Source organism: Antechinus flavipes, chromosome X, assembly GCF_016432865.1.
Source record: "Antechinus flavipes isolate AdamAnt ecotype Samford, QLD, Australia chromosome X, AdamAnt_v2, whole genome shotgun sequence".
NCBI lineage: Eukaryota > Metazoa > Chordata > Mammalia > Dasyuromorphia > Dasyuridae > Antechinus > Antechinus flavipes.
Genome location: NC_067404.1, coordinates 29,773,335 through 29,896,152, shown reverse-complemented (window position 1 = coordinate 29,896,152; position 122,818 = coordinate 29,773,335). Strand labels below are relative to the sequence as shown.

Sequence of the window (122,818 nt, the reverse complement as noted above, 5' to 3'; positions counted from 1 at the left end):
TATATATCTTTGGGATACATTCCTACTAGAGGTTAATGAGAATGCACAGTTTTATGGTCCTTTGAGCATAGTTCCAAATTGCTTTCCAGGATATTTGGACAAGTTCACAACTCCATCAACAATGCATTGGTGAAGTAGATTCATGAGTTTAATATTAAATATCATACTATAAAAATGTCAGAAGAAGCTCATGTAACTTTTACAACTGTGGGTGGGTAAGATTTATATTCTTTAGGGAATAAGCAGGGTTAAGTGACTCCCCTATGGTCACATGACTAATAAGTATTTGAAGTTGGATTTTGTCTCTCACTTTTTAAATTTTACTTATTAGTTTTTGATATTTACTTTCATTAGACTTTGATTTTCATTTTTTCTCCTTCCTTCCTCTCACCCTTCCCCAAGGCATCAAACAATCTGATATAGGTTATACATGGACAATTATTTTTTTCTAGATTGTTAATTAATAGTGTTTACTAGTACACATCTTGTCATTTAATTGCAATTTGTTTCTGTAGGTAGCAAATTTTATTTTATTTTTATTATACCTTTTTATTTACAAGATATATGCATGGGTAATTTTTCAGCATTGACAATTGCAAAACCCTTTGTTCCAATTTTTCCCCTCCTTCTCCCCACTCCCTCCCCCAGATGGCAGGTAGACCAATACATGTTAAATATGCTAAGGTATATGTTAAATACAATATATGTATACATGTGCAAACAGTTATTCCGCTGCACAAAAAGAATCAGACTTTGAAATAGTATGTACAATCATATCAAACATATTTCAACCTTAGTCATGTTGTGAAAGAAGAATCAGAACAAAAGGGAAAAATATGACAAAGAAAAAAACAAAAACAAAAAATGAAAATAGAATGCTTCAATCGGCATCCATACTCTGTAGTTCTTTCTCTCGATTTATCATCATTAGTCTTTAAGAATTGTGTTAGATCAAGGCAAGATGACAGAGTGAAGGAAGGAATTATCCTGAGCTCTCCTCCAAACCTCTCCAAATATCTTTAAATAATAACTAAACAAATTTTGGAGCATCAGAATCCACAAAAAAAGGAGTGGAAAATTTTCTAGCCAAAGGCATCTTGAAAGGTTGGCAAGAGAAGTCTGTTACATTGAGATGGGTCTGGAGTTTAGTCGTCATCCCAGGAAACCAGGAAACAGTGGGGTCTCTGAATCACAGCAGTGGCTGAAATCTCCAGACTTCTCAGCCCACAAATGCCAAGGACAACTTGAAAGATCTGCTGGAAAGGTTTGGGGTCAACAGTGGTGGTAGCAGCACTGCAGCAACAACAGTGAAGACTTCTGGAGATCTCAGCACTCAGGTAAGTGAGCTGAACAGCTGGTTAAAGAGGTTTTTGGGGCCCCTTTGCTAGCATTGTGGCAGGACTTGTTGCTTTGCCTATAGTCGGATCTGAGTAGCATATTGGCTCACTGTAGAGGTCCCTAGAAGGATCTCTAAAAACAGCTGCACAAAACCTCTGAAGAGTAGGACATTATACCCTCCACCATGAAACAGAGCCCTACTTTAACAAAGAGTTAAAAGCTAAGTGATAGGCTGGGAAAATGAGCAAATAACAGAAAAAGATTCTGACCATAGAAAGCTATTGTGGTGACAAGGGAGATCAAAATACATACTTAAAAAATGACAAAGTCAAAACTCTTATATCCAAAGGCTCCAAAAAAAGTGAGAATTAGTCTGAAGCCATGGAGGAGCTCAAAAGGGATTTTGAAAATCAAGTAAGAGAGGTAGAAGAAAAATTTGGAGGAGAAATGAAAGGGATGCAAAAGAAAATACAAAAAGCTAATGAGAAGAATGCCTTAAAAAGAAAAATTGGCCAAATTGGAAAGGAGGTAGAGGAAAATGATTCTTTAAAAGTTAGAATTGAGAAAATGGAAGTTAATGACTTTATGAAAAATCAAGATACAATAAAGCAAAACCAAAAGAATGAAAAATAGATAATTATGTGAAATATCTCATTGGAAAAACAATTGAACTGGAAAATAGATCCAGAAGAGAGAATTTAAAAATTATTGGTCTACCTTGAAAGCCAGGATCAAAAAAAAGAGCCTAGACATCATTTTTCAAAAAATTATCAAGGAAAACTTCTGATATTCTAGAACCAGAAGATCAAATTGAAATGGAAATAATCCATTTATTACCTAAAAGAGAAACCACAATGAAAACCCCCTGAAATATAGCCAAATTCCAGAACTCCCAGGTCAAGGAGAAAATATCGCAAGCATCCATAAAAAATAATTCAACTATAGTGGAGCCACAGTTAGGATAACTACAAGAGTAGCAGCTTCAACATCAAAAAATCAGAGGTCTTGGAATATGATATTCTAAAGAGCAGTGGAGCTAGAATTATAACCAAGAATCACTTAACCAGCAAAAAAAAAAAAATGAGTGTAATCCTTCAGGAGAAAAGGCTGATATTAAATGAAATAGAGTATTTTCAAGAATTTGTGGTGAAAAGACCAGAGCTGAATAAGAAAATTTGATTTTCAAATACAAGAACTCAGGAGAAGCATAAGGAAATAATCAAGAAAGGACAATCATAAGGGACTTAACAAGGTTTATATGTTTACATTCCTACATGGAAAGATGATACTTGTAACTCATAAGAACTTTTTCATTATTATTGTAGTTAGAAGCAGTATATACAGACTGAGGGCACATTTAATGTCTAAAAAATTAAATTAAATTAAGGGATGAGAGGGGAATACACTGGAAGAAAAGGAAAGTGAGATGTGAAATAGTGTATTTATTTGCCATAAAAAGACAAGAAAAAGCTTGGAGGGGAAGAAAGGAAGGGAAGAGGAAGTAACAATACCACTACTAGGCATGAATCCCCAAAGAGATTTTTTTTAAAAGGGAAAATATTTATGTACAAAATATGTACAAAGTATTTATGTACAAAAATATTTATAGCAGCTCTTTTCTCAGAACAATTAATTTGTTTGAGGGGATACCCATCAATTGGGGAATGGCTGAATAAATTGTAGTACATGATTATGATGGAATATTCTTCTTCTATAGGGAATAAAGATGAGGATACAGAAGTCCTCCACGAGCTCAAGCTACTGTCTACATAGGAATAGCAAAGTCTGGGGATGATCAGCTGGGATCCAAGACTACTCTGGAGGACTCATGATGAAAAATGTATCTACTGCGTCCATATAAAATTTGAAGCATTCTTTTGTTGTAGACTGTTTTTTTTCCTTGAGGGTTTTTTAGGGGGAGGGATTTCTATAGGGTTTTTTGCAATGTAACTTTTATGGAAATGTTTTGTACAATTTCACATGTGCCTTCCCAAAGTGGGGGTGTGGGGAGGAAGGAAGAGAATCTGGAACTCAAAGTTTTAAAAACAAGTGTAAAAACTGTTTTACATGTAACTGTGAAAAATAGAATTATCTTAGATCACTGTATTGCTGAGAAGAGCAAAGTCTATGAAAGTTGATCATCTCCCAGTGTTTCTGTTACTGTGTACAATATGCTCCTAATTCTGTTCACTTAATTCAGCATCAGTTCATGTAAGTCCAGTTTTTTTTCTGAAATCTGCCTGTTCATCATTTCTTATAGTATAATAGTATCCCTTTATATTAATTTACCACAACCTGTTCAGCCATTCCCCAATTGAAGGGCATTCCCTCAATTTCCAAATCTTTGTCACCACAAAAAGAACTGTTATAACCATTTTTGTACCTGAGGGCCTTTTCCCTTTTTTTGTGATCTCTTTGGGATACAGACCTAGTAGAGGTATTATTACTGGGTCAAAGGTTATGTACCATTTGATAGCTCTTTGGGCATAGTTCCAAATTATTTTTCAGAATGGTTGGATCAGTTCACAATTCCCCCAACAATGCATTAGTGTTCCAATTTTCCCATATTCTTGAAGAGATGTATTCTTAATCTTACAAGGGATAGAGGCAGTTTCAAAAGCTAAAATAGATACTTTGGTTACATGAAACTCAAATTTATGCATGAAGTTAACATACCTAGTATAAGAAGGGAATTGAGGGAAAAGCTCTTTATAATAATTCTTTTTGCAAGAAAAAGGTTTGGTATCCAAGATATAGTGTTCCAAAAGTCTTAATTCCAAAGGGACAAAGATTTTTGAGACATAAAGTATAAATAACATATATATGTATATGTGTGTATGTATGTACATACATATCATACACACATATGTTATTGTCCAGTCAATTCAGTTATATTTGACTCTTTGTGACCCTATTTGGAGTTTTCTTGGCCAAGATACTAGAGTGGACTCTGTTAATCATTGGGAATACAAAGAAGGCAAAAGACAGTCCCTGCATTCAAAGAACTCTCAGTCTAATGAGGAAGACATGCAAACAGTTATATACAAACAAGATCTGGAGAAGATTAGTCAACAGTAGGAAAACACTAGAATTAAAGGGGATTGAGAAAGGCTTCCTGTAGAAGGTGGGATTTTAACTGGGACTTGAAAGAATTCAGGGAAGCCAGGAAGCAGAAATGAGGAAGGAGAGCATGTCCTCCCAGGCATGAGGGACAGCCAGTAAAAATGCCCAGTTTGGAGATGGAGTGTCTTGTGTGAACAACAACCAGAAGCCCAAAGTCACTGCATCACAGAGCACATAGGGAAGGGGAGTATAAATCATAAGAAAATTGAAAAGGTAGTGAAGGAAAGTTATGAAGGGCTTTGAATGTCCAACAATTGATTCTATAAATAATAGGGACTCACTGAAGTTTAGTGTATGTGTGTGTGTGTGTGGGGGGGGGGGTGGTCTGGAGTTCCTCAATGAAGGGAACTCTGAGCCTCCTTCACCCCCAGCCAAGGAGCACCTCTCCAGCAAAGGGGCAAATTTATACTGAAAAAAAGAGCCTGGGAGCTCCACTATGATTATAAAAGTCCTTTAATAATCATCTGGGCTACTTACATTGGGGCTGTCTGGGGAAGCTGCCAGATAATTCAATGGATCTCTGACCACTGCCATGCAGTGTTGGGTGGGTGGCCAGACCACACAGTGTATCTCTGCAAAGATTTCAAAAAAGTCTCATGGTAAGCACTAATACATTGTTGGTGGAGCTGTGAAATGATCCATTCTGGAGAAAAATTTGGAACTTTGCCCAAAGGACTATAAAACTGCAGTGTCTCTACTAAGTCTGTATCCCAAAGAGAACGTAAAAGAGGGGAAATGACTCACATGTGCAAAAATGTTTGTAGCAGCTCTTTTTGTGGTGGTAAGTAATTGGAAATTGAATGGAGGCCTATCAATTGGGGAATGGCTAAATAAGTTATGGTATATTGTTATGGGCCAGAACTCTGACCTCGAAACAAGGAGCTAAATCAGTGGAATTGATAGAGACAGTGGTTATTTAGTTTAGCATGGTTCAGTATGATTGATTTAATCTTACGACAAATAATGGTTTCCTAGTAATATAATGATTGATTTATACTCAGTGTAAAGCATACAAGGCACCACTATGAAGATGTTTCTGATTTGGTTTCAGTAATTAATAGAATAACAGTTGGGTCCCACAGTTATATCAATATTCACTTATTCTTATATCATTTTGAAAAATTTAAGAACCTTATTTCACACAGATATATACATCTAATAACAGACAGATGACTAGGCCAAGTACTCATTAATGACTATCTTTTGAGACCGAAAACAGTAAGACCTTACTTACTTGCATTGTGCTCTGTCTTCTACTGGCCACTTGCATTGTGCTCTGTCTTCTACTGACCACTTACTCAGATTATGTAAATTTGGTGTAAGAGAAAAAAATCAGGGATGTGATTATAACAGGATCAAACTGATCCTTCAGGCTCAACCCGAAAGGCACATATTTGGCAGGAGAAAGCATTATTAACTGGCCTCAGGTAGGAGTAAAATTGACAACCAATCATACATTCCCAATTACACATCATGGCCAAATTCAGGAATATTCGGGTGGGAAATATTCCTGTTTAAAGGAACTCAAGGGGGAAATTGAGCCAAAAGGATCCCACCTTGGACTGGGACAAAGGTCAGCCTGCCATCTTTTCCCAGGGCTGATGCTTTGCTCACACGATGGTTTCAAGAAATCTGGCAAGTTTACAAATTAAAGGGACCCCAGAAAAGGGACTGAGTCTGCTGCCCCTTTGTGTCCATGCCATTTGCTCTTAGAACTGCCATGGGCTGTGCTCTTTGATGTCCCCTACCACCCACCCTGACACCCATATGAAAGGGGGAATACACTAATCTTGCTGAACACTCTTATATCCCAAGTGAATTACTCTAAATAAGCAGAACCAATCCAGATAAGGCTTTTACCTCATTCTCTCCTTTCCATACACAGTAGTTAAATTTTTTTCTCCTGTTTTCATAATTTATCCAATATTTACTGAATCTTACCGCTCAATAGTGGACCCAACTGGTAAGATTTTTTCTTTTCTCCAAACTATTGCAGCCCTGTGAGTTCTCTGGGAGAGATTCCTTAAATAAGTTTCTCTTTTGTTTTAGGAAGGAAACAAGATGGTTCTTAAAATTCATATAGAGCATAATCTATTACAAAAATGGGTAGAAATCTCATATAATTTACAGTCATGTTTATAATTTTAACACACACCAATTTTAAAAGCAATTTTATTTTTAAAATTTACCAGTACTTAAATTTAGTTTGTAAGACTCCCTAAATTTTAACTAGATGTTCCAGTCAAACTCAATTACTTTTTTTTTTTTTTTTGCTGAGGCAACTGGAGTTAAGTGACTTGCCCAGGGTCACACAGCCAGGAAGTGTTAAGTGTCTTAGGACAGATTTAAACTCAGGTCCTCCTGACTTTAGGGGAGGTGCTCTATCCACTGTGCCACCTAGTTGATATAAGTTTTTTTAAACTCTTAAATCCTCTGTTCACACTGTCAGCACTAACAGATTATGATTTTCTGACCATGCTCTTCCCATTCCTATGTGCTTAAATTTTCTTCCTTTTCTTTCTATATATGGATCCCTTTAGTGGACTTTGATTATAACTCCTTTAAAACTGCACATCTTCTTTCTTATTCTGTTCCAACACTTTTCTTCTACTTGCTTTTATCATCATATCTCAAATAATCATCACTGCATTGAGTCTATTTTCTTTCTCTCTTTCTCTTTCATCCTTTCTCTCACCCCTCTGCATCCATCAGGAAAGGACAGAAGGGGAAAAAGAGAAAGAGAATCTCTCTTTCTTCTACACCATCTATTACCCACTCTCCTCCTCTTCCTTGAGGACACCAGCTTTTGTGATCCCATTCCTCCTACACACTTGCTTGTCTTATCACCTTCCTGTCTACATGTTTAAGTCCCCTCAGCTGGGGTACCCAGCAAGCTGGAGTTTCTGCCTTGTCAGCCAAATTCCCATCTATTAAAGCTGTAGTTTTTCACGTCTCATTCTAGCTGCATTTCCTTGGTTAGCTTCGGTTTTTACTAAGTCGAGACATCTGTTTATTCATGGCTCTCCTTATCACTGTAAGCAAAGACCATCCTACATCAGCCACTACTTTCTTTCCCTCGTCTTGATGGAACATATCACACAAGGAGGGACTCCAGGCTCTTAGGCATTTTCTAGGTGTTCTCATATTCACATGATGTTCCACATGTGTCCAACACGTGGATCACCTCACCTCACATCTCAGGCTATGATGGGATTCCCCCTGGCTTTGCTCCTGCTCTCTTAATTTCTTTCTTTCTTTCTTTCTTTTTTTTTTTTGTTAATTTATTTTATTTTTTAAATAACTTTTTATTGACAAAACCCATGCCAGGGTAATTTTTTTTTACAACATTATCCCTTGCACTCCCTTCTGTTCCGACTTTTCCCCTCCTTCCCTCCACCCCCTCCCCCAGATGGCAAGCAGTCCTATACATGTTAAATAGGTTACAGTATATCCTAGATACAATATATGTGCAGAACTGAGCAGTTTTCTTGTTGCACAGGGAGAATTGGATTCAGAAGGTATAAGTAATCCAGGAAGAAAAACAAAAATGCAAACAGTTTATTTCCCAGTGTTCTTTCTTTGGGTGTAGCTGCTTCTGTCCATCACTGATCAATTGAAACTGAGTTAGGTCTCTTTGTCAAAGAGATCCACTTCCATCAGAATACATCCTCATACAGTATCGTTGTTGAGGTATATAATGATCTCCTGGTTCTGCTCATTTCACTCAGCATCAGTTCATGTAAGTCTCTCCAAGCCTCTCTGCATTCATCCTGCTGGTCATTTCTTACAGAACAATAATATTCCATAACATTCATAGACCACAATTTACCCAGCCATTCTCCAATTGATGGGCATCCATTCAATTTCCAGTTTCTAGCCACTACAAACAGGGTTTCCACAAACATTTTGGCACATACAGGTCCCTTTCACTTCTTTAGTATTTCTTTGGGATATAAGCCCAGTATTAGCACTGCTGGATCAAAGGGTATGCACAGTTTGATAACTTTTTGGGAGTAATTCCAGATTGTTCTCCAGAATGGTTGGATTTGTTCACAACTCCACCAACAATGCATCAGTGTCCCAGTTTTCCCGCATCCCCTCCAACATTCATCATTATTTTTTCCTGTCATCTTAGCTTATCTGATAGGTGTGTAGTAGTATATCAGAGTTGTCTTAATTTGCATTTCTCTGATCAATATTGATTTGGAACACTCTTTCATATGAGTGGCAATAGTTTCAGTTTCATCATCTGAAAATTGTCTGTTCATATCCTTTGACCATTTATCAATTGGAGAATGGCTTGATTTCTTATAAATTAGAGTCAATTCTCTCTATATTTTGGAAATGAGGCCTTTATCAGAACCTTTAACTGTGAAGATGTTTTCCCAGTTTGTTGCTTCCCTTCTAATCTTGTCTGCATTTGTTTTGTTTGTACAAAGGCTTTGGGCAGGTACTATTTTTGATTATCTTTGTAGCCCTAGCACTTAGCATAGTGTTGGGTATATAGTAAATGCTTTTTAAAAATGTTTTTTAGATGATTGATTAGTTGAATCTTTAGAATCAGGTAGTTTTTTTCAGTAATAATTGGGGCATGGAAACTAAATGGAAGTGTTTTTAATTATAAATTTTCTGGTGTTTACATTTTTAAAATGTACAAAATATAAATAAATTACTAATGGAAGCGGTACACTATATAACACTGTTACAATTCTCATTAGTTTTAGGTGTGGATTGTTTCTAATAACTTTTTGGTAGAGTCTCTGGGGTTCTCTAAGTATACCATCATATCATCAGCAAAGAGTGATAATTTGGTTTCCTCATTGCCTATTCTTATTCCTTTAATCTCTTTTTCAACTCTTATTGCCAAAGCTAGCATTTCTAATACAATATTAAATAGTAACGGTGATTAAATAGTAAATACAACCTTGTTTTACTCCTGATCTTATTGGGAATGGTTGCAGTTTGTCCCCATTACATATGATGCTTACTGCTGGTTTTAAATAGATGCTACTGATTATTTTAAGGAAAGGTCCATTTATTCCTATACTCTCAAGAGTTTTTAATAGGAAGGGATGTTGGATTTTATCAAATGCTTTTTCTGCATCTATTGAGATGATCATATGGTTTTTGTTAATTTGATTATTAATATGGCCAATTATATTGATAGTTTTCCTAATATTGAACCAGCTCTGCATTCCTGGTATAAATCCTACTTGATCATGGTGTATTATCCTGGGGATGATTTTCTGTAGTCTTTTTGCTAATATTTTATTTAAGATTTTAGCATCAATATTCATTAGGGAGATTGGTCTATAATTTTCTTTCTCTGTTTTCAACCTACCTAGTTTAGGTATCAGTACCATGTCTGTGTCATAAAAGGAGTTTGGTAGGATCTCATTAGTTTTAGACCAATGACAAAGTATAAAATATGTCAAAAGTCTGAGTTCAATTTTAAGGCTTAATAGCCAAAAGAAAGCCATTTGTGTACTTTGTATATTGCTTTTCCATGAATAAATGAATTTGGGATGTATAAATGTAATGTATCCATAGTGAATACTACAATGTATTCATAGTGAATATGGATACATATTCTTGCTTTAAAATCAAAATCCTTAATTTGAGTTTCATTAGAAATCTTTTTATTTATATAAATATGAAATGTACCACAAAAGTTACAAACACCACATTAAAACAAAACAAACAGAACCAAACTATGAGTTGTATCCACTTGAAAGAATTTTGTGCTATTTACTCCCCAAATGACCTCATTTTACAGATTAGAAAGCTGAGACCCAGAGAAGTGAATTGATTTGCTACTAGTTGCTTGAAATAAGTGGTTTGTCCCATCAATTGAATACTATGTCAAATTTTAAAAAAAGAAAGAAAAGGCCATCAGATTTAGCAGCTAAGAGATCAGTGCCCTTGCTTCCATTTTCTCTTTGGCTTTAAAAACTGAGCTGGTTGATGAGTTTCACATCAGTAAATTTAGGCAGCTCCCTGTTTCCTTTTCTTGTAAAGGACAGGAACTTTGTATGATTGATTTAACCCTACAACAAGGTGTTAACTCATTGAAACTGATAAGACAATGGTTATCTAGTTTAGCATGGTGATTAATAGTTCTCTAGTTCAGTAGGATTGATTTAATCCAGGGGTCCTCAAACTACGGCTGTGGGCCAGATGAGGCAGCTGAGAACGATTATCCCCCTCACCCAGGGCTATGAAGTTTCTTTATTTAAAGGCCCACAAAACAAAGTTTTTGTTTTGACTATAGTCCGGCCCTCCTACAATCTGAGCGACAGTGAACTGGCCCCCTATTTTAAAAGTTTGAGGACCCCTGAATCTTATAATAAATAATGGTTCCACATCCAGCCATTCTGGAGAGCAATTTGGAACTATGCTCAAAAAGTTATCAAACTGTGCATACCCTTTGATCCAGCAGTGTTTCTACTGGGCTTATACCCCAAAGAGATACTAAAGAAGGGAAAGGGACCTGTATGTGCCAAAATGTTTGTGGCAGCCCTATTTGTAGTGGCTAGAAGCTGGAAAATGAAAGGATGTCCATCAATTGGAGAATGGTTAAGTAAATTGTGGTATATGAATGTTATGGAATATTATTGTTCTGTAAGGAATGACCAGCAGGATGAATACAGAGAGGACTGGCGAGACTTACATGAACTGATGCTGAGTGAAATGAGCAGAACCAGGAGATCATTATATACCTCAACAACGATACAGTTTGAGGATGTATTCTGATGGAAGTGGCTCTCTTCGATAAAGAGAGCCTTAATTGATCAAAGATGGACAGAAGCAGCTACACCCAGAGAAAGAACACTGGGAAATGAATATAAACTGCTTGCATTTTTGTTTTTCTTCCTGGGTTATTTATACCTTCTGAATTCAATTCTCCCTGTGCAACAAGAAAACTGTTCGGTTCTACACACATATGTTGTATCTAGGATATACTGCAACCCATTCAACATGTAAAGGACTGCTTGCCATCTGGGGGAAGGGGTGGAGGGAGGGAGGGGAAAAATCGGAACAGAAGTGAATGCAAGGGATAATGCTGTAAAAAATTACCCTGGTATGCGTTCTATCAATAAAAAGTTATTAAAAAAAAAAAAAAAGAAAAACATAAACCATTTGTCCATGTTGAGTTCCTTGAAAGTGATTGTTGATGTTGGTTCATATGTTAAATTTTCTATTAAATTCAGGTTTGATTGATAAAAAAAAAAAAGAAACCAAATAATGGTTCCCTAGTGAAATAATGATTGGTTTATACTCAGTATACTGTAATGATGTAATTGTAATAGAGCATATAAGCTGGGGACAAAGTCAGCCACAGACATTCCATCTTGGACCAGCCTCTGGTGGCTCTCCTGCATTTCCTCCACTGAAACCGAGGGCCTCTGGAAAGCTAATCCGGCCCCAGGCAAAGGAGACAGACTGTGAAGGAGATAATAAAGGCTTTGGACTTCATCCCTGACTATTCTTTTTTTTTTTTAATTTTTTTTAAATAACTTTTTATTGACAGAACCCATGCCAGGGTAATTTTTTACAACATTATCCCTTGCACTCACTTCTGTTCCAATTTTTCCCCTCCCTCCCTCCACCCCCTCCCCTAAATGGCAAGTAGTCCTATACATGTTAAATATGTCACAGTATATCCTAGATACAATATATGTGTGCAGAACCGAACAGTTTTCTTGTTGCACAGGGAGAATTGGATTCAGAAGGTAGAAATAACCCAGGAAGAAAAACAAAAATGCAAGCAGTTTACATTCATTTCCCAGTGTTCTTTCTTTGGGTGTAGCTGCTTCTGTCCATCATTGATCACTTGAAACTGAATTAAATCTTCTCTTTGTCGAAGAAATCCACTTCCATCAGAATACATCCTCATATAGTATCGTTGTTGAGGTATATAATGATCTCCTGGTTATCCCTGACTATTCTTGTGGTGATTATTCTGCTGAAACGAAGGCTGGTCCCGAGACCTCCAGAAAGCTAAACCAGAACATTACATTTTCCATCAGAATAATCTTTGCTTGTGTTTTCAGAATTTTTCCTTTCATACTTTTTCACCTCTTTGGGCTATTTTTCTCAACAAAATTTCAGGTCTTGGGATCAAACCAATCCTTTCTCTGAACCTAGGTCTAGATCTATGATTGTGTGAACATCAAAGCAACAAAGGCTTTGACTCAATTAAACAAAAGAACATCAGCAAGGTCCTTCTTGTCTGATAATTAAAGGTCCCAAAGGGGATTTGGAAAAAGTAGGAACTTTCTTATGGCTTCTTCTCTCCCTACCCTCTCAACTATAAGAGACTTTCTTCTGATTTCTCTGGAAAATTTGAGTCTTTTCCTTGAGAATTCCCTTTTCTCCCTTCTAACTCATTTCACACCATAAGAATACTTTTCCTGCTGTCTTCTTCACCCTTTCTCATTGCAAATCTCTGTGTACAAGTGATCCCCTTCCATCCTGATTCCTTCAGCAGTTTGTACTTTCTATCATCCCTAGTCTCTCACTAATATTCAGTCTCTCCCTGTCTACCAGATCATTCTTTGTTGTTAATAACTATGCCCATGTCTCCTCCATCCTCAAAGATACTTCATTTATTCTGGCCATCCCCACTAGCTAAATTCCAGGAGAAGGTAATCTACAATAGGTGCCTCCACTTTCTTCCCTCTCCCTCTTTCCTGAACTCTGCAATCTGGCTTCCAATCTCATCATTCAGATCAGAACTATTCTCTCCAAAAACGAATTATCTTCACCACCACACCCCTATCATGAAGCAATTGGGGTTAAATGACTTGCCCAGGCTCACACAGCCAGTAAGTGCTAGATGTGAACTCAGTTCTGCCTGATTCCAGAGCTAGTGCTCTATCCATTGCACCATCTAGCTGCTCCCCAATTCTCTGGTTATTGCCAGATCTAACAGCCTTTTAAAAATTTTCATCCATCTCTATAATTCTTGATACTTCTTGCTGTCATCAGATCTGTATCCAGATCTTAACTGCTAACCATAGACATCTCCCAAACCTTTGTCCTAGGCCCACTTTTCCCTTCCTTATGCCTTATTTCTCTGGGTGATCTTATCAATTCCCATAGATTCAATTATCTCTATGCTGATGATGCTCAAATCCACTTGTGTTGTGTCCTGCTTTCTAGAGCCTCCATGCTGGGGTGATTAAGATATACTTTCCTAGTGGAGAAGTGATAAGGCAGGACTCCCGAGGATGGTGGAAAAATGGAGTCCGTTTATTACAAGGGCTTTCCCCTTTTTATAATGTAACAAAAACAACACTGAGCCCATGGGACCACATGAACAACGTGCTATTGTACATAGTTTGCCACCTGATATCACTCTGCCTCAATCTCCACACGGGTTGTCACCTCTCCCTGACTCCTCAGGAAGGCTGAGAGCCCTCAGGGGAGATGGGGAGCTGAACCAGACATTGTTAGCAGGTTCCCTCTGGGCTGAAGGGTCTTCTACCTCACCCAGAGTTCTCCCACTGACTGTGACCCTCCACACACTTGTCCTCTGCTGATCTCCAGTCTGGCATTTCCAACTGCCTCTTAGATACCTGACATAGATGTCCCACTCATCAGATGTCCAGTTTAACATGTCCAAAGTTGAATTCATTATCTTCTCTTCTTTCCAAATTGGCTGTGACTGTTGAAGGTATAGCCATCTTCCTATTCACCCAGGCTCACAAGGATAACCACGTTATCCTTGATTCCTCACTCTCAATTCCCATAGCCATTCTGTTGCCAAGTCCTGTCAATTGTACCTTCAGAATATTTCCCATATATACCCTCTTCTTTCCTCTGATGTTGCCATCACCCTAGTGGGGCCCATCATCACCTATATCTGGACTAGTGGTTGGTCTTCTTGCCTCAAATCTTTCCCCATTTCCATGCATCTTTCTCCTAACCACAAATTGATCTTCCTAAAGTGCAGGTCTGACCGTGTCACTCTCCTATTTGATAAACCCCAGTGGTAACCTATGGCCTCCATGATCAAATATGTGCTCCTCTATTTGGAATTTCAATTTGATCCTCCCCTACCTTTCCAGTCCTCTAACATTTTACTCCCCTCCACATACTCTATAATCTAGTGACACTGACTATTCCCCAAAAGATTGGATCAGGCCAACTAGCAATTGTTAAGACACTCCATCTTTCAACTCTGGGCATTTTTACTGACACCTGGAAATCTCTCTGTCTCCTAGTTTCTCTGGCTTCCCTTCAGTCCCAGCTAAAGTCCCACCTTCTATGAGAAGCCTTCTCCACTCCCCCTCACTGCTGGTGTCTTAACTTTGAGACGATTCACCTGGATATGTCTTGTTTGTACATAACCGTGTACATGTTGTCTCTTTCATTAAGCTGTAAATTCCTGTAAATTCTGGGAATGTTTTTTGCCTTTCTTTATATCCCAATGCTGAGCATACTATCTAACACATAGCAAGCACTTCCTACATGCTTTTTTTGGACAACATTTCATTTATTAGTGAATTAACAAACAAGTAACAACCACGTACTTGATAAAATCAAAGAAAGTAGAAGGAAGGAGGATCAAGAACAGAATCCTTTGACCATGGACAATATAAAGAATGGACAAGGGAGCCATGCTGAAAGTGACACTTAAAAAAATGCTATAAGTATTTTATTTTTTCCAATTACATGTAAAGATAATTTTCAACATTTATTTTTGAAAGATTTCGAGTTACAAATTTTTCTTCCTCCTTCTCCTGTTCCCCTCCCAAAGATAGCAAACAATCTGATACAGGCTATACATGTGCAATCATGTAAAATATATTCCCATATTAGTTATGCTGTGAAAGAAGAAACAGGACAAAAGGGAAAAACCGTGAAACCCCCCTCCAAAAAACCTAGAAAATAGTATACTTTAATGAACATTCAGACCCCATAAGTTCTTTATCTGGAGATGAATAGCATTTTCCATCATGAATCTTTTGGGATTGTCTTGGATCACTATATTGCTGAGAAGAACTAAAAATCACTTTTGATCACCACACAATGTTACTGTTAATTGTGGAGTGTCTTTCTGGTTCTGTTCACTTTAGTCAGCATCAGTTCATGTAAGTCTTCCCAGATTTTTCTGAAATCATCCTGCTTGTCATTCCTTATAACACAGTTATATTCCATTACGTTCGTATACCACAATTTTCAAATCTTTGCCACCACTAAAAGAACTACTGTTAATCTTTTGTACAAATAGGTCTTTTGTTCTCATTTTTATATCTCTGGGATACAGACCTAGCAGTGGTATTGCTGGATCAAAGGGTATGCAGTTTGCTAGCCCTTTGGGTATAGTTCCAAACTGCTCTCCAAAGCGGTTGGATCAGTTCACAACTGTACCAACAGTGCATTAGTGTCCCAGTTTTCCCACATCCTCTCCAACATCTATCATTTTCCTTTTTTTTCCACATTAGCCAATCTGATAGGTGAGAGGTGGTACCTCAAAATCTTTTTAATTTCCATTTCTCTAATTAATGACGATTTAGAGCATAAAATGGAGTTCCCTTTGTCAATCTCAGTACAAAACCACGCATACTCTACTCTCATGACTGCTCTGAATCAGTCAATAGTCTTTGTTGTCATTGTTCTTAAGGTTCAGTTCTGACTTTCCGTGACTCTATAGTCTGTGTCTAGATAAGGTCTGCTTTCTGGACTGTGTGCAACTTTATTTCACAAAGACTAGGCCAAGACTGGGACCCCAAGGGGGCAATGAGACAGAAGCATGTGTTTTCTTGTATCCTTTTCCTATAAGGAAGTTTTCTATCTGTGGTTTAGGTGCTTTCAAGAAGCCCTACAGTTCGATTAGAAATAGGTTTGGCTCAGTTCCTTCAGATCCAGGATAAGGCTAGTGGAGATGTAGACCACAAGGTGGTAGTAGAGAGCAGCTCAACAAACTCAACATACAGCTTGAGTCCAGAAGAGACAAGTTGTAGAGATAGTATTGACCTGGTAGGAAAATGGAACCCAGGAAGATATGTTTCCCAACTGAGAACATGGGAATGCATCATGAGGACAATAGCTGAGGATATCAATGTCTCTCTAGCACTAGAGGTGTGAAGTGCCCTCGCCACATATGCTCTAGCCATGTTCCCTGATCAATCAATAAATCAATGTTTACTAAGTGTCTAGAAATAGCACAGTATAGCTGGCCTCAGAACCAGACAAATTTGGCTTCAAGTTCTTCACCAGACAAGTCAGTTCACCTTTCTCGGTGCTTTAGGCAACTCTCCAGGACTAGAAGTTGAAAAAAAGGTTCTGATCTGTAGTAATAATGGAGTTTTTCCAACTAGGAGTTTCCTGTACTAATGAAACCACAGACATAGTCTCTGCCCCCATTCCTACTATGGTAAATACACAAAGACAAAAGTTAAATAATCCTTCCTCTCAAGGAACTTACGTTTTATTGGGGAAAGACAGCATGTCCATGCATTCTTTCTCACCTCCACCTCCCAGAATCCCTAGCTTTCTTTAAAACTTAACCTACATGAGGCCTGTCCTGATTCCCCCAGCTGCCAGTATCTTCCAAATTTTATCTTGTGTTTACATATATGCAGGTCTTGTCAAATGATATGTTCACATAAGTTGTCTAAATCTATAAATGTAGTTCACTTGTGGCAGGGATAGATATCTCTGGAGACTGGCCAATCCTTTTCCAAGGGAGATTCTAATTGCCATCTTGAGGGGAGCATGGAAAAAGGCCATGATTAGGCACTTGCATTTTTTCTGTCAGTCTCTAACAGGGGTTATTATATATTACATATAATATAAAATTATATCTGTTCCCTCAAATATAATAGTCTACAGCCTAGTTTCCTAAACTGTGGCTAGTGACCCCATATGGGGTCATATAACTGAATGTGGGGGTTGTAAAATTATGATTTATTATTTGATTATTTTAAATTTATTATGTATTTGTAATCCTATTTTATGTAGCTACATACCCAGGGTCACGAAAAAATTTCCTGGGTAAAAAGAGGTTGTAAGTGAGAAAAGTTTAAGAAACCCTGGACTAGGATTCAGAAGGAAAACCACTTCCCTGATTGCTCTTAAGAGGTAGTATAGGCCTTAGTTTACATAAATTTAGCTCCTCCTAAAATGCTGGCTATACAAATAGATCATTAGAAATAATAAATTGTGAGTAAACCCAATTAGTCAAGCAAATTAGCAAACTGAAATTGGAGAAGTTCTACAGCCTCAAATATACATAATGATGAATAAACTCAAGCTAGTAGTGAGGTGAGATCTCAGCTCAAGCTAAGAGAGAATACCCAGTCTGACCCAAGGAGATCCATTCTAGTAGTCTCTGGAGAAGCAAGTCAGAAGTCAGAGACATGTTGAAAAGCTAGTTTCTTCTATCTGTCCGTAGTTTCTCTCTTCTAGCATGTCCTTTCCCATTCTGAATTTCCAATTCTGGAACCATACATTTCTTCCCCAATATGGTTTTCCATCATAATCAAATAAGTGCTCCATAGTAAACATGTAATGTCTCATGCTAGCATTTTCTCTGACAATCTGGAGTCATGTCTCCTGCCAATGTATAGACATACACCAAATTTTCTTTTTTTAAAAAAATTCAGTCATTTATTTGTTTATTTTTTCTTTATTAAAGCTTTTTATTTACAGAACATATGCATGGGTAATTTTTCAACATTGACCCTTGCAAAACCTTTTGTTCCAAAATTTCCCCTTCTTCCCCCACCCCCTCCCCTAGATGGCAGAGAATCCAACATATGTTAAACATGTTAAAATATGTTAAATCCAATACATGTATACATATTTATACAGTTATCTTGCTGCACAAGAAAAATCAGATCAAGAAGGGAAAAAAACCTGAGAAAGAAAACAAAATGCAAGCAAACAACAACAGAGAGAGTGAAAATGCTACTCAGTTCCCACAGTCCTCTCTCTGGGTGTAGATGGCTCCCTCCATCATAAGATCATCGGAACTGACCTGAATCATCTCATTGTTGAAAAGAGCCACATTCATCAGAACTGATCATCACATAATCTTCTTCTTGTGGCGTACACAAAATTTTCAAGGCCTATTTGGAAGACAACTCAAGTGAATATATTTATTTTACACCATCATATATATATTGCACTTACATGTAAATACAAGATACGATACGAGAAATTTGAAGTGGAAGAAGGACAGTTCTCATGTAGGAGGTGACTCCTATAAGTGAGGCAGACTTAGATTTTTTGAGGGCAAATAAGATGCAATGAATCTTAAAGGGACTCTGGAGTTAGATTTTGAAAGGCCTTCAAAATGCTCCACTGAGCAATTTCTATTTTATATTAGAAGCATTTGGGAGTTACTAGAGCTTTGTGAGAAGACTGGTACTTTGGGATCTGTGTGAAGGTTGTGTTGGATAGGAGAAGAGAGAAACTTGAAGGAGGGCAGCCAGTTGAAAGATTACTGCAGGGGACTGAACTAGGTGGGTGAGCATGTGAGTGGAAGAGAAGGGAAAGAAGTATGTGGGAAGTGTAGATGGAGACAAAATAAGCAAAAGGTGGGAAATAATTTGATATTGGGCTCAGAAGAGTGAGTAGTCAATGATGTAGTCAATTTCCAGTTATTAATCTGGGAATCCTCTACATAGAAATGATAATAGAACCTGGAGGAGCTGATGACATCACCAAGAGAAATAAGTGTTGAGAGAGGGGAAGACCCAACATGGAGTCTTAAGGTACGCTCATGCATAGAGGTGAGACATGGAGGATGATCTCATGTAAGGAAGTGGCCAGTTGGGTGGGCAGGGACCTTAAAAACCCAGAGAGGAGAGAATGTCTGGAAGGACAGGTTGGTCAACTGTATCAAATGCTGTGGAAAACTCAAGAATGAGGCTTGAGAAAAGGCTATTGGATTTAGCAATTCAGAAATCATTGGCAACTTAGGAGAGAGCCATTTCTGTTGGATGATGAGGTAAGAAGCCAGAGTACCTGAGGTTGAGTCATCGGTCAGAAAAGAGAAAGTGGAACTAATACAGTCCAAATCATTGTTCTAGGAGTCTGACCTGGAAAGAAGAAAGATGGAGGCCAATTGCCAAGAGGCTGGTGTTGTAAACATGGCAACGGCTCGGGCATATTTATAGGCAACAGGAAAAGAAACAGTAGAGAGGGAGACCTTTCAAATTAAGGCAGGGGCTGAAGGCAGATGTAATCAGGGGAGAAAACAGGAGGGGATAACATAAAGACATCCAGCAGAGCACTTGGTCTGGGGAGAAGGGCTTTGTCTTCATTGAAGACTGGAGTAGAGAAGGAGAGCAGAGAAAGTGACATGGAAGACTTTTCCGATGTAGAGTTGGTGGGAAGAAGCAATCATTGGTGGCAGGTGGCTTCTGTTTTATAAAGTGACAGCAAGTTTAAGTCAAATAAGTCATAAGGCCTCTGGCTGAGAGGAGTGAGAATTTGGTGTAGGAGGTTTGAGGAGACAATTTGGGGGGAAGGCAATGGAGAGTCATCTGAAGAAGAGAAAAAGGGTTGCCTTGGGCATTGATTAGCTAATAAATCTAGTACTCCCCAGCATGCTCTGAGTAGGAGCAGAGGAAGCAGGTGGTGGAGGGAATCCAAGGATGGAGTTTGGCAAGGCATGAATGGTGATAAGAAAAGGAACAAGTAATTCAACAGTAGAAGACTTGAGTAATATTGACCTGGTTAACCACAAGCTCAAAAGAGATCCCACGAGTTGTAGGAAGGTGTGCCTTCTTCCCATTAATAGAACGCCTTTTGGAAAGTATATCCCTAATGGAGGGAGAAGGAATTTTTCTTTTCTTTCTTTTTTTTTAATATTTTATTTTATTTTATAATAATTTTATATTGACAGAATCCATGCCAGGGTAATTTTTTTACAACATTATCCCTTGCACTCGCTTCTGTTCCGATTTTTCCCCTCCACCCCCTCCCCTAGATGGCAAGCAGTCCTATATATGTTAAATAGGTTACAGTATATCCTAGATACAATATATGTTTGCAGAACCGAGCAGTTCTCTTGTTGCACAGGGAGAATTGGATTCAGAAGGTAAAAACAACTCGAAAGAAAAACAAAAATGCAAATAGTTCACATTCGTTTCCCAGTGTTCTTTCTTTGGGTGTAGCTGCTTCTGTCCATCATTTATCAATTGAAACTGAGTCTTTGTCAAAGAAATCCACTTCCATCAGAATACATCCTTATACAATATCGTTGTTGAAGTGTAAAGTGATCTCCTGGTTCTGCTCATTTCACTTAGCATCAGTTCATGGAAGTCTCTCCAGGCCTCTCTGTATTCATCCTGCTGGTCATTCCTTACAGAACCATAATATTCCATAACATTCATATACCACAATTTACCCAGCCATTCTCCAATGGATGGGCATCCATTCATTTTCCAGTTTCTAGCCACTACAAACAGGGCTGCCACAAACATTTTGGCACATACAGGTCCCTTTCCCTTCTTTAGTATTTCTTTGGGATATAAGCCCAGAAGTAACACTGCTGGATCAAAGGGTATGCACAATTTGATAACTTTTTGGGCATAATTCCAGATTGCTCTCCAGAATGGTTGGATTCGTTCACAGTTCCACCAACAATGCATCAGTGTCCCAGTTTTCCCGCATCCCCTCCAACATTCATCATTATTTTTTCCTGTCATCTTAGCCAATCTGACAGGTGTGTAGTGATATCTCAGAGTTGTCTTAATTTGCATTTCTCTGATCAATAGTGATTTGGAACACTCTTTCATGTGAGTGTTAATAGTTTCAATTTCTTCATCTGAAAATTGTCTGTTCATATCCTTTGACCATTTATCAATTGGAGAATGGCTTGATTTCTTATACATTTGAGTCAGTTCTCTATATATTTTGGAAATGAGGCCTTTATCAGAACCTTTAACTGTGAAGATGTTTTCCCAGTTTGTTGCTTCTCTTCTAATCTTGTTTGCATTCGTTTTGTTTGTACAAAGGCTTTTTAATTTGATATAATCAAAATTTTCTATTTTGTGATCAGTAATGGTCTCTAGTTCATCTTTGGTCACAAATTTCTTTCTCCTCCACAAGTCTGAGAGATAAACTATCCTATGTTCCTCTAATTTATTTATAATCTCGTTCTTTATGCCTAGGTCATGGACCCATTTTGATCTGATCTTGGTATATGGTGTTAAGTGTGGGTCCATGCCTAATTTCTGCCATACTAATTTCCAGTTATCCCAGCAGTTTTTATCAAATAATGAATTCTTATCCCAAAAGTTAGGATCTTTGGGTTTGTCAAACACTAGATTGCTATAGTTGACTATTCTGTCTTGTGAACCTAACCTTTTCCACTGATCAACTAATCTATTTCTTAGCCAATACCAAATGGTTTTGGTGACTGCTGCTTTATACTATAATTTTAGATCAGGTACAGCTAAGCCACCTTCATTTGATTTTTTTTTTCATTAATTCCCTTGAGATTCTCGACTTTCTATTGTTGCATATGAATTTTGTTGTTATTTTTTCTAGATCATTAAAATACTTTCTTGGAAGTCTGATTGGTATAGCGCTAAATAAATAGATTAGTTTAGGGAGTATTGTCATCTTTATTATGTTCGCTCGGCCTATCCAAGAGCACTTAATATTTTTCCAATTATTTAAGTCTAACTTTATTTGTGTGGAGACTTTTTTATAATTTTGCTCATATAATTCCTGACTTTCCTTTGGTATTTAGATTCCCAAATATTTTATGCTATCAACAGTTATTCTGAATGGAATTTCTCTTTGTATCTCTTGCTGTTGGATTTTATTGGTGATGTATAAAAATGCTGAGGATTTATGGGAATTTATTTTGTATCCAGCTACTTTGCTAAAATTATGAATTATTTCTAATAGCTTTTTAGTAGAATCTCTGGGGTTCTCTAGGTATACCATCATATCATCTGCAAAGAGTGATAGTTTGGTTTCCTCATTGCCTACTCGAATTCCTTTAATATCTTTCTCGACTCTTATTGCAGAGGCTAGTGTTTCTAATACAATATTGAATAATAATGGTGATAGTGGGCAACCTTGCTTCACTCCAGATCTTACTGGGAAAGATTCCAGTTTTTCCCCATTGCATATGATGCTTACTGATGGTTTTAAATATATGTTCCTGACTATTTTAAGGAAAAGTCCATTTATTCCTATGCTCTCAAGTGTTTTTATTAGGAATAGATGTTAAATTTTATCAAATGCTTTTTCTGCATCTATTGAGATGATCATATGGTTTTTGTTTGGTTGGTTATTGATCTAGTCAATTATGCTAATAGTTTTCCTAATATTGAACCAGCCCTGCATTCCTGGTATAAATCCTACTTGGTCATAGTGTATTATCCTGGGGATGATTTTCTGTAATCTTTTTGCTAATATTTTATTTAAGATTTTAGCATCAATATTCATTAGGGAGATTGGTGTATAATTTTCTTTCTTTGTTTTCAACCTACCTGGTTTAGGTATCAGTACCATGTCTGTGTCATAAAAGGAGTTTGGTAGGACTCCTTCAATCCCTATTTTTTCAAATACTTTATTTAGCATTGGAGTTAATTGTTCTTTAAATGTTTGGTAGAATTCACATGTAAATCCATCTGGTCCTGGGGATTTTTTCTTAGGGAGTTGGTTGATAGTTTGTTCTATTTCTTTTTCTGAGATGGGACTGTTTAGGATATTTACTTCTTCCTCTGTTAGTTTGGGCAAGCTATATTTTTGGAAGTATTCTTCTATTTCATTTAAGTTGTCAAATTTATTGGCATAAAGTTGGGCAAAGTAACTCCTAATTATTGCTCTAATTTCCTCTTCGTTAGTGGCGAGTTCTCCCTTTTCATTTTTAAGACTAACAATTTGATTTTTCTCTTTCCTTTTTTAAATCAGATTTACTAAGGGTTTGACTATTTTGTTGGTTTTTTCATAGAACCAACTCTTAGTTTTATTAATTAATTCAATAGTTTTTTTTACTTTCAATTTTATTGATCTCTCCTTTTATTTTTAGAATTTCAAGTTTAGTATTTGACTGGGGGTTTTTAATTTGTTCCTTTTCTAGCATTTTTAGTTGCAAGCCCAATTCATTGACCTTCTCTTTCTCTATTTTATGCAAATAGGCCTCTAGAGATATGAAATTTCCCCTTATTACTGCTTTGGCTGCATCCCATACATTTTGGTATGATGTCTCATTATTATCGTTTTCTTGGGTGAGATGATTAATTATGTCTATGATTTGCTGTTTCACCCAATCATCCTTTAGTATGAGATTATTTAGTTTCCAATTATTTTTTGGTCTACTTTCCCCTGGCTTTTTGTTGAATGTAACTTTCATTGCATCATGATCTGAAAAGGATGCATTTACTATTTCTACCTTACTGCATTTGAATTTGAGGTTTTTATGTCCTAATATATGGTCAATTTTTGTACAGGTTCCATGAACTGCTGAAAAGAAAGTGTATGTCTCCATTACATTTTCTCCAGAGATCTATCATATCTAACTTTTCTAGTATTCTATTTACCTCTTTGACTTCCTTCTTATTTATTTTGTGGTTTGATTTATCTAATTCTGAGAGTGCAAGGTTGAGATCTCCCATTATTATAATTTTGCTGTCTATTTCTTCTTGCAGCTCTCTTAATTTTTCTTTTAAGAAATTCAATGCTACACCACTTGGTGCATATATGTTTAATAGTGATATTGCTTCATTATCCATGCTACCCTTGAGCAAGATATAGTGCCCTTCCTTATCTCTTTTAATTAGATCAATTTTTGCTTTAGCTTGATCTGAGATCAGGATGGCTACCCCTGCTTTTTTGACTTCACCTGAAGCATAGTAGATTTTGCTCCAACCTTTTACCTTTAACCTGCATGTGTCTCCCTGCTTCAGGTGTGTTTCCTGTAAACAACATATTGTAGGATTCTGGCTTTTAATCCATTCTGCTAACCGCTTCCTCTTTATGGGGGAGTTTACCCCGTTCACATTTATGGTTAAAATGACCAATTCTGTATTACTTGCATTTTGTTAACCCTGGTTTATGCTTTTCTCCCTTCTTTCCCTCTTCCCCCCCTTCCCAGTATTAAGCTTGTGAGCACCACTTGCTTCTCACACCCCTCCCTTTTTAGTATCTCTCCCCCCCCACCGCCTTAGATTTCCTCCCCCATCTTACCTCTTTCCCTCCCCGTTTCTGTATTCCCTTCCGCTTAGCTTATTCCTTCCCTTTTCACTTTTCCCTTCTCACTTTTCAATGAGGTGGGAGTAGTTTCATCATAAATGGAATATGTCTAAAATTTTTCTCTTAAAGCCAATTCTGAAGGCAGTAAGATACCCACTATATTCATCCCCCTCCATTCTTTCTCTCAGATATAATAGGTTTCCTTTGCCTCTTCATGATATGTAGTACCTTCAGTTGACCCTTTTTCTGGTACAATGTCCTTTCCACATCTTTCTACTTTCTAGAACAAGGTATACATGTATTCTTTATACATCTTTATATCAGAAATATAGTTCCCAAGATTAATCTTTACCTTTTTAGATTTCTCTTGAGTTCTATATTTGTAGATCAAACTTTTTGTTAAGTTCTGGCTTTTTCATCAAAAATAGGTGAAATTCGCTTACTTTGTTGAATGTCCATCTTGTTCCCTGGAAAAAGATGTTCGTTCTCGCTGGGTAAGTTATTTTTGGTTGCATACCAAGTTCCTTAGCCTTTCGGAATATCATATTCCAGGCCCTTCGATCCTTTAATGTGATTGCTGCCAGATCCTGGGTGATCCTTATTGTGGCTCCTCGATACTTGAATTGGGTTTTTCTAGCTGCTTGCTATATTTTTTCCTTTGTCTGAGGGTTCTGGCATTTGGCCACTATATTCCTTGGTGTTTTGATTTTAGGATCCCTTTCAGTAGGTGATCGATGAATTCTTTCAATGTCTATTTTACCCTCTGTTTCTATGACTTCTGGGCAGTTCTCTTTGATAATTTCCTGGAAAACAGTGTCCAGGCTCTTTTTTTCATCATGCTTTTCTGGGAGTCCGATGATTCTCAGATTGTCTCTCCTGGATCTGTTTTCCAGGTCTGTTGTCTTCCCCAGAAGGTATTTCACATTCTTTTCCATTGTTTGATTTTTTTGGATTTGCTTGACTGATTCTTCTTGTCTCCTCGAGTCATTCAATTCCAATTGTTCAATTCTGATTTTTAACGAAGTGTTTTCTTTACTCACTCTTTTAAAATCTTTTTCTAATTGTCCCATTGAGTTCTTTTGTTCTGTGGAATTTTTTCCCATTTTGCCAATTTTGTTTTTTAGAGAGCTGTTTTCTGTTTCCAGTTCACTAATCCTATTTTTCAAGGATTTTATTTCTTTATCCAGTCTCTCTTTAACTGAGTGGGATGACTTCTCCAGACTCTCTTGCCAAGCCTCCCTCTCCTTTTCCCATTTTTCTTCTAGCTCCCTTGTGAAAGCCTTTTTAATTTCTTCTATGAGGTTCATCTGTGCTGAGGAACAGATGATCTCCTCCTTTGGGGATTCACCTGGAGACTGTTTTTAGTCTCCTCAGGATTTAGAGTCTGCTCTCTGTATAGAAGCTGTCAAGGGTTAAAGTCTTCTTCAGTTTCTTGCTCATTCTGTCTAATAATCAAGGACAAACTATCAAAGAAATAGAAGAAAAAACCCTTGAATGGAGGCTGCTTTCTTTGGGGGAGGGGCTGGATGGTGTTACCGAGCTTCCTCTACATACTGGGGCGGGGGGGGGGGGGGGGGAGAGCAGTGAGGCACTAGCCCTACTGTGCTGCGCCTGCACTCTGAGATCCCAGAGCATGCTGAGTCACTGTGGGGGAGGGGTGGCCAGGTCCGGAGAGACTCCAGCTGTTTGGGGTTGTATTCTTCACCCCGGTGTTTTTAGCTTCTCTGCTGGGCTGCTGGCTTGCTGCCAGGGCAAAGTATCCAATCCTGTAGCAAAGCTCTCCTGGCAGAGATGGCTGCGATCACACCCCACCCCTCTCCAGTCTGCTCAGCTGTGAGCTGCCTGCCGTGCTCTCAGCTGCCTGCCCGCACCCTGCGCCCGATCCAAAACCATCCCAGCCCTCGCGCAAAAACAGACCTTTCTTGGCGACTCTCAAGGATGGCTTCTCTTGGTAACTATTTGTGGTTTTTTTTTCAGTCAAGCATCGATTCAGAGGCTTGTAATGAAATGGATAGTGAGAGAAAACGTGGAGCTTACACAGCTGTGTGCCTCCTCTCCGCCATCTTCTTCTTTCTTTTTTTTTAACCACCTAATTTGCTATGCTATTTGATGAAATGACTTTTGCTTTGAATTAATGTATCTCATCAGATCAGCTTACTAAAAGTAAATGCATTAAAGAGAGCCCATTTAGCCATTTCTCAATTGATGGACATCAACTTTGTTTCCAATTTTTTTTTCACCATTACCTTACTCCAGTTTTACAGATAAAGAAAATGAGGCCCATAAATGGAAAGGGAAACACCCATAAGCACTGAGATGAGATTTGAACAGAAAGCCAAGGTGAAGGTATGAGGCTCTTTCCATTAGGATACGGGGCTCCATGCCTATGGATTTTCCTCCCTTCCTAGGGAACTCCCAGTGTGGAAACTCCTTCCTCTAATGTGAATCAGCACCTGTTCTGTAACTTAAAAGTTACCTGAAGGGGCTGAAAGCTTAAGGGATTACCCAGAGTCATGCAGGTAGGGCCAGAGGCTGACTCTCTATAGTAGGCTACACAGCCTCTCTCACAGCAGTTCAGTACTGATGTTAATGAAACAAAATGTACTTTTAACGAGCATTTGTAAAAGAACTATCTTTGGTCAGACTCCCAATTTGGAGTTGGGAAAATATCACCAGGCATGTATATATAATCTGTTTAATGCTTTTTACCACAAGGTGGCAGTGTCCTGGTATATTTCAGAATCTAAACTGATTCTGTTTACAAGCTCCTAGATTTAGAGGAGGAGGACCTCAGGGGCCATCTAATCCAATCCCAACCTTTAACAGCCGAGGAAACTGAGGCTGGACGAGGGGAAAGGACTTGGCTAATGTCACAGAGGCTGTAACTGACTGTAGAGCCAAGGCTCGTGCCACAGTACCCTGCTGGCAGATGGAGAACCCACTGAGGTTTTTAAAGACTCAACAGTTGCTGCTAGGGCCCTCTGAGGCCATACAAGGCTTAAATGAGCAAGAGACCCCTCTTTGAAATCCCCAAATGGCCATCTGAGCTCTTGGTTAAGCCCTCCACTATGGCGGAACCTAACTCCCTGAGGCAGGTTTCTCCAATCTTGAAGTGTCGGAAATTTTTACTTATATTTTGAAAAGGCTAGGTTGCTCAGTGGAGAGAGCACTGGGTCTGGAGTCAGAAGACCTGAGTTCAAATCCAGCCTCAAATACTGTGACCCTAAGCAAGTCACTTCACCCTATTTGCTTCAGTTTCCTTATCTGTAAAATGAGCTGGAGAAGGTAATGGCAAACCACCACAGTATCTTTGCAAGAAAACAATATGGTCCACAGGGTCATGAAGAATCTTCTTCAGCCTTTTTAACTGAACAAATTCATGGTAGAGTCAGAGAGGCTTGAGTTCCAGTTTCTCTTCTGCCACATATGTCTGTGTGTCATTTCATTTCTCTGAGCTGGTTTGGTTGTCCGTACGATGGAAATAATTACTACGCAGAGAAGTTGGGAAGCTGGAGTAAGATAATGGGTGATAATTTACTTTCCAAATCTTAAAGCGCTAAAGAAATGTCGCTTATTATTAATTCAAATGTAAATCTGCATCTCTGAATTTCTTTTTTTTAAAAATAATTATAACTTTTTATTGACAGAGCCCATGCCTGGGTAATTTTTTTTTACAACATTATCCCTTGCACTCACTGAATTTCTAATAAAGACCTTGCTGTCCCCTCCCCAGTTCAAGCCTCTAGGGCCACAAATCTGCTCCTTCTTCTTCTTGAACTTAAACTTCAGCTAGAATTGACCTCTAAGATCATTGAGTCCGATGATGAGCTGCAGATCAGCAAACCGAGATCTCGGGCAAGTCCGACGATTTGCTCAACATCACATAAGGGATAGAATGAGAATTCAAACCCGTATCTGGCACTTCTTCCACGAGTCCAGGTATCAGAGACTGTTCTACCCTCCAAGGCTTTTCTTCTCCAGGCTAAATATCCTCAGTTCTTTCAACCAAACCCAATATGGCAATATCAAAATTTTCAAAGAAAAGACTGTTAAAAACAAATAAACAATAAAATTTGCAGTGGCAGCAAAGAGAAAGTTCTTTTCCTGTCCTGACCCCTAGATCCGAACATCCTCGGGTTTTTTTAATGGCCTTCCTAGTATGTGGCCCCCTTGACCTGAACCCTCCCCCAGGTGATCTGCTCAAGGCAGAGTGGCAGCGGGCCTCTCACCTCCCTGGTACTGGACCCTTGACCTCTTTTCATGATGACCTAAGAGACCCTTCTCTTGTTTGGCCTTCTACTGCTGGGTCATAGCAAGTTTATAATTATGTGATTGTTTTTTTCTGTCTAAACTAACTTATTATCTGAAAACTTATTCCCTCCTTCACAGCAGGAAGATGTGTATGGGGGGCTATTGAAACAAAATATTGCATGTGTTGTTCGATATAGGTAGATTGTTTTTGCTTAATGGTTTTTGGGGGTTTTTTTGGACAACTGAAGGGGATGTGTGGGAAATGATCACCAATAAAACAGCTTTGAAAAATTATTATCAGTAACATGTAAAAACTTTCAATGATGATGTAATGAAACTTGGACAGAGCAAGTAATATAAAAGGGAGCGAGAATGAGCCTGTGACCTCTTGCCACAAGAACTGCCCTCACCAAGGCCCAGCAATAAGTATTTTGTAATTTATGGCCTTAGAGAGTTGCTTGGGTCACTGGGAGGTTAAGTACTCTGTTCCTTTCAATCACCCAGCCAAGATATAGCAGAGGTAGGGCTCGCATCTACCTCTTCCTAACTCCAAGGTCTTCTGTCTATCCATTGTACCACAGTGCCTTTCACCAGAAAAATAATTTACGGGAAGAGCTGGCTCAGTGGCCGTGTATGTCAGTATGACCTCTCTGGCAACAACATCCCCCCAGATTCTATGTGGCGGTTCTCTAGTCACGCTCCTGCAATAGATGGAGGCTGGCCAGCCGTAGGGTTGGGGGGACACGGTCAGATGGTGGAAGGGCTGCCACAATGGGGGGAGCAGAGGGGGCGCCATCAAGGAAGGCGCCAGACCTTCCCTGAGCTCTACCTCCTAGAGGTGAGCGACAATCTTTCCCAATTGCTTTGTTGGGGAGAAAAGGGGGCAAATTGAGAGGTGGTCTAGATGGTGCAGTGGTTAGGGTCTGTTCACTGGAAAGATCCCCCTGACAAAGTTGGCTCTCCCAGCTTATGTTTTGGGAAAAACCTCCTCCATATGAGAGCAGACTGAGAACCACAGGACACGCTTATCCTCCTAGACCAAGCTCAAATAATCTGAGCTGCAAGGTAAGAATGCTGAATTGGGAATAAAATAAAACATGGCTTCAGAGGATCTTGGGATCGTAGACTTAGAGACCATTGAATCCAACCCATTTCATTTACGGATGGGAAAACAAACAAGTAACTTGTCCAGGGTCATATAGCTAGTCATTGTCTGAGGCTAGATTTGAATTCAGGTCTTCCTGACATTCTACTCTTGTATAACTCTGGTAAATGACTTAATTCTCTGAACCTCAACATTCTCATATATAAAATGGGTATAAGAAGAACACTTATCTCATAGGATTGTTGTGAAAACCAAAGAAAAAGGCCCTTTGTAATCCTCAAAGCACTATCGAAATGTCAATTATTATCAACATTAATATTATGACTGCACAACTGAACACAACTAGGCGTGACTGGGCATAGGACCTTTCTTGCCAACAGGGCAAAGTTGAATTTAATAATCCAGAACAACAATAACACAGGCCGGAAATTCAAGTCTCCTCCTGTGTCCCTCTACATTCTGGTACAAGTGGCCACTGTTCAAACATGTTCTGGCTTCGCGGGGTCCAGGACTCCCCCCATTCTCTTCATTGCTTGCATCAGGGAGAGGGATGGGGGGGAATGAAAAACCAGAGAATACCATTTCAGGGAACAAATTGTACCGGATTCTGCTTCCATTTGCTTAACAGGGAGCTTTGTGAGGGGTAAAAGAGGGAACTTTTTCCAGGGCTGTGCTCCAATTTTAAAAGCAAGCTGTAACCTAGGGAAGAAGGAACCTAGCATTCAAGGATAAAAGCCCTTGGAGCCCTTGGAGCCAAACAGAACTCCTGAAGGGCTCTGGAGCTTCTTGCTGGATTTCTAGGTTTTGTCTTGAGTGTTAAGACCCTGGGGGTGTTGTCACCTGGAGAAAAGGGAGGCTGGGGCAGAGAGATTATCCTTATTGAATGGAGACTTCCTAGCTTTAGAGTCTTCCCAGCAATCAATCATGTAAGAAGCATTTATTAGGCACTTCTTGTGTACCTGACACTATTCTACCGGCTGGAGATGGACAAAGAGGGAAATATTCCCTGCTTTTAACCAGTCGACAAGCATTTATCAAATACCTACTGGATGCGGGGCATTATATTATATTACACGCCTTTGTACACGTTGGTACAAAGACAAGGAGTGAAATATTCTGCATCCCCCCGGAGTTTCCGGCCGGGCGAGCTGGCATTGGGAGCAAGGCTGAGGCCGGGGGCTTCTCATCCCTCCTGCTGCCTCCAGCCAGCCTGCTTCCTTCCTCTCCAGGGACAAGAAAACGCTCAGCCCAGGCGGGGACAGCCAGGCAGGGGTGGGACGGGAAGGGAAGGCTGCCTGTGCTCACTTTCTGAAGGAAGGATGTGACTTGGCTAGTGGGAGCGGGCCCCTGAGCCCGGGCAAGGGGGCCGGGAGGAGGGACCTCTGGGCAGGGAGGCTGGTGTTCGTGCGGGGCTCTGGGCTTCGCCCCGGGTCAAGGGACCTATGAACAGCTGCTGCTAACTTTCTTCCTGCCCTCCAGGAGTGATTTACATGCTGTCATAGACCTCTGGTGGTTCCGCAGTGTACAGCGCTCTCTCCCGCGCTCTCTCCCTGTCTCTCGGGCTCTCTCTGGATCACTCGGATCATTCTGTCTCTGTCTCTCGTCTCTCTGTCTCGATCGCAGTCTCGGTCTTCGTCTCCATCTCCGTCTCGGTCTCTCTGTTTCGTTCTGTCTCTGTCTGTCTCTTCGTCTCTCTCTCTCTCTCTTTCTGTCTGTCTCTGTCTCAGTTTCTCTCCCTCTCTGTCTCTGTGTGTGTGTGTCTGTCTCTTTCTCCGTCTCTCTCTGTTTCTGTCTGTGTCTGTCTGTCTCTCTGTGTCGCTCGCTCTCTTTGCCTGGACCTAGGAGGGACGAAAGAGGCTTCCCCTCAGACTCTCCTTCTCTCCTGCTCCACCCCACCCCCGCCCCCGTCCCCGCCCCCTCCCCCTCCCCAGCCGCTCCCGGGAGTCTTCCCACTGCTGCTACAGGTCCAATCCCGAGTCCGGGTGTTAAGTTGAGAAACTTGGGCTGTCTGACTGGGGGCTGTGGCACCACCACTGGGCAGCCGCAGGGGTAGCGGCGGCGGCAGCGGCAGTCGCAGCAGGAAGCCGGCCCCGGACACCCGGCTCCGCCGGACACCGAGTTGGGTCCCCGCGAGCCCAGCGCCCCAAGGCAATCCGAGCAGCCGGGGTGTCCTTCGGGGACCCTCCGGGAGCCGCTCCGTCCCGAGCCGGCCTCGAGCGAGACGCGATGGCCCTCCCCTCACCTGTGGGGCTGGACTGCTGCACCTGCTGCCTGGACCTGGCCAGCCGCAGCGGGCAGGAGGCTGGCGGCGGCAGCGAGGGCAGCGGGGGCGCCCCGGCCAGCCCCAGCGTGAGCAACTTTCGGCAGCTCCGGGAACAGCTGCTGTTCGCGAACCTGAACGCCGACAAGCTCAACCGGATCATGCGCCAGGACTCCCTGGAGCCGGTGGTCCGCGACCCCTGCTACCTGCTCAACGAGGGCATCTGCAACCGCAACATCGACCAGACCATGCTGTCCATTCTGCTCTTCTTCCACAGGTAGGCGAGCCGCTCAGCCCGGCCGGCCGAGCCGAGGGGGAGGAAGGGAGGAGGGAGGAAGGGAGGGAGGAAAGGTGGGAGGCCTCTCCCTCGGCCGGGACGGGGAGCGAGCGCGGGGCGGTGAGTCGCACCCTCCCGGCGCGCCTTCCCGGCTTGCGATTGGGCGTCCGCACTTGGGGCCGCGCGGGGCGGATTTCGGGACCCTCTCTCAGAAAACCGGCTCGAGACGCAGCGGCTAATGTCCGTTCGATCACGGAGCCAATCAGCTCCGTGGAAATGCAGCTCTCAAAATAGTTACCAAAAGCCCTCAAAGACAGGCTCCAGGTTGGGAACCAGAAGAGAGAAGGAGTCGGAGTGGGGTGGGACGGGGAGGGGGGGGGGCGGAGGCTTCGTGGGACATTAGCCTAAATTGTCCCTGCGGGTTGGCACAGCTTGGGGGGCCATCTGCCTTCCTATAGCACCGAAAGACTAGGTGGGGGTTACAGTGCCCTTGGGTACCACCCCAAAGGTTTTCCTCCCCTGGGCGCCCTCGGGGAGCGAGGTAGGCAAATATATCTTAGGATTCCAGATTTAGGGCTAGGAAGGTCCCAACCCTCTTCATCTTGTGAGGAAACCGAGATCCCATACGTGAAGTAACTTGTCAAAGTCACAGAATCTGAGAAAGGAACCTTAGAAGCCAGCTAATCTAACTCCTTCATTTAAAGATAAGGAAACCGAGCACACAGATGTGAATTAACTTGCTTAAGAGTGTAGACACAGTTCTTTGGGATATAAGCCCAGTAGAAAAAACAAAAATTTAAAAAATATATATTAAAAAAAAGAGTGTAGACACAGAAATCTAAGTGAGGGGCCTTTAATCTTTAAAAAATATATATTAAAAAAAAAAGAGTGTAGACACAGAAATCTAAGTGAGGGGCCTTTAATCTTTTTTGTGTGTGTCATGGACCTCAGCAGTCAATCTCATGAAGAATCACATTTTAAATATATAAAAATCAAGTCCAAAGGAAAATAAATATATTAAAAAACAATGATCAAAATGTGGATATTTTTTTTAAACAAGCTCACAGACCATAGGCTAATTTAGATTGTGCCTATGTGGGTTTTTGTTTGTTTGTTTGTTTGTTTCCTTTTTTGTGAAGCAGTTGGGGTTATGTGATTTGCCCAGGGTCACACAGCTAGGAAGGTCGGATTTGAACTCAGGTCTCCTCCTGACTTTAGAGCCAGTGCTCACAGGTAGGAACCCCTGGCATAAAGCTGGAAGGAATCTCAGTGGATAACCCATCCATTTTCTTAATTATAAGAAAATCGAAAGCCAGAATTAGAGTAACTTGCCCCAATTTCATATGATCAGATCAGTCGACAAGGTCTGGGAGATGATTTAGTCCACATCTCTCATTTTCTAGATCAGAAAACCGAAGCCCACATAGGTTAAAGAACTTCCCAAGGTCATCACACCAGGGGGGCCTCTGAAAGTTCCAGCTGAAGCAGCAAACTGGCCATGACTTTCAAGTTCAAAGTTGATGTACCTAATAGGAAATGAACAGAAATTTGAAGCTAATAGAAGCAGATGCACAAGGAGGTGGGAGGGGGGTGGCAAGGAAGGAAATTATCTGAGTCCCTTTGATGTTTGTAGGGTAACAGAGGTGGGAAGAATTTTTTTCTTCCCACTGAGAATGGTGACCCAAAAAAAGCAGACAAATGGCTCTTGAACCCTGGGAGAGAAGCTAACGGCTCTCAATTCTGTGCACAAGAGAAAGCTGAAACCAAAGGCTGCTCTGCTCTGTGTGCCTCTGTGGGTCATGTTGAGAGATCCTGCCAGGCAGACTCTAAAGGGACAGGACTCTCATGCCTGAGAAAAGGCTAAGCTGGAAGCCCTCTCACTGATTTGGGAGGCAGCCCCCTTGAAAAGCCAACTCCGTCCAAGTAGGGAGAAGTTGAGCCTCATGCAAAAGAGCCATCTCTTATTGAATGTGCTTATAATGGAGAGAGACTCCCAGCAACTTGCTGCCCCCTCACCCAATTCCGGAGTCTCTCCGCTGTTTTCAGCACTCCAAGGCGGGCTCTCCAAGATGGCTAACTTAAGGGCCCAGACCCCCTAGGGACTGCTGAAGCTGTAGTGGCTATTTCCCCTCCATAAAGACATGACTGCAAAAAGTCAGACCGACACCAGCGAACGGATGGCTGGTGCTTGGGGGAAAGAGAGCTGGGCTGGACTTGGGGGGGGGATGTCTTCAAACTTGATTTCTGGTCCCAGCTCAGCCAGGGACAAGCTCAGTCCCTTCTCCACTGGGGACCTCAAGGTCCACTCTGAGATCTTGCAGCTTTAGGAGCTTTGTACCTACGTGACGAGGTCTGACCGATCCCTGGGAAAGGCAGTTGGCTCTCTAAGGAGGATACTGTGGCACAAACTCTTGCATACCCTGATGAATAGAAGGGATCCTTAGAAGAGTGTTTTAAATCCAGAAGATTCTTTGTAAACACACACACACACACACACACACGCACACACACACACACACACACATATATATATTTTTTTTCTTTTGCACATGACGTACAGTTTTATTCACGAAGGGAATTCTCAGGGAGAAAACTTCTTCCGCCAATGTAAAAGGGCCCCAAGAAGGGTCTCCTAGCCAAGATGTGGCAGAGTTAGGACTCCAATCCAGGACTTCCCTATTAAGAGGGCCACTCTCTATCCACTGTGCCACAAATAAAGGAATAAAAAGGCTGGTCCCCAAACCTACATCTCTTTAGAGAGAACGACACAGGGCAGGGACCCCAGATGCCACCCTTGGGTGGGGTAGCACACAAAGCACATCTAACTTTAGCAAAGGACAGCTCATCTTAGTGTGCAGTGCTTTTCCTATTGCTATAGAATCCAACCAAGGAGATAAGGCCACCGGAGACAGATATTCATCTTGGACAATTATATAAAGGAATCAACCTCACAGACCAGCATCCCAGAATACTTAATGGAATCGTTCCTAGCCAGTGATCAAACAATGATTATGCTCAGAGAGTGTTCGTGGAATGCTGGGAGGTCCTGAACTTGAGCTAGAAGTTCCGACTGTTTTTGGTGTCCTGGACCCTTTGAGAAATTCATGTCTTCTCATATCTTTTCAAAATATGGTTTTTAAAGTACATAACATACATAAGATTACAAAGGAAGCTAGTTATTTAAAATAGTTATCAAATGATCTTTCCCCCCCACCCCAAATCAGTTCACAGGTCTCAGATTAAGAGCCCCTGACAAGTATAATCCAGTACTTTCTTTTGAAAAACCGGAGACAAAATTTTCAAAAGATTCCCCTCAATTTCCATCCAGCCGTGTTTCTTGGCGGTAGTCCAATACAGATATTGGCCCAGATTCTGGTCAAAGGGCACCACCCAAGATCAAAGAAGTGACTAAGATTTGTTCCAGGGAAGATTTTCTGGTATCCTAGATTTTTGGACTAGAAATGGATTATTTCCGATAGGCTTAAAAAAATAAGAGAGAGCAAGGGAGAATGTAGTATAGAGAAAAGAGCCGGAGACTCTGAATGGGGAGACATGGGATTTAAAGCAAGTCTGAGAGCTGGGCTCAGAACTCACGGCTCATAAGAGCTGTACAGAATAACACTGTGCTATAGTGGATAGAACAGTGAATTCGGAGGAAAAGAAACTAGATTCAAATTCTACCTCTTCCACTACATGGCCTTACAATTTCCTTACCTGTATCACAAATTACAAATTCTTTAACTTTTATCTTGCTAATAACTTGAGAAAAATGGTAATTAGGGATACAGAGATGAGTTCTCACATTTCAACTTTAAATATTAAATTTTTATTGATACCTTTTGGGTTTTTTTTTTCATTTCTACACATATTCATCTCTTCTCCCCTATTCATAGGACCATCCCTTGCAACAAAGATTTTTTTAAAAAGAAGAAAATAAAATAAGAAAAGAGAAAAAGAAAGCAGTTCAGAAAAATCAATCTGCACATTACTAAGCTCGATAGTATCTGTCAACTATTGCATATCCACTCCACCTACGGCAGGAAGGAGCATTTTCTAACACTTCTGAGCTTGATCACTAGAAGATGCAACAGTGTTTCAGAGTTGTTATTGTGCTTCCTATTCACATTGTCGTAGCCATGGTTTATAGAGTTTTCCTGCCTACTGATTTTGCCATGCTGCTTCTAATTCTTCACATTTGTTTTTTTTTTTTTTACAACATTGTAATATTCCATTCTATTCATAGACCATAATTTGTTCATCCATTTCCCAATTGATGGCCACCTGCTTTGTTTCTAGTTCTTACCATAAGAAGTTCTGCTAGGAAAATTTAGGTGTATTATGGGACCTATCTTTGACATCCTTTGGGTTATATTCCTAGCAGCATGGCTCAAAGGACATTTTAGTTTCTTTGTAAAGCATAATTTCAAATTGGTTTTCAGAAGGATAGGACTAATTCACAGATCATTAATGTGCTTATGTTTCCTCTGCGCTCCCAATATTGATTGTTCCCATTTTAGCCAGTTTGGGGCGGGGGGGGGGGGTGTTGTGTGAAACTATGGAGGTGTTCTTATTTGCAATTGTCTTTTTATTAATGATTTGGAACAATCTTTGATTAATACTTTGCAATTATTTTGGATAGTATTTCATTTTTCCAAATACGTGTTAAGGTAGTTTTCAGCATTCACCTTTGCAAAACCTCGTATTCCACATTTTTCTTCCTCTCTCACCCCCTCCCCAAGACAGCAAGCAATCCGATATGTTAAACATGTGCGCTTCTTCTAAACATATTTCCGTAATCATCATGTTACACAAGAAAAATCAGATCCAAAGTGAAAAAACATGAGAAAAGAAAAAAAAAACAAGCAAACAACAACAAAAAAGTGAAAATCTATTTTGCAATTATTTTAAGAATTATTTGTTCATATCCTTTGACCACTTATCCAATGGCTCTTGTGTGTGTGTGTGTGAATTCTCCATATATCTTAGATTGATATCTTTAGAGATATTTGATACAAACATTTTTCTTAGTCAAAGATTGCCTTTTTTATTTTATTCATGCAAAAGTTTTAAAATTTTATATATTTGACATGACCTTTTTTTATCTTTTGTGATTACCTCTGTTCCTTATATGGCAAAGATTTCTCCACTTCAGCCATTTTGAACTTACTGTTTTTTTAAAAAAATATATTATTATTATAGCTTTTTATTTACAAGATATATGCATGGGTAATTTTTCAGCATTGACAGTTGCAAATCCTTTTGTTCCAACTTTTTCCCTCCTTCCCCCATCCCCTCCCCCAGATGGCAGGTTGACCAATATATGTTAAATATGTTAAAATATAAGTTAAATACAATATATGTATACATGTCCAAACAGTTATTTTGCTGTACAAAAAGAATCGGACTTTGAAACAGTGTACAATTAGCCTGTGAAGGAAATCAAAAATGCAGGCAGACAAAAATAGAGGGATTGGGAATTCTATGTAGTGGTTCCTAGTCATCTCCCAGAGTTCTTTCCCTGGGTTGTAGCCGGTTCAGTTTATTACTGCTCTATTGGAACTGATTGGGTTGAACTTACTGTTAAGGTTTATGGTACGTTAAGGTTTGTGAGAGTTTTTGCTAGAGTTTTTAGAAGTTATATGATCAATGATGTTGGTATATAGCAGAGCAGGGCAGGGAATAAAAATTGATACAAGCACACTAATATCTGGTAGAGAACCATGGAAAACCATACCATTGCCCCAGTTTCTTATTGTTTACCTACCTTTATAGTTCCAAGAAGATACTCCCAGACTCCAACCTGAATCTCACAGGAAAGGCAGCAATGGCTTTTTAGAGGCAAACCCTCTTAACAGTTTGAAAATTCTTAAGATATAATTGAAACTCAGAGTTACATTAAACTATCCCCCTTGACATTACAGTTCCACATACAGCATCCTTGGGCTGTTTGTAGGTTTCACAAAATCATGGACTTCAGAATCCTACAACTTCATTGTTAGAAAGACAACCCAGCCATCACATATCCCAATCTATACCTGAAAAAGGACCCCCATGCTTACTAAATGATTTATTGGAAGACACGGAGAGTTATCCTGCCACATTCCTGTCAGCAACCCAGCTTCTTAAGATTCAGACCCAACCACCAAGATGGAAGAGGAAAAAGAAACATCTCTTCAGCAGCCCTAGATTAACAGATAGTTCTATCCCGTCATAAAAGGAGACTCAGGACATGGAGTGTCTTTCCATTAGTTTGGGAAGTTTGTGGCAAAATCCACAATTTGCACTCCATTTTACTTCTGTCGATGGAAAGGGAGAGTTATTATGGCAATGTGGAGGCAGGTCAAACCAATCTGACCTGGACTACTTCCTCCAGAGAGGGAGATGGAGCATCTAAGGAATTGAGACACAGATCCATCTTCCCAGCTATTGGCATTCCAAATTTCCACATGCTGAGGTTTGCTTAGCAAGTGGATTATGGGAGATGGAAGGCATTCTTCTGTTGATATCACACTGCAATGACCCTTATAGTTAATCTTAGACTACTCTGTGCAAAAACACCTTTGAAGACTGAAAGAAGCATCTCAAGGATTCATCTCTGTCTTTAAGATCCCCAGCAGTATATGAAGCCTTGTTCAATCTTACACTCTCCAAGGACAGGGAGCTCCTTATCTCCTGAGGGACCCAAAAAAAGACCTACCTCAAACATCTTTGTCCTTCCTTCTGAAGGACCGGGCCAGGGCAAAGAAAATGAGAACTGGAGGAGGGGAAAGGGAGAAGAAGAAAAAGGGAGAGTGAAATGGAAACCCAAGGGAAGGGGAGGGGAGAGAGAGGTTGCTGCCCATGCTTGGCAAAAAGAATGAAACAGAAAAATGCCCTGTGTAATGCAAAGGGTAGGTCATACAGTACAATTGAATTTTATTTGGCACATTTAAGGTGTAGCATTTTGGGACACTCCCCAACTAGTACAGTGGGTTCCTCAGACAAGTTTACCCCAAGTTCAAGATATTCTGTAGGTCTGTAGCCACTCAAAATAATAGTTCGGGAGTCCCAACTGATGTGTTTACTTTTGCTAGTCAGCCAGAGGACACAATTAGGTCAAGACAAAGGCATTTAATGAAATAACATAGTAAGAAAAGTAGGAATAAAACATTTCCCCCATAAAACTAGGGCACACTTTTCCTCAAAGACACTATCAGTGCGAAAAATAGGTACATATGTAAGGTACATGTGGAGAAGCACACGTAAGGAACAAATGTCTAGAGCAAACATAAGGAGAAGCACATGCCAAGGGAACAAGGAAGAGACAGTGGGTGATTGAAGACGATGTGTAGAATTGGAGAGGAGAGAGTGCTCTCGGTGAATGTCCTCAATCTGCATGTCATGAGGTGAGGTCCTCTGCTGAGAGGAAGGAGTCAGGCTGCATGGTGGGGGGTACTTGAGGAAAGAAAGGAAAGTTTGAAAAAATTGCTAAAGGGAGTAGGATCAAACATCAATCAGGGAAATATTAAGGACTTGCTGTGGAGTAGTGGGGGATCAAATGACATTAGGTAACAAATGTGTGGGGAACATAGCACAATTGGATGTAACAGTAGCTCAGGCCACCCCCCAGTGTCATGCAGTGAATGCCAGATGTCAACCTAGTTCTACATTATACCCTTGAGTTCCTTACTCCACTGTCTTATTCCTTCCACATCCCAGCTGTGGATTACTGCCACAATCCTTATTCATTCTAGCTTGAGTGCCATTGTACCCCCTTGATAGATAAATTCCCAAATATTTTATATTATCAACAGTTATTTTAAATGGAATTTCTCTTTGTATCTCTTGCTGTTGGATTTTGTTAGTGATGTATAAGAATGCTGATAATTTATGTGGGTTTATTTTGTATCCTGCAGCTTTGCTAAAGCTGTGGATTATTTCTAATAGCTTTTTAGTAGAATCTCTGGGGTTCTCTAAGTATATCATCATATCATCTGCAAAGAGAATAATTTGGTTTCCTCATTACCTACTCTAATTCTTTTAATTTCTTTTTCTTCTCTTATTGCCAAGGCTAGCATTTCTAATACAATACTGAATAGCAATGGTGTTAGTGGGCAACCTTGTTCTACTGCTGATCTTAATGAGAATGGTTCTAGTTTATCCTCATTACATATGATGCTTGCTGAGGGTTTTAAATAGATGCTAGTGACTATTTTAAGGAAAAATCCATTTATTCCTATACTCTCTAGTGTTTCTAATAGGAATGGATGTTGGATTTTATCAAATGCTTTTTCTGCATCTGTTGAGGTGATCATATGGTTTTTCTTAATTTGGTTATTGATATAGTTAATTATGCTAACAGTTTTCCTAATATTGAAGTAGCCCTGCATTCCTGGTATAAATCCTACTTGGTCATAGTGTATTATCCTGGGGGTAACTTTATTTAATCTCTTTGATAATATTTTATTTAAGATTTTTGCATTAATATTCATTAGGAAAATTGGCCTATAATTTTATTTCTCTGTTTTTACCCTACCTGGTTTAGCTATCAACACCGTATCTGTGTCATAAAAGGATTTTTTTCCCTTAAAAAAAATAGTTTATATAGTATTGGAATTATTTGTTCTTTAAATGTTTGGTAGAATTCACATGTAAATCCATCTGGCCCATTTTTTTCTTAGGGAGTTGATTAATAGCTTGTTCTATTTCTTTTTCTAAAATGGGATTATTTAAGTAATTTATTTCCTCTTCTGTTAATCTGGGCAATCTATATTTTTGTAGATATTCGTCCATTACACTTAGTTTGTCAAATTTATTGGCATAAAATTGGGCAAAATAACTCCTGGTAATTGCTCTAGTTTCCTCTTCATTGGTGGATAGTTCTCCCTTTTCATTTTTAAGACTAATGATTTTCCTCTTTCCTTTTTCTAATCAAATTAACTAAAGATTTATCTATTTTGTTGGTTTTTTTCATGAAACCAACTCAGTTTTATTTATTAATTCAATAGTTTTTTTAGTTTCAATTTTATGGACTTTTATTTTTAGAATTTCAAGTTTGGTATTTGATTGGGGTTTTTAAAATTTGTTCTTTTTCTAGCTTTTTTAGTTGCAAGCCCAATTCACTGATCTTCTCTTTCTCTCTTTCATGAAGTAATATCATCTAGAGATATAAAATTTCCCCTTATTACTGATTTGGCTGCATCCCACAAATTTTGGTATGTTGTCTCATTATTGTTATTCTCTTGGATGAAATTATTGATTTTGTCTATGATTTGCTGTTTCACCCATTCATTCTTTAGGACGTGATTATTTAGTTTCCAATTGCTTTTTGGTCTATTTTCTCCTGACCCTTTATTGAATGTAATTTTTATTGTATCATGATCTCAAAAAATGCATTTATAATTTCTGCCTTTCTGCATTTGATTTTGAGGTCTTTATGTCCTAAGATATAGTCAATTTTTGTATAGGTTCCGTGAACTGCCGAGAAGAAAGTGCACTCTTTTCTGTCTCCATTCAATTTTCTCCAAAGGTCTATCATAACTAGTTTTTCTAGTATTCTATTTACTTCTTTAACTGTTTTCTTATTTATTTTGTGGTTTGATTTATCTAGTTCTGAGAGAGCAAGGTTGTGATCTCCCTCTGTTATAGTTTTGCTGTCTATTTCTTCTTTTAACTCTCTTAACTTCTCCTTTAGGAATTTAGATGCTAATATGCTACTTGGTGCATATATGTTTAATATTGATATTGCTTCATTATCTATAGTACCTTTTAGCAAGATATAGTTTCCTTCCTTATTTCTTTTAATTAGATCAATTTTTGCTTTTGCTTGATCTGAGATCAGGATGGCTACCCCCGCTTTCTTTTTTTTTTTTTTTTTACTTCACCTGAAGCATAGTAGATTCTACTCCAGCCTTTTACCTTTACTCTGTATGTATTACCCTGCTTCAAATGTGTTTTTTGTAAACAACATATTGTAGGATTCTGGCTTTTAATCCAGTCTGCTATTTACTTATGTTTTATGGGAGAATTCACCCTATTCATATTTAGAGTTAAAACTACTAACTCTATATTTTCTGCCATCTTATTAACCCAAATTATCCTTTTCTCTTTCCTTTTCCCCTTTCCCTCCTCCCCAGTATTTTACTTATGAGCACTACTTGCCTCACAGTCCTCCCCCTTTAGAGACCCTCCCCCTTTCTTATAACTTTCCCCTACTCTTTCTCTTTCCCCTTCTATTTAGCCTACCCCTTCCCTTTTCTCCTTTCCCCTCCCACTTTTCTATAAGATAAGAGATGTTTCTCTTATTAGATTAGAATATATCTAATATTCTTTTTTGTGGGCCAAATCTGATGAGAGTAAGATTCACAAATATTTATCACCCTCCCTACTTTCCCTCAATTATAATATGTTTTCTTTGCCTCTTCCTGAGATATAATTTCCCTCATTTTACCTCCACTTTCCCCCTTTCTTTCTGTTACAATCTCCTTTCCACTCTAGTTTCTTTTTTATATTATAACAGTAAAATCAGATTATACATGTATTCTCAATGTATACCCATAACAGTAACACAATTCTCGAGTTTTTTTTTTCTTTTTACCTTTTTATGCTTCTCTTGAATTCTATATTTGGAGGTCAAATTTTTTGTTTAGCTCTGGTCTTTTTTTCAAAAATAAATGGGATTCACCAGTTTTATTGAATGTCCATCTTCTTCCCTGAAAGAAAATGCTCAGTTTAGCAGGGCACTTTATTCTTGTCTGCATTTCAAGTTCCTTTGCCTTTTGGAGTATCAGATTCCAGGCCCTTCGGTCCTTTAATATGAAAGGTGCTAGATCCTAAGTAACCCTTATTGTAGCTCCTTGGTATTTGATTTGTTTCTTTCTGGCTGCTTGTAATATTTTTCCTTGGTCTGATAGTTCTCAAATTTAGCCACGATATTCCTTGGGGTTTTAATTTTGGGGTCTCTTTTAGGAGGCCTTTGGTGAATTCTTTCAATAGGCATTTTACTTTCTGATTCCATGATATCTGGGCAGTTCTCTTTGATGATTTCCTGAAAGATAGTGTCTAGGCTCTTTTTTTCATCATGTATTTCAGGAGTCCAATTATCCTTAGATTGTCTCTTTTAGATCTATTTTCCAGATTGGTTGTTTTCCCAATTAGGTATTTTACATTTTTTCCTATTTTTTCTCTTTTTTTTGGTTTTGCTTGACTGATTCTTGTTGTCTCATTGAGTCATTCATTTCCATTTGTTCAGTTCTGAATTTTAGTGAATTATTTTCTCCATTTATTTCTTTTACTTCTTTTTGTATTTGTCCAGTTGAAATTTTAAATGTGTTGTTTTGTTCTATGGAATTTTTTTTCCATTTCACAAATTCTGTTTTTTGAGGAGTTATTTTCTTTTTCTGTTTCACAAATTCTATTTTTCTGGGAGTTGCTTTCTTTTTCCATTATATCAAATCTATCTTTTAATGAGTTACATGCTTTTTCCATTTCACTAAGTAGATTTTGTCTCTCTGTCTCTTTCTCTTTCTCTGTCTCTCTGCATGTCCTTGTCTCTGCCTCTCTCCTATCATTTTGTTCCTGCATCATCAACCACCCACCCATTGTATATTCCTAATTAGATATCCTGTAGACATCTTAAAGATGTCCAAAACAGAATTTATTCTCTTTCCTTCAAAACCATTCCCTCCTACATCTCCCATTGACTCCTCCTCCCACCTTCCATCTCACTGCTCCTGCCTTAGTTCAGGTGCCCATTATTACCTCTCATCTGGATTACTGCAATAGCCTCCTATTCTGTATCCTTACATTCATTCTCTCCTCTCTCAGCCAATGCACCCAGCTGTCAAAATCATCTTTCTAAGAGCAGATCTGACCATGTCACCCCTTACCCATCCTGCCCAAAAAGATCCTGGGGCTCCATTTCGCTTCTAGATCAAATATAAGTCCCTCAGGTTGGCCTTTTAAAGGTTTTTCATAATCTGAATTGTTCCTCCTCTTCATATATCCCAAGGTCTACACAAATGAGTTTGCTCGCTATTCTCTCCATACAACATTCCATCTCCCACCTCCACACATTTGCACAGGTTGCCCTCCCTGTCTGCCATTCACATCCTCCTCCCTTTCACCTCATAGTTTCACTACCTTGATTCAGAGGCCAGATCAAGTGATTATCTTCTGAAGAATGCATATCCCAGTTCTCGCTTCCCTCTCCATCACAAGCTCTTTCAGAAATTCATTTGTCATTCATTTTCTTTGTACATGTTCACCACACCACCTTCCACACACAAGGAAACATAAGCCCCACTTGCTGTTTTTCTATTTTTCTAGCCTTATACAGTTCCTAGAACTAAGAGTGGTTTCATAGATGCTTGTAGGAAGAAGGAAGGAAAAGAGGGAAAGAAGGAAGGAAGGAAGGAAGGAAGGAAGTGAGGGAGAGAGGGAGGGAGGGAGAAAGGAAAGAATGAAGGAAGAAAGGATGGAAGGAAAGAGGGAAAGGAAGGAGGAAGGGAGGGACAAAGGAAGGAAGAAGGAAGGGAGGGAGGGAGGGAGAGAAGAAGGAAGAAAGAAAGGGAGGGAGGGAGAAAATAAAAGAAGAAAGGAAGGAAGGAAGAATGAAAGGAGGAAGTGAAGGAAGGAAGAAAAGGAGAGAGGAAGGAAGAAAGGAAAGGATGGAGGAAGGGAGGGAGGGACAGAGGAAAGGAAGAAGAAAGGAAGAGAGGGAGAAAAGAAGGAAGAAAAGAAAAGGGAGGGAGGGAGAAAAGAAAAGAAGAAAGGAGGGAAGAAAAGAAAAACAGAAGGAAGCAAAAAAGGGTCAAAGAAAGTAAGGAAAAAAGAAGTAATTAAAGCATGAGGGAAGAAAGAAAGAAATGAAGAAGGGAAGGAAGAAGTGAAAGAAGGAAAGAAAGAGGGAAAGAAGGAAATAAAGAAGGAAGCAGAGAAAAAAGAGGAAAGGAAGGAAGAAAGGAAGAAGAAAGGAAGCAAGAAGGGAAGGAAGGAAGAGAGGGAGGGAAGAAAAGAAAAAGAGAAGGAAGCAAAAAAGGGTGGAAGAAAGTAAGAAAAAAGAAGTAAGTAAAGCATGAGGGAAGGAAGAAAGGAATGAAGAAGGGAAGGAAGAAGTGAAAGAAGGAAGGAAAGAAAGAAGGAAAGAAGGAGGGAGGAAGTGAATAAAGGACAAAGAAAGGAAGCAAAAAAAGGAGAAAATAAGGAAAAGAGAAGGAAGGAAGAAGGGAAGGAAAGATTGGAAGAAGGAAGAAAGGAAAGAGGAAAGAATGAAAGAAGAAAAGAAGGAAGGAAGCAAGGAGGGAGGAAAGGAAGAAAAAGAAAGGAGGCAAAAAAAGGTGGAAGAAAGTAAGGAAATAAGAAGAAAGTAGTAGGGAAAGAAGAAAGGAAGGAGAGAAGGAAGAGGTGAAAGAAAGAAGGAGAAAAGGAAGTGGAAAAGGAAGAAGGAAGGAAGAAAGAAGAAGGAAAAAAGAAGGAAGGAAGGCAAGCAGCAAGGAAGAAGGAAGGAAGAAGGGGAGGCAGGAGTGAAAGAAGGAAGGAGGGAAGGAAACAAAAAGGGTGGAAGAAAGTAAGGAAAAAAGAAGGAAGGCATGAGGGAAGGAAGAAAAGAAGTGAAGGAAGGAAATAAGGGAGGGAAGGAAGAAAAGAAGGAGGGAGGAAGGAAGGAAGGAAGATTGGAAGAAAGGAAAAGTGGAAGAAAGTAAGGAAAAAAGGGAGGAAACAAGAAGGGAGGGAAGAAAGAAAGAGAAAGAAAGCAAAAAAAGGATGGGAGAAAGTAAGGAAAAAAGAAGAAAAGTAGGAGGGAAGGAAGAAGTGAAGAAGGAAAGAAGGAAAGAAGGGGAGAAGAAGGAGAAAGGGAAGAAAGAACAAGGGAAGGAAGCAAAAAAGGGAGAAAGTAAGGAAGAAAGGCAGGAGGTAAGGAAGAAAAGGAGGAAGAATGAAAGGAAGGCATGAAAGAAAGAAGGAGAAAAGGAAGTAGAGAAGGAAGGAAGAAAGAATAGGAAAGGTTAAAGGAAGGGAGGGAGGGACAGAGGAAAGAAAGAAGACAGGAAGGGAGGGAGGAATGGAGGTAGAAGAGAAAGAAGAAAAGAAGGGGGAGGGAGGGGAAAAAGAAAGGAGGGAAGAAAGCAAAAAAGGGTAGAAGAAAGTAAGAAAAAAACAAATAAGATAGGAGGGAGAGAAAGAGGGAAGGAAGGAGTGAAAGAAGGAAGGAGAGGAAATAGGAAGAAGACAAGGAAGAAAGGAAGAAGAGAAGGAAGCAGTGAAAGAAGGAAGGAGAAAAGGAGGGAGGGAGAGAAGGAAAAAAGAAAGAAAGAAGAAAAGAAGAAACAGGGAGTGAGAGAGGGAGGAAGGAAGGAAGGAGTGAAAGAAGGAGAAAAGGAAGTAGGAAAGGATGGAAGAAAGGGAGGGAGGGTGGGAGGAAGGAAGGAAGGAGTGAAAGAAAGAAGGAGAAAAGGAAGTAGGAAAGGATGGAAGAAAGGGAGGGAGGGTGGGAGGAAGGAAGGAAGGAGGGATGGCTCTTCAAAGATTTCTTTAAACCTTTTCTAGAATGGGCATTTGCTGCAGCATGATTCCTTTCTCCAAGTTCCCATCTCTCTGGAACATAAATCCAGAGCTGCCTGGGCTAACTAGTCCCTCTAGGCTTTGGTCTGCTTTTTAAGCTAGATTATCCTGGCTACGGGGTCTCGCTTCTGGCCAGTGGAATCAGAAGGCCTGCCTTCCCTCAGCACCCATTGCCTGCAGTGGCTCAGGCCCCCTAGGAAGCAGGAGAGGCCCTCTGTTTTGTAGAGCTGGGTAGGGTCTCCCTCATATAAGCTGCTCTCTCTTGTCCGATGCCTCAGGCAGGTCACATGGGACACAAACATTTCCAGGTGTAGCCTGTTTGTTAACGAGGTTAAAAATTCTAAAAGTCTTTCTGGGCTACTCTAAGGGCAAGAGCTCCCCCAAGGCTCCCCAACCCCAAGCCCGCCTCCCCTGGTTCTGGCCCGGCCTGTCCCGGTGCTTGCATTTTCCGCTTTAGAAAGCAATCCCTATCTAAAATGAAAATGCTCGTGGAACTAGGATTTGAGGGAAGGTATGTCCTTCGCCCCTCTCTTTCCTACCCCCCCACCTCCTGCTGCCAGTCATGTCCCTGAACACATGCATGACTTTGAGAACTGCTAGGGTAACAAATCACTCGGTCCTTGGATGACAGATGTATGACGCTTTTCATCATCCCGGGCCCTTGAGCCTTCTCAACTTCAAGGCATCTATTTAGGTTGCTTGGTTGGTTAGTTAGCTGAAGGAGGGTGCCTTGACCTGTGATTTCTTTGGCGTAGGGACTTCCTGATGTGAAAAACTGCTTTCTGCCAGAGCTGAGCAGCAATTGGTAAGCTATAGACAGGCCTCGAGAGTCATCTGAGGCATCTCAAAAAGTAACAGTCTGCGTTGAAGTTAGGGCCGACACCCACAAAGCCGGCTCTGAGCTGGGTGTCAGTGCTGTGCCTTGCCATGATTATTTTGAATGAATTTATCAGAAGCTTTTACATATCTGAGCTAGCTCAAGGCACAGCTTTATAGGAACAGAATGGCTGTGTCTGGGGAGGGTCAGAGGCAGGGCAAGGCAGGGCTGCCATAGGCAGCCCAGGAGGGGATACGAGGCCTGAAACACCCCAAGGGTCTGGGGGTGGTAAGGAACACGAACGGGGACAGGTGGACAGGCAAGAGACACAAAGTGACTAAGTTGGCCTCCTCCCCAGTCTGGCTGAGAGCCGGGACTCTCCTCAGTCCCCCGCTGGGTCATTTGGTGTTTTAGCTTTCCTGTCCCTGAGGGACAGGCCGCACTGTCTCCTTGGGCCTATTTCTGTCCTCTCAGATGACTTCCCAAGTCCCCGATTCCAGGTTGGGCGCTGGCGACATTCTTCGAAGCAGCCTCAAAGGCCAGGAAGGAAGTCTGGGTTGTGGGGACCGAGGAGTCCGCAGAGGACCAGAGGACCGCCACGTCTCCGGCCGCCTGCTGAGCCTGTGTTTATTTACTGTGACTGGGGTTTAACTGAAACGTTCTTCCCTTTTGTAATAAAGTGCCATTCAATGGGAACCGTTGCCAATGTCAGATCGGGATGCCGTTTGCCGAGGACTTGACGTGGTCACTGGAGAGAGGGGTGGGAAACAGGGATTCTCTTTTGGGTTTAGGAAGAGAGAACAGCTAGGGACAGACTGTGCCGGGCTAGTGACGAGCAGGAAGGGATGAGGGTCATGGCTACATTTCAGTGTAGTAGCCTTGTTGGGCAAGGCACGGAAGACAGCGAGGCATCTCTGCTGCCAGAAGGCCTGAGCCTAGTCTGGATTTAGCCCCAGTTAATGTCTCGGGGAAGCGGGCCAGAGGGCCACGGGGGACGAAGGAAGCTTTCCACAAGGCCCCACACAAAAACAATAGAGAGGTAGGGGCAGCTGGGAAAATGGATACCTCTTCTCCATTTCCACCAAAGCAACATTTCCACCTTCATTCTGCTCCCTGCCTCCACTCCCTCCAAGTGCTCTAGTGGTGTAGCAGGTGCTTCGGGCCATAGGGAAAGAGATGTGGCCAGGCAAATGTGCTGACCTTCTACTTGGGATGGGACTAGCTCCTGGCAAGACTGGGGAGGAGGCTAGATCGGGAAGCCAATGTCTGCTGCCCTCCCGTCTATCCACGCCCCCTTCCCACTGTGGTAGTGGTCCTTTTGCAAACTGAGTGTGTGGCCCATGTGCTACTGGGTACACAGCACAAACTGTCCCGCATGGAGTCGAGGGAGGGGTGGAGAATATCATGCTCAAGTCTCGTTGTTCCACAGCTCAGTGGGCACATGACCAGAATGGCTTTTTATCCCCCTGAGATTCCTTTTCTCTATAGTCAAGGCCTACCTGAAGAGAGACAGTGCAGTTCAATGGATAGGGCCCAAGAAGATCTGACTTTCTATTGTGACTCACTGCCTTCCCCTTCCTGGGCTTCAGTTACCTCCTTGCTAAGAGGAGGGACACTGGTGGTCCCTGAGCTCTCTTCTCAGAGCTCCCAGACACCAGAGGCAGCTTCCTCAAAGAAACTTGCCTTCCTCACCAAATATTTGTGCTTTGGTATTCAGCTCATTTCCTCTGCTCAGGGGAGATGGAAACCATCTGGTAACATCTCAGGAATCTGGCCGGCTTCACTCTCGAAGGACCTTCCAGGTGGGGGATCAGTTAAAGCCAGAGGAGAAAGGGGAGAACAAGGGAGAGGGAGGGAAGGGATGCCAGGCTCTTCTTCCTAGCTTGCCCCACCCCAGCTCATCCACCCCCAAGTTTGGTTGGCAAGGCTGGCAGACAGAGCCCCGACCCAGGTTAAAACCCGATATTACAGAGATGTGCTGCAGAGATCCCCCTGGTGTCCCGGGGGCTACTGTCTGGCTCAAGTTCGTGGTGATTTCAAATAGTCTCGTCCGGGGGATTTGCGAGGAACATACTCACAATCAAAGAAACAGGCTGGGCTTCAGGAGTGCCGCACCCACAGCTGGAAAAGCCAAGGATGGGATGGAAGGGGCTTGCTGTGTGGGATTCACCGGGGAAGGGTGGAGATGTCGCGATGGAACAGGCTAAGGTCTGGGGATAATGGCACTGTTGTTACCAAGGGGAGCACCAAGACCCAAGGATAGCTGGTGGCGATGGGCCCCTCAAACCAAGAACCAGAAGTGGGTCCCCCCACCCTTTGGCCTTCCCTTCCCCCCCCCCACATCTGCTTCTTGCCTTTATTGCTCTTGCTGAGGATTAAAGGAACTGTTTGCTGCTCAGAGAATTGTCCTCGGGACAGACTTGACCATGTGGTGATTCCAGATCCGTTGCCCTTGCGTTCTGAAAGTCACCGAGCTAGCACAAGTTCAGAAAGGTTCTCGGTGGTTTTTCTGGCTAAGCCTGAGAATTAGGTTTCTGGTTCAGTGCAATTAATCCCCCATTGACTTAATCTAAGAAATGGCTTTCTAATAAGCTAATTTGCCTACATTCCCTTCACTGCCACCCACTAGTCCCATTAATCATCGATTTCATTTGCTTCAAAATTGTTCCTGAATCAATTAGTCCTCCCCTTCGCTTTCTTCTCCCCGGTCTTCACTTTCATTACTCTAGAGAAAAAGTCTACATGGTCTAGAGGAAAAGGAAACTGCTCTTGTAAAACAGAAAAAAGAGGAAAGAAACAAGAAAGCAAAGCCCATGAAAAAGAATGACGGGTCCATGACCCGAACTCAAAGCCATGGTAAAAATGCAGTGTTGCCCTTCGATGATGAGGAGGTCCATCCACAGCATCCTTAGGACTTCCTGAGGCCATTCTTGCCAGGGCTATGTTTCGGTCACAACGGGACTTGTTTGTAAGCGACCTTGAATACCTTCTTGGGGAAGTGGTAAAATGAGAAGATCCAGTGAAGCTCCCGATGCTGCAGTAACTGGAAAAGAGACACAGAATCATCCTCAGGTCTCTGGCTTCTCACTGGAGGGGAGCGTGGTAGATTCCCTTCTAATATCCTTACCTTCTTCAGGTGGTACCCAGCTTTGGAAACTGAATCCTCAGTCTTTCCACTCACAGCTAAATGTTAGATTGCCCCTAAGACACTTTGATCAATTATGTAAAAAAAAATAATAATAATCACATCAATCTCTTTGGTTTTAAATGTGACATTTCCAAATAGATCTCTCTCCACTTCTCTTCCCGATAGGCAAAAACAAAGCCTGAAAAGGCATTATACCAAATGAGCCTGACAATACATCTACTATTGCCCTGACCTCTGCCAAAGAAAGGAGGGAGATACAACTGACTTTCCCACATTCAAGCACAGTTACAGAGCAACCAGTTTCTATAGGCTCTTTTTCTATTCAATTCTTTCCATTTCCATTGGTACGGCCATCATGTCCATTGTCTTCCTGGTTCTTATTTCACTCAGCATCAACTCATGCATCTTGGAATTCTTCAGACCCATTCTTTTTTATGGTACAGCGATAGGACATTGCATTCATCTACCACAATGTAGCTAGACACTCTTTCTGCCTTGCTTTACTCCAGCTGTTTATTAGAAAAGACTATGATTAGAAGATGGGGACACCTACATCCGATGTCCAACTTTTGATGTGTTGGTTGCTGGGCTGAGTTGGGGTTTTTTAAACCTCTTTTTTCTTCTTTGTTTATGGGATGGCTCTCTTGGAGTTGGAAGGAAAGAGCTACATTGGGAAATGTTGGTAAGGTCGATACAAAAAGATATCAATACATTAAAAACCATTTTCAAGCTCTGTCACCTGGCCCTTCTCAAGGCAACAACCTGAGTTGTCCTTCAGCGGGTGGACGACGTACTTCCGGCAAACGAGCCAAATAAGCATAGACAATTTCTGGAACATCCATTAAACAAAAAAATAGTCATTGTTATTTAATAGGCTCCATGGAATATATGAGAGAGACAGCTTAGCGTAGAAGTTGGAGAGCTGGCTTTGGAGCTGGGAAGACTTGAGTTTACGTCTCCCTCCTGACACATCCTGGCTATGTGACTTAAAGTCTCAGTGCTCTGACCAGTTCTCTAAGAGTAGACTTTGCAGAGAAGATGTCAACCTAGATTGGTAGATGGAGTTTTCCTCACTTGGATGATTCCAATACTAATGAAATCTCAGGGCTAGTCCCTGTCTCTGTCCCTTTAGAGTATATAAATCAGGTCCATCAGCATTTATTAAGCACTTGTGCTATTAATTCATTAATGTGCTATATTAAGGCCCTGTGCTAAGCCCTGGGTATACAAAGAAAGGCAAAAACAATCCCTGCCCAAGGAGCTCACTGTCCAATAGGGGAGACAAGATACAAGCAGCTATGTACAAACAAGATATCTACCAAAGAAATTTGAGTATTCTCAGAGGGAAAGGACTGACAACGAGGAGAACCAGGAAGGGCTTTTTGCAGAAGATAGAATTTTATCTGAGACTTACAGAAAGTCAGAGAAGCGAGGACTTGGAGGTGAAAAGGGAAAGAGTTCTGTGCATGGGATACAGTCAGGGGAAATGAATGGGGTCAGGAGATAGAAAATCTTGTTGGTGGAACTGCCAGGAGGCATTGGATCACAGCGTACATGAGAAGGAGTAAAGTATAAGAAGATGAAAAGGTTAGGAGGGGCCAAAGGGTTTTGAAAATCAAATATGGGATTTTCTATTTAATATTGGAGGTAATAGGGAGCCACTGAAGTTTATTGAGCTGGGGAGTGACATGATCAGACTTTGATAGGTGAGTGAAAAATGGAGACATTTGAAGCATGGAGGCTATTCAGAAGGCTATTGCAATAGTCCGAGTGTGAGCCATTGAGGACCTGTGCCAGAATGCCAGCAGTAGCAGAGTAGAGAAAGGAGTATACGTGAAAGATGTTAATAAGGTAGAATGACAGATCTTGGCAACTGATTAGGGATAAGAGAGAATGACGAGTTAAACCTGACTCCTGGGTTGTAAACCTGGACGACTGGGAGGATGCTGGTGTCCCCCACAATAACAGGCAAATTGAGAAGGAGGAGCTCCGAGGGCAGAAAATGAGTTCAACTTCAGATACTTTGAGTTGCTGATGTTTATGAGACATCTAGTTTGAAATGTCCAATAAGCAGTTGGAGATCAAGACTAGAACTCCGGAGAGAGGTTAGGACTGGACAAATTTAAAAATCATCAGCTTAGAGATAATCATTGAATCCGTAGGAGCTGATGAGTTCACTAAGAGAAGGAATCTGGAGCCCAGCTTCTTAAACTGTAGATTGGGACCCCATATGGGGTCTCATAACTGAATGTGAAGGAGACAAAAGTTTGATTTATTATCAGTAAATGTTTGATTTGAATGCCTATTTTGTGTATCTATATAGCTGGGGAGCTGTTGAAATTTTTCAGATGGAAAGGGGTGGAAAAAAATTTAAGAAGTCCCGGTCTAGAAGGAGAAGAGAAGATGGCCAGGCCAGAAGTGGGGGGGTGGGGGGTGGACACTTGTCATTAGCAGGCAGGATCTGGGTGAGGATCCAGCAAAGACGACTGAGAATGAGGGATCATACAGGCCAGAGGGGAACCAGAAAAGAGGGTTGTTATGGGAACTCTAGAGAGAAGATAGTAGCAAGGAGAAAACCAACTTGAAAAAGTGGTTAGTGCTAACCCTTAGTCTTCTCTAAAAAGAGGAATAGGAGTTGATCATCATTCAGAGAATCCTGAATGGATTCCTCAAGGAAAGTATTTTGGCACCAGAGGAAGTGTCCTTGGAAGGATAGGGGAGAGCGAGATAGTTTGAGAGGAGGAAGGAGGCCATTCCAGAAGGGGGACCAGGTGGGGCAAGAGTGAAGCTGTTCTCTCTGGGTGAGTTTGTGTTTCCAGGGACAGGCAGGTCAGTGAGCTGGACTTCCTGTCCTTCTCCTCGCTTCTGGCCAGAATACTGACTTTTAGGACTTTCATAGATAGGAGAGAGGAGAGACCTTTCTGCTCCTGGCCAAATTCACCCCCTGAACTCTTGGTCCAGATGGAGAAAGGAAGTGGAATGGGGAAAAGAGAAGGAGTGAGCAGAGCCCACAAAATTCAACTTGCTCACTCCTCCTCCCTCCTCTCTCATTATCCCTCTTCTGTCTCCTCCCTAGCCCTCCCTGGATCCAGGGGCCTCATCTTCTCGAGGCTATTCAGAATTCAGATTTAGCCCTCAGCCTTTCTGCTAGCAATGTCTGCTCACAAGGTCAGATTTGTAAAATTGGTCAACTGCATCCCGCTAAGGCAGGAACAGGAGGGGCAGACAGGAAGGGGTCAGCGTCTGTGGCACTGAAAGGTCCTTCCAAGTCCGTGCCATCCCAGAGCCCTTTGGACACGTGAGTAAAGTATGGATAACTGCCTAAAAGTGGTAGAGAAGGTGCTAAAACGCACGGAAAGAAACGAATCTCCTGACATCAATCCGTTACAAAGAAACAAAAGCCCCACTGGGGGTCTCCAAGATGGAGGTTTTCTGGAACTACAATGGCAACCCCTCAAAATGAATCTGTAGGGGTAGTATTCTAGGTGTTGAAGACAGACTCACAGGGGAAATATTTGAAGGCCAAAGGGGTCTTCCAGTTCACGCCACAGAGACGATAAGGCTGTCCCTGATAGCAAGGGTGACTAGAAACCTTTGTGTGCCCCAGCTGGACACCTGACAGCATTCTGACATTTCGATGGCCCGAGATACAAATTTAGAATGGATTACAAATGTCATGGATTTATCTGTGTTGGAAACCTCCTGGCATGTGTCCTGGAGAAGGTGCAGAGAAAGATAGCTATGATGACTGAGGAGATGAGAGGGAAGGACAAATAAAGACTGAGAGTAGTTGAAATTAAAGTCTGTAAAATGGTGGAGGGGAGAATGATTGTGAACTTGTTTACTAAGTAAAAGCAAGTCTGCTTATGGGGTTTGTAGGAATTAGAAGGCAGGGCTAAAAGTCTTGGGGTCATTTATCTAGGAAAAGGGGTTAAGAGATATAGAGGGGAAGGAGAATGGTTAACAGGCATTTTCAAGAATATGAAAAAGCAAAAAGAGACCAAAAAGAAGCATAAATGACATCACAAAGGATTCAGATGAGCCGTCAGCAAGAATTTCTCGACAAAGAAAGTTCCTAGCCCCTGAACTACTTTTTCGGTGGTTACATGCACATTGTAACCATAGAAGGGGTGAAATACCTCTGGGATGGTAGAAATGGTGCACTGTCTAAAAGTGTCTGAGATCCAGTCGATAATTTGGGCAGGGGGAAGATCGAGAGAGAGACAATGGGAAAAACGGGGGTGGAACGACCCAGCGTTTCTATGAGCTAAGTGGAAAAGCAAAACTGTTGGAAACAGCAATCTATATGGAATATTTGCAATAGGTGAAAGTACTTTTGCAGATCTTTTTATAGTAAAATCTGGGAAATCTTTTGAGGTCATTAAAACCAGGATGGCGCCTTATATGTCTGGTATGCTTTGGGACAGGAGGGACTGGGGGCCCAGGAGGGTTCATTCCAGATTCATGTTTTTATAATTGTCATCCTTCAGCCTTCTCTTTTCTTTAAAGAAAAGTAATTTTTATTTTATTGATAACTTTTTTTAAACATCACTTTCATTTTTCAATATGGCCCTCTCCTCTCACCTTCCCAGTGAGGCTATGCCTGGTAACAAAGATTTCAAAAGAAAGAAATGAAAAAACAGTCCAGCAAAACCAACCAACACATTAACTGGATCTTGCCGTATATTGTGGCGCTAAAATCCCTCACCTCTGAGGCCAAACGTGATCATTAAAATTACACAGGGTTTACTTTTGGTTTTGAGTTTTGCTGTAGTTCTTGCTCTTATGGATGCTGTTTTCTTGGTCCTACTTATTTTCTTCTGCATCAGCTTATCTAAGTCTTCATATTCATTCTTTCTTACTATATCTCATCACATTCGTGTATTCCTATTTGTTTAGCCATTTCCCGATAAACAGACCTTGGCTTTGTTTCTGGTGTTTTCCTACCACAAGGTTAAATAATCTTTATGTCTGAATGGAAAGGAGGTTTCCGTTCAGTCTTATTTTCCAGCTCTTTTATCACTTTTTTATGGTGCCCCCTCAGGTTCTTCCAGTGAAGCCATACTCCAAACCCTAATGTAATGATAATCAACACTAAGTGTGTTGCCATTTGCATCAAGGTTTGCAAAACAACACTCTCAAGGACAATCCCAAACTCTCCAAGTCCTTAATTCTCATCCCGACTTGAAGAGAGAAGTAGCAAAAGACCAACCTCTAGGGGGGTGCAGGAGTTCCCTAGTGCAAAGCTTCTTAAACTGTGGGTTTCGACCCCATGTGGGGTTGCACAATTGGATGTGGAATCATGAAAAATCTGGCAACAGTCAAAGGTATCAAATGTTCCACCAAGATTGAGTTCTCTGTGTAAAAATAAACAAGCACACCCATCTCAGTAGGATGCAAATTTGCTTTCATCTTTAATAAATGGTAAAATTCTAGAATTATCTTAAAATAAATGTCTTTATGATTTATTATCAGTGTTTGATTTGTATACCTATTTTATATACTTTTATACCCAGGGTCATGTAAAACTTTTTCAGGCAAAAAAGGGTCCCGAGTGGAAAAAGTTGAAGAAGTCCTGCCCTAGGGGAGCACCTTTCTGGCTAGTTTAGGAGTACAAGGCATCAGAACCACAGTGGTCCTGGAGGAAGGTTGCACAAGCGTGCCTGTGGAAGGGAAAGACAATTAGAGGATGCCTCCAGAGAATCTGGCTGATTAAGGCATAGGAACGGGATGCTCCTTCACACCTTGGAAAGAGTGAGGGAAAATCGGGGAGGAATGTTGCATACACCGTGGGACTCGGGTTGATATGTTGGTTGGGTTCCCTTGCTTACTGTTGATTGAATTAATTCTATCAGAGAACCTTCTTACACAAAGTACTCCTGTATTTTGTAGACTTTTCACTTCTCTGGACTTCCCCCCCACCAACCCAGGTGACACATACATACAATGGTTTATGATAGTCTCCCCCCAAACGAACCTTCACAAACACTCAGATTCCTAAGGCACTGAACAAAGGAAGAAGGCCCAGAAAGGATTCACATCTAAAGCCAGAGGCAACAGGGTCCAATTTCCTCTTTCAATATTTCCCTTTCCCCTAGCCCAGGAACCTGTACAGTCCATATGACTCACAGTACAATCCTGGATGTTGTTTTGTGGGAGCAAAGGTCAGAGTTTGCTCCTCTCTGAAGCTCCCCGTTGTAACGCTACCTTCCATAGCTCGGATCTTGGTTGCTACCCTTCATTTCTGGCATGTATCATGAGACCTTCTTCTTGTCGAAATCCCCGGCCTCTGCTCCCAGCAATTGAATGTTAGTTATCTGCAGTATTTAGCAGAATAATATATTGACATCTCGACTTGAACCAAATCCCAGCACACTGAAAGTTCAGAGAGCAAGAGTTGGAAAGACCCTCAAAGACTTTCTAGTCCAACCTTCTCATTTTACAAAAGAGGAAACTGAGGCACAAAGGGAGAGGTGACTTGTCCAAAGTCATCAATAGGAGTTTAGCTCTAGGGCTGGAGGGCACTTCAGGTACTATTTGTACAACCACCTCATTTGCTCCAAGGTGATAAATTTAGTCCAAATGAAAGGTTTCCTTTCTACAGGAGGGTGTAAACCTATGGCCCTCATTAGTCCCAAGAGGTAGAAGACACTGAGAATACATAAAAGTTCCAGGAGAGTTTAGAAGAAAATAACAGAAAATAAATAGGGCCAGTTAATCAGGACACACACCTAATATTTGAGGCTAAAAACAAAGCCACACCATTCCACAAAGCTTCCCTCGTTGCCCCTGTCAGAGCCAAGATACAGAGGCTGGCCAACGATGACTTGGCTTGGGTTTTTGAATATCATCTCCGCCCGAGTTCTCATCTGGTACCATATCATCAACCTTGCGGCGCCCCACGATGGTGCCCGGATCTAGAACGACCAGCGCCTGGGAGAGAATGTTGCTAACCCACTTTCTCTGTAACACCCTACTCCCCACGCCCACACCCACACACAAGCACACTTACACACCCCATTTTCCAGCCATCCCCTACTTTCTCTAGCAGTCACACACCAAGGCTAGCTTCTGTACTGCCAAGCAGCACGATTGACATTTGCGGCCTCCTCGACGTCATCGAGTTCGTTATCTGCCATCTGATCAGCAGATATCTTTCTGACCCGGCACTTCTGTCATCAGGGATGCCGATCGCGGTGCCCTTGAGAAGAGTCCGAGCCTTGAAATAGACAACCAAGGTTTCTGCAGATCTGACGTATTTTACTGTGCTCTCCTTCTTTAATGCTGGGTGATCACGATTTAGCTTGAAGCAGAGAAGGCAAAGGGTGGTGGGCAGTGTGGGGCAGTACCTCCAAGTCCGTGGAGGATTATCTTATGGAAAGGTTAGGCTTGCTCTTCTTGGCTCCAGAAGGCTGAACTGGTGTGGAAGGTTTTAGAGAAGCAGACAAAGGATTGATTCAAGAAGGACTTCCTCCTGATGACAATAGCCTCCGAGTGGATTGGGCTTCCTTGGGAGTTATCGGGCTCTCCCTCCTCGAAGGGCTTCAAGCCGGGGATGGCCACTCCTCTGCCCAATGTGTTATAGTAAGGGTTCCCTTCGTGTGTGAGTGTGATGACATGACCACAAAGGGTCCTTGCAACTCTCACATCCTGGGATTCAGTGTTCTCCACCCCTCCCCAACCAAATCTTCTCTTCTCCAAGCAAAAAGTTCCCCCATTCCCTTCCCTAGCCACTCCAAAGGTATGGGAGTGGAAGGCAGTGACACACATGTTGGAAACTGTTTTGCTCATGTAGACATAAGCTTCCGTGCCCTTTTGCCAAGCTTACCCTAAGTGTAAGAATAACCTCCTATTTTTACACCTATGATGCTCTACTTTTTCCTGGGCTACTCAGCAGGCAGGATTAGTATCAGACTTAAAAGGAATTCTCTGTTTCTTGATAACAAGCTCCATTTTTCCTCAGCTTCTCCTCTTCCTTGTTCTTCCTGTCAAACCTGGATTTCTGGTGATTCCATCCAAGGACATTGCTTCTGTTTTTTATCCTCTAGCTATTTTTATATTCACTATGGTGGCACAGTAGAGAGAACCATAGGCCTGGAGTTAGGAGAACCTGAGTTCCAATCCAGTCTCAGAAATGTACTAGCTGTGGGACCCTGGCCAAGTCACTTCACCCTGTTTGCCTCAGTTTCCTCATCTGTAAAATGAGCTGGAGGAAAAAAATGGCAAAGCACCCTAGAACCTTTGCCAAGAAAACCACCGATTGTGTCACAGAGGGTCAGACATAACTGAAAAACGATCCAACAACGACCGAAAGTTGTGTGACTGGACAGATCACTCTCCTCTGTTCCTCAGTTTCTTCCTCTGCAAAATGGAGAAAATAACCATTTCATTCCCAGCCTCACCGATTTGCAGTGAGGAAAGTACCTTCTAAACATTAAATCACTAGAATAGGAATTCTTATTAGTATCAAATACCATTTCACATGGGGGCGGAAGCATGGGAGGATAGAAAGAGGACCAGGAGTGGTGTTTGAGGCTCTTACTAGCTGTGTGACTTGGGACAAGTTCCTTCTCTTCCCTGGGCCTCAGTTTGCTCCTCTGTAAAATGAGGGGCTTGGATTAAGATTGCTGAGGTCTCTTCCAGCTCTAGGGCTAGGATCCAATGTGTGACCCCGAGCAGGTAATTTCCCCTCGTGGGTCTCAGTTTCCCACTCTGTTAAATGAGGGAATTGAACTCAATGGCCGGTGAGGGCCCTGCCATCTCCAGTGCTCTGATCCTATGAGCCTGTATGCTGGAGTCCAGTTATTTTGAATCATCTATCAGCTTTCCTTTTCCCCCAGTGAAATATTATCCCAGTTCTTAGGCTTTGGAACTACTGGGTACTTGCATCCTCTGATCTTTCAATTCTCCATCCCTGCTCAAATCCAGCTCTTCCCGTGTGCGCCACCCTCCTCCCAAATGTATAGGGTACACCTCGAGTAGTTTTGATGGCAGCGGGGCCAGGGCGTAGCTTTGCCCTCTGTCGTCCATCCCGTCTCCCCACGAGCCTCCTTGTCACACACTTATTTAGAAGACTGATGAACAGACTTCAGAGGGCGAGTCTGTGATCAAGTGACCAAGCAACCCCAACTGCCCCACAAAGACATCAGACCTTTGGGGAACGGGCCATAACCTTGCTCTCATTTTCCCAGTGCTCTCGGCCAGCTTAGGGTGATGACCCAAAGTGGGGATAATATTTCACTGTGGAGCGGCTGAGTGATGGATGGAGGCAAAAGATTACCTCATAGCTCCTCCGTGATTTAGTCCTGTTCAGAGGGCCAAGTGTCATGCTTCTTATATACCTTTCAATACTCCTAGAATATATCCCCCATTAATCATTGTGGGGAGGACAATATAGATAGAACCCTTACGTCCCAATGTAGTTCATAACAATCCAAAGGACAATCCTTCTTACTTTTCTTCCTACCTATGTGATCCTTCCTTCTCAGTCTGGGATATAGGCTCATCTGTCGCCTTACCCAGAAGGCCCACTATCCCTAAGGCTTTAACCTAGAGCCATTTTCTCTCCTTATTCCCTTGATGATCTCATCCATTCCCATGAGTTTAAGGATCATTTCCACTTCAATGACTCCCAAGTTATATACTGAGCCCTGATCTCTTGGAAGTTATTTCATACTTGCTATGTATAGGATACCCCATCTCCCAAAAGGAAGAAAGACCCCCCCCCCATATGTGTCATGATTGAATCCAAGTAGATTAAATCCAGTGTGATTTGAGGAGTGAGAACATAGTAACAGTTTGGAAGAGCGGACAAGACTCCAGGAAAGGGGCGACACCTGAGTTTAACCTGAAAGGAACATAAGGATTCTACATCTTAGCATTGAGGAAGGCAAGCTTTCCAGGCACGGGGGATAGCCTGTGCAAAAGCACACAGGAGAAAGATGGGACGACGGGCCGGGGAAACGACCAGTAGGCCGATCTGCTGGGAATGCTGAGTGGAGAAAGGGAAGTAATGTGGTACAAGATGGATGAAATAAAGCGGGCTCCAACCGCTGAGGCCGAATTGAACTTTTCTCCTCAAAGTAACACGGAGCCAGGAAACGACATGGTCGGACCTGTGTCTCGGGATGATTTTGGCAATTGTACGGAGGATGAATTGGACAAGGGAAACGCTGGAGACTGGGAGAACAACCCAACCTCCTTAACTCCAGTCCCACATCACCAAGTGCCTGCTAGACATCTCCACCTGCATTTTCCATCAGCAGCTTAAATTCAACATGTCCAAAACAGAACTCTATCCTCCCCCTAAAGCACACCCCCCCCTCTGAATTTTCCTATTTCTCTGGGAGGCACCACCACCCTTCCAGTTAACCATATTCATAGCCTTGGAGCCATCCCAGACTCTTCCCAGCCTTTTCTATCCAATCAGATGCCAAGTTCCAGAGGTCCAAGCTCCCCAGAGTCACATTCTGTCCCCTTCCCTGCACTCACACAGCCACTACCCTAATCCGGGCCCCTCTCGCCTCTCACCTGGCCTACTGCACTGGCCACCTAATTGGTCTCCCCGCTTCTAGTCCCTAACTTCTCCCATCCCGCCTCCACACAGCTGCTAAAGTGATATTCCAAAGGTCAGCTACCACCATATGCTAAAGTTGCAGTCCTTTCTAGGTGTCTGTTTCAAAGTTATTTTTGACTCCAATGCTCTTCTTTCCTCTCTGAGTGATATTCTCCCCCTCGGTCTCAGGAAATAATCCCGAGAGGGTTAGGGATTGTGAAATCCTGAGCCAGAGACTGAAAATTATCAAGGTGCTTTTTCCATATTTGCTGCTGATTGAAGGCAAAGGCTTTAGAAGAAAAAGCTATATTTGAGAAGTGAGTAACCAAGCAGAAAGATCCCGTCTGAGGATGTGATTCAGATTTCTGGATGATCGCTTCAAATATAGGAATGACAGGCTCTTGGCCAAGGATGGAGTGTACCTAACCGGAGCCATAAATTCCAGTTTTGGCACCTGAGGCATGCAGCATGAAAATGCTTTCAAATCTACTTTGTAATTCATTATGTAAAAATAATATGAGGAGTAAAGGAGCCAAATTCGGTTTCGCTAGAGGGGAGATTAGTTATATTAGCTCTCAGATTATTAACTATGTGAGCACTGGGTAGCCTCCTATTTAAACTACCCATTCTCTGATAAAGAAAAAAACAATGCTTTGCTGAGTTGTTTCTACCTACTCAGGGAGTGTTTATGCACATTTTGGGTGGGGCAGAAGGAGCTTTGGACTTGAAATCAGAAAGGCTTGGGTTCAAATCCAACATTTTGGATTTATTTCAGATATTTATTAGCTGTGTGACACTAGACAAGTCACTTAACCTCTCCGAGCTTCAGTTTCTTCATTGTAAAATGGAATAATAGTAGCACTTAGACCACATTTTTTTTTGTGTGTGAAAATCAAATGTGATAATATACATGAAGCACTCGGCAAAACTTAAAAGTGCTACAGCAATGTCATCTATTCTTATTCCTCCTGTGCCCTTTAAATCCAGTGCCCTAGCACAAAGCCCCATTCATCCTGTCTTAGTTGTGGATCAAGACCTAAAGGTTTGCCTGGGATCTTGTGACTCTGATCAAAAGAGCTTTACGCTGAAGATGGAAGGGTGGGAGAAAACTGGCTATTTGTGTCCATCAAGTTAGACACTCCAAAAAGTAGCAGCTGGAGATCATCCGGCCTACCGATTTGTAGTCCCAGCACTCAGCACGGCGCCTGGTCTGTGGCGGGCCCTCGATAAATACCTGTTGACTGGCTTTTGCTGAGAATCAAAATCCTCCTCACGTACCCATCCTGATCTTTGGGGAAACATTTGCACACTCAGTAGTTCTAGTCCCAGGTGTGCCACAAGGAGGTGGCTCCCCCAGCCGCCAAAAGCAATGCCAAGAGGCGTTAGCTTCCACATTACGGAGGAATGCTAGCAGAGAATATGTCTGTGATGCAGTCCCATTTACAGTAAACAGCATCACTTTACTTCCCCCCCACTTCCCCTTTGCCATAATATCTCTATGATTTCAATGAATCCAAAGGAGAGCCACGGACCCCCGACTATGAGGTGAGAAATAGCTCCACTTTTATATACAATGGCCATAGCTCTAAGGCTGGCAGGGATTTCAAAGGCCATTTTCCCCACTCCATTTACAGATGGGGAAACTGAGGCTGTGGAGGTAAAGTGACTTTTCTAAGGTCACACATGGGAACCCAGAGCTAGAACTGGAAAGTCCCTCAGAGGACTTTTAATCCACCCCTCTCATTTGACAAATGAGGAAGATGAATCCAAAGGAGGGGAAGTTTAGCTACCTTCAATTGGACAAGTAGTCAGTCAGTCAGTAGCCGAGCTATAATTTGAACCCAAGTCCTCTGCCTTGGAATCCAGCCCTTGTCCCACTGCACTGCTCTGCTCCGAAAGTCTAGTTGGGGAAGAGCAGCGTCTACCCTGATTCCCCAAGCAAGTCTGGGCCAGGGCCCTTTATTACACTAGCCAGGTGTCCAGGTAGAGTTAGTACCAAACTTGGAGTCAGGAACATCCAAGTTCATTTTCAGTAGTATTTTAGTTTTCCAAATATGGGTAAAGATAGTTTTCAATATTCATTTTTGTAAACCTTTGTGTTCCAGATTTTCCTCCTTCCTTCCCTCCCTTCCCTCACCTCTCCTCCAGGCAGCGAGAGATCTGATATAGGTTTAAATATGTGCTCTGAAGACTCAAATTCAAATCCTGCCTCAGATACTTACCAGCAAGTCACTTAACCTTTGTCTGCCTCAGTTTCCTTATCTATAAAATGGGGATGATAATAGCATTTACCTCCTAGGATTGTTGTGAGGATCCAGGGAGATTTTATTTGTAGAGCTATATAGAAATGTTAGCTACCATTATTTATATATATATTAATATATATTATATTATATATTAATATATGTTGTATATTAATATATATGATAGAATATATAATTATGTATGTTATATATAAATATATATATAAAACCAACAAGTCTGCCATCTTGTTCTGTCTGCACCCTTTAAATTCAGCGCTCTCGTGCCTCCGCCTCATGTTCTTGGAGTTCAGAGATTAGTTGACATGGCCAAAGTCTCACAGCTAGTTAGCTGGGTTGGAGCTAAGATTCAGACTGATGGACAATAACCAGTTTTCCAGTTGGGAGGCCCTTGGAGACAGCCACCCCAAGCTCTTTTGGAGCGAGCTGGAAGAAAGCCAAAGATGACCTTGCAAAGGGTGATGAATGTACTCCAGATAATCAGCACAGAGTACAACACACCCCTAGTAGAGCATGGGAAACTTAGAGTCCTGCTGGAACCAGAACGTCAATGTGGGAGCCATGCCAGCCCTGGGCGGCCCCTGTTCTAGGCTGCCCAACAAGGCTTTCCTTGGTTTCCTTAGCGAATTAACAAGCATTTCAGGAGTACCACGCGAGGAGCCCCTTCCTGCCTAGGTCCTGGGCCTGCTCTTGCTGCTGGCTCTCTAGAGCTCCGAGTGCCCTCGGGCTCTGCCAGGGAGTAATGACTAATGAACCAAACGTCAGGGAGGGGCCTCTGATCTCAAGGACAGAACATGCCCATGAAGGCAAAGTCTAATTTGTTTAGCAGCCGACAGCGAACACTCCTGGGATCTTAATGACCAGGAGGATGGGCGCATCCCCTTGGGAGAGAAAGGCATCTTCCTCACGGCCCATGGCTCCTTGGCTCCCATAAACAGCCGGGGCTGTTTGTGCATGGGTACAAAGTTCAGGCCGCAGCAGTTAGCCAGCCAGACAGACAGACAGGCAGGCAAGCAGGCGGGCTGGCGGGCGGCCAGCACACGCAACCGAACCACACTCAGGCTCTTAAATGGCTTTCTGTAATACTAAAAGAAACTGGAGGGAAAAAGGAGCGAGGGCAGGAGGAAGAAGGGAAAGGCTGATGGGGAGGAGCCCAGCGGCAGCCACCATCGCCCCACCCCTGACAAAAGAAGCCTCAACTTCTCACCCACAATGGGTCCCAGAGGGGGGAAAATGGCTTTTTCACCTTCTTGGCTCAGCTCATTAGAAAGCCCTGGAAGACCAGAGAATGATTTCACAAACTTAGCTGGTGGCTCCAAATGGAACCGGGCAATCTGCCCATTTCTCCTGTCTCATCCCCCCATTGCAAGTGCTGATTTTACTTTGAAAAGATCAAAATATTCATTTGTTGAATGGATATTCTGGATCTCCTTCTCCAAAACAGAGGACGTAGTTCTTCGGGGCTGGGCTGTGACATGGCATGTGGACTTGTTCTGAAATCAAAGAGCTACTGATGCTTAGTACCACATGATTCTGGTCAAGTCCTTGCCCCTTCCTAAGCCTCAGTTTCCCCTCCCATAAAGTGAAAGGGTTGAACTAGATAGCTTCTGAGGTTCCCTTTCAGCTCTAGGTCTAGAATCCTGTGTGGAATCTTGAAAGAGTCCCTGCTCCTTTTCCAGGCCTCAGTTTCTCCTCCTGTAAAGTGAAGAGTAGCCAGCCTGCAAGGTCCCTTTCCAGCCTGTTCATCTATGACCCTGTCTTTGTCCCTGTTACAGTGGGGCTCCAGACCAGCCCCACAAAGGGGCTTCTTTGAGCAGGCACTTGGGGACTGGTCTCTGTGCCTTCCACTGAAAGTTCAGTCTTGACAATGCCCAGGATCCTTTGCAGCAAAGGCCAGTGAGCATAGCAGGACCAGGCCCGGGAGAATCTTTGGAGTAAAGCTGCTGGCAGGTGCTAAAGGTTAGCTGGTGCTTTGTCAGTGGGCCAAGGGAGAGAACTCTGGGAGGACTTTCAAATGTCCTTGGGGACCTTCTCCCCAGGAAACCTGATGAAGTGCCACTAAAATACTATTCTCAGAAGGGATCTCAGAAAGCAGCTAGTCTAACCCCTTGTTTCACAGAGGGGGAAACTGAGGCCCAGAGAGCTTGACTTTTGAGGTTACACTCAGAATCCTAGATCTGGAGCCATCCACCCTGACCCCATCTTTTTCCCAAAGGGGACTTAGGGAAGACAAAATGCCCTGTCCAAAGTCACACCACGTCACAAATGGAACTTGAATCCAAGTTCTCCGGCTCCAGAGGCAGGATTCTTTCCACTTCACTCCCTGGTGGGCCTTTTACATAGCCACTCAACCGCTTTCCCTCTTATTCCCAAAGCCACCACTTGTGTAAAGCAGGGCATGTCATCCAATGACCAAGTTGGAGGGGAGACGTCAGAGATTCTCCCTCGTTAGCCTGAGGTAGAAATTGCAAAGCACGCAAAGCAATTGGCCTGCTGGTCCTCAACATGAAACAGTCGTTCTTCTTTGGGCGGTTACTGTGTCTGTGCGAAGGACATTATGCTAGGCCCCAGGAAAGGAAAAAGATCAGAGAGAGCATAAGAACATATTGTCCTTATCTTCACAAGACTCTCCAAGTACACACACACACACACACGCAGGTTTTCCCATTTAATTGATTTTATTTGGTATGTAGCATAGTCAGTACCTTCAGGACAAGGACCGGGTACAGTGGGGAGAGCACCAGATTTAGAGGTAAAGGACTTGGCTTCAAATCTTGGCTTTGATACTCCCTATGTGACTTTCCTTTTCTTATTTTTTTTTAATATACAAGGCAGTCAAAATTAAGTGACTTGCCCAAGGTCACACAGCTAGTAATGCCAAGCATCTGAAATTTGAACTCACGTCCTCCTGACTCCAGGGCTGGTGCTCAGAGGTCCACTGCAGCGCCATCTAGCTGCCCAGCAATTCTATGATATAATAAAAAGATCACTAGCTCTAGAGTTGGAGGTCCTGGGTTCCAATCCTGCCTCTGCCACATAGCACCTGTATGACCTCAGGTGAATCCCTTCCCCTCCTTGCCCCTCAGTTTTTTCCTCTTTAAAATGAGGGGGTTGGACTAGATGAATTCTGAGAGCTGTTCCACTTCTCGATTTAGGATCTTTTGCTCCTCTGGATATTCTGTCTCGCAGTATTATCCATGGTGCTCAGAAAACAGTCCTTGAAGATGATGAATGCCTCAAAGAGAATGGAGGATAGCAACCTGCATGACTTGAGAACCAATAAGTCAAACCCGGAACATCTAGAATAAGACAGTTAATGAATCTGTCTTTAGCTTAACATCAGTTATTTACATATCATACAAGATACAGTACTCGTCAATGTCAATAAACAAACACTTATTAAGCACCTACTATGTGCCAAGCACTGGGGAAATAAGAGACGAAAATGGGATGGTCCTTGTCCTCAAGAAGCTTATATTCTGTAGATCGGGAAGGGATGATCCTAAAGAGCATACCCAGATATTAGTTACCATTGGATCATTGTCTCCAGCAATCAATCAATCGGTAAACATTTATTAAACACTTCCCATTTGCCAGGCATTGAATGAACCTGATCCCAACAGGCTCAATCTTCCGACCAGAGCAGCGGGACATTTTTACTGTGGCTGTGGTTCCTACTCAGTTAATGACTGATTGCACCCTGAAGGCTTTTTTCCAGTGTCTTACCATGGAATATAGATTACCCAGATTTCTCGGAGGCTTTGCCAACAGAATGCAAGTTCTGTCATGTTCCGTCATGTAGGAACGGCTTCGAGTACGATCCTAATGGCAGACTGCATTAAGAGCAGCCTACTTAATTCTGGGGGGGGGGGGGCTCATCTCCAATTAGATAGTGAATCTATTGGTCCCGGAATAAAGCAAAATCCAGCATGGTCCTTGGTGCCAGGGAACTGCCTCCACTCTTGCAGCGACTGTGCAAAGCATCAGAGAAGGGAGCAAAAAACAAAACGGCGATCCAAGACAATTCCAAAGGACTCGTGAAGGAAAATGCCATCCACGTGTAGCCAAAGAACCGTGGAGTCTGAATGCAGATAGAAGCATAGTATTTCCATTTTCCCTTCACCTTTGTATGGCTTTTTGGTTCTCTGTTTTTCATGGTTTTTTTTCTTTTTGTGCCGATTCTTCTTTCACAACATGGCTAATGGGAAAATATGTTTAATATATTGTACATGTATAATGTTACTATATCAGATTGCTTGGGGAGGGGAAAAGGGAAGGAGGAAGGGAGGGAGAAAAATCTGGAATTATTTATTAAGTGCAAAAATCTTTTTAAAAAGAAAAGGGAGCAGCAGAAGGGGCTAAGTTTTTCAGTTGTCTATAATTCTGACTTAACTATTGGTAGAATAAACAGGAGCTCCTTTTCTGATGAGTGATAGCACTGGAGGAACTGATACGTATCAATAATTCTCATCGTGAATGAATCCAGAAGATCAAAGGAAGTTGCGGCCCAGTGGCCAACTGACTGGCAGATTCTCCTCAGGGAGGCCAAGAAAGGCACAGGTACAGCTGAGGTGAAAGACAACAACCAAAATTGATTAAGTGCTCATCTATCATGTGCAAGGAGTCGTGTGTGTGTGTGTGTGTGTGTGTGTGTGTGTGTGCGTGTGCCGGATGTCAGGGATCTGAGGGAAAAGGGGGCTACGAGGAACTGCATTCTGGGGTGGGAGGAGAGCACAACAGCCGGGGGATGAGCTTGGAGAACAAAGCACTTGAGCCTTGAAGGAAGCCAAATAGAAGGAGGGAAAAATGAAAAGAAAGGGTATCCTGTACACAGGGGGGTTGGTGAGGGTTCTGGGAACGGTTAATAATCAACACAATCAATCGAATAAGTCATTTTGGCTAGAATAGGGCATTCAGGAAGGGAAATACTATGAAATATGACTGGAAAGATGGGCGGGAGCCAGATTGTGGAGAACCTTGAAAGTCAGGCCTGTCAAGGGCCTGTTTTTGTTGTTGTTGTAAGAATGCCTTCCAGTGTTACATCACAACCTAGCTAGCGTTTATCGTCTTAGAGAGTTGCCTGAAGCTCAGAGATGTCAAGCATCCAGCCCATGGTCACACAGCTATGTGATGCCAGAGGCAGTTCTTGAACCCCCATCTCTCTAGGATTTACAAAGTAATAGCTAAAGTAGGATCTCTGTTGCAAGAGAAAGTTTCCTGCCCTGATGAATATGCAGAGATTTCAAAAGTTTGCCTTACTTTATTTTATCACATAGGTTATTATTGAGTTATTCCACTAGAAGCAGGTTAGCGTTGTGGTTAGAGAGTTGGCCTTGGGGTCCAAAAGACCTGGGGTCAAGTCTGAAGCCTGGCGCATTATAGGTTGTGTCACCCAGGAAACTTTTAAAGCAAGTTGTAGAGCAGGTCCCAACCCGCACGAGGAAAGGGAGTTTCCTTGTCCTCATGTGTTCTCCAAAGCGGTGCCCTTCACCATCTAGCTCCCACCCACGACTGGCTTGTTAATTATTCTGTCAGCCTCTAATTCCTTCCAGCTTAGCCTCTGTGTGTTTGCGTGTGGATCCAGATTGCCGGGATGGCTGGATGTGTGAAGATATATATGTATGTTGGGCAGGGTGTGGCGCGTACATGTGTTTCTGAGGGAAGAACAGCTGGAAACGTGGTAACTATATCTGTGGAGACGGGAAAGCCAGACGTCGTGGCTTTCTGCTACTAGGGAGGCTGGTGTTGACCAGTGGATCGCTCAAGCTCTGAGCTGTAGTAGGTAGGGCGAAGACCAGTCGAGTGTCCACACTGAGTCTGGAAGGAATACGGCAGGTCCCCCAGGCAGGAAGGTCCCCCGGGATCGGGGACCACCAGGCTGCCTAAGGATAGGGTGAACTGGGCAGGGTCAGAGACGGAGGTCACGTGTGTAAACTATGTCAAATTGCTCAGCCTTCTCAAAGGGGATGAGAGGAGGGAGGGAGAGAATGGGGAATTCAGAATTTGAAGAAAAATGTTAAAATTGTTTTTACGTGTAATTGGGGGGAAATATTAAATAAAAATGGAGTAGGTTAAAGTTTGTGGGGAAATCAGTTTTAGTATTGGGGCTGGGGGTGATCACTGAACTTCTAGCCTGAGAGAGATGGAGTCTCAAATGTAAACAAAAAGTATACCTGCAAAGGAACATGTGTAGGAAAAAACAAACAAAAAAATGTATCTGTAAAGATGTTTGTGTCAAAAACAAGCAAAAATGTCCATCTGTAAGGGAGTGTGGGAGGTGGATGGGTGGATGGTTGTGTGTAAAAAATAAGCAAAAAAGTATATCTGCAAGGGAGTATGTATATATCAAAAAAAAAGTATATCCGTAAAAAAGAGTGTATTAAAAGCAAACAAAAAAGTATAAGTAAGGGAGTGTGTGTGTGTGTGTGTGTGTGTGTGTGTGTGCAAAAACAAAGAATTTTATCTGTAAGGGAGTGTGTACGTGTGAAAAACAAACAAGTATATTAGTAAGGTACTTTGTGTATGCAGTGTGTGTGTGTGTGTGTGTGTGTGTGTGTGTGTGAAAAGCAAATAAAAAAGTATAACTGTAAGGGAGTGTGGGAGGCGGGTGGATGGTTGCCTGTTTATGAAAAACAAACAAAAGAGTATACTGTGTGTGTGTATGTGTATGTCAAAAACAAACAAAATCTGTGAAGGACTCTGTGTGGTGTGTGGGTGTGTGTGAGGGTGGGTGTGTGTGTGTGAGAGAGAGAAAGAGAGAGAGAGAGAGAGAGAGAGAGAGAGAGAGAGAGAGAGAGAGAGAGAGAGAGACTCTAAGAGTCTATAGGATCTATCATTCTCACTCTGGATTCTCTAGGAAGGTACTCATCAGAATAGGTTTGGAAACCTTGCTTGGTGCACTACACTAAGTGCTGGGTAAAATTCTCTTAGCTTCCAGATGCAGACCTGAAAGGGACATTGGTGTCCCTCTGGTTTACAGAGTTGCAAACTGAGGCCAGAGAGGAGGAAGTGATTTGTTTGTAAGATCACATAGCTGAGCGGGACCTCAGTGGGCACTGAGTCCAACATCCCCATCCCCTCGTTTTATAAAGCAGGAAGGTAAGTCCTAGAGAGCTCACTGAAACTATGGCAATGAGGAGTATCAGAGGCAGGCTTGGGCTCCACCATACTATAAAGCCTGAAGGAAAATCCTTGGCTAGATCCAGTCCAGCCTGGATCTTTCCTGAAGCCGGAGTCTAGGAAGGCCCAAGCTAAGGTGCCCAAACTCTCAAGCCAGCAGAAAGACTAATAATCGAAGCGCTCATTGAAACAGGACGGTGATTTCAGTTGGCAAATCAAATATAAACAGGACCTGAATTAATTAATCTGTTAAGAGTAAGTTCCATTATAAGAGGCAGCTTGGTGGTATGGCTAGAGTCAGACTTGGGAGCAATAAAAAAGGCCTGATTTCAAGGTTCACACTGGCTGCATAACCCTAGGCAAGTCACTCCTCTCGTGGCCCCAAGATAGCTCTGTGACTCACATAGATCCCGACTCTGCCTTAATGAAAGGACTTTCTGTACTGAGTGTTCCTTATACCAGTAAAGGCATCAAAACATACATTTAGAATTGGAGGCACTTCAGAGGCCAGCTCCCTTACTTTACAAGTGAGGAAACTAAGGTACAGAGAAAAATTAGATGACTTGGTCAGATCGCCTAGTCACCTGGTGCCTTAAGAGACACAGCTAGTGGGTGGAGAAGGCAGGATTTGAATCCGAGACTTCCTGAGTTCAAAGCCAGTGGCCTGTCCATTATGCTGGGTTAAAAGATCTCCCGCTGGGAATGGAAGGAAGGAAGGGAGGAAGGAAGGAAGAAAGAGAGGGAGGAGAAGAGAGAAAAAACAGAAAGATGAAGGGAGGTGGAAGAAAAAGAAAGAAAAAAGATGGAGGAAGGAAGAAAGAAGAAAAAAGAAAGATAGGGGGAGGAAGAAGGAAGAGAAAAAAAGAAAATGAGAGAGGAGGAAGAAGTAAAAAAGAAAGAGAAAGAGAGAGCAGGGAAGAAGAAAAGAGATAAAGAGAGAGGGACAAAGGAGGAAGAGAAAGGAAGAGAAAGATGGAGAGAGGAAGAAAGAAGAGAAAGAAATGGAGAGAGAAAGAAAAAAGAAAGAAGAAAAGAGAGGACAGGAGAAAGGAGGAAATGAAAGAAAGAGAAAGAGGGAATAATAAAGAGAGAGAGGAAAAGAAAGAAAGAAGAAAAAAGAAAGAAAAAGAAGGAAGGAAGGAAGGGAGGGAGGGAGAGAAGGAAGAAAGAAGGAAGGGAGGGAAGGAGAGAGAGAAGAAGGAAGGAAGGAAAGAAGCCTAAAATTAGCTTAAAATCCCTAACCTTTAGGCAAAGCACTTGGCTGCAGGTCACACTGATGGGCCAGGGAGCAGCATCTATGAACGAGAGACTCACACTCAGAGTCAGCTCTGTCCTGCAGGTACATATCTGCTTGGCCCAGCAGCTCTTTAGCATTCTCAAACGAGTCCACTTATCCTGCAAATCATTTTTCAGATACATTCAAATACATTAACACACCTAAACAAGCAAATAAAAATAAATAAATGGATGAGAGGACATAAATAAATGTATATACATGTAGTAATCATTTTTTCATAATATCTTTTAAATAATTATTTAAGCTCTTAAAAATACTGCCAAGTGTATAGGGTAGAATGAGCTCTGGCTTTGGAATCAGAAGGCCTGGGTTCAAATTATTCCTCTTCCGCAGCTACCTGTGTGACTTTAGAGGAGACTTTTCCTCTCATCTTGCTTTCTTAGATTAGCTGCTCTAGAACCAGAGTCCTACGGCAGGGAGAACGGATAAGACATATCGCCCTGTGCTGCTGCTATCTACATGGATGATTTCCTCATCTCCGAGTCTTTTGGAGATTGAGGGTGATAGAGCCTAGCAACGGATCACATATAAGTGACACTTTCCATCGCAGTCGCTGAGCTTATGGAGATGCAAACATTTCCACAGCCGCGTAGCCTTTGTAGCTATGGAGTAGAATGCTGCTACAGGGAGAATTCTGGAGCAGGGTGCGAAGCAGAGTCAGCTCCCAGGTCTGATGGAGAGTCTGCAGAAAGGGCCCCACCCCCAATCAAGAACTTATTTATTGTTTCAACAAGATAGGCCCAGTGAGTCAGCTGCCATGCTGACCTTGAATGGCTCACAGAAACAGCTTATTCTTTGTTACAGTGGCTAAGTGGGACTGCAGCTTTCAGTACTCGTTATATATTCTTCAGAAAGCATAGACTCCTCCCACATTTTCAGTAGGTATTAAATAAGCAATTTTTATTCCTTGAGAGTCCGTGATTATGGTGGTCCAAGATCCATGACCACACGGCATGATCTAGTAGACAAATTTGGGGATCAGGGAGCTGCTTAGAGTCACTGAAATGTTCTACATAATATCCGAAAGAAAATGCAGGCCACTCTCAAACCTAAGAGCATCTGGTACTGCACCCCACTCGCTGTTTGTCTACAGCGTACTGTACCTGATGAACTAGCTCTATGGGTTGTCCATGCCTTGGCGTGATATTGTTCCATTTTTCATCCACTTAGTTTTTCTAGTGTGAATGATTAAGCCAATATCTTTTGAGTATTCATGGATCTCACTGAGGAGGCCAAAACATTACTTCTGGGACTTAATGCAATGATATCACCTATAAACAAGAGCATCTGCAGGATCTCCTCAATCTATGGGAAGTACTTCCATTTGGGTCTTGTGCTTCTATCCTCCACAACAGTGGCAAACACCCGTGGGGAGTGCAGGTCTGTCTCCATCTGTCTTCATTTCAAACTTCTCTTGATATTGACAAAGTTATTGAAGAAAGTTATTTCCGTGACCTCATTTATCAAAAAATCTTGAATAATATTAACATATGCAGGAGAGACCTTGTTGGAAGGCTACCTTTAAGGCTGTGTTCTGTAGAGAGCCACAGACAGTGGGGGGACTCTGGGTAAGGTATAAGACCCTTCAGCCCAGAGGGAACCTGCTGACAATGTCTGTTTCGGCTCCCATAATCCTTTGGTGCTCTCACCCTTCCTGAGAAGTCGGGGAAGGGGGGTGACCACCTGTGTCTCACTTGAAATAGAGATACTTACAGTAAAAGAGGTATTCACATATTAATAGCAAGGTGCCTATAGCTAGCACTTGTTCAGTGTGCTGTAGTGATGTAATTACTGTATTAAGGTATTTAGGGCTGAGAGGACTTGAAATAAATGGACTCCATCTTTGACCATCCTTGTGGGTCCCTGCTTTCATCACTCCTCCACTAAGACCAGGGATTCGGGCTTGTCCCGAGATCCTCCAAGAGCTAATCCGGATGGTATATTTTGGCATCGCAGTGTGGGGCCTCTAGAAAGCACACAACAGTGTTCTGCTTTGCCCAGTCAAATATAACCAACAAATAACAAATGCAGATAGAGTTTACCTTCTTGACACCTTTCTAACTGTGAGGATGTGCTCTACTGTGCAAAATCCTTTGGGAAAGCTTATTAGATCTCTTCTCACCTTTTCATCAAGGATACCCTTGATCTGTGTAATGCAGAATGACTTTTTGAAGATGAGAAAAGTAAGCAACTGAAACAGCTTTAAGATCTGTAAGAGACCACATTCTCTCATTTGAGCCTCCCCAAACTTTGTGAAGGAGATACTTCCTTACCCCCATTTCACAGATGAGAAAACTGAGGCTCACAGTGACTTGCCCATGGTTCTACAGCTAGCAAGTGTCAGGAGAGGAATTTAAATCTATGTCCTTATGATTCCAGATACAGTACTTTTCACATTTTAATTTCATTTATTCATTAGCTTATACTTATACATTCATTTTTTTTTACAGTATTTCCATATGAGTCATATTGGAGAGAAAAATCAGAAAAAAGGGGAAAAACCAAGAGAAAGAAAAAATAAAACAAAGCAAAAATAGTTTACTTTGCTCCCCATTCAGTCTTTGTACTTCTTTTTCTGGATATGGATGGTATTTTCCATCCAAAGTCTATTGGAATGGTCTTTGATCTCTGTATCATTAAGAAGAGCTAAGTCTATCTCTCTGTCACATAATCTCGTTGCTGTGCACGATATTTTCCTGGTTCTGCACACATCACTTCTTATAAGTCTCTCCAGGCCTTTCTGAAACCCTCCTGCTGATCGTTTCTTATAGAACAATAATATTCCACAGCATTCGTATGCCATGGCTTATTCGGCCATTCCCCAATTGCTTGGTATCGACTCCAGATACAGCGCTCTTTAAAGCGTGTCAACTCAGCATCAGACCTCTGTCTCAAAGGAAGGGTTCTCGAGAATAGGAAATCTATTGTCAATTCCTGTAGGCAGTTCTGGGATTTCTAGTTTAAAGTGGGAACTGTCATGTACCTCAGAGGCCATCAAGACTTCCCCCCACATTTTATAGAAGGAGGAAACTGAGGTCCAGGATAATGAAGTTATTCACCGGTAGTCACATATTGGATCACACAATAGAGCCAGAAGGGAGCTTAGAGGCCATCAACTTCTCACTTGACAGGCTTAGAAACCAAAGACCAGAAAGTAGAATTCTTGACCAATGTCATACCCGGGAAGGAGAAGGGCCTCAGAATCAGGATGTGAACCCAGGTCTTCTGCTTTCAGAGTCAGCACACTTTGTAGCACCCTGCCCTCTAGATGATTTCCTGGAGAGACTACTCATATTGATTAGAAAAAAGATTGATCGGAATATTTAGCCACACAGGAAAATGAGAGCTACTGTATAGGACCACGCTGTTCAAAGCTCCCCAAAGCATTACCAGTGCTGGTGCCAGGTGGAATCAAGTAGCTCCATGTTTATGGGACCCATGTTTGTGGGACCAGGCTCTGTGGCCAGAAGGACCTTCCCATCTTCCCCGAGTTCTTTGGTTCAGATCCTGGATCAGCAATATAACAAATTCCCAAGAGAGACGTCCTTAAGTGCTGAAAGGAAAGAGCAGGGAGATGTGGGCTTCATTTGGGAACGCTCCCAGAGGACCGAGATCGGGGAATCTGATTTTTAAAGAGACAATGGCCAAACATTAGCAAAAAGAAGAGAAGAGAGGGACTTCCAGTTGGGACCAGCCCAAGCAAAGTTGTGCTCTTTGGCATTTGGGCTTGTGGGTTGGGGCTGGGAGTGGGCAAACTGAATGGTGTTCCCTGGAACATGCAAGATGAGATGTGGGAGTCAGGGGGTGACGGGGGGGAGGCCTTGAAGGTCAGGTTGAATGCTTTAGAATTAATCCAAAGCAAAAGACCATTGGAAATTCTGAAGGAGGGAAGTGAAAGGCTGAACAATATGTCTTTGGAATATGATTTTGGCATTTTGGAAAGGCAATTGCTGGCCTAAGAAGAAGACTATTTACTCAGAGTCTGTTTCTTTTATATCTTTGGTTCCATGTGTCTACATTAACGATTATATTCGGTAATCAATTATTTTTTTTCCTGGTGTGAAAATTATTCCTTGGGAAGAATCCGATCTAAGAAGTACTCATTAAGTGCATGCTATTTGTAAGGCACTGTGCAAAACCAAAACAACAGCGAGAAACAGAAAACTGTCCTCAAGGAACTTACATTCTACTGAGCTGATATCACAGGTATTCCTACATGAGAAGAGCGCTAATCAGGAAGAACAGAGTTCGACTCCTGCCTCCATCACTTACTAGCTGTGTGACTCTGGGCAAGTCACTTGATTTTCTTCAGTCTCAGTTTCCTCAACTATAAATGAGAAGGTTGGTCCAATGGTCTCCAAAATCTCTTGCAGATTCAGATCGATGATGCTTTGATTATCTGAAGAGGAAAAGAATGCCAACAACCAAGAGGAACAGGAAAGGCTTCGTGTAGCCCTGGCTTCTTAAATTTTCCCCCCTCATGACCCCTTTTCTCTCAAGATATTCTTTACATAATCTCGACTATGTAGGCACATAAAATAGGTATAGAAACCAAACATTTACAGATGATAAATCACTAAGACATTTATTTTAAACTTCTTTGGTATACATACAATTTTACCATTTATTAAAGATGAAAAGAAATGTATTTTAAACTTCTTTGGTATATATATAATGTTAATATAATGTTACCATTTATTAAAGACAAAAAGAAATTTATTTTAAACTTCTTTGACATACATAAAAATTTACCTTTTATTAAAGACAAAACATATGTACATTAATGAGATGGATGTGCTTGTTTATTTTTATGCAAAGATTTAAATATTGGGAGAATAGTTGATACTATTTATTATTGTCCAATTTTACACCATCTCCACATTCAGTTACTCGACTCCGTACTGGGTCTCAACTCATAGTTTAAGAAGCTTTGATGCAGAAGGTGGCCTATAAACTGAACCTTGAAGAAAGGCAGTGATTCTAAGAGACAGATACAAGAGGCAGTACATTTCAGACAACGAGACAACCATCTGTCCCCCCTCTTCCTTCCAAGGGATGACCTCTTGTCATCCTTCTACTCAATAAATTTCAGTGTCCCAGGCCAACTGTTTGATACCCTCAGCCATGTCAGTCCCCCCATTCAGTAAGCTTCCTAGGAACAAATACAAAATGCTCTGTTTGGCACTCAAAACCCTTCATTATGACCTAACCTTCTCACATACTCTTTAATCCACCTCCTGATATAATACTGTCCCCCTGACTGTTTTATAAGACCCTCCATCTCTCAGCCCCAGTCATTCTCTCTGGCTGTGTCCCCCATGCTCGGAATGCTCCCTCTTCCACTGCCCTCCCTAGCTTCCTTCAAGGCCCAACAAAAATCCCTTCTTCTACAGCTTCTTGAACTGTGGCTCACAACATCATGTGGTGTCACATAACTGAAAGTGGGAGGTCACAAAATTACGATTTATTACCAGTAGATGTTTTGTCTGTATGCTTAGTTTATATACCCACAAATCTGGGCTTGCATAAAAATTTCTTGGGCGAAAAAGGGTAGCAAGTGGGAAAAGTTTAGGCCCTTCTTCATTCCACTGCCTTCCCTCCGTTAATTATTTCCTAGTAATCCTGTACACGGCTTGTTTGTATACATTTATTTACATGTTTGTCTCCCCGATTTGAGGGCAGGGATTTGTCCTTTTTCTCCTTTTGACTTCCCAAAAGTTAGCACCCATAGTGGAAGCTTAATAAATGCTTATTGACTGACTTGCCTTGGATGAGAGGTGGAATACTGAGCTCAGGGTGAACGACAAGTAAACCAGTTTGGCTGAAACAGAAAGTGTGAAGGATTAGGAAAGTGAAATAATCCTGGAAAGGAAGGATCAAATCAGAAAAGCAAGATTAGGAGTTTGTATTCCTATCCTGAGGGCAATTAGAGAGTCATGAAGGTTCTTAAACAGGGGAGTAACTTGGTCAGCCGTTTTAGGAAGATTATTTTAGCAACCACGTGCAGGTGAGAAGAGACTAAAAGCAGTAATCCAGCTGAGGAGGTTGTTACAAGAGTCCAGGCAAGAAATGGTGAGGGCCCGAATTGCGATGGTGGCCATGATTGGAAAGAAGGGGACACATGGGAGAGGTGTGAATAATTTGACCCAATCAGAAACTATATTGTCTCTTTGTGGGAACAGCCTTGGATTGGGGGGAGCGGGAGGGGGTCAGACTCGTAGCAATGTGATTTACTGTCTGGGTGAAAATGAGCAAGGAACAGGTTCTCTCAGCTCCAGATGTTGGCACTACCTACCTCAGAGTTTTTATCTTATACATCCACAGATCTACCAATAATATATTAGTGTATGTCTTCCTCCAAGCTCTCCGACACGGAGAAACAGTATCATTTGCTAATGATAACACGGTGGGAGGTTGCACAAATAGCGAAAGGGAAAGCTGTCTGTTCCCTGGGAGTAGGGAAGATACACTCCCCCTCCCCCAGGAGATAATTTTGTTGTTGGGTTTTTTGTTTGGTTTTTGATAGAAAGACTCACAGGATTTTGCAAGGAAGAAAGATATAGTTTGAAATAAAAATTACATGAAAACACGAAGCATCAATAATAAGAGCAAGATATATTTTTAAAAGGTATATTGTTTCACTTACACATTATTTCCTATATCCTGTACATAACTTGTGTGTATACATTTGTTTACGTTTGTCTCCCAGACTGTAAACACTTTGAGGGCAGGGATTTGTCCTTTTTCTCCTTTTGACTTGTATTTAGTTAGCACGAAAGCTTAATAAAAGCTTATTGACTGATTTGTCTGGCAGTACAAAAAAAAAAAAAAGATTTAAGGGGAACTTAAAGAATTAGAATAAGATAAGGAAGAAGGATCAGAAATGAAGACCATCTTGAAGGACCAAGCTGTATTAACAAAGGTCCAGGGATGGGAGGTGGAATGCTGAGCTCAGAGACCAGGCATATCAATTGATGAAAACTTTAAAAATAATTTTCATAATAGTATGTACAAATGCACTGTGTCAAGTTAATACAGCTTGGTCCTTCAAGATAGTCTTGATTTCTGATCCTTCTTCCTTACCTTATTCTGATTCTTTAAGTTCCCCTTAAATCTTTAGCCCCTTGTGTGCTTTGTATTTCCCTCTCTGTTCTTTCTTTTATTCTTCAGTTCAATTTATTATTGCTAAACAACAAATTGTAAACATAGATCAAATGATCTCCTGACTTTAAGGGTTTTTTTTCCTTAATAATTGTACTTCCTTTAATAATTGTACTTTTCATTTCATTTAAAATGATATTTTAATTTTAAACTTATTTTATTTTAATTTAATACCTGTAGTTCCCTACCCACACCTTAATTGTACTTTCCTTAATAATTGTACCTTTTTTGTTTTTTGGAGTTTGCTTATTTGTTTGGAATATGTGCAAAGTGAATATTCTGCTCACCTTTAGGTTTTTTATTTGTTTAGGGATTTGGCAGAAGACAGAAATGCCTCAAATTCTACTCTTTTTTCTTTTAAGGTCTATCTTTTTTTTCCAGGATGAATTAGATTCAAGTTTGTAGAATATATTATTTGGGGAGTACAACTTGAGCTCCTTTTCTTTTTTAGAAAATCCTATTCCATTCTTTTACCTAGTTTCTCACAAACACAGTGTAATCCTGGGTTGTTGGAAATGGTGTTCCTTCATAACTGAAGCTTTCTCCTGGTGGCTTGCAAAATTTGCTGTTTGTTATTGAAATTGTGAAATCTAACCATTACATGCCATATAATTTTCAGAGTGGGAGTTGTCTCTGACAATGAACTGTGAATTCAGTTAATCGATGCTTTGTTGTCTGTGTTCAAAAGTTCCAGGAAAGTTTATTTTTAATTTATCCTGTTATAGGGTTTTAAAAAAATTATCATATCCTTTGGGGAGATTTATGATTCTTAAGATACCTAGTCTTCAAAGACATTTGCTTTGGCTCATATACAATTCGGATGTTCTTTTAAACACGTTGCATTTTGCTTCCTGTTTGTCGAATTTTCTACCATATCTGTATTTTTGGTGTTCCAAATTTGGTGGCCATCCTGTCTCCCTCTCCGTCTTCCTCCCTTCTTCCCCTCTTCCTTTCCTTTCTCTCCTTCCCTCCCTCTCTCTCTCCTTCTGTCTCTGACTGTGTCTCTGTCTCTCCCCCACCCCCAGCCTATCCTTCTAATTTCATTCCTAACATCTTCTATTTAAAGCATTTCTCTTTTGAACTATTCTGGAGTTTCTGCTGCTGATCCATGATCTCTGGGGTGTCTGTAGAGTTTGGGTTATTTTCTTTGATCTGTAAATTTTGGTTCCATTTCCATAATATACTCGTTCGTTATGTCTTAGTCTCTCTTTGAGTTTTTGTTAATTTCCCCTTCGTTTTTTTTAGTTTTCTGTTGGTCTTTACACACACACATATGTGTATAGACATGCATATATGTCTGTGTATATGTATATGTCTTTACCTACACACACATCCCTGTCCCTTGGATTTTTGGTCTTTCTTTTCTTTTCTTATCATTTGAATCTAGTTTTCCTTCTCTCTCTTTGAGTTCTTCTCCTTTCACTCATACACACATGCTCCCCATCCTGCCCCTGCTCCCCCAATGCTGAAGATTAACCTCAGTTTCCTCCAGTTGGGGGCATATGAGGGTCTGGCCTGGGTCCCCACTAGAATAAGTTCCGAGGGTAGACGACTGACCCCAGATGGGCTCCCATCCCCTTTTCCTCAGACAGAATCTTCATTTCCCTCTAGCCAGCCCTATGCTACCTATGTCTTTCCAAGCTCCCCTTACAACCTCCACTTCCCTTCCTCTCTTTTGTGTAGTAAGGGGGCATCATCTTCAATCCCTGCCACAGGGAAAGCAGGCTGGCCCTGAGACACGAGCCTGTAGAGGTGCCGTGAGTGGGGAGGGATGCCGTATTTCATCTCTCCGATGTTATTTCCTGGGTCAGGAGAGGTCTGCTGCTTGAGGGTGTCGGAGGAGAAAAGTCATTTTCAGAATCTTAGGAGTTTTCGAAGCAGCAAAGCTGGAAGGGGCCTTAGAGACCATCTAGGCCAACCCCTTAATTGTAGAGAGAGGAAAACAGAGGCCCAGACAGGAAGGCCATCCGCTAGTTAGCAGCAGAGCCAGAATTAGAAACTAGGTGCCCCGAATCTCCATCCTGTCATAAGACCATACCATAAGCCCCTGGACTTAGAACTGGAAGGGACCTAAGAAGTAATCAAGTCTACTCGACTCATTTTACAGATTGGGAAACTGAGGGCCCCGCTAGGTTGACTGCCTCTCACCTTGAGTCACAGTGCCTGAGACAGGATTTGAACTCTCCCTGTCTCCAAGCCTGGTACCACCTAGTTCTTTCTTTCACAACCCAGCCATTCTCTTTTCAAGATGAACATTCAGGATACTCCTCCATAACACGCACATGTGTACGCGCGCGCGCGCATACACACACACACACACACGTTACAGCCTATGCTTGAAACATACACTCTCCCACTCAGAAAGTTGCTGAGCAGGGGGCACTGTTTTCCACACCAAGGGCTGTGGCCCAGTGGGTTCGGAGAAGATAAGGCAACTCCAAAGGCCCCCTTTGGCTGAGCCAAGGCCTGCTTCTGGTAGGCTTGAGCGTGCCAGGGGCACCATGCTGTCTTGTAGAGCGGGCCTTCTGTCTGGCCAGGAACCAAGTAGTCTGCCGAGCCTCAGTGCTTTTCCTGAGCTGGAGTGGGAAACTCCCACAGCCCTGACCCACGGCCTACGTTCCCTGTCTGAGGTTCAGGGCAAGTTTTTTGCCTCTAAGAACTAGGTACGGGGTAGAGGGAGAGACAATAAAGTATGGGGCCGGAGCCCTCAGTCAGGTGTTGGGATATGTTTGAAGAGCCTGCTTTGGGATGCTAACAGGAGCTAGAACCAAAAATGGGCTGCTCTTCTTATGGATCTGCTCACATCATGGGCTCAGCAGAAAAGACCGCTGGGTCCAGAGTCATTGGACCTACATTTAAATGGTAAGGTCTACCAGCCAAGAGACCTTAGGTAAATTTCTTTTCCTCCCAGACTTCAATTTCTTTCTCTGTTAAAATGAGGGGCTGGACCTCTCACAGCCTCTATGGTTCATTTCTTCTAGCTCTAGATCTAGAATCCCCCTGTGGCATTGGGCTTCACCTTAGCCTCCATGGCCCTCAGTTTTCCCAACTTTAAAATAAGACAGTTGGACTAATCTTTCCCTCCTCTGGCTCTGGAATTCTATCTGTGACCATGGACAGGTCACTTTCCCGTCTTGGGCCTCAGTTTCCCTCTTTGTAAGATGAGAGGGTTGGTCCCGGTAGCCTTTGAGGTCCCTTTCAGTTCTAGATCTGGAATCGCTGGCCCCCGGTGAGGACTGTGCTGCCCACTTCCATTAGAAAAAAGAAGCAAAATCAATGGAATTGGAAGAGCTCCGACTTGTGCCTGTTTCATCAAAACTGGATTTTCCCATGCTCTGGGGCTAGCCGCCATCGTCTTTCACACGGTGTAAGTTGAGCCGAGTCTTCCAGGATCTACCCCAGGACTCGAGGCTCCCCTTCCCAGCTGCTTATTCCCCTCAGCAGCAGCTGGTACAGATCACCATGGCCTCCGAGCAGCTGCTGAGGCACCAGACTGAGGGAGAGAAGCCCCAGGCCGAGATGGGGAGCCCTCAGGAGGCCTGGAACGAGTGGCTCAGCCCAGGGAAGCCCCCACTCTGCTGTTCTCTCTGGGGGGTGCTGGGGGGGAGCAGAGCCGGCTCACATCCCTTGACAGAATCAAGTGTCTCCAGGAATATGAGAAGAGAGTTGGGGGGGGGGCTTGTCCAGCTGGGGGGCTGGGAGCTCCCAGTTTTCTCATTGCCATGGAAATAAGCTCTTTGAGGGCAAAGAGGAAGAAAAGGCGGGGGTGAGTGTTCTGCAGAGTTAGCCGCCACCAGCTGCCTTCTGTCCCAGTCAGTTCCAGAGTCAGATTCATGACATCATCAGCTCACGGCCCTAGAGCTAGAAGGGACCTTAGGGGTCACCTGGTTCAACCCTCTCGTTTTACAGAGAGGGAAACTGAGGCTCAAGGCGGGGAAACAATCTGCTCCAAATCAGAATCCTGGATCTGGAGCTGGGGGTGGGAGGCTCACATGGATGGAGCTGGGTGCAGGTGGGCAGAGTATTCGCTCAGCCCGGGAGGCATCAGGTGTGAAAGCAAAGAACACAGGTCCAGGGCTAAGGACTCTAGCGGCCTCATGGTTCCACCCCATGTTCTGAAGCTCAAGACTAGCGTCCCTTCTCTTCCCTTCCTTTAGGGGGCCACCGCCGAGGAAAACACTGTGATTTCTGCTCAGCTCCCTCCCACAACTGATCTCAAAGTGAACCAAACAAAATCGCTTTCTGGGGGCTCCTCTTGGAAAAGAGGCAGGGTGTATATGTGTATTGTGTGAGAGAGAGATAGAGAGACAGAGACAGAGACAGAGAAAGAGAGAGACAGAGGACAGAGAGACCGAGAAAGAGAGACACAGAGACAGGGCAGAAATAGAGACAGAGAGATAGAGAGACAGAGACAGGAGAGAGACAGAGTGACACACACAGAGAGAAACAGAGAAAAAGAAAGAGCAAGAGAAAGAGAGACAGACAGAGAGAGGGGAGACAGAGACAGAGAGAGATACAAAGACACAGAGACAGACAGAGACACAGATAGACAGAGAGACACAGAGACAGAGAGATACAGAGACAGAAACAGAGAGACAGAGAGAGCAAGAGAGAGACAGAGAGACACAAAGACACAGAGAGAGACAGAGAGACACAGAGACAGAGAGATATAGAGACAGAGACAGAGAGACGAAGAGATAGAGAGAGAGAAAGAGAAACTAGGAGGCTATATCAAAGGGGAGGGGCCTGGTGTAAAGCTAAAAAACAAAGACAACATGCTTGAGTTGTGTGTTCCCAGGCCACAGGCTACAGGACTGGGAGTACTGCCAAGGGCTTTATCAAAGGAAGCAGCCACCCAACAGCTGGAGATGGGAGTTTGCCAGCTGTGAGTGTTTCTCTCTCTCTCTCTCTCTCTTTCTCTCTCTCTCTCACTCTCACTCTCTCTCTTTCTCCCTCCCTCCCTCCCTCTCTGTGTGTATGCAGGTCTCTGCAGCATGTGCCTTCTCCCCGTTTCCCGGGCCGTCCCTCTCTTTGCCCCTGATCGTGTGTCTGTACGTCTTGCTCTGCCTCTGCCTGAGTCCCTGGGTGTGTTTCTGTGTCCCTGTTGTTGTTATATAATACCTGAGAACAGAATCTCCCAGCTGGAAGGAACACTGTAAATCATCTTTTCCAATCCATAACTGCACAAGAACCCTGTCTACACCAGCCTCCACCAGCTGGTCAAGTGTTTCCTGGAGGACCTCCCAGAAGGGGGACCCCACCATCCCTGAGGTGTCCCGTCTACTCTGGGCTAGTGGGGATTATTCGGGTTTCATCACGCCTAAATCTGTCTCTCTGCACCTCGTCCCCTCTGCTCCTGCCTCTGCCTTCCGGCCCCCTTTTCTGTGGACCCTTTCAGCCCGATTTCACGTCCCCATGAAATCTCTCCTCTCTTAAATCCCGTCCCTTTGGTCAGTCCTCACTTGTATGGCCTGAACTTGAGGCTCTTTGCTATCCCGACTGCCCTTCTCTGGACACCTTCCAGCTTATCAACGTTCTTCCTAAAATATGACCGGGCCAGGGCAAAGTACAGCCGAGCTATTGCCTCCCTGGGCTTGTACGCTTGGCCTCAAATTACCAAACAGCCCGGGATTGCATTTCTTCTCTTGACTGCTATATCACAATAGTGATACATTTAGGGGCTTGCGGTTCACTTAGACCCCTGAATCTTTTCCCCATGAATCGTTGCCTTGTTATGTCTCCCTTACCCTCGTCCTTGGGAGATTGAGTTTTTAAACCCGCACATAAAACTTTGCATTTAGAACTGTTACATTTTCTATTTCATCATTTGGCACGAATATCAAGAAGCTGTGGACAGAGCTCAGACTCCAGACATGAGTTCAAATCTCAGCATGAATGCATACTTGCTGTGGGGCAGGGCAACTCTCTAAGTCCATAAGGAGCAGATGCTGATCTGCCTTAATTGAGTACTCCTTACTGGAGTTCTCTATACCAGTGAAATCACAAATCTGGCCCCCCCCAAATTTCATCTGACTACAATTGTCCTAACACTCTAACCTGACCAGATTTAGAAAGGAGTGCTACTATGCAGTGAAAAGCACTCAACTCGGAGTCAAGAGACCTTAGCTGAGTCACTTAACCACTCTGCCTCAGTTTCCTCATTTGTAAAGTGAGGAGGTTACCCTGACTGGCCTCATCTCCCAGCTAAAAGTGTATGAGTGCTGGCTGCATTGGTTCCCTACCAGCAGCTTCCCTCCCGGTATCATCCAGATTCATTAATTAGCCAGTTGTTTGGGTTTGCTTCTCTAAATGTCGGCTTCCACGAGACAGTTTGGTCAGGAGGGGCCAGAAAGCCCGGCCACCAGAATCTCAGAGTTGGCAGGACCTTCGGTGGCCATCAAGGCTGGTCTCTGCCTAAATTAGAATCCCTTCTCTGCGATACCTGACAAGGGCCCACCCCATCTCTACCGAACTCACCTTCTCTAGAAGTGGCCCGAACCATTCTCAGACAGCCCTAAGGGTTGGGAAGGTTTTCCTGAAGTTGAGCCTAAAATGGCCACTTGGAACCTTCCACCCACTGCTCCTAGATCTGCCCTCTGGGGCTAAGTAGGACAAAACTACCCCCCCCCCCAGCCTGTCACGTGAACAAACTCAGCTCCTCCCTTGCTGCCACCTAAAGCTACTCTTCTCTAGACTAAACATTCCCAATTCCTTCAACTCCTCTGACAGAAACTCAAGGCCCTTCACCATTCCGATTGCCTTCCTCTGTCCTGCCAAGCTTCAGCCTTGGATTACTCCCACTAGCTATTGCCTTCTATTCTTGTGCTGTTGAAAAAAATCCTGAAACCGTGCTGATTGGATTCAATACAAATCTAGGTTACATGATCCCACCTGGGTTCTCACCACAGCAAGACAATCCTTTGACACCCTCCCTAATCGATTCAGCGTCCCTCTCACCACGGTGCTTTTTTCAAACTTTTTCAACTCTTCTCAAATCTCCCATGATTCCCACAGCTCTCGCTATTTCAGTTAAGCCCCCTGCCTCGTGTTCTATTGAAAAATTGAGATTGTTTGCTGAAAGCTCCCTCTTCTGCCTCTTCCTCATCTCCCACCACTCCCACTATCTACTCCATCATCTCACATAAGGACGAGGCCCCTTTACTTGTCAAGACTAACGCCTTTACAGGTACATGGGGTCCCATTCAGTCCCGCCTTCGCCAGCAGATTTCCCCCTGTAGCATCCCCAACTATCTCTGTCTATTCTGCTTCCTTGCTGCCTACAAACAGCCAGTCCCAGCTCTCCCACATCCTCAAAATATCCTCCCTTGATCCTCCCATCCCAGCCTGCTGTCGTCCTACATCTCTCCTCCCTTTCCTGGCTAAGCCCCTTGAGAAGCCGGCCTACAATAGGTGCCTCCACTTCCTTTCCCCTTACTCTCTTCTGAACTCTGCAGTCTGGCTTCTGACCTTGTCATTCAGCTGAAACTGCTCCCTCCGAAATTCCCCGTGACCTCCTGATCGCCCTTCCTCAGTCCTCATCCTTGATTTTCCTGCCGCTCTGGACGCTGTCAATGGCTTTCTCCTTCCTTACTCTCTCCTCGCTGAGCTCTGGAGACATTGCTGTTCTCTCTGCTGCTTCTCCTCCCGCTTGTCCGCTTGCCTCTTCTCAGTCTGCTCTGCCGGCCCTTCATGTGGCCCCCTGCCTGCTAATGGTGGTCGCCCCCCAGGGCTCCCTCTCCTCTTCTCCTGATGTACCCATTCTCTTAGTGACCACATCAGCTCCCATGGATCCCATTCTCGCATTTCTGCTGATGACTCGGATCTATTGTCCAGCCCTGACCTCTCTCCTGGGTTCCAGTCTCTCATCTCTAATTGGTCTTCAGACAGTTCAAACTGGATGGCCCATAGACACCTTAAACTCAGCATGTCCAGAACTGAACCCATTAGATTCCCTCTAAACCCTCCCCTCCCACCTTTCCCTTTAGTATCGGAGGGCTCCTCAGGCATCCGCCCAGTCCTTCAGGCTCCCAGTGTAGGAGTCACTCTGGATCTTTTGCTTTTTTTCACCTCCCACAAGCCAACCTTTGCTACATGTTGGACCCACGAGTTTCTTGAATGGGGGTTGGGTCACAGGGTCAGACTTGTGCTTTAGGGAGGTAATTTTAGCTGCTTTTCTCTGGCCCCAACAACGTCCTGCTGCGGACCTTCAACACCTCCCACCTTGACTGTAACAACAGCCCACAGGGAGCCCGGGAAGGGGAGAAGGGGAGATCCTAGGAGAGCAATGGCCTATCTGCTTCAAACCTCTCTTCATTCCAATCCATTCTCCATCAGCGGCTAAAATTACCTTCCTAAAGCATGGGTCTGTAACACTGTTCCCCCCCCCCATTTAATAAACTCTAGTGGGTCCCTAGAACCTTCATAATTGAATATAAAATCCTCTGTTTGGCATCCAAAGCTCTTTGTAATCTGGCTCGCTCCTACCTTTCTAATCTCACATCTTATGTCGCTCTTGGTTGTTTCAGTTAACTCTTTATGACCCCGTTGGGGTTTTCTTGGCAAAGATACTGGAGTAATTTGCTGTTTTCTTCTCCATCTTGTTTTTAAAATGAGAAAACTGAGGCAAACAGGGTAAAGTGACTTGCCCAGGGTCACACGGCTAGGGAGCGTCTGGGGACAAATTTGAACTCCTAAAGATGCACATTCCTGGTTCCAAGTCCTGAACTGTATCCACGGCAGTGCCATTTAGTTGTCTTTACACCTTCTATCCGAGCACATTCTCTGCCATCCAATGACTCTTGAGTCCTTGAATGAAACTTCTTCATCTGCCATCTCTGGGCATTCTCCCTGGCTGTGTCCCATCCCTCAATTGCTCTCCCTGTTCATCTTGGCTTCCCCGGAATCCTTCAAGCTTTTGACAGAACGCCCCCTTCCACAGGAAGCCTCTCCCCATTGCCCCCCATCGATTGTCTTCACCGTGTCCCATCTAGCACTCGTTCTCCTGCTAGCCTCCTTGGGAAGAGGGGCCTCTTTGGGTTTCGTTTGCCTTTCTTCATACGCCCAATATTTAGCACAAAGCCCGGTATGTGACAGGTGCTTATCGATGCTTGTTGATCGACGTCTTTCTAAAATATGGCGCCTAGAACTGAACCCAAGCTCAAGCTTCTTTTGTCAGGATTATCGCACTGTTCATGACACTGATGAGCATGGCTGGGGAAAGGGAAGATCCGTAGCAAGGTGGGCGGAGGTGAAGATATCCGAACATGCTGACCCTGACCTAAGCTGAGGAGACTCCAAGCCAATTCCGAGTTTGCCCTGTCCCTGGCAGCTCCAGCTCATTAGAGTTCAAGGTTAGGAGCAATGCTGGAGCCCAGAGCCAGAATCACAATTCAGTGTCCTTAACCTGCAGGATTCTGCCCCTCCTCTCCCTGGGCCAACCCTACAGCTCAGCATGGGACCAACTCTGAGCCTCCCGCCCAGGGCACTTCCACCTGCAGCCCCGAGCTTTCTTCTGTACTACTTCTGTCACCCCCTGACTTCCCCTTCAACTTTGGTCACTCCTCCTCTTGCCACTTTCATCCCTTTTCCATCCCCAAATTGTTTCCAATCCTTCGTGTGTGTCCATGAGGCCTAGTGATAGGGCCAACTTGTGTGACTGACTGTGTCATCTGGTGAGATTTTCTGGATTCTGAGTGTGTGTGTGTGTGTGTGTGTGTGTGTGTGTGTGTGCATCTGTCTTGGCAGGATATATACAAGGGCCACTCATTCCATAGCCAGATGATGATTGTTTGGCCTTCTGCACATCTGGGCAATTGCAGGGTCACAACTTTGTTCGCTTACGACCGTTCACAGGATCTGTTCTCTCTCTCTGGCAGACTTAGGATTTAGAGTCAGGTCTTCTCTCAAAGCATTTCCTCTCCTTGGCACCAGCACCATGTCAGCTGCGAGGAACCAATGGTGTACGAGAAGAGATTCCAGGTCCTTTCCTTTCCTTCCCGAGTTTGGGATCATTTGTTGCTGTCTCAAGGTCTGGGGAGTGCCAAGGCCACAAAAGACAGTTTGTCTAGCATACACAAGCTCTTTGGAGCCTGCAGTGTCAGCCAGCCAACTGGCTCACGGCTAGGCCCACTTCGTGCTTCTCGCATCCGGCTTCAACAATGCGGCATAGTGCTTTGGGAGCCTAGCAACAACACCAGGGTGGCCCAACGGTCTAAGGTCCCCAACTCGAGGGAGGCAGTCCCACAGAGGTTCCCCGCATCTAGGCTTGAGAGGTCCTTCCCACACTTCACTTAGCCAATCCATGCTTCGAATATCTCTCCTGAGGAAGCAGCCCTGACTTACTATCTGCCAATAACCAACTGACCCACCCATCCTTGGGGCCGGTCTGACCCTATCCAAAGGTCACCAGGCAGCCAAGAATCCTCAGATCTAGATCTCTACCTCACAAATCTTAGCCGTATTGTACTTCCTCATCAGATTGACAGGTGCCGACATCTTGCCTTACTGAAAGCCAGCCCAACGTGCAGAGATTTGAGCGGCACAGAGTTGCATTGGCCAGGAGTGGGGATGGAGACACTGACTGTGGGATCTGGTGGAAAGCACACTGATCCAAGAGAGAAACAGCACACTCCGATCTCTCCCATCTTTGGGAAAAAAACCTTCGCTTGAGCCATCATCGTATATCCCTCTTCCCTTTTACAGTCAAACCATCATAAAATGCCATCGACACTTGTCAACATTGCTTCTGTTCCTCTCATTTACTTTTCAGTCTCCTAGCATCTATCTTCTAGAGATACAACCCAACAGAAATTGTTCTCTTCAAGGCTACCATGGCTCTCTATATTGCTAATTCCGATGGCCTTTTCTCAGTCCTCATCCTTGACCTCTTTATAGCATTTGATACTGTTGCCCACCTTCTCCTCCCAGATACCCTGTCCCTTGTTTTGTGACAGTGTTCTTCTGTGATTCTCTATTTGTCTCATCCATCCTCAGTCTTTTTTACCAGTTCCTACCCATGTCCCATCCCACTTAGGGTGTTCCCCAAGATGTTGCCCTAGTCCCTCTTCTCTCTCTATGTTCTTCTCTTTGGGGATCTCACTAACTCCAATGGATTCAGCTAATCATCTCTATATAGGGGACGCATACAGCTCCATCTCTCCTGAGTTCCATAGGCATATCTCAAACTCAGTGTGCCTAAAACAGAACTCACTGAACTCACTCTCTTTCTCCCTAAGCCCTCTTCCTTCCTCCTTTCCTCATTTCTGTTGAGTCCCACCACTTCCAGCCACCCAAGTTTGAATCTCTGAACCACACCCTGTAATCCATCCAGTTGCCAAGTCTTCTCGATACCATGTCTTTAATATTTCTATCATCTGTACCATCTCTCGCTCACAGCCATCCTCAGGTCCTCATCAGTTCTTTTCAATGCTTTTGGGACAGCTTACCAATTGGTTAAACTACTCAAGCTCTCTTCAATCTACTTGACAGAGTCACCAAATCAATATTCATAAACTAACAGTGTCACTCCCCTGCTCCAAAGCTTCAGAGACCTCCAGAATGAAAACCAAATTCCTCTATTTGCCATTTAAGACTCAAAAAAGCCCCGGCTGTTGCCTATGTTCCCAGACTACATTGCACTCAGCCTGATGCCCCTATGTGCACTACACTTCCACTGAACACATCGACCCGCTACTCCCCATACACCTCATTCCCTCTTCCACCTCCAGGCTTTTGTCAAGTTGTCCCTTCAAGGCTCCAGTTGAATGCTGTGTCCTTCGAGAGTCACTCAATTATTGCCTATTCGTGCCCTATATCCCAAACCGTTATGCATTTCGTATATATCCTTTACTAACCCAGCAGTGACTATGTTGTACACTGGCCCACCTCCCCCAGAATGTAAGCCCCTTGAGAACAGGGGCTGACTCCCTCTTGGGTTCCCAAATGGCTCTCTAGGCAGATTCCTGACTCGTGGCCGGACTTGAATAGTGTGACAGTGTGACCAAAAGAACACAGAGCTGCTTGTCAGAAACCTGAAGTAGAATTCCTGCTCCACTATTAACTTGTTTTATAACTTTAGCCAAGTCCCTCCCCTTCTGTGGGCCTGAGTTCCCTCTTCGGCATATTGAGGAAGTCGGACTCTACTACAGGACCATGGAGGGAGGGCCTGAATGGATCTCGGAGACCATCTAGCCCGAGTCCTCGGGTTTATAGACGGAAACCGAATCCTAGGGAGGCCCGGGAGACAATGGGAATCCGTGATCCGGAGTTGCTTGGGTCCTTCTCTTCCACACCCCGGCTTGATCGAGCAAAGAATAGGGACTTAGCTTCTCTCTGCAGCTCTCTCCTCCCAGCCTGGATGATGGCCACAGCTCAGCCCTGCTGCTAGAACAGCTCAGGTCAGGCCCTCCCAATAGATCAGTCTTGTCAGCCCAATGACTTGGATATCTTTCCCCAATTCCTAACTTTTGCTCCTCCGCTGGCTTGCACGGTAAAGCTGGAAATGGCTTCTCCATCTGTCCCCAACATGCCCCTTCCCTGAGAGCTTCTGTGCAAACACAAACCCCCTTTCTGTCTTCTCCCAGCCCTGGCATTGGGCTGGGCCAGTAAGCCTTGTCTCTCCACTTACAGTAGTGATTGGGCATCCAGGGGTGGGCTGGCAAACAGGATGAGGACGCCATGCGAGGGAGACTCGCCAAAAGAGGGCCTCAGGCAGGGGGAACGCCGACACCCAAGATGCTTTTGGAGGATCCTGTTACTCATTTGGAGAGACATTTGATACTGCACTTTTGCAGGAGGAGAGAGGGATACCAGTGTCAAATCTGGCTTGACCTGCCTGCTCTGAGTGGTACTGCAAAAGGCCCCAGGCATCTCTCCATCTCCAACCTAATGGCAGCACACACTTCCAATGTCTCTCTCTTTGCTGCCAGAGGACACTGGGGGTCCTCCCCGTGACTGATTGGGAGCATTGGGAATAACTTCCTGGGACCAGAAAAGGGTCGTAGGACCCTTCCTGCCCCCATAGCCAAAAGGGACCTTGGAAGTCACCAAGTCCAACCTTCTCGTTTTCCAGAGCAGAAAACTGAGCCAAGAGAGGGGAGGGGATTTACGCAAGGTCATACATGGGTTCGTATATTTAAGGTAGAGAGAGAGCTTATAGGTTTTTGAGTCCAACCAGGATAAAACTGAGTCTCGAGAAGAATAAGCAGCTGGCAGATGGCACAGGAGATGGCGCCGAGTGTGGAAGGGACCCCATAAGTGCCTAGATTTGAGTTGAGTGCTGCAAGCTTGACTGTCTTGCCTCTGTCCTAAAAAGTAATCAGGTCAAGCACATTGTCTATTCCTGGGGCTTCTCTGTTCTTTAGGGCCGGGCACTCGCCCTTCTGACTGCACAGTCATGTGATCATTGAATCCATGATTTGGAGGGAATCAGTGAAGACCAGATGGCCCTGCTGCCTGCTTCCTATGGCCTCCAATGTCCCAGCTCTCCTCAGCCTTTAGCCTGCATGGTTCCTGGTGGCTAGACCAGGAACCTTCAAAGAAAGTGAGATCTGGAAGCAGAAAAAGCTGAGTTTAGATACTTACAAGGGCAAGCTGCTTCATTTCTTGCCTCAGTTTCTTTCTCTGTAAAATGAAAGAGCTGAACTCAATGATTTCGAAGATCCTCTCCGGTTCCAATTCTAGGATCTTCTAAGCTGGCCCGTCGGGAGGGCCTTCATCTACTTAGCCTCAAACCAGCCACCTTGCCACACGCAGCTGGGTGGCTCAGAAGATAGAGCTCTGAGTCTGAAATCAGGAAAACCTAAGTTTTTCATCTCTTAATTGGAGAATACTGGGCAAGTCATTTCATCTCTGTCTGCCTCCGTTTCTTCATCTGTAAAGCAGGGATCATAACAGCACCTAGCTCCCAGGGTTGGCATGAGAATCAAACAAGATCCTATCTGTAAAGGGCTTTCCAAATCTCAAAGCACTACATAAATCTCGGGTATTGTTGTTATTATTATATGATTCTCAATGATGGGAGTAGGGATATAGGAATCCCTGCTCCCTCATCCTTGCTTGCCTAGTCATGTGAAGACTCGGGCAGGTCAAGATGGCCCCGTGGAACTTTTACCCAGCTGCACTCTTCCTCCTAGGCTTAAAACAAATTCCCAATAGGTCATCATCTAGATGTCGGCGTTGGGGCGGGGAGTCGGTATATCTAGGACATCGGCAGAGTGGCTCTTCTCCCTTGCAGTGTAGACCGTAAGCCATTCACTTTTCGTGGTACTCCTGGCCCCAGGTTCTCCATAGAGGATCCGCTGTTCTCAGAGCCAATCAGCACTCCATGGGGAGTGTTAACAGTGCAGCCCAACGGGCAGAGTTGTATATTTTCTGATTCCACTGTTGTGAAAAATCAAGAATTTGACCTATGGGGTGTCCCCCAAATCTTAGTACAGTTGTAAACTAGATTTGGGGGACACCTTGTATAGCGCAGTTGATTTGTACGGACAGCATAATTTGGGTCACTCACGATTTTTCTTCTCTAAAGATCGTGGTGTTCCATTATTTGGCACCTCATAGCATCACTGTAAGAATAATGGCATTTCAAAGACGAAGGTGATGTGGGAAAGCGATATATAATTTCCCCAGGGAAATCTGGCCCTCCGTCTTTCTCCTCTTCATCTCCAAGTCCAGCTCGGCGGCGGCCTGCTCGGCCCCTCCCGGGCGGCTGTCTTGATAGACTCACTGGTTGGGCTGACCAACCAACTGTGCACCGGGGAGCATTCTTCAGCCATTTGTTTCTCCTGTATGGATTTGGAGGATAATCATTTTTAGAGCAATCAGAGCTGTCACGTTAGAGGCTCTGCAGTGTTCTCAGACCCCATGCAATTGGCCCAGTACCTCATGAGAATGGGAGCCAGTTGGGAACCTGGTCATCTATAGGTAATCTCTCTTCTGTCCGGACTCTGCCATCCATCCTCCTGGGCAATGCCTAATGCATTTGTTGAGCATCTGTCTGTGGATTTTATGCCTCCCTTGATATTAATGGGTAGAAGATCATCAAATAAGGTTTTCTCATTTTTGGAGCTCAGTGGTATTGATACCTAGAACACTCATAGTCAGAGCGAGACCGCTCTGGCTCTAGCCTGCATGGCAAGATTAGGGAGGCATTCAAATCCATTCCTCTTAAGAAAATAGAAGGGTTTTGGGGGGAAGTTAATGAGGGAAAACCCCATATTTCTGGTCCAGTACCAGAGTAGAACTTTCTGGGATTTAGCTTGCTGATTCCTGGCCACTGTGCCTGGTCTATAGTAGGTGTCTAATAAACGCTCATTGACCCATTGATGAGAAACAAGCTTAATGTGAATTCTAAAGAACATAATAGATTAGCCCCAGGGCTAGGAGTTTCTGAGAAGGAGGTCTGAAGCATGGGACACCGTTCCCATTTTATAGAGGAGGAGGAAACTGAGTCTCAGACGGCTTAAGAGATTTTTTGCCCAAGATTCTACAGCTAGGCCGATAAATTTTCCCTTAAAAAGGTGGAAGAAGGGGTGTCTGAAGCCCCACTTTTATTTCCCAAGCTGACTCAAGCAGGTCCTTCCCCAGTCTACAGGAAGGACAGGGCCAGGGGAATGTAGCAGGAGCACTGACCTTCATTGCCGCCGATAACGCTGGCTCTCTTGCCACTTTCCAAATAACGAGCTTGTCGCCACAGCTCAGACTGACTTGAGGCCACTTATTAGCTTTGCCCAGAGTTCAGACTCATAAGCTCCTGGGGAAAAATAAAAGACGGGGTGGGGGGAGGCTGTGCTAATGAATTCTGGGTCCATTAAACCCTATCTTAAAGGCCTTAAGGCAGCCCCTTGTTTCAAGGGATGCTATGGCGAACCCTTTTGTAAAATGAGGAGCTAGTCACTAATGCAGGGCTCCCCAACCTTCTCCTGATTTCCTGAAACATTTAGAAGAGTGCAAAGTCCTTTACGGGAAGCAGGCTGCCAACCGTACTCTCTTCCCTACTGGGAATCCCCTACTGATCCACAGAAAGGGGGGCAGAAGATGAGGGCCGACAGCAGCCCTTGACTTCAAGATCAACCCAGTAAAGGTAGGGATCTCCAAACTCGGTATCAGGAGGCTGGGGGCTAGCCAGGCCTGCTCCAGAGGGGGAATCCCCAGTACCTTGTCAACCAGAGCAGTCTGGAACTGCTGAGATGATGTCAATGGTCTAAGGTCTCCCAGCCAGGATGTGTCAGAGATGAGACTCGAATCCAGTTCTCCCTGGCTCTGAAGCTGGCTCTTTCTCCACCTTGCTATGATGCCATAAAGCTCTGTGTGTGTGTGTGTGTGTGTGTGTGTGTGTGTGCATAGACATATATGTATGTGTATTGAGTACATGTGTGCATATGATCACAAGGATCAATGAGCCATTAAACACCAGGCCGAGATATCTGCTCTAAGGCATCTCCCAGGGAAGTCTGCATTTTCCTTTAGCAGGCTGGCTCTCCCTCATCCAGACTGAATGGGTCTGATGAGTTCTGCCCTCCTTCCCTGTGACATGGGCAAAGCCCAAAGAGCAGGTGCCACTGGCTGGGTGCCCCAGGATCTCTTTGAGCTGTTAGCACTTCTGGGCTGGGGGCCGAGCCAATACATAGAACAGGCGATGGAGCCTGACCCTCCAGGCCTCCATTTTCAGCCGGCACAGAGGGCTCGGAGCCGGAGTCTACTGGGTGCTCCACAGATGGAATGTCTCAGCTAGAAGAAGCTGGAGGAGGCTTTTCCAGAGGCAGAGAGTGGAGGGAAGACTTGGACAACTGAATTGCAAGCCTGGACCTCAGCCTTACTAAAGATCCTCTGGCTGCTACTTTAATTCAGGGGGAATAAATAATGAGAAGCAGGTCATCAGTGCATGGAGTAATCTTATCATGGTTGCTGTTCCTGGGGTGATGTGAAGGGTTCCCCGCTTCTGACTGGCTCTGTTGCTATCTTTTGTTTTTTCATATCTTTGCTTCATCAGATCATAGCATCTTAGATCTAAAGTTGGGAGGGTCCCCCCGCCCCAGAGGCCTACCCCCTCTTTTAACAGAGCAGGAGCTTTCCAAGAAGGAGGAAAAGGGGCTCATGGTCCCACAGTTGGTAACAGCAGAGCTGTGATCTGAAAGCAGATCCTCCAACTCCAAATCCGGTATTTTTCCCAGTCTCTGACATCCCCAGAGAGCCATCCCTTGTAATAAAGAATAAAATAGAGAAGGAAGAAAAAGCAGTTCAGGAAAACCAAGTAACCAATTGAGCTCATTTCACAATACATTCCAGAGGAGAAGGAAAAATATTTTCCAAACTCTTCTCCTTAGTCAAGCTTGGTCATCATCATTTTGTTATTCACTTCATGTCACTTCAGTCTCGTCTGACTGTTTGTGACCCCTCTGGGGATTTTCTCGACAAAGATACTAGAGCGGTTTTGCCATTTCCTTCTCCATCTCATTATACAGATGAGAAGAAACTGAGGCAAACGGTGTGACTTGCCCAGGGTCACATAGCTATGAAGTATCTGAGGTCCTTCTGATTCCAGCACTTGTGCCACTACTTTCAGGGCCAAAATTCCCAGAATTTAGAACAAATGAGATCCCCAGAAAAATGTAAATGCCCCTTCGGCAGAAACTCTATTAATTTAGGGTTAGGCATGAAAAGATGGCCCCAGATCTGTCTGTCACCCTTGAAAGTGGGGACTCAGGACAGGTTGGGTTCTGATGGAAAGGTGCGAAAGTGAAATAGAAGGTCTTGAAATGAAGACACTGCTTTCAGTTTAATGAGGAGAAAGTCCCAGAAAGGTTAATAATATTTGCCCAAGAGCTGAAATTGGAACTCAGGCCCTCTCTTTACCACCTCACTACATCATTTAACCCAGGGATCCTCAAACTACGGCCCCGCAGGCCAGATTCGGCAGCTGAGGACGATTATCCCCCTCCCCCAGGGCTAGGAAGTTTCTTTATTTAAAGGCCCACAAAACAAAGTTTTTGTTTTTACTCTAGTCAGGCCCTCCCACAGTCTGAGGGACAGTGAACTGGCCCCCTATTTAAAAAGTTTCAGGACCCCTGATTTAATCCATAGTAGCAGTATCCAAATTTTCACCATGTAGTTCCACCAGTCTCGAACCAATGGCCATACTTAATATAATTAGAAACTTCAAATAGTGCAGATCTGAATCTACACGAGTCCTTCTCAGTATTTCTTGTTGGCACTAATCGGGATCTGGTTTTATCAGTTGCAGAGAAGGGGCTAACCCAAATGGGAAATCTTACTTTGATGAAAGACCAGTTAAAAGGCATCAGGGGCAGGGAGAATCTAGGGCTGTCCCAGATCCGTGGGTCCAAGGTACCTGGGACATATCTGAACACAGGCTCTAGTGCCCTGGTTCTGCCAGGTGGGGTTTCTCTCCATTACCCCCACTATGCTGAGAACACAGACGCCGTCTATGTCTCTCTTCGCTGCACGGGACGAGGGATTCGATGGGTACATTTCCTCGTGTTTCCACTCCTGGCACTGAAGGGGCCTTTAAGGGCCATTTGTCCCAGGCACACTTTGCTGGGCTCCTCATCTGGGGGATGAAGCAAGTGCTCCCAGTGTGCCTCAGACCGGGTGGGCCCTGTGTCATCCAAACCTTTAGTTTGGAATAACTGGACTCCCCCAACACGTGCACAACACCTCCTCATCTGCCCGTGCCGACCTGTCTCCCTGAGCTGAAGAAAGGACAAAAAATGTAATCCTGGCATTGACAGCCAATATGGGGGGAGGGGAGAAGGGATATTTGGGGGGGAAACAGTCTGTTTTTAACCCTCAAGCCATCACAGGAAGTAAAAACAAAAAGTAAAAGAAGGCAAGTAGGAAATACAATCCTCATCCCCCCCAACCCCAACAAGCCTTCAGGAAATGTAACAAAGCTGGCAAAAATAACCAGGCCCCCTCCTTGGGAGAAGGAAAGAATCCAGGGGCCAAGTAATGGAATGAGACAGGAGATGGGATATGGGGAAGTGAAGGACAGTGGGATGGCTGACAGAAAAAAAGTTTGGAGCAAGGGAAATTGGGCCCTTTTAAAAAGGAAGAAACTAAGGCACAGAAAGGTTAAATTCAGAGAATCCTAGACCTAGAACTGAAGTCAATTAAGAAGCATTTAATGAATGCCATTAACATTCTGAGCACTGTGTATATACAGAATATGTTCTGGCCATGTTAACCAAAAAAAAAAAAAAAAGGGAAAGATAATCCCTGCCCTCCAGGAGGAGGGATTTGATATGCAAATGACCGTACACAAACCAGATATAACTAGACTGGATCAGAGAGAGGCTCCAAAGGAAGACACCGATGTGAACTCCATCAGGAAGCACTTCTTATGAAAGATGAGTTTTAGGTAAGGCTGGAAGGATGAGGTGAGGAGGGAGGGAGGGAGTTCCAGACTTGGGGCACAGTCAGTGCAAATGTTCAAAGAGTTCAGAGGACTGTATTTAAGGTCACTAGATAGAAGAGTGGTTCAGGTGTGGGGGGGGGAGGGTATAAGGGATAAGAAGTTTGGAAAAGTAAAGAAGGCCAGATTTGGAAGGAACCCAAAGGGAGGATTTTCTGTTTGATCCTGGAGCTAAGACTGAATTTGAGGATGAGGCAGAGGAGGATGACCCCTGGACTTTAAAAAACTTTAGTGGCTGAATGGAGGATGATGGCCTGGAATAGAGAAAGACTGAGGCAGGCAGACCTCACAGCAGCCATTGCAGGAATTCAGGAGTGAGGTAAATCAAGAGATATTCAGAGGTAGAAATAACTGGTGATTTTCTGATTGAATAGGGTTATGTTTATGAGAAAACAAAAAGATTTAGATTAATTTAGATTATACAGTCTTAACAATAATGTGGGACTTTGGAGGAGAGGAGGTTTGGGGGAGAAAGACGACGAGTTCAGTTTTGGACATGTGGAACTTAAATTGCCTATGGGATGTCTGGTTCAAGAGGCAGTCCAGGCTGGCAGTCGGGAGAAAAGTTAGGGCTAGCTAAGTAGATTTGAGAATCATTATTATGGAGATGATCATTGAGATATGGGAAATAATATCAAAGAGGAGGCTCAGCAGAGAACCCAGGACAGACCCCTAAACTGTCCATTATGACCTCATATGGGATTGGGTAACTGAAGGAGGGAGTCGCCAATGTATGATTTATTATCAGGAGATGTTTGCTTTGTGTGCCTGTTTTCTTTAAATAGCTGGAATAATGTAAAATGTAGCAAGTGAAAAGAGGTCACACGATAAAGTTGGAGACGGGCTAGCTAAACCACAGTTTCTTAAAGTGTAGGTCATGACCCTCTATGTGATCGTATCACCGAACATGGGAGTCACCGAAGTACGATGAATGATCAGTAGATGGTGGCTTTGTATACAATTTGTACTATTTTACATACATCTATTCCCTGTAAAATTTTCTTGGCTGAAAAAGGGTCACGAGGCGAAAAGTTCAGGAAGCTCTGTGCTGGAATACAAGGCCGCAGAGCTCCGTCTGAATGGGGATTCAGTAAAGGAAGCGACCTCTAGTCTAATCTCATTTGACAGTTGAGGAAACAGACCTACAGAGGCAAGTACCATGCTTGAGACCACCTAGGGTACTCAGAGGCAGGATTTGAACCCAGGTCCTGTAGCACTCTAGTCAAGTTTCTTTGTCTCCTACAATGTGGTAGAACCAATATTTGGGCATTGCATTTGCGTCTTTTAAGTGGGAACTCCCAGCGAGAAAATACCCTTTGCCAATGCAGCTTGGCACCCCCTTTGCAATTTACCCTTTGAGTTGCCTGGAGGCACTGAGAAGTTAGGTAACTTGTCTAAGGCCACACAGCAAATATGGCTTCATTCCTGTTGTGACAGGTGAATGTATCCCATGGTCATGCTTTGCCCTCAGCCTGGGCCCTGTTCTCACTCGCAGTTGAGGAACCTCGTACGGCTTGATGTCTGCTAAGTTGTTTTCCTTTTTCTCTCAGTTAGATGTTCCTTTCCTCTGCCTCCCCTCACCAGCTCCATGCTTCCTTTCCCCAATTCCAGGCTAAGCCATCTTCTCCCACAACATCTCTTTCCATTTTCTTTTTCTCAGTTAACAGGTATTTTCTCTCCCTTCCACGTCCCCACTGAAAAAGAAATATCCTTATTTCCTTAACCCCTATTAACAAAAGGAGTTTGGGGTTGGCCACGCTCTTCCCTGCCCTCAGCGCCTCAGCAGCCGTCCTCAGAGTTCAGGAGTCAGGAGGAGGGGAACACTGTCATTGGGCCTCTGGCACATCTTAGTGCAAAGTTCATGCGGGGGCAGTTGGGGAACCACCAGGACAGTTTCTTCTATTCCCAAATTACCGGCCCCTGCCGAGTTAGGGACTCCTCGCTTTGGGAAGCCTGTGCCGAGTTCAGGGCCTAAGCTCTCCAAAGCCGCTGGGTTGGTGTGTGACTCTCGTCCTCCGGATGCACGGCAGCCAAACTCCGAGAGAAGGGCTCATAATAGAACGTGGGGCCCCTACCCTGTGCCTTTGTACCAAACCCTCCCTCTTGAACTTCTAGGACCATGAGCCCCAAGTATCACACATCTCCAAAAAAAGGAACTCTGGCAAGTGGGGAAGCAAATACCCTGGGCTAGAGGCTGGACACTTTGGGAGAGAAGGCATGGGGGAAAAGGTCCCGCCAACCAGTGTCTGTCTGCAATCGTGCCTGACCTTGAGGGACTGACTAGTGGAAGAAAGGAAAGGCTAAAGAAATGATTCGAGGTGGGGGCAGCTAGGTGGCACAGTGGATAGAGCACCAGCCCTGAAGTCAGGAGGACCTGAGTGCAAATCTGCCTCAGACACTGGCTGTGTGACCCTAGGCGTGAACTTTCACTAGGATGTGCCAGAGGCCCAATGTGTGACCCCCAATCACCTCAGCAAAAAAAGGAAAAAAGAAATGATTCAAGGTCCCTCTTTCTTCCAAACTGCCAGTCTGAAGTTCAGTGGGGACCCTGGGCTATATGTATCCTCTAGAGAAAGGCTTCTTGAACTGTGGGTCCCGTCATTAGATGTGAGACTTAGAAAATTATGTTTGATTTGCAAACCTATATAACTATTTATCATATGATAACTAGCATGTAGAAATGTCTCAAAAGAAAAGGGCTCGTGAGTGGGAGAAGTTTAAGAAACCCTGGGCTCAAGGACAGAGCCTTGGCAGTGGGGGTTGGCCAATGTCCACCAAGCGCCATCCTAATATGGAGGAAAGGCCCCCATGTGGGGTTCACAGTACCCACTAAATGGAGGCAGGTGGGGGGTGTCCCACTAAGGAATAAAACCCAGAAACGTTGCATCCCCCATTTTCCAGGCTGTCGGAGAGGGAGACGCGATCAGAGAGCTACTCCAGATTGGGCCTGAGTTTCACACAAAGGCTTCTGCCCCCAGCTTGGCACACGGCCCTGAACCCAGCCTCCCTTCGCACTGAGGAGGCTGGAATGGAAAACACTTCAAGTACATCCTGGCTTGAAAGCTAGGAGGCTCCAGACAATGTCCCACCAACCACTTTGCTCCGTAGGCCTCAGTTTCTCTTAAATTAGAAGCAGCCGTGGATTAGATTACATAGTCTCAGAGACTCTGCGAAGTTTCTGTCTAGGGATCTATGTGAGATCTCACAGGAGCCACTAAACCCTTCTAAGCCTGTATCTCATATAGACACGGCAAAAGATTAGACGGATATACTCTCTAAGACCCTACAAGTCCAGGTCAAAGACCCATGGGTGATCTCACTCAGCCAATAAACCGCTCTAGGCCTCAGTTTCTCCTTAAACACAGCCCTACCTACGTATGTGTGATGACACAGTCCACACTAAAATTCTCTAGGACTCAGTGTCATCTCTAAAAGACAAGGAGAGTGAGGCAGCTGTGTGGCATCTATCAGCAGCCACTAAACCACTCTAGGCCTCAGTTTCCCCAGAGAGCCCAGCAGGGGGTTAGGAAGCCATCGTAGGTCTCACGGCAGCCACTAAATGTCTTAAGGCCTCAGTTTCCCTGAACAACCCAGCGGCCACTAAGGCAGGTTATTCACTGAGACCCTGCCGGCTCTAGAAATCGGTCCCTATGGGGAAGGCCACAGCAGCCACTAAACTTCTTAAGGCCTCAGTTTCCCTCATAAGCCCAGCAGGGGATTAACCAGCATACTGTTAACCCTGGCCGGTTATAGGTCTACCCCGCTAGGTGTGGTCCCTTGCAGACACTAACACCCTCAGAAATCAGTTTCTCCTCTAAGCACGGCAGAACTCTGGCACTTATGTGGGACCTCACGGAATCCAGTATAACTCCCTAGGCTTCAGTTTCCTCTATAAGCACAGCAGGGGATCAGATACCCACGTGGGGTCTCTAAACTTCTCAGCACCCCCTGAACTTCCATAAGCCTCAGTTTCCCTTATAAGCCCAGCAGGCAGTGAGGTGGTATATTCCCTGAGACCCTGCCAGCTCTAGATATAGACATTTACGTGGAATCCCTCAGCAGCTACTAGCCCACTGTAGGCCTGAGTTTCCCCAGTGAGCACAGCAGGGGGTTAGCCACCTAAGTGAGCTCTCACAGCAGCCACTAAAACTTTCTATGCCTCAGTTTCTCCTCTAAGCACGGCAGGGCTTTGGCACTTATGTGGGATCTCCCAGCAGTCGCGAAACCTCTCTTTGCCTCAGTTTCCCCTCCAGTCCCAGTAGTGGTTTAGGTTCCATAATGTCTGAGGCCCTGCCAGCTCTAGGTCTAGGCCCCTATGTGGGATCTCCCAGCAGACACTTATACCTTCTGGGACTCAATTTCCCCGTATGAACAGCTAGGGATTAGGGACCTATGTGGGATCTCCCAGCAGACACTAAACCTCTCTGCCTCAGTTTCCCCTACCAGCACTGCAGGGTTTAGACTCTAAGGCCTCTGAATCAGGTCTGTAACTAGGATCATATGGCTGATCTTACACTGGTGTCATCGGCTCTCTGGCCTCAGTTTCCTCCTCAGCGACAGGTCTTTAAGGACCCTGCCCCCACAATTTCAGTATACTCATGTGGGATGTCCCAACTTTGTGTTAGTTCCCTAGGCCTCAGTTTCCCTACAGTCACAGGAGGGCGTTGAACTTCAACGCTTCTTGGCCTTGTCAGCTCTAGGATTCGGAGCCTGCGACTGTGTGACTTTGTCTTTTTTTTTTTTTAAATAACTTTTTATTGACAGAGAACCCATGCCAGGGTAATTTTTTACAGCATTATCCCTTGCGCTCACTTCTGTTCCGATTTTTCCCCTCCCTCCCTCCACCCCCTCCCCCAGATGGCAAGCAGTGCTATACATGTTAAATAGGTTACGGTATATCCTAGATACAATATATATGTGCAGAACCGAACAGTTTTCTTGTTGCACAGGGAGAATTGGATTCAGAAGGTAGAAATAACCCGGGAAGGAAAACAAAAATGCAAACAGTTTATATTCATTTCCAGTGTTCTTTCTCTGGGTGTAGCTGCTTCTGTCCATCCTTGATCAATTGAAACTGAATTAGCTCTCTTTATCGAAGAGATCCACTTCCATCAGAATGACTGTGTGACTTTGGACAAGTCACCTCTTCTCTCTCGGCTCCTCCAAGGTCAGTCAGGCCATGTCTCAGTTTCCTCCTTGGGTCCTAGCCGGGGCCCTTTTGCGTAGCGGGGCCTGCAATGCTCCAGCAGTGACGCCAAAGGAGAAAACAGTGAGGAGGCTCCAAGAAACAGCCAGTTTGGTTCACGCCCAGTCCCACCGCTGGCTCTGAGAAGGGATGGGCCCGAGCGCCCCCCACCCCTGCCCCGGTCTCCCCCCCTCCCCCAAGTCAGGGTCGCAGTGCCGGCTGCGCATCAGACATCGCGGAACAAAGGGAGAAGCTGGCCCTGTGAGAAGCGGGCCTTGTTCCGGGGTTTTGTCATCCTTCTGTTGGCCTGGCCTGTGTCATTCTGAGATGGGCTGCGAGGACCACATCTCGCACACTGCCCAGGCAGGCAGCTGAAAGGCCCCATTCATCCCCACTGCAATCATATGGTCTCCGTGCATACCCAAAATAAATCGCTAACTGCTCTGCAGAGAAAGCCCTTGTCAAGCCGGGCTGCTTTCGGCTCCCTCCCATCGGCACCGCCGCTGCCTCCCGGCTGCTCCCGGCGCCCCTGCCTTTCCCCGAAATCTGGGGAGGGTCAGCCACTCTCTCCACCTCTCGCCTGCTCCCTCACTGGCCCTCCATTTGAACCTTGGGGATTTTCCATGGGAGTGGAGCCACTCTCCTAGTGGCCATTGGCCTTCCTGTCCATAGATTTCCACACTGGGGTGGAACCTGAAGGGAGAGGAAAGAAGAGGAGCCCAAAGTAGCCATGGAATTCCAGCCTCCTTATTCCCCCAGCCTCTTCAAAAGAAAAGACAAGTAAGTCAGACTCTTAGGAGGGCAGCCTCCCCTGCCTCCTCCTCTTTACTTTCTGGGGCTCCCAGCTTTGCTTCTCCCAGCTTTTAACTTGGGGTTCCCTCTAGACCTCCTGCCTCCCATCCTTCTCCAACTACCCTATCCTAGACCCCTGGACTTTGCTGGCAAAGAGACCGAGTCTGAAGGAAGCGGGCCTATAAATAGCCTTGCGCTCCACGGCCCCTAGGGCTCCAAGGGAGACAAAGGGGGGAATGAGAGAAACAGTCTCTTCCCCGCTCCAGACCCGGCATTCTCCCCCACACCCACTGGCCGATGCCACCCGGTGATTCCACGAGAGTTTCCGACACCCTCGCCTCTCCCCCCTTTTTTTTTTCCTGTAACTTGGGACTGGAGACGGACAGCCAGCTCTCTTTCACTTTCTTCTGCCTGTTTGGGAAGGAAGCTATTGACCCCACTTCTCTGGGGGGGGACTATTTATTGTTAGTTCTCCTAAAAGTCTGGGCGATGGGGCCCCGTTTCTCCTGAGCGTTTCAAGACTGCACAAGATCGAGCTGAAAGGAAGCCTTCTGGTCTAAGCCCTCATTTTACAAATGGGGAAACTGAGGCCCAGGGTGGGGAGGGGGCATGGCCCAGATTACACCTAGGATCATAAATTTTAGAAGTGGAAAGGCTCTCAGAGGCCAGCAAATCCAGCCTCCTCATCTTACAGAAAAGGAATATAACTGTGATGTTAAAGGAATATAACAGTTATAATAGAACTGTGTGACCCTATCCAAGTCGCTTCCCCTCCTTGGGCCTCAGTTTCCCCATCTGTTAAGTTAGGGATTAGATCAGCTGCCCTCCGAGAGCCCTTCCAGCTCTAGATGGAAGAGCCAGGAAATCCCAAGGAAGGACAGTGATTTATCCAAGGTCAAGGGTCATTTGTCATTGTCAAGACCACAGGGTCATCCGTCTTAATGCAGCCGCCTTTCATTCATTTTCCATTATTTTAGAGCTGGAAAGGCCCTCAAAAGCCCTCTAGTCCGACCTCTTAGTTTTACAGATAGGGAGACTGAGGCCCAGGGATATGTGCAGGTGAACCGACTTAACCTATGGGCCACTTGCTATTTCCCTCTAGCCCAAAGCTCGTCCCCCATCTTTCGCCTTAGGCAGAATGAACCTGCAAGAAATGGGCCTGGCGTGGGACACTGCTCCCATTTTATGGACGATGAAAGTGACATCCCGAAAAGTTTAGGGATTGGCTCGAGATCACAAAATCAAACCACTCCCTGCAAGAACAGTGAAGAGGCTAGCTTCAGTGATTTCCGTAAGCCTTTCCAGCTCCAAATCTCTGATGTTATTAGAACTGATGATCCTTTCAATGTTTCTGTTTTCCATCCACAACCCATCGGGCCGAAGACCTAAGTACGGTGAGATGTGAATAATATAGCACTTAGTTTGGCAATTTGAGTTTAGACAACACAAATTAAGTACTGGCAGACCTCTATTAACCTGACCGCCCAAGGAACGGGCTGTTCTGAGTAATAAAATTCTCTGATTAGCTCCAGATAAGTATAAACTCCCTCTCGTCTCACGCCCAATAGCCCGCAGTCTTTCTCCAATGCCCGAGTCCATTTTCTTGTCTTAATAAGTGGAGTCCAGTCAGCATTAGCTGAATCTTTGCTGATTGAAGGGGTTTTCAAGGTCTCCAGGGCAGAGCTCTCGGCCATCAGGCATCTAGTCCCAGAGATCTGCGGTATACTGAGAAAAAACAGATGATTGGTCAGAGTCTGAATGGGGCTCGAAGGCATTCGCTCGCCTCCTAATTAGGTTGCCGATGGAGCTTGTTTCCTAGTCGTTTGGCCTTCGGATTGTCTTGTGTCACACGTCAGTGAAGTAGCTAAGGGTGGCGTTGGCCGGGCCCCTAGTGAGCGGCCGTTTGGGGACGTGCTGTTGCTGTCATTATTGTGACTGGCTTCAGAGTTTACTGGACAGAGTACCGCCATGATAGTATTACAGAGGACATCCTGAGAAACCACCAAGTTAAACCAATGCTTGGCTGGCGGCGAAGGCTTTCTTTGTATTTTATTTTGATGGTGCTGACTTTCGGCTTGGTGGGGGGGGTACTGTCAACAAATGAGCTAATTGACTGGAGAGGCTTTCCTCAGCATTCCCCACACCCCGGGGATGTTCTTGTAAATGTTTAACAACGGACTCTCCAGGAAACCAAAAGCCCATGTAGGTCACCTACTTTTCACTTTCCTTTGCATTATCGACATGTTCTCCATCGCTTTCTTAAGTCCAGACAATCAACAAAACAGACAAGCAAAGCTCCATTTCTGCTCTGTAAATAGTCCCACTGAAAATTTAACAACCGGCTCTCCTGGGCCCGTTCCAGCTATCCGGTTGAATTCCCAGAGTATCCCAGATGAATTGGTAAAACAATCAGGAGTCGATCCAACCTGCTTCGCGACAACCAGCATTTGATGTACCATCGCCACGGTGGGTGCTCAGCACCCATTCTTATTGGCATAATAAAGCACGGGAGTGGTGAGGGAGGCCCCTCCCATCATGCTAGGAGTCCATGCTGGCTCTCAGGTAGCCCCTTCCAGACAGACAAATCTCCTGACTGTCAGCAGAGCTCCCAGCCCAACCCCTCCCCGTGAGGTCTGACCACTACCTCGTCCCGTCCAGCTGCGCACTCCCCCCTCTCCCAGATGTACATCCCCCTCACCGGCCCAGTCGCCATCATCTCTGGCCTCTGCTGGTGGACCTCACAGCCACGGGGCCGTCTTCCCTTCCTCCACCGCCAGCTGCCAGGGCAACATCCTGGGGCAGGAAGGGGACAGCAATCATTTCTTTGGGAACAATTTATAAGGCAAGGAAACGCTGACTCTCGGGCTTCTCCCAGACCGATGGACAGATTAGGGAAGCGGCTAATTTTAGCCAGTGTAATTTCAGGTAGTGCTTCATTGTTTGGTACACTGTACTTGCTGCCTCTCTCGAAGGGCTGGGAACCCGAGATGGACCAGCATGTCCCAGCCGTGGGATCATGCATTTAGGGCTGGCGGGGCCCTCGGAGATCAGGAAATCCAATCTCTGCCATTACTGAGGAGGAAACCGAGACCTGGAGAGCTGAAGGATCCGGTATGAGAGGACCCACAGGACTCTAGTCCTAGAGCTGGCGAGGCCTTCAGAAAAAGGGAGACCTAGAGAGCTTTAGGGACTGGTGTCTGGTCACCCACAAGTTACCTGATTTCTAGCCCTCCTAGGCTATGGAGTTCTAACCTTTTTCTGCTACTGCCCTCCTGGTGGGAAGTCACCCTTAGGAGCCACAATTCATAGCTGGCAAGGTCAAGGTGATGAAAAGCTAGATTTGAACCCGGATCCTCTGACTTTAGAGTCAGCGTGCTTTCTACTGCCCCTCTCTGGGAAGCAAGCGGAGGCCTCCTGGTTCTGAGCCCAGGGTTCTTTGCAAACAAGCGTCTGGGCTGCATTTTCAGCTTTGACGAAACGACAGGCCTTCAGCTCGAGCTCACTTGGAGCCTTGCCCAGGATGTCCGTGCCAGGCACCTGGTCAGGAGAAATAGCAATCACCTTTGCTGCTGATAAGAGGTCCTAGTATTTTTCCAGTTGCCCGGTTTCATAGATTTCATTAGATTTAGAGCCGGCAAAGACCAGGGAGATCATTTAGTTTGCCCCTTTACAGAGAAAGAAACTGAGGTCCATGGAGAGGACTGGCCTGCCCAAGGGTACGCAACTCAACCGTGACCATAATGGACCAAGCACCTTCCACCGGCAAGACTGCTGGGGATCGAAGGAGACAAAAACAAGCTAATTCTTGCCTTCGAGGCTCTTCCGTTCTGCCCTCGGGAAGGGAGGTCGGCGGAGGAATCCCACATGAAGTAGCGTGTTATCTCAGCCAAGGAGTCTGGAGGCTGTTCTTAGCCTGGATCCCAAGATCCTACCTTTAGAGATAAAGGGAGGCCTTAAAAGCCATCAAGACCGAGGCCCAGGGAGCTTAGGGATTTATCCAAGGTCACAAGGTAATCTGTGTCAGAAATGGCATCTGAAGCCAAGCTTTTCCTCTCCAGAAGGCCGTGCCTTGCTGCCGTGTTTTTAGTACTCCCAGACCCTTGCTGTCTCCATTCTACTGTATCCCATGGTCCCCAGCCTCTTGAGCACTGACTCGGGGCTCCGAGTACCAATTTAACCCACACCACTCTCCTGCCAGATATAGACCCAAAGTGTGTGGCTGTCTGGAGCTAGCCTGTCCTGGTGCCTCTCTCTGTCCCCACTCCCCCACCCCCCACCCTGCCAGCCACTAGATGGCCTTGCCACTGAGCAGGATTTCAAGGGCAAGGCCCTGGGAGTGACTTAAGGACTTGCAGAGTCTAAATAGATTTCAGTGGAAAAAACTCTCTGTAGCCGTTCCGAAGCAACAGGCTCCTTGTGTTCCCTGCGGTCAGGAATCTCCCAAACTTGTTGTTTTTTCCTGAAGGAACCTCCAAGTGTTGTGATGCACTGGGCCCCATGTGGGCTCTCCCCGCCACCAGGAAACAGGCTGCCTTTTGAGCTCTGCTGCTGTTTACTGTTTGAAAGAAACAAGGGGAGACACTGTTTTAGAAGGGACACAGGTCTGGGCAAGGTTGGTTTTGCTTCCTCTGCACACTGTAAACCCCGAGCAGCAGAGACCCAGGAAGGTGAAAAGGGCACCCGCCTTGCAGTTAAGGAGATGGGCTTCAAATTCTGCTTCCGGAGATCGCTAATCGATGACCCCGACTGGGCCGCTGAGGCTCCGAGTCTCATTTTTCTCTTCTGTAAAATGCGGGTGACCTAGCAGCCAGTTGATGAACAGGCATTTATTAAACACCTACTGGGTGCCAAGTAGCATGCGAATCCAAAGATTAAAAACAAATCAGTGGCAAGTACGTGATGTCGGAGGGAGTGTGAATGAGTGCTATCATTCTGGAAAGCAATAGCATTTTGCAAGTAAATTGGCCAATTTACTAGGTTACCTCGTAACCTATTACCTGTACATATACAAAGGAGGTCACCCATTAAAATAACATAAAAATAAAAATAAAAACAAATCAGTCCAATGTATACAGAGTAATAATAATGATGCTGATGATAACGCTGATGACAATAGTTACTTTTACTAGGAACCAGGCACTGGGCTAAGTGCTTAAATAATTATTCTCTTAGTTGAGCCTCAACAACCCTGAAAGGAAGTGCTGTTATTGTTTCTGTTTTCTAGAGGGGAAACTGAGGCAAACAGGATTAAGTGACTTGCCCAGGGTCACATAGCTAGTAAGCGTCTGAGGCTGAATTTGAATATTGGTCTTCTAGGTCTAATGACAGAACATACAAAATAAATACCAGGGCATTTGGAGGGACCCCCAGCAGGAACTTCCAACCTGGGGTAGCTTGTCAAAGCATATAGGGAATGTTTGTGAAATAATTATATTATCCTAGTAAAAAATCAATGTACTCTATTCTATGCAGATATGTGGTAGACTCAAATTTAGTTCTTTTTAGAATAACTGGAGAGCACAGGAGGATTGACTGAAAGCCAAGGGATACGGGGACAGAAAAAAGTTGGCATTGCCTGGTATTGTGTGTAGGGAGCTGCCCTTGGCATTTAAGAGTCCTGGGTTTCAGTACTGCCCCTGATATGTGGAGTGGCTGTGTGAACTTGGGCAAGTGCCTTTCCCTCTTTGGCCTTCAGTTTCCTCCTCTGAAAAATGAAGGGGTTGGACTCAGTGGCCTCTGAGGGTCCCGCCAAGCCTAGAGCAAGGATTCTCTGTGAGTTTTTGTTATAGGATGGGCCAGAAGGCAGAAAAATAAGGGAGTTAGGTGGGGAGGAAGAAAGGGTAAGTGAAGGTAGGTATGAAGAGGTGGTCGTGAAAAGATCGCTGTGATGAGACATTTTAATGCTTGAAGGGATAAGCCCGAGTTATTTGGAAAATTAACTTCTATAGAACAACTCGGTCTCCATGGTTGATGGATGAATGTGCTATTGCTATGTTACGGGCATCTGACTGCTTGCTCAATTCGTTATACTGATCTATGTAGAACGCAAAGGCTTGTGGGTTGGTTCTAGGATATAAGCTTCATAAAGACAAAAAGCCAATCTACCTCTTTCCCCCTTTCATCAATATAAGAAAATCTTAGAATGTACTGTATTCATCACAGGTGCTCAAAAAAAGTTAACTAAAAAAACTGTCAATTCCTTGAGGTCAGGAACTGTTTCATCTTTGTTTTTGGCTCTTCTAGCACAAAGCCTTGAAAAGCAGGCAGGTTTTGGAATTGGATAACGAACTTGCCTGGAATGGAAATAACAACAACAACAATTGTGATCATTACAAATATTTATGTGGTGGTTGAAGGCTTGCAAAATGCTTTATAAAAGCACTTGGCATATATTACCTCTTTTGATTTGACCTTCAGCACACCCCAGTTAGGTGCCCTCCCCACTTTACAGAGGAAGAACCAGAAGAGGTTGTCACTCATTCAGGATCACCCAACTTAATTATTAAGGTCTAAAACAGGATTCAAACTCAATTCAGACTCCAAGTCAGGCATTTTATTCACTATGGCACCCCTCTTCTAAAGTATTTGTTTTTAAAAGTTCTGAGTTATATTCAAGTTAATAATAGAAATCATAACTAACAATGATATAGGGGAAAAAAGAAAGGAAGGAGGGAGAAAGAGAGAAAGAAGGAAGGAAGGAAGGAAGGAAAAAAAGAAAGAAAGAAAGAAGCAAAGAAAGAAGGAAGGAAGGAAAGAAAGAAAGAAAAGAACCAAAGAAAGAAAGAAGGAAGGAAGGAAGAAAAGAAAGAAAAGAACCACAGAAGGAAAGAAGGAAAAAAAGAAGAAAGGAAAGAAAGAAAAGAATTAAAGAAGGAAAGACAGAAAGAAAGAAAGAAAAAGAAAAAAAGAACCAAAGAGAGAAAGAAGGAAGGAAGGAAGAAAAGAAAGAAAGAAAAGAACCACAGAAGGAAAGAAGGAAAAAAAGAAGAAAGGAAAGAAAGAAAATAATTAAAGAAGGAAAGACAGAAAGAAAGAAAAAGAAAAAAAGAACCAAAGAGAGAAAGAAGGAAGGAAGGAAAGAAAGAAAAGTACCAAAGAAGGAAGAAAGGAAAGAAAGAGAGAAAAGAACCAAAGAAGGAAGGAAGGAAAGAAAGAAAGAAAGAAAAGAACCAAAGAAAGAAAGAAGGAAGGAAGGAGAGAAAGAAAAGAACCAAAGAAAGAAAGAAGCAAGGAAGGAAAGAAAGAAAGAAAAAGAAAAAAAGAACCAAGGAAAGAAAGAAGGAAGGAAGGAAAGATGGCAGAGAAGAAAGAATGAAAGAAAGAAGCCAGGAAAGAAAGAAGGAAGAGGAGAAAGAAAGAAGGAAGGAAGGAAAGACAGAAAGGAAGGAAGGAAGGAAGAAAAGAAAGAGAGAGAGAGAGAGAGAGAGAGAGAGAAAGAGAAAGAAAGAAAAAGAGAGAGAGAGAAAGAAAGAGAGGCACAGAGACCTTGGAGGCCAGTCTGACCCCTCATTTTATTCAGAAAACATTGTATTTGTCCCCAAGGAGTCATGGGTAGGTCTCGATCCCAGCTGAGCCCAGAGTGGGGGGGGGGGCGCTGCAGGGGCCCCAGATTGGATTCAAATCCCACCTCGGACTATGGAACCTTAGAGGCTGGGCTGACAGTACTCGTCCCCTCGCTTCACCGCTGGGGAACCCCATTGTTGGGAGTCAGGCGCCTCGCCCAAAGTTCGAATTCTGCGGCTCAGACTGACAGCACTCGGGCTTTCCTTCGGACTCCCGAGCCTGTGCGTGGGGGCTGAGAAGCAGCGGCCGGACTATATCTGGGGTCCTTAACTGGGCTTCTGAAACTTTCAGGGCTTTGATCGCTCCGTTTCAGTGTGGCCGGCCCCCCTTGTTCCAATGCCTGAATGCATTCCCAGCCGGGGAAGGGACCCTTAAGCTTCCCCAGGCTGCCCAAGGGGGAGGAGCAGGACCCCCAACGTTCGGAACTCCGGAGTCCCTTGGATTGCTAGAGAGGGGGCACCTTTGAGTTTTGAGGATCTGCAGGAGTCAGCGCGTCCCGGGGTTGGCACTTGGATAGGCAGGAAATACATGAAGTTGGGTGATTAAACAAACAAGCGTCGAGAATTGCTGGTTAATCTTAAATCTCTTGGCCCTCTGTGGCAGCTCATTCTGGCTCTAACGTGCTGCCTGGCTGTCGTGCAACTTTTCCTGAGACTCGGTCGTTTTACAGACGGGGAAACTGAGGTCCGAGAGCCAAAGTGCCTCGCCCAGTATCACACAGAACCAATCTCCCTTCATTTTCTCGGGGAGGGCCAGAGGTGATCTGGCCCCGCGCTCACACAGAGCAGCTCCGAAGCCGCCAGATTCTATCCCTGTCCGGTCAAGGTCAGATGCGGACCAGATGCACCGTCCACCGGCCGGACTCCCGTGGGGGTCAGCGGAGGGAGGGATTCGAAGGCGAACGCTCGCGTCCCAGGCGGGACCCGGCCGATTGCACCATCTCTTCCCTAGGCGGGGCAGCACCTTCGAACGAGGCTGGCTTTTCCAGCCCAGGGGGTAGAAGCGCGCCTGGGAATGCAAACTGCCCCCTGCAAGCAGGAGAGCTTGCAAGAGCGGGGCGTGGCCTCCCGCGCTCCCCAGCCGGGCCGAAGGCCTATTTGCATGCCGCCTGACGCTAGGTGACGTCACGGACTCGCCCTCTATTTAAGCCGGTGGAGCTGCACCCTCACCATCTCTGGGCTGGGTAACCGGGAGGGCGTGGTGTCAGAGCTGCCTCTGTGTGGTCACTAGTGTCCTAGCTGCCGCCGCCCCAGCCGCCGCTGCCTCCGCTGCACGCGCCCCCGACCCGCTTTGCAGGACCCGCCGCCCCGAGCGCCCAGAAGGAGAGCCTCCGCCCTGCCGCCACCGCTCCCCGAAAGCAGAGGCCGAAGCGCTTGAGCCATGAGCTCTGAAATGTGCCAGTTCCCGATGGAGGTGGCTGTCTACCAGCTGCATAACTTCTCCATCTCCTTCTTCTCGTCCCTCCTGGGGGGGGATGTGGTCTCTGTCAAGCTAGACAACAGGTAACCGGTCCCACTGGAGCCCCGGGGTGCTAGAACGCCGGCTCCGGTGCAGAACCATCGGGGTCACGGTCACGCTCGGGGTCAGGGTCAGCCGGTCGAACTTGGACCGGGGACGGGGTGGGGTGGTGGGGCCCGGCTTGGAGCGTTCGTGAGGTGCCTACGGAGAAGGGGGTAGGTGGGAGGCGGGGTTCCAGGGCCAGACCGAACGCCCGGGGGCGCTGTTTCCGGATCCCCAGGTGAGGGGTGGGGAACCGGGTTTCACTGCGGGGCGGCTTTGTGATGGGCTCCTTTCACTTTGTGTCTCCCTCAGTGCCTCCGGAGCTACAGTCGTGGCCATAGACAACAAGATCGAGCAGGCCATGGTGAGTCCCGGGTGCACCCTGCACTGCATTTCCCCTCCCCACCTTCTCTCCAGCACCCCGCGCCCGTCTGCACTACCCCTCCCCCAGTTCTGCTAAGACCACTGAGGTTGAACCAGGTCTCCGAGGCGGCTCGTTACCGTTCCCTGGGACGGGTCCAAGAGTGGGAGAGGGGTCTCCCGGGGACCGCTTGGGTGCTCTCCAGAGCTACCTGCCCGGGACCTCGTGAGACGGGGTAGGGCCGGCCTCGGCGCTCCCCTCCGGGGGACATTCCCCCCGACATCTGGGGCTCGCCTTTGTCTCAGCGCTACGTTAATAAAGTGTGGAGCCCGCTGCAGTCCCACTGCAGAGGAGCCAGCTCCCGGGCGCAAAGAGAGCGAACTCTTGTAGAACGAACGCGACTCGGAGCCCGGGCTCGGGGCTGCTGGGCGCGGACTGGATTTCGTGCTCCCACACGTACTCCCCAGGAATCGGGGGGGGGGGGGCGGCGAACTCCCCCGGGACACATGGGGCCCGTTTTCATGACTTGGCAGCCCAGTGGCTGCATCGGACGCCCCGAGTTCGGAGGGGGGGGTGCACACAGCCCGCCTCCTGTCACAATGGATGCGGGAGATGAGGTCCGACTGCAGTACAGCTGCATATTTAATGTCCTGGCTGACAGAGATGTAGGTGAGGATCAAAATAGCCAGGCCATTATTGCAGTGTACAGGGAAAGCAGGAAGGAACCCGAGCTCGGCCCTCATTTGGGCACCCCCCCCCAACCTCCATAGAGTATAACCTTGTGGAGGGCAGGGACGATTTCATTTTCCTCTCAATATCTCCAGTCCCAGCACACGCTCAAAGGCCACAGCGCAAACAAGACCCTGGTGTCCAAAAGAAACCCTGTCACCGGGGTCCTGCCTCCTGGCAGCCATCCCTCATTAGAAGCCTTGTAAAATTGGGGGGGGGGGCAGATTGGATACACGGATTTTCCTTCTGGATCTTCTTGCCTAGTGTCTAGAAGCTCCCCCCCCAAACTGGCCAGAAAGCCAGCTGAGAAAGTAAGCAAGCCCCAGGCCAGCTTTTCCACTTGTCTCCCATCAGTGGCATGGCTCAGTAGTGAAGTGTTCCCTTTGGGTTTGGCTTTTGTCTACACAGGATCTAGTGAAAAATCACCTGATGTACGCGGTTCGTGAAGAAGTGGAGATCCTGAAAGAACAGATCAAGGAGTTGGTGGAGAAGAATTCCCAGCTGGAGCGGGAGAACAGCCTTCTCAAGACCCTGGCCAGCCCGGAACAACTGGAGAAATTTGAGTCCCAGCTGAGCTCTGATGAGCAGACCACCCCTGCTGCCACCAATTCACCTGAGCAGGGCGCAGGCTCTGCTGTGTAAGTGGCTCTGTCCTGGGGGTGGGCAGAGCCACTGAACTTTTTTCTACCTAGCTCCTTAAGAATATGATTTTTTTTTCATCCCCAAGTATCATCTCATGTGGAGAATAGCCCAGCTGGCTTCAGCTGGGGCTGAGATGTTCAAAGGGCACCCTCATGGGCCCGCCCTAAAGCGTTTGACCTCTGAAGAAAGAGCTCTTTTTTGGAAGTTGAGTTACATAAGGAGATGATACCCTAGCTCACACCCACTGGCCCTGGGACAACCAAGGCAAGTGCCTTGGCCGTTCCTGAAAGCAGATCAGGGCTGTATGCATTGTTGTTGTGGTTCTTTTTCTCTCTTTCTTTTATTTTTTTTTAACACAACCTGTTAAAAAAAAAAACGTGGAAACCAGCAGCAGTTAAGACAGGGTCAGACTTCGAATGGCCCCAGCGGTTTTCTTAGCGAGTTCTGCTTTTTTTGCTCTGTGCCAGCAGACAGCGCTCACTTTTTGACACCCATTCTGATATCTTGAAAGAGTGGATCTTTACTTGTTGAAATGTAGAATGATATTTCAATAAAGTTTTCTAAATAGAAAATTGGACTTCTTTTAGTTTGAAAAACAAAAACAAAAAACAGAGGGTTATGGGATGGAGGAAGGGAGTGGTTGGGAGGGTGAGGAAATGGGTCCAAGGGATGTCCAGTATTAGGACTTTCCTGGCTTCTTTGGCCTTTCATACTCCACTTCAAAGGCAGAGGATTGGGGAGGGGGGAGCAGGTAAGGAGGAAAGTTCCTCACTGAAATGGGAGAGAAATTTTTAAATTCACTTCTACCTTGGCCCCCAGATTAACCTGTACAGGTTTCTAAGGGACTTATGGAGGAGTCGTCAGGACCAATTCTTGGAGAGGCTGCCTGATATAGTATAAAAGTCCTCAAACTCAGCTAATGCCTTCATGTCCAGTCTCCTACATGGCCCTTCAGATTTTCAAAGCAGCTTAGGGAATTCTGGCTGGGGCAGGGGGCGGGGGGGGTGACTGGGAGAATTTCTCACTTGGATGTTCCTGACTCAAACCTCAACGCCCAATGTCCTCGGAGCAGCCGAAACTCAAGACACCAAGCCGACCCCTCTTCTTCCCTGAACCCTGAGCCTTTGGACGACTATGAAACCACTCTTTCCCTGCCCTTCCCCACCACCAAAAGTCACCCTGTAGGGATACTTCATGTTCCTCTGAATGTTCATCCCCCACACCAGCTGGTTCATCCAGGTCCTAGTCCATCCAATGCCACATTTCCACTTGCCATATTCTACTTGATCCTAATGTGTTCTGGGCCAGAACTCTGAACTTGAAACAAAGGATTCTTACAAGATACTAAGTCAAATGTATGCATTTTAGAGAAGAATATCACACTAATGCCCAACAGCTCCATTTTCTGCCCCCAACCCAAAGACCGAAGCCATCGCTTCATAGCTTGCTGGGTCAAATACAAATCAGGCCTGAGTATTTTAAGTCAGAAGCATTTGCAAGCCCTCTCCATCTGTGCCATATAAGCCACCCCCTTCCAGTTGAGCTGAATTGATTGCCTGAGTATTTCTAGTAAGCTTTTTTGTGACAGGTGGCTAGAAATGGGAGAATTGGAATCAGGATCCAAACTGAAATTTCAACTCCGACACCATTGTGAGACGACCTTGGCCAAGGTGTCCCCCCCCCATCTTTCTGAGCCTCAGGTTTTTCAGCTATAAAAGAAAACAGTGTCAGATGAGGGGCCTCCCTAAGCCTGAATCTATGACCCTATGATCTCATGTTCCCTCTGCTCCCCACACCCTGTTTCTGGTGTAAGGACAAATGACAAAAATTCAGAAGTACAAAAAAAAACAAACAAACCCCGTAGCCCCGAGCCATCTATGTTCAGTAAGTTTTTCTGTATGGGAAGTGGAATCGAATTTGTCCCATTGTGAAGCCTGGGCTAAGTAAAAAAGAATATCTTCGTTTCTTAGGCAACCCTAGTTAAACAGAGACAAACAGGACAGTGCTTGTGGTCGGAGCGGTTAGTCAATCCGATAAGAGGAACTGTTTGTTTAGATTCGTTTAGTCACATATATGAAGGAGAGCTGCAAAGGGAGGGAGGCTGTGAGAAGATGGGCAGAAGCCCCCGAGGTGGGCCTTCGGAGGTTCAAGCAACAGAAACAGCACCTTGTGTGCTGCTGGGACTCGGTTTTTCCAAGTACTTTCAAGTTAAAAGTTACAAACACTTGCTTGTGCAAACACACACAAAGTCCCTGCCCTCTGGAAGCTTAATTTGGAGTCAAGGGAAATTGGAAGGGGTCTCTGAGATCATTTGATTTGCTCCTAACACTAGCTTTAGGGGGTAACAAGGACAGATGATCATTCCCCATTTGACAGATGAGGGAAGTCCCAGAAAACTCTTTGCCCAAAGCATCTCGGGCATCCCTGCTGCTTGCTAGCTGTGTAAAATTGGGGAACTCCCTTCCCTTCCCTGATCTTGGTTTCCTCCTTTGTAAAAATGAGGCAGTGGAACTAGATGGCCTCAGAGGTCCCCTCTAGCTCCAGAACTAGAATCCTGAGTGTAGAGAGAGGCCCTGGGAAGGATCAGAAACCAGACTGAAGAGATGGGCCGGTAAAGAGGCCCCTGGAAGGCTACAACGAACTCCTTAAGAGAGGGGTAAACGGAGGCAGCCCTTTGAAACCGAGATATTTAAACCACCATCTGCCTCTTCCTCTAGAAATTTTATACGGACTTCCAGATAATCTTTCCAGTACTGAGTGGGTCATAAGATTATTGACTTAGACCTGGAAGGGATCTCGAAAGCCAGCTAGTCCAAGTCTCATTTTACAGAAAAGAAAACAGACCCAGAAGCTTAATGACTTGCCCCAAGGTTACCCAGGAAAAGCTGGCAATTTTGTAACTCCCCAGATCTTCTAAATGTGGCCAGAAGTGCTTAGGGAATGCCTGGTGGTCACCTTGGCTACAACACGGGAGCTTTGATAAGGAATAAGGAACACTATCTTGGAGTCATGGATGGGAAGGCAGAGAAGGGCCAGAGCAGTAGATGAATGCCCTGGGATGGAAGGTCGCAGAGTCCAGGTTTGATCAAATGGATGTGACAATAAGTGTTCGAACCAAGAATAAGTTCTCGAGCACCAAATAAGTATGACACACAAGGTATTTATGAACGATCCTTTTGTGACCGAACCTAAGTGCCTGATTTTACATTTATATGTCATCTTATTAATATATTAATTATTTTAGGAATTGAGAGACAACAATGAAGTCAAATAGTCTGTGTCCTTATAACTTGGGGAACCAGAAAGAGGGGAGGATAGATTGTAAACAGAGCAGTGAACATATAATAGGTACAAAGCAGTTTTAATAGGAAGACAATGCTTTCAACTAGAAAAATCAGGAAAGGCTTCATGTAAAAGGTAGTCCCTGAACTGGATTTTGAAGGAAACTTGGATCTCAATTTTGTCACTTAGTCATACCAGCTCGGTCACATTCCCAAGCTGAATGACATAAAACATAGCTTTCCAAACTTAGTTCAACTTATCCCAACTCATCTACTCTCTCTTCCGGCTTTTGTTCTCCCATCCTCCCTTCCACTGCTTAAAACCCCCAGCTCCAGAGGCCTTTTTTGATGTTTCTCCCTCCTCTCTCTCCACCTCCAGGACTCTTGAACCCCATCCTGAATGTCCTTTGCATATTTTTCATAGGCTCAAAGAACCACAGATTTATTTTAATTCAATTTTATTTCTTTCAATTAACCAAAGTGCTCTCTCTCTCTTACTCTCTCTCCCTCCCTCCCTCTCTCCCTCCTTCCCTCCCTCCCTCCCTCCCTCCCTCCTTCTCTCTCTCTCTCTCTCTCTCTCTCTCTCTCTCTCTCTCTCTCTCTCTCTCTCTCTCTCTCTCACACACACATCTTTGCCCCCAACTGAAAAACAAAGGAAAACCTTGTAACAAATGCATATAGTCAAGCAAAATTAATTCCTACATTAGCCATGTCCAAAAAGAACCTCAATCTGTACGGAGTATAGACTAATCAAAAAACCAATAACAAATAAACACTCCATAAGAGAGCTTCCATTCAATTAAAACTTTATTATGCACTTCCTACATGAAGAGAATTGTGGGAGATTATAAGTCTAAACTGTTGCCTGCCCTCATGGAGCTTACAGTCTTGAAAGGGGTTAACACAGAGACTAAGTAAAATCAAAACATGCAATATTCCCTGAATCTCGGATGTGGAAAAGCCAGCAGAGGCTCTCTAATTCAACCACTTGAGCATCCTGAACAGCCTTTGCTTAATGATGTCCAGAAAGGAGACCCCTCCACCGTCTCCAGAGATAGCCTGCTCTACTTTTAGGGCCTCTCTAATCTAATGGGTAGGAAGTGTTTCCATGTAGCAGATCTAAATTTACTTCTTTGTAACGTCTATCTGTATCCCTAGTTCTGTCCTGTGGAGAGAGGAGGAACAAGTCCACTCCATCCTCTATGCTTAGAGGCGTAGGACTCCCAGGGGGGGATCCGGAAGACTTCTTGGAGTAGATAGAGTTTGATATGAGCTTTAAAGGATTCATCAATCAGAAGAAATGGGCAATAGAGTAAGCAAAGGCAAGACTCTGGGGCACAGCCTTCCATTTTAGCTGAAGCCCAAACTGAAATGCGTAAAGGGGAGTGACAGGGAGATAAGGGGGGGGGGGCAGTTAGGTGGATAGGGCGCAGAGCCTGGAGGAAGGAGGATCTAAGTTCAAACCTGGCCTCAAATTCATGTGTCCCTGTGCAAATCACTTAACTGTGTCTGCCTCGGTTTCTTCATCTATAAAATGAGCTGGAGAAGGAAATGGAAAACCACGGCAGTTCTCTTCTCTTTACCGAGAAAAGCCCAAATGGGGTCAAAGAAGAATTAGAAACAAATGAAAAAAAAAAAAAATGACCGAACAACAATATGGTGATAAGAGTAAAAGGTAAGGAAATTCCCTGCGTCTTCGAACGGCTTGAATGCCAAATATGGGAGTTTGAACTTTAGTCAGCAAGCACTAGGGAGCTAGTGAAGATTTTTGGAGCGGGGTGACGCCATCAGATCTCTGCCTAAAGAAGATTATTCTGGTAATGGTGTGAAAAACAGATTGAAAAGGAAAAAGACTGGAGCTGGAAAGACCAGTTAGGGGACTCTTGCAATACCTTCTACGTAAGGAATACCAAGGATTTACACGAGGGTTGTAGCGGTGGAACTGGAGAACAGGGCACAGATGTAGGAGGTGCGATCTACCAGAGTTGTTCACTGATTGGATAAAAGAAGTAAAGGCAAAAACAAAACCCAAGCTAGCCCCAGGGTTAGAAGGTAGGCTTTGGCTCCCTCCGTGTCGACATCAGTCATTAAGCCCCAGTTCTCTAACTAACTCCATTAGCAGCTAGTCCCTATTGCAGGGCTCCCAGAACCCACCCCACCCCATCTTGTCCAAAAAGATATCATGAAAGACTTTCTTATGTAGTTCATTGAATCCTAGTACTGAAAACTGTGACTCGGGCCTGGGGAAGTGGGGAGGGGGAAGAGTTGTTGGAGATTAAAGAATTAAATTTAAAAGTCTATTCTCCCCATCCTAGGTATCCAGACTCTGATTTGTTTGTTTGTTTTTTGTCTTTTTGTCGTATTTCATTTTGTTTTCTCTTGTTTTTTGTTTGTTTTTCGAGAACCCCATATCAATTAATTTGATGGGATTGCAAAACATGGAAAAAGTACTTTCCATAAAGAAAAATGCACCCTAGTCTCTTGCTAAGAGGACATTGTGACTGTGACCTTGATCTCCTCTAATTGGTCCCTAGTGACTAAGGCTACCTCCGACATGACCGATAGTTGACAGCTAGAAGGTTGAATTCTTCTTGGATTACTGGCTTTTTCCCAGTGAGCCAGAAGAGCGAGCTATGAATTTGTTAGGTCCCTTCTTTTCCTTTTAGGGAAGCAGATTTTAGACAAGACATTCTATCTCTCTACCCCTCAGTCTCCTCAACTGTAAAATGAGGAAATTGGACTAGCTGGACTGTTCTTAGGTTCCATCCAGCTCTAGATCTAGGAACCAGTGTGTGTGAATTTGGTCAAGTCATTTCCTGGGCCTGTTTTCTCCTATAAAATGAGAGGGTTGTACGACAGGGCCTTCCGGGGTCCTTTCTAGCTTTATAACTTTCTTTATGTATTGGATTTCCAGAATAAAGTACAGAAGGAGAGAGGTTATCCACCTATCCTTGCCCCTTGCAGGGGTGTATGGGTGTTCAATAAGGACTAGCCCCTCTGGTGTGGAAACTTCCTGAATCTTTTTCTACCTGCCACCCAACTTTCACCTGAGACTCCAGGAAGCGCCAGAAAGTGCAGTGACTGCACCCTGGTAAAAGTGATGGGCTACACCTGGTTGAGGGTAACTGACAGGCTTCCAATCTGTCAGTGAGTTAGGAGAATATCTACCCCAGCACCTCCCTTCTTCTCCTGCCAGATGCATGAGACCAATCTATTTTAATCCCCATGTAGGTGGAACCGTGAGCACTTAGAACCCGCCCAGCCACGGGAGATGCCAAAGTCATCCATTGCATCCTGGGTTGTCTCAGTCATCCTGACTTTAGTCTTGATGCTGGATTTCACTGATTCCTGAAGGGAGAGGCTGATAATTTGGCTCAACTCTGCGTTACCATTGCAGTTGGTTCTGCCATCCCCTAATTGATACCTCCCCCCCCCCACTTCTTTAAACAGAAACTTTATAGAGTTCTAGGACTCAGATCTGGTCCCTTAGCTTCTTGCAGCCTCAATGAAGATCTTGAAAGCACCTACTTCCAGGAGTTATAAAGTTCAAATGAGATATTTATATGGCACTTTGCAAACCTTCTAACCCTACTGTATAAATGCAAGCTATGATTATGAAAATGCTAGGTAATGTTAATTACTATTGGAAATTGTTATTAGTATTACTTCATTGTGTAAATGTTAGATATTAGATTAAGAATGATAGTAATCATTCTTAACAATAACTAACCATTTGTGTTGCTATTTTTCCTATTCCTATTCCATTATTTCTATTTTTAGTTTCCAAAGTACTATTATGGCTATTATCGATAACATTATTGCTATTTTTATTTTCCAAAGCACTGTTATTGCTATTATTGACAACATTATTGCTATTATTGTTTTCCAGTGTATGATTATTGCTA

At 44.2% G+C, this 122,818-nt stretch overlaps 1 protein-coding gene and 1 long non-coding RNA gene across 2 annotated transcripts; one reads left to right on the top strand and one right to left on the bottom strand.

The window, feature by feature from the left end:
• The first annotated feature begins 31,953 nt into the window (after positions 1 to 31,953).
• On the top strand, positions 31,954 to 116,204 carry TSC22D3 (TSC22 domain family member 3). Its single transcript, XM_051968705.1, has 3 exons — positions 31,954 to 32,529; positions 114,213 to 114,264; positions 115,399 to 116,204. The coding sequence occupies exons 1-3, from the start codon at positions 32,219 to 32,221 to the stop codon at positions 115,630 to 115,632; spliced, it is 597 nt and encodes a 198-aa protein (XP_051824665.1). The 5' UTR covers positions 31,954 to 32,218; the 3' UTR covers positions 115,633 to 116,204.
• LOC127542853 (uncharacterized) lies at positions 74,656 to 76,630 on the bottom strand. Its single transcript, XR_007948824.1, has 2 exons — positions 76,540 to 76,630; positions 74,656 to 75,820 (listed from the first exon to the last, which is right to left on the bottom strand). It is a non-coding gene; the product is annotated as an uncharacterized LOC127542853 (long non-coding RNA).
• Positions 116,205 to 122,818: the final 6,614 nt, after the last annotated feature.

Bases quoted from the DNA above. Each gene is read 5' to 3' on its own strand.
- TSC22D3 (XM_051968705.1), top strand. From the start codon at position 32,219: ATGGCCCTCCCCTCACCTGTGGGGCTGGACTGCTGCACCTGCTGCCTG. The intron at 32,530-114,212 runs GTAGGCGAGCCG...TGTCTCCCTCAG, and splicing joins ATTCTGCTCTTCTTCCACAG to TGCCTCCGGAGCTACAGTCG. The intron at 114,265-115,398 runs GTGAGTCCCGGG...TTGTCTACACAG, and splicing joins ACAAGATCGAGCAGGCCATG to GATCTAGTGAAAAATCACCT.